Below are 144,179 nucleotides of genomic sequence, written 5' to 3' on the forward strand. Positions count from 1 at the left end.
GTTAATTACATGTCCAAAGTGACCAATGTCCCAAACAGAAGAAATTAGCCCAGTTCATCAAGGCTATTAACCACACAGAGAGGAAAACACATTTGAAGTTTGTAAGCCAAAAGCTCTAGCTACAAAAGGAAGTAAGAATAATGTATAAATGAGTTTATCCCTTCTAATTTGACTAGTATTCAGAGTGTGTTTTTAAAAAAAAAGGATTAGAATAGATAACTCATTTTCTCTCTCTCATTTTTCTTTGTTAAAGGGCGTTGGTAGTAAAGGATTCCTAAAGCAGAGCTACAATGTCGCTGAAGAAAGGTTTTATAAATTGACACATAGTTAGGTAAACTAGTTGCAGCTCAGTTTAGTCTCCCTTAACTATGCCAAGACTCACCATCTTCTTTCTTTCACCTTGTGTTTCTCAGCATCTTCAGTAAGATACTCTTACTAAACTATAATCACTGTCCAGTCCTGCCTTCCAGAGAAATAGCCTGACTTTCTTGATGAAATTTTGACTACTTATGATCTCTTTGGTCACCATTTTATATGCCAACCCAGGTACTAATATATTAGTATATTAGTCCACATACAGACAAAAGGATCATATTTTAAATTACTTTCTGCCAATTCAATTTTGTTTCTGTTGAATTCTCTAAATTCCCCTCTTTTCTCACTTTTATAGTTTACTTCCTTTCCTTTATCAACTTTTATGTGTATTTATTTATTTATTTATTGAGTGCATGAGTGAGTGGGTGGATGCATGCAGCATGTGAATGCAGAGGTCAGAGTTCAACTCACCGGAGTCAGTTCAATTCTTCCACCATGTAGGTCATAGAGATCAAAGTCAGATGATCAGGCTTGGTAGCAAGCATCTTTACTATTTCATCTTGTCAGCCTTCTCTTCTTTGATTCACTCACGGTATAAACTCATTGATTTTAAGAGGGCAGACTTCTATCTGCAGGTCAAGACATGCTTAACTATTAATTTACTTCAAGCATTTCCAACCTCTTGCATATTTTAAAAAATCCACTCTGTAAAATATGCATGTAGGGCATATGAAATTTGACATTTTAGGAATAAAGTATGTTGCAAGTAAACCGAGACTAAAAGTCACTGAATTTCCAATTATTTTTTCCATTTCAGCTTAAAAACAGATGAGATACACAAGCATGAAAAAGCAAATTGTTTACTTTCTCTGGGGAGACAGCAACTGACACTGGCACTTATGCCAAGCATTGTGTTTTCTGTAGGGCCTCCCTTGTCCTTGACCTTGCTGCCTCCTCTTCATTTCTAATCTCTGCAGTCTAATATAGTCCTTGCAGATTGACAAAAGACCTCCAGTAAATCCAGTCTGGAAGGACCTGGGACATTTTCTTAAATGGAGCTACTTCTTGGTCTGTAGGAATTATTTCAATTTGGAGTCATTACAGCAGTGTTCTGGTTGGTGCACACCGAGTACAATACATTAATGGCTTTGAAAAGTTACAGAGGCTCTGAAAAAGATCCTTTTCTCTTGAATCAACTAGTATATTTTAGGTCAGTTTGACACCATGGTTAGTTGGCTGTCCCATAGCAGCCTTGCCTTTGAATAGGTATATAGTTATTTCTAGAAGCCTGGCAAGAACCAAGGAAACTATGTAGCTCATAGTTCATAGGTGTGAGGGAACCCTGAGGTACAGTATTTTAGGATGGTAGCAATCCCCAAATCTGGCAGACACTGTAATAATTATAATTTTAGGGGGTTATAAAAAGAGAATCCAGGTACAAAACTAAGTTAAGGACATGATCTAGAGCCTGGTGACCTTCTTATGTTGTCAAGACAAGTAGTTTAAGTGCATCTCCTCCTCAGCATGGTTGTTTCTTCTACCTGGAGGCAGTGTGTTCCAACATATCCAGTGACTACCTAGAACTGTGAGTAGTACTAAATACATGCACACACACATGCACACGCACACGCACACACACAACACACATATTCTCTCTCTCACACATACACAAGGTCTATGTATTTTTATTAATTTGAATGTTGTGCTCAAGCTAGGTACACCAATATTTCAAAAATTGAATAGCTGAGTGGGTGCTATGTGTGATATGGCCTAATTAACTTTTCTCATCTTTATTTTTTCCAACTTTTTAGTGTTTTCTACATTCTTGGCCCAGAGGAATTGAATCCTGTTCTGAAGCTTTTGAGAGATCAAAGTTCAGCATCATTAGTGAGTCTTAGCTGCTGACTGGGTACCACAGCAAAGCCTTTAGAAAATTAGTTTTTCAGTGCAAACAATGACTTTCATGGCCTGTAATCTCAGTATAACATGCTTTCTCTGTAACCTGAAAGAATACCCAGTACTTGTCAGCAAATCTGTGGAGACCTTATAGAAACCCTCTTAACTGAACCACTGCGACTCTGGGTTGGCCAGGGAGAACCTTAACAATAGTAAATATCCATTTGCCTTCTGGAAGATTCAAGCACTGCCACACTGAACTGCTGCGGAAATACCATGTCTAAGAACTCAGAGTTCATCAATCTGTCATTTTTATTAGACCATGAGAAGGAAATGATCCTGGGAGTCCTAAAGAGAGATGAATATTTGAAAAAAGTGGAAGAAAAGAGAATAAGGTAATGCATGTTTTTTGTTTTGCCCTTTTGACTGCAATAATTTTGATTGGTGATGTGACAGTAACACTAGACAGTTACTGACCAGGGATTTTTATGACTTTCCAGAAGGAGCCCAAATATTTGAAAATGGCTTCAGCACTATACCATTTAGCCAGAGAAGAGGATGAAAATGAGCAAATAATAGAATGTTAATGAGCCAACCTAGTAGCAAAGAAGAAAGACTCCCCAACTCTGGAATGTCCGATTGTCTCATTGAGCAACTTGCTACAGTGTTACTTTTACATTGCTGTAACTGTACAAGCAAGTGAGGGGGGAGAATTTACCTGGGCTTACAGTTCAGAGAATGCCATTCATCAGGCTAAGGAAAGGATGATGATGACGATGATGATGATGACGATGATGATGATGACGATGATGATGATGATGACGATGATATCATGTCCTAGCAATCCAGGAAGCAGAAACACAGACTTAAAGCAGAGCTGGCCCTTAGAGCTCTCAACTTCCACCTGTGCAAATCTACATTCAGCAGTTAAGCCTTAAACCTAGGAAGCCTATATAAACCGTCAAAGCAATGCCACCATCTGGGAACCAAGTTTTCAAACATATAAATCCATAGATTGACATCATAATTCAAACCTGATAGATCTAGTGTGCTCCCCAAAGGTTCATATGTTGAAGACAATGTCTCAATGGGAAGGGGTGAAATCTTTAAGAGGTAGGATCTAGTTAGAAATTTTAAGTCACTGAAAGCATGACCCTGGTTTCTTGCTTTCTGACCACCAGAAAGTGTATACGCATCCCTTCCTACATGATCTTGTTATCATGTGTTTTTACAATCTCTAAAAAACAGAGTCAAGCAGCCATTGAAAGAAATCCCCTTCTTTTTCATTTTTTCATCTCAGGTAATTTTGTTCCACTAATAGAAGAACTGGCTACTACTACCCCCGATTTCTCTGATTTAGATTCTTCATCAACAAAACAGTAACAATATTATTATTCCTCATAGCACCTGCTGTAAAGATGAAGGAAGCTGTTACATATGCTTGTGAATTTCCCTCCTCCCCAGCAACCTTCAACTGACCGTATATTCTGGAGAATGGGTAACCTCATGAGTTCTCTCCTTTAGCAATTGCAAGCTGTTTATAAATTCTCGGGGGTACGGAGGGTTTTGTGAACCCACTCCCACCTCCACAACAGAAAATGAATGGTTCCAATCTAGTGTAGATTTCCTGTTGATAACCAAAGCTGTCTGAAGTTTGCGAGTGCAGCAGTGGCCATGCCTGCAAACATTCCACAACAGAGATTTTGGTGGTAATTATAGCCATTTTGAGGATCCTGTTGAAAACACACTCATGACATTACCACTCCCATCAGTAAAAGGAACAGAACGGAAAATATTACTTCAGCCTGGCATTTACTGATAGTTCTGACCCATAAGCTGTATGCCATTATCCAAAGTTACTTTGACTTTTATCAAACACTAAAAACTGACAAAAAGTTCTTTAAGTTGATCTTAATGTGGTGACTGAAAAACTGAAGTGCAAGTTCATTGTTTTGCTCTGCATGCCTAGTTCTGCTGAAATGGGCCACTAAGCAAGTCTAAACTCTGTACCATCAGTCACCCTACACCACCACAACTGAGAAACTGCCTTTTTCCTTTATCTGAAGGGTCATTCTTTCATTTTAGTCCTGGGGGAAGAGAAGGAAGGAGAAAGATTAGAGAAAAACAAATAAGGTAAACATTTGGTTCAAGTGAATTTAATTTATTTTCAGGAATAATTCTTTTAACCTGGAAGTCAAGGAGGCCAATAAGTGCAAAGAATAATATTCTTTTAATACTCTATAAATATTTAATCTGCAAGTATGTTTTTTTAATCAAATCTTATTACTCTACCACTAAGAATGAAATTAGTTTGACCTTTCCAAAAGCCTGAAGACTTACTGCCTCCATAGAAATCTCAGAGAAATGTGGGACTGAACTTCTAGCCTGGTAAACATTTTATTTTAATCTTAGGAGAATTTTTCAGTAAGATTCTTAACGCATTAGCATAAATCACAGCATGAGGGAATCTGGAGAGACGGCTCAAGAGTTGAGTGTGTACTGCTTGTGCAGAGGACCTGAGTTCCAGTCCCTGCACCCACGCTGACTGGTTCTCAACTGCCAGTGACTCTAGTTTCACTCCTACCTGCCTCTTTGGGCACAAACACTCACATGCATATATCCACACATAGATACATACATAGGCATAATTAAAGATAAGAGATCACAATGTGAAAATACTAGTTCCTAAAATGGAACTCAAACTGTTTATGAGTCCCACAGAAAAATGAAGAAGTTCTACCAAGAACTTAATATTTGGCACCTTTTGTCACTTAGAATAGTATGTAGCACAAATTGAGTGAGCGCTTTGGGAAGTATTGTCAGATTCTAGTGTTGCTTCTCAGTGTTGGGCTGAGTTCTAGGCTCTGTCCTAGACATTTGCACTACAGTAACCAAGTCCATTCTTGTTGTCTGTGACTGCTCTGTGCCCGCTGGTGAGCACTCCTGGGGTCCACGCCAGCTGCTGCAAAGGCTATTTTATATCCCTCTGGCTATTGCCTGGGCTACTGACAAGAAATGCTATGTTTGTATGCAGCACTGACCCTTTGACTGCTAGCATCTGTCTCTGCTTGTGGTGCCTTGTTCTGGCTGCTTTCTTGTGCTAGTATAGTATATTTGGTGTTCGCCTTGTATATCTGCTGCTTTATACATTTGCCACAGTTTCTCTTGTACGTGGAATGGTTTGGGGTTTTACAATAAGCATTACATGGCAACTTCCTGTAGTTAACGCAGACTCATCTACAACCTAATATTGACCTGTCAGAATAAGCTAACTCTAAAGTGAATGCTCTCTAGCACTCTAACCTTAATCCATTCTGTGGAAGTGTCTGTAGTTAACTGCAAATTGGTGTACAGTTTACGACAGAAAACTCAGAAGTGAAACCCTGGTGATTTCTCTGTTGTTAGTCAAAGACTGGAGCTGGCGGTAGCGTTAGCAGAGGAACATTAGTGCATCCAGCTGCATCAGAAACAGGTTCCATGAGGTCTGTGAACCGGGACACAGCACCATTTAGCAGTTTGGGGACCATTTTAATTGATGATAAATGCCCAAAATGTGGACCTTTAACCAAAGACTTGTCCATTTTAATGCAAAATGGGGATTGAAGGAACTTAGATTTTTCTGTTACTTGTAGTAGAAGTCCCTGAGGAACATATACCAAAGTGTTTGAGAACTTCATCCAAACCTACTTTCAAAGCATAATGTGCAATTAGATTGTTATGACATAATTCTATTGCATAATTGTTGAGTCTGTTTTCTTGAGCTTATACTGTTCCTGGAAAGTAAACCTCTTGAGGAAAAAGCAGTCCATGCTGAGTATTGGAGAGAACTGTGAGCAAGTGACTCTGTGAAGAACACGGGAACGTGGAGAAAGACTTGCTGGTTTTATATGCGTGGAGCAAACTGATGTTCTCACTAGAGTTTTATAGAAAATATCAATGCTTTTATGTATTTCAGAAAAAAGTTTTAGTGAATAGATACATGGAGTCCAACTGAAATTTGATTTTACACAGTTTTCCTTCAAGTGATTTTTACTATTTTACTGTCAAGGTATATTCTAGGTACAGACATACAAACACTTGATATTTGGAGACTTGTCAAACATTGGACTGCTAAATGCTTTTATACATGATGAACTATTCTTTGTTTGAAATAATGTCACTGTAGTCATAATAAGTTTGCTGCTTTTTATGTTTTTCATCTGGATGTGTATATTCTTGTGTTTATCTCTCTGTGGAGCTATATAGTATACTATTTTATTTACAATTTATATTATTATTTTAAAGTTATATACTAGATATAGAAATAGATAGGAAAATCAACTGTCTTCCAAATAAATGTGTGTATCCAAGTCTGTCTTCATCCTTGTGTCTCCCATGCACGCCCATTTTAGTATCCTTGTCTCTCCCATGTATGCTCATTTTAGTGCTCTCTGTTTTAATGTCTTGTCTTTAGGAAGAATGGATGTTGAGGACAAACCTCTAGGTAGCAGAAGGTAATCTGCACTGATTGCCAGGAGACTACGGTTCTCCTTTTACTGTAAATGGTACAGAGAGTACGACGAAGTCCATGTAAGCTAGAATATGACTGAATGTTGGCACCACCTCCAGTGGTGGTCAGTTCATAAAAAAATTATATAATGTCATGTGTATTCTTGATTTGGTAGGCATTTTCTTTCTTTCTTTCTTTCTTTCTTTCTTTCTTTCTTTCTTTTCTTTCTTTCTTTTTGAGACAGGGTTTCTCTGTAGCTTTGGAGCCTGTCCTGGAACTCACTCAGTAGACCAGGCTGGCCTCAAACTCACAGAGATCCACCTGCCTCTGCCTCCCGAGTGCTGGGATTAAAGGCGTGCGCCACCACTGCCCAAAAGCATTTTATTTCTAATAAGTAATAAGTAAAATTTTATTATTAAATATCAGATTTCAGATTTTAAACTTCAAGTCAACAATCTTTTTGATATAAATAGGATCAAGAATCTCATGGATTGGTTTTGTTTATTGTTTAAAGATGAACATCTCATATTTCTGTTATAGAATCTAAAATGATCAGTTGTAGTTTTCCAGAAGCATATAAGATTTTTTTTCAAAAAGCACATTTAAGTCACCTATTAATCTTTAGGGAGTTTTGATTAAATGGTAGCTTAACTTATACAACAACCAGAAAAAAACTCATGAATGTGTTTTTTGTACTGTATCATCTTGAAAATATGAATCTACATAATTATCTTCTTAAAAATTAAATGTGGAAATTAAGTACTGAACACTTTGCTGTTCAATTTCTCCTTCCTTGACACAGCTAAAATAACTGATACTGTACAAATTCAATTTAGAAATATTTCAGAAATGTACCTGTGTTATATATCTGCAAAAACTACCTGTACCCAGTGGCAGAAGTGCTTTTAAAATTATTTTCAAGGGCAATGTGTTCTCTTTAAAGCATATTGATTTTTGCATAAATGCCCAATTTCTTTCTATTAAGTCAGTTCTATTCTTTCATTTGACATAGCAACGGTCTTTTAAAGCACAATATTTTGTCCTTTGTTGTTTCTTAAAGAAATGCCACTTTCCTACCTGTCTCTGTATTGGTTCCATCTCTGTGTCTGTGTTTTCTAAGTAATTATTAATCTAAGTGATCATATTAGTAATAAGATGTTTTGTTGTTTGGATGCTCAGGAAAGATACTATTTGAAAAATGCATCTTTATTCATCTGTGGGTCAGGATAAACAACAATAGTTGTTTTCAGAAGTCCCAGTTTGCTAATTATATATAAAATTAATCCACTGTATGGTATCAGACAAGAATTAATAAATAGAGGGGCTGGAGAGATGGCTCAGAGGTTAAGAGCATTGCCTGCTCTTCCAAAGGTCCTGAGTTCAATTCCCAGCAACCACATAGTGGCTCACAACCATCTGTAATGGGGTCAGGTGCCCTCTTCTGGCCTGCAGGCATACACAGAGACAGAATATTATATACATAATATATAATAAATATGTAAAAAGAATTAATAAATAGAAAATGTCACAGAGTACTGATTCATTTCTCACTTCTTTAGAAATGTGATGAGTTATCTTTGCCATGCAATCTCTGAAACCATTATCTTAAGTTGTGTTTATCAAAAGGAGACCTTGAGTTAGGATTTGTGTGCAAATGACTTATGTTTTTAAACCAGTTATATATATATATATATATATATATATATATATATGCATAAAACAGAATGTGTCAGATGGGGGAATGCAAATAAAGAAATCCCACACTAGCTCCCAATAGGGTATACTAAGGTTTTTCTTTATTAAAAGGGAAACTCAAGGATCACAACGAGGAAATAAAAATGGGGTGCCATATCCAGGTGTGGTGCACAGGAAGAAGAAGGGCAAGCAGGAGGGACCATAGCCTTTGGTACCCAAAGCCACGCCCAACCTGGTCGAGTCTCCCAAAGGCCATTGACTGAAGGAGGTTCACCATCACATCTTCCTTTTGTCTAAATAAGAGAGTTCCAAAACTATATAAAATAAGAACAGATATCAAGTATAAGAATTAGAATTTTACAACCACAATAAGCTTTATTAAGCAAGGAACATATGCTAAATGTTTCAATAATCATTCTATCCTAAGGAGTCTATGTCTTCTATTAGAAATGGTTTAGCTAATTCATAAGAGGAAAGTAACTATGACTATCAAATCTTCAACCTCACTGAAGACCTGAGAAGGGACGTACATGCTCCATGTACACAAACTTGCCCTATTTCAAATTTATGCCTTTTCTCATTCAGTTTTGTTCTATGCATATATGTACATGAATATAAAAATGAATTCCTAAATATAGTCTGCTTTGTTAATATGCTACTTGTATATATGTTCTTAGAGCTGACCACTCTGCACCGAATAACTAATTGGTATGTCCTTCCCTGAGGAAAACTAGTTATCTTTCTTTCTTCCTTCCTTCCTTCCTTTCTTTCTTTCTTTCTTTCTTTTTTTTTTTTTTTAGTTTTTCGAGACAGGGTTTCTCTGTAGCTTTGGTTCCTGTCCTGGAACTAGCTCTTGTAGACCAGGCTAGCCTCGAACTCACAGAGATCCGCCTGCCTCTGCCTCCCGAGTGCTGGGATCAAAGGCGTGCGCCACCACCACCCAATGGAAAATACTTCTTTCAGCATAGCCTAGCTGCATGTAGTTCTTTGTGCAAGGTTGGGGCCTCTTACGTTTTCCCATCTTGTCTATTGGTGTTGTCCTTGTTCAGCTCATGTTTAGACAACCATGTTAGTAAGATATCATGGGTATAAAAGCTAACATTTTTATATCCAGAGTACAGGATGAGACAGGTGAGTAAGAAGGTAATATGTGGTGAAAATTAAGGAGACAGCCTCATTTGCTTTCTATTGCTGTGATAAACACCATGACCAAAAGCAAGTTGGGGAGGAAAGAGCTATGTCACTTTACATCTTGTAGTCTCTCATCCAGGGACATCATGGTAGGAACTTAAGGCCGAAATCTTGAGACAGGAGCTGATGCAGCAGCCATGGGAAAGTACTGCTTACTAGCTTGATCCCCTTGTCTTGTTCAGCCTGCTTTCTTGGGATGCCCAGGGATGTTCATTGCTCACAGTTGGCTGGGTTTTTCCATATCAATCATTAATCACATAAATACCCCTACAGGCCAATTTGATAGAAGCAGTTTCTCAATTGAGGCTTCCTCTTCCCAGATAATCCTGTTTTGTGTCATGTTGACAAACACTAATGAGCACTGAGATAGAGTGGGCAGGTGACATTGCTGGACAATTTGTATCTCAGAGGGATGCTGTAGCAATTAAATGAGTGGCCCCAAATCCACCTAGAACCCCTCCTTTAACTAATACTGCAATTTAGAAAGAAAGTAAGTTAATGATTCATGTAGTGAAGCAGAACACCTAGGTCTGAGTGTTTGTGTTACCCAGAGTCAGATTCTTGTCATTTTCTGTCCTGTAAACATAGGAATATTGTAAAGTGAGACATAAAATGTGGCGAAGTTCACTGCTGTCTCCAGAAAAGAGGGATTGCTGCCTTGTAGAGAATTCACAGTACAACACAGCACGTGATCCATCAGGAAAGGGGAGTTCTTCTTCACCCAATATTCTTTTGTTTTGTTTTGTTTTTAATTTTATTTTTTCATTCAAGATTTCCACTTCCTCCCCTCCTCCCATTTCCCTCCCATTCCCACAACACCCTCCTCCCTTGCCCTCCAGTCTTAGAGAGGGCAGGGTACCCTGCCCTGTGGGAAGTCCAAGGCCCTCCCCTCCTCCATCCAGGCCTAGGAAGGTGTGCATCCAAACAGACTAAGATCCCAAAAAGCCAGTACATGCAGTAGAAACAAGTCCCAGTGCCTTTATCAATGGCTTCTCAATCAGCCCCCATTGCCAGCCACATTCATAGAGTCCAGTTTGATCACATGCTCATTCAGACCTGGTCCAGTTGGATTTGGTGAACTCCCATTAGATCAGGCACACTGTCTCAGTGAGTGGACTAGCCCCTCGCGGTCCCGACTTCCTTGCTCATGTTCTCCCTCCTTCTGCTCTTCAACTGGACCTTGGGAGCTCAGTCCGTTGCTCTGATGAGTGTCTCTGTCTCTATCTCCAACCATCACCGGACGAAGACTCTATGGTGATATTCGAGATAATCATCAGTGTGATAGTGGGGCAAGGCCAGTTCAGGCACCCTCTCCTCTGCTGCCCAAGGACCTAGCTGGGGACATCCCCGTGGACACCTGGGATCCCCTCTAGAACCAAGTCTCTTATCAACCCTAAAATGGCTCCCTTAATTAAGATATCTTCTCCCCTGCTCCTATATCTGCCCTTCCTCCATCTCAACCCTCCTACTCCTCCAAGCTCTCCCCAATCCTTCCCTTCTCCCTTCTCTCTCCCACTCTCTCCTTCTCCCCACCCCCACGCTCCCAACTTTTGCCTGGCGATCTTGTCTGCTTTCAATTTCCAGGAGGATCTATATATATATTTTTCTTCACCCAATATTCTTTACCCACTTCCACAAGCAGAGTGAAGTGTCAATTCCTTAGCCGCTGTTGCAACTAGTTGGCAATGATGTGACCCCGTCTAGTCGAGTCCAAGAAGTCCTTTGGGAGAATTTCTGAAGTAGATTTTGCTTTGTTTGTGAAGACCAATGTGCATAAGCACATAATCATGTACTCTCTTGTTTTGCCGTAAACAAGGCTACAATGTTGGAACTGCCTAGTCATTTTGCAAATGAATAAACCATATTTTGTACATAGAGAAGCAACAAGATGAAAGGATACTGGATCTGTAATGATGCTATTTTGCACCTAAACTAATTGAAGTAACTGCCTAACTCAGGGTTTCTTGTTATCTGAAAGAACATAAAATAACCCCAGTTGTAAAGCCTGGTTCTTTGATCTGGAAGCATTCATGGCTTCTGAGGGTGGCTTTTCTGTTTGTGAGAGAGGAGGTACTAAGATACCAGCCAGAAGCTCATTTTCTTCAAGTGCCTTCCTGCGGCTACTATAGCCATACACATATAAATGAACTCCACTTTGATTTCTAAGAGCTGGCTGCTGGGACAGAGAAAAATTCTGTTTCAGTTTATCCCTTTCTCATATCTTCTGGTACTCTCTTTCCACTTAGTACCATTTTCCCAATCAGACATTTTCTTCATTTATTCTAATTACTATCTGCTATTATTTGATTATATCCTTAAAAACTCTTGTGATGGGAACACTGGGGAGGTGACTTAGAGATTTAGAGCACTTGTTGCTCCTGTAGTGTACCTGGCTTTAATTTGAAGTACCCACAAACATCCATAACTCTAGTCCTAGAAGATCTGACATCCTCTTCTGACCTCTTCAGGCACCAGGCACACATATGGTACTCATAAATACACACAGGCAAAACATTCATGCACAAAATAAGAATACAAATACTGATGTGTTGGAAACTTAATGCCCAGTATATCATATCTAGAAGCAGAAGGGAGATGCTTAGATCATCAGGACTCACTCTGCCCTCCTCATTAATGGAACTGTCTTCATCATTGTTCTAACAGTGGGTTTGTTATCACAGCAATTTACAGGCACTCGTATTCTCTTGAAATCTCATGCCCTTCCATCTTTGCCACTGGAGTAAAACGAAACACAATGGAACTCCTTATTAGGTGTCCTATATTAACTCATTATGATAGCTGTATACCATAAGAACTAGCACAGAACAGATACTCGATAAATGCAAGTATTGCCAGCCTACAGTCCTCTTTGGTGGGTTTTCATGTCATTGACAAGAGATTGTGCTTTTAAAATATTTTATTTTTAATTATGTTTGTGTGCATAGATACATGCATGTGGGATTGCAGGTGCTTACATAGAACAGATGAGGGTGTCAGATGGACTTCACACTGGAGTTCTAAGAAGTTGTGAACTTCCCAATGTGGGTCTGGAGAACTGCACTCAGGTCCTCTACAAAAGCTGTACTTGTACTTACTGCTCAACTCTTTCTCCAGCCCCTGAGAAAAGAAGTTTAAAACAGATTAGAAGAAGGCTTGAGGTTCATTTTATTAGAATGAGAGGGAAACAGCAGTAAGGGGAAATGGAGGAGAGAGAGAAAGATCTACCTTTGAGATAGAGTCAGCAATGGTAGGCTAAAAAGAGCTAAAGAAATAGAGATGGAGTTTTTCGTGAAAATAGTAAGCATGCCCAGAATGTCAGGAAAAACATTTTTAGGACTTTGACTGGTACTCCAGAAGAAATAAGGAATGAGGAAAGATCATTCTTTGGGGGCTAGAACTCAGAAAAGTGGGTAGATTCAGCAGTTAAGATTTATAAGCAGCAGATCTGGGAGCCAGAGAGGTCCTGATGTGTACAAGTACATTGTCTCAGCAATGGGATATTGGGATTCAATTGGAAATCAATGAGATTCTCCTCTCTTTAGCATGTTTTCATTTCAGTTATATTTCCTGAGGGGTGGTCTCCTGACAAGGTGACTGATGGGTCCGGTTGGATTAACTCTGAAGGGAGGTGATGATATTGTATATTTCAGTCATGTCAGAAGGTCATGTTTCCACCCAAGGTCAAAAGTAGAACTCAAATTTTGATCTTTTGGCCAAGAAAAATCAGTTTTCTTTTAATGGACCAATAAACAAAGTCCTGTTCATGCAGTGTTTTAAATCATAAAGATACAAAAATTGTGGTGCTTCTCTTTCTAATGTTACCAGGGAAACAGGAGGTAGGGTTCAAAGTTAACTATGATGGAAGCATTCATCCTCAGTGACCTTCAAACTTGCTTATATCTGACAACCTACCTAATACATGCTGAATTAATATATGAAAAAAAATGTCAATCGTTTTGGAGAACTTGTTCCCGAGTTTAAAATTCTTGTCTTATGACTCTCTAATTGGGCTAAGAATGAAAAGTTCTAGATTCCAGTTGTATCTATCCCATCTATTGTCTTCAAAATATTTTTGACATAAATTAACAGTTAATAGCATTCACTGTGGTTTCAGTACATACACACATCACTTAAACCAGTGCAGATTTATAAGACTTCACAAAAGAAATAATTATTACATTTAAGTATTTAACTGCTTTATAAACTAGCCTGGACTTAGACTCTGAATCTATGCTCAAGACTTAATGTCGTAACTGTGAAATGAAAATGGTATAAAGGGTGTGGAATGTTTCTGGGTTTTCTCTCTTGGCACTGAAGACAAGATAAAGAGATCAGTAACCTAAAGGAATGGCAGATCTAAAAAATATTAAAATGGGAATGGGCCAATCTTCTATAGCAGTGTTTGGGAAATCTGGCAGTATTCCATAACAAATAAAGACACTTTAGATATAATGTTTTCCAGGCCACATCTCAAGCCAAAAGCTTTCAAATTTGTGGAGATGAGACTTGGCCACCAGTATTTCCAAGCTATTCCAGTGTCTAGACAATTTTAAGAACACATGTTCCGAAGCTGTACTTCCCATATTACCATCAATTGATAAAATGCTTTTTTTTTTGCCGTGCAAGACTTCAGTTTATTAATTTTCAGTAACAATAATTTAAAAGGTACAAAGTGTCTCATATTACAGAAATATGGGAAATATACAATAAAGAAAAATCGGGGGTCAAACTGCTAAAACACAACAGCATCAGCTAGCAAGGAGGCCAGAGACCAATGTGAATTACTCCAGGCAACCAATACACTTGCTTTCATTGTTTTGGGTTTTAAGACAGCTTCACGTATGTACCCCTAACTAGCCTCAAACTCACTGGGTGAATTCTGGATTTTGTTCCCTAAACACGAAAACAGATCAATACATAGAACAGACTAATTCACACTGGCTGTTAGGTGCATCTACTGTCCACATTTCAGCCTGCAATCTGAACTGAACACACATTAACAGCCCACACAGTACGGTTTCAGGTGTTTAGTAGGAATTCACCAGGTAAAGCCGGGCACTGTGGCACAAACCCTAATCCCAGTGTTTGGGAGACAAGTAAGTTTAAAAGGCTGACCTAGTCTGCACAGCAAGTTCTAGGCCTAGACAGGGTTAATAAATGGATCAAATTTCAACAGTACTTGTTCACACACTCAAAAATCTGCATCTTTTAGGAAAGCTGACTTCAGCCCTGGCTTTACCACTGACAAAAACCAAGACTGGTGCATGGGCTACCACTGGAAATCCTATCTACAAAGCCTTTTCAAGACTGTGCACTAACTAGAAATGGGGCAAAGAATAACTTGAAAAAAAATATTGCTTTTCACAAAATGAAGACTGGGCCTGGGCCAGCCAGCAACTGTACCAAATCATGCCGAAGTCTCTCGTGACTCAAAGTTGGAGGTTGTGTGAAGCAGAGATGCTCTGATGTATGGGGTCTCACACATACCCTGTACATGAATAGCACCAGCAGGCTAATGCCTAGATTGCACAGGACTGACTTCGATGCTGATGGAGCATCTCAATTAATTCACTGAAGAATTAAGCTTGGCAACGCTCTTCTTACAAAACACTACTTAGTGCTTGATGTAGAAACCAAATAAAGCAGGCTTTCCCCCTTGACAGTACTATGTTTGTGTGCAAAGTTCTAGTTTTATTTACAAACTTAAGTAAACGCTAGAGTCCGCGGGAAGCAGTGAATGAGGCTCACATCCTTTTAAACAGTCTTGTGGCAACAAATGCTGAATGAATCCTGTTTGCTGGAGGGTCGCCTCTCATAGAGCCTGGGTCTGTTGGTGCTTGGGGCCAAAGGCTATCACACACTACTCCCAGAAGCCAAGGGCAGAATCTCCCCTAAGAATCTGAGTACCTTTAACATCCTTCCTCTAGTGACACAACTAGCAAAAAGGGACCAACTGAGGTAGCTACCCAGTTCTTAGATACCGGTTAACAAATTCATGGTGTAGCCAATTGATTGCTTTTGCTGATTTTTTTATGACAAGGGGAGAACAATAATCAGCAAAGAGCAGGCAGTTTACTCAGAAGTCAGCATCCAAGGTGAAAGAATTCTCTGCTGAATTTGACATCACCCCCATCCTCTGATACTTGCCCACTGGCTTCTCAAAGAAGTTTGTCTTCCCTTCTAGTGAAATATTTTCCATGAAGTCAAATGGATTTTCTACTTTGGAAATCTTGCTGAACCCTAGCTCCAGCATAAGCCTGTCCGTCACGAATTCGATGTAGTGCTTCATCAGGGTGCAGCTCATCCCGATGAGCTTCACAGGCAGGGCCTCCGTGAGAAACTCCTGCTCTATCCTCACGGCGTTGATAATTTCTTGTACTCTTTGCTCCGACGGCTTGTGTACCAGGTGCCTGAACATCAGGCAGGCAAAGTCACAGTGTAAACCCTCATCTCTGCTAATAAGCTCATTGGAAAACGTAAGGCCAGGCATCAGTCCCTGTTTCTTGAGCCAGAATATTGACGCAAAAGAGCCAGAGAAGAAGATCCCTTCCACAGCAGCAAAGGCCACAACTCTTTCTCCATAGGTAGCTTCTTTGTCCCCAATCCAACGCAGGGCCCAGTCGGCCTTCTTTTTCACACAAGGCATTGTCTCAATAGCATTGAAGAGATATTCCCTCTCTTTGGAATCTTTAATGTAAGTGCCGATGAGGAGACTGTACATTTCAGAATGTATGTTTTCCATGGCAATTTGGAAGCTATAGAAACAGCGGGCCTCTGTAACCTGAACTTCTTGGCTAAAGCGCTCCACCAGGTTTTCATTAACTATGCCATCACTCGCTGCAAAGAAAGCCAGGACATAAGATATAAAATGTCTCTTGTCGGGTTTCAGGGCTTCCCAGTGTTGAATATCCTTGGAGAGGTCCACCTCCTCAGCCGTCCAGAAGGAGGCCTTGGTTTTCTTGTACATCTGCCAGATATCATGGTATTCGATGGGAAAAACCACGAACTGGCGGGGATTTTCTCTCAGTAAGGGCTCATCCTCAAGGCTGGGCTTAGTAGATTCTTTACTTTCTGGTTCGGCTGGGTCCAGGAAGATTCTCCTCGAAGCCTTGCTCGCCAGGATGCGGGTCCCGCTGAGACTTGGGGGCGTGTTCTCCTTCTGGGACAGGTTGAGTCGCTTCAGCGGCGACATCCTCAGCTGCTGCTGGTCGGTGATGGTGGCGAGTGGGATGCAGACGGAGAGCATGGCGAGCGAGGGCAGCTGCCGAGGCAACGGAGAGGGTGGCGGAGTGGCTAGAACCCGGAGCACCTAAAATGCTTTTTTATGTAAACCAGATCCTGATATTTAGCATTCCCAAGAATTTCCTAAGTGCTGCTTCTGGAAAAAGGACTATGCTTGTAATTTCAAGTTTCCAAAAGGCAGATAAATATATTTTTGTCAAATAGTTTTTAAAAGGTAATATGAAAGAGGCATGTACTTAATACATATGTGGCAAGAATCATGCTAGGAACTTCACCTTTATTATCTCACAAAACAAGCATTTTTAATGCGCCTTTTCTCTTACCAGGAAGCTGAAAAATGAACTTTTAGAGGCAAAATGTAGAAGTGGGAAGACTCAACAAGAGAGCAGTAGAGTCTGTGTTCACTGTCAGAAAAGCCTTGGCTTCATCTTTGACCGGGGATATCCATGCCAAGTCTGCTTCCTCAAGGTGTGCAGTGAATGTCGAGTCATGGGCCCGATGGCAACTGGAAGTGCACTGTCTGTGCCAAAGTCGCGTGAGTTTCCTGCCTTTCTGTGCAAAATCCATATTTGATAATTGACAGGATTAGAATGGAGTAGTAAGAAATGAGAAAAAAGGATTTTAAATTAGTGTAGATTTAAAAGCACAATCTAGTCACAGGCTTGATAGGTATATGTGTGTGTGTGTGAGAGAGAGAGAGACAGAGACAGAGATAGAGAGACAGACACAGAGAGGAATATAGAGACAGGCATAAAGACAGAGATAAAGGAGTGTTCAGTGGGAGAGAAACAGGTAAAGGCAGCTATAAAAGTAAAGAACAGTATTTTAAAATCAATGTCTAAAAATGTTTGTATTTAAAAACCAGCAAGATATTTTCTTTTTTCTAAGCCCTTCAAGACTCCACGTGGTTTCTACAAGAGGCAGAGACAGAATTCTTTTGACATTCGTCAACATTTGAGAAACTTGGCAAGATGAGTGCCAAATGTTCTGTGTGCTGCGTGTATCAGCTGAGGTGGAGCAGTTCCTTAATGTTCTCCAGGCTTAGTTGTTCACCAAAAAGGACAAAAGCGGGCAACTTTCCCATTATGCTTCTGTTTAGCTTCTGTCTAGCTCAGTGGTTCTCAACCTTCTTAATACTGCAACGCTTAAATACAGTTCCTCATGTTGTGGTGATCCCCAACCATAAAATTATTTTCATTACTACTTCATAACTGTAATTTTACTACTGGTATGAATCATAATGTAAGTACTTGTGTTTTCTGATGGTCTTAGGTGACCCCTGTGAAAGGGTCACTTGACTGCAAAGGGGTTGTGACCCACATATCGAGTACCACTGCCCTAGGATCTAGATATGAAAGCTCTATGTAGGTATCACCTTGAGATCTTCATGTGCAGTGAGTTGTGGGGCCTTGCTGTTAGTTTTTGGAGAACAATTTACCACCTTGGCAATAGCCTGGATTGTTTGAGAATTTCCATGGGACCCCTTTGGCCAGTGAGTCTCAACCTCTGAGTGGGTCACAACCCTTTTGGAGGTCACATATCAGATATCCTGCATATCAGATATTTATATTATGATTCATAACAGTAACAAAATAATTTTATGGTTGGGGTTAACACAACATAAGGAACTGTTTTAAATTGTCACAACATCGGGAAGGTTGAGAACAAAGCACTGCCTTTTGCCAACAATTTGGTTGGGTGTAACCCAGTATTAGTACTGGAAGCTTCATTTGGTGACAGGAAATGGCCAGTTGAGACTCTATCTCCATCTTAGTTTCTATTGCTGCAATGAAACACCATGATAAGAGCAAGCTGGGAAGGAAAGGGTTTATAGTACTTAAATTTCCACATTTCAGTCCATCACTGAAGGGAACCAGTACAGGAACTCAAATAGGGCAGAACCCTGAAGGCAAAAGCTGATACTGAAACCATGGTGGGGTGCTGCTTACTAGCTTGCTCCCCATGGCTTGTTCAGCCTGTTTACTTATAGAACACGGGACTACCAAGCCCGGGAATGGCACCAGCCAAAAAGGGCTGGGCCCTCCCCTACCAATCACTAATTATGAAAATGCTTTATAGGGTTGCCTACAGCTAGGCTTTATTGAGGCAAGTTTTCAGTTGAGGCTTCCTCCTCTCAGGTAACTTTAGCTTGTGTTGAGGTCTGGAAAGAATTGAGTTGGAATTTTGGTGGGGATTACATTAAATGTGTAGATTGATTTTAGTAGAATGATCATATTTACTATGTTGTATCTACCAATTAATGGGCATGGAAGATCTTTCCATCTCCTAATATCTTCTTTGATATCTTTCTTCAAAGACTTTAAGTTTTTAATCATACAAATCTTTTATTTGCTTGGTTAGAGTTACCTCAAGATATTTTATAGTTTTGAGAATATTGTTCTAGGTGTTGTTTCACTGATTTCTTTCTCAGTCCATTTGTCATTTGTATATAAGGAGTGCTACTGATTTGTGTTAGTTAATTTGGTATCCAGCTACTTTGATGAGTGTTTATCAGCTGTAGGAGATCCCCAATTGAAATTTTAGGGTCACTTCAGTATAATATTTTATCATTTGCATAGATAAATATTTTGACTTCTCTCTTTCCAATTTATATTCACTTGATCTCCTTCAATTGTCTTATTGCTCTAGCTAAGACTTCAATGCTATATTGAATAGGTATGGGGAGAGAGGACAACCTTGCCTCATTTCTGATTTTAGTGGAATTGCTTAAACAAATCTCCCAGGATTGATGAGAATTTTTTCAATAACTATTTCTTCAGTTCTTATCCAATATTTTCTGAGTTGATTCTTAGTATGTATTCTTCCCCCATTTATCCTATTTCTGTTCATTCTCTTATATAGCCCAGACCCTCATTTGTTCTGACAAAAGGACCTAAGGCCTAAGACTCAGAAGTCTTTAAACTGTTACATGGAGTCTCAGACTTCAATATAAGAAGACAATTTTTTACTTTACTGTAAATTATTAATTACTAAATCACAACCCCATGACCTTATGTTGTAGCAGTAAGGTAATTTGCTAAATAATGTGGGAGGTAAATAAAGGTCTAATTCACTGTATCTTCCTCTGAAAGGCAGGAGTCAGATTCTCTTTAGGGTGTATTAACAGGAAATTAACTCTTAATATGTTGAGTTGAATTTGGAGATTGTCATAGAAACTGGCCTACCACTTAGAACACATGTGCTACATATTTCACTCATTTATTGTTTTCCTCATCTCTCTTCCTCTACTATAATATAAACTTAATAACCATAGAGACAAGAGATTTAAAAAAAAATCTGTATGATGGTCTCATACCTAAAGGAATGCCTAAATCAGGTACTCCATGTGTATTTGTTAAATGAGTAGATGGATGGATAAGCAAAATAATGAAATGATAAATGGATGAATGAATGTCTCCTACTTAAAGCACATCATTGTGGAGTACAAGGAAGAAAAATAGAACAAATACAATTTTATTCTATTGGGAACATGATGATAGGGGAAAAAACAAGAGCCATGACAAGTACATCTGCCTGTTAAACAAAGTAAATACCTACTTGTCATAGAAAAATACAGGTTGTTGTTAGTAGATGCAAGCATAAATATTAAGATGTTGAACCAGCTGCTTTTTTTTAGGAAGTATTAATATAAAACTCATCAATCAATTGCCTTCTTTTTTGGTGAAACATTAACTTAATCAAAACAACCATTTATTTGTCTAATTGATGTATTCATCCATACATCTGTGCATGCCTTCTATACATTTGTTGTTAGTCTATTGGTATAAAGTTGGCTAAGATACAAGGATAGGGAAGCATCAAATGCCTTCAATAACTTTGTAGTCTAATGTAAAAAGTAAAGTTATTATGTTTTTTGTGCTTATTCAAAAAAGTCTTTGTCATTCTGGACATTCTAAAGAGAAAATAGCTTTCAATGTGTGATTCTTATACTTTTCCAGAAACAATTTGTCTATAGTTAGATTTTTCCTGTGATAAACAGAAATTTATGAGTATTTAATATATGAATATCCATGCTTACTTCTCCAGCTGAAGAATTTATTAGTAATACTTTCCTAATATTTAAGCTACTTGTTTGTGTGCCCTCTGAGACTAAAGCTTTCAGTATTGGAAATAGCCTGTTTGCTATTCATGGAGTGGTTTTCAATAAGGAAGCACAAATAATATTTTATTGGCAAAGAATGTCCTTTGTTTGTTATAAGAGAATATTACAGCCCTACCTGGATGTCTCCATGTTTAATAGACCATGAAATTGAAATTCCCACCCTAATTTCTAAGAGATGAGATGAGTCAAAAAGTGACTCATTCTCTTATCAGTTGGCAGAACAACCTTTATTGTTATTTACGTTGGACAGGGCTTTCTTTCTGAAGCACTGAAATTATAGCAAGCATTGGTAGAGGGAGGCTGCTCTTTTTGTAGTTAATCCATTTTTGATTTTGTTGCCCCTTAAGTATATTTAAGATGTTTTCTTTGCCTTCAAGTGGTTAGCAGTTTCACTATCATATACTCATGCATTTCTTTCCTGATTGGAAAAAAAGAACCTAGACTGACCACCCTTGCTAAAGGGACAAAGTGTTTGTGTTTCTCTTCTTTGTTATTTCAATCCCAACAGTAGGAATTCAATAAATATGTTCTGTGTTGTGAATAAATTTATAAATAATAAGTTTAACTAGCTTCTTTGTGATTAACAGATGGAAACTAATACCTTACAAAGCATATCTTATAACAGGTGTCTCCAGTAGTTAATGATAGATAAGCAAACAAAATACTCTGGTTGCTATGTATTTTTAAAACAAAATTACCTATTTGCACTGTGAATCCAAAGAGAAAAGAACTTCTTCCCATTGTGTAAGTTTACAAGTAAAGGAAACATAAGTCCCAGTAGTTTAATGTTACTAAAACCAAAAGCTGACACTCTGTGATAGTTAGCAATTGGTGTTCACAGATAGTAAGTATGATGTGTGGTCATTTCAGTCAAGACCCATTCTTCAGAGTTCAACATAGAGGGAACAGAGTCTGTTTCAAGCCTTGAATTGTTTGAATACTACAGTGGCATGGTAGATGGGTTGAAATCTTACAGCGAGTACCACTGTAAGATTATTTTTTATCCTCTCACCATTTCTTTATTCTTGCTACTTGGCCCCTTGTGTGCACACTTGGGAAAGTGTGCACACATTCATTTGAAATGCTAAGCGTTGCTTTCTATTGGTTTTTGCTTCCACACACCTTTGGCCCTCATCAAAGCCTTTTTGAAACTGACAAACATGAATTCTCTTCTGATGATATTGCCCAATGGAAAGAGTATGAAACTTGGAGTATGAATGTTATATTTACCATCATGCCTCTGTAACTTTGAGGAAAATGCTTAACCCATGTGAGTTTTCTAGTCTAAAAAGTGAGATCTGTCATTGCTAGTTTATATCACATAGTGAAGATTGGAGATATTACATATAAAGTGCCTAGCACATTACTTGGTACATGATAGGTACTCAGTATTAGTTTCTTATTTTTCTATTAACTTTCTGTCTACCTCCAGAACCTGTGATGGGAACAAAGGCATTATCTCTGATACTTCATAGTTCTAAAAATGATAAATTATCCAAGTTCATGTGGAAGGTGAACAAATAGTTATGACTGTTGTTCTCACACAGATGACAGGAGGTAGTGATTAACACTTCTGGAGAAACAGTATTTGTGTTATCTGTTGGCAGCTGTAGGTGTATGGTAAAGATAATATGGAGATTTATTTCCTTTAGAATGTAGATTGCCACACATGGAACTGCCACTGTGCTATCCTCTGCAGCCCCTCACACACAAGCACATACACACATAAGAGACAAGACTTTAGCATACCCCCTTGGATAATTTTTAAGCACTCAGCTATGTCCCCCTTCTTGTTCGCATTTCACTCTTTGACTTCCCACTCTACACTGTCTCTTTTGACTTCCAGTTATTTTCCTTGGTTTCAAGCTCATGTGATTACTTTGGATTCACATGAATGACCTAAGACAATCTTGGTATTTTAAAGTCACTAGATTAATGGCTCAATTCTTGCAGTAAAATCAGATTACATCAGTACATATATGAGTTTGTGATTGACAGTAATCTTGAAAGAATATCTTTAGAAATTAACATTCTGCAAACACCTGTATTTCTAGAATAAGTAATAATATATAAGCCTATAAATCTCTGGAGATATATCCAGGAATAATCTATTCAAATTCATTCTTTTGGTAGATTATATGTTCCTTAGATATGATGCAATTTGTAATAGTTACAGTTATGAATTAGCCACGCAAAAATCTGTGCTTTTCAAGGGGTTATATAGCCACCAGGAATGAGTGTGTGGTATGCCTCGTATTTCACTGTATGCCCTCTCTGAGGTTAACAGGTTGGCATTTTTGAAAGTGGTAGAACTGTGCTGAACTTATCTTGCTGTTGTCTCTTATACTAAGAAGCAGGTTTTCAGCTACCGTAAGGAACAAAACTGATATTTTTCTGGATGAATTTTATATTTGGGATCTGACTGCTGATTTTAAAGTAAAATTTGTTGTTAAATCTTAATATCATGCTCTGGGGCTAGAAATCTCTATTTGGATCTCAGTTGCTTTCTTTTTATTGTTTTAATTTGAGTTTTACATTTTTCTCCACTCCCCTCCTTTCCTTCACTCTCCCCTTCTGCCCTCTTCCGTGACCTCCACACTCCCAGTTCACTCAGGAGCTCTTGTCTTTTCACTTTCCTACATAGATCCATGTACATCTCTTATAGGGTTCTCTTTTTTGTCTAAGTTCTCTGGGATTGTGAATTGTAGACTGGGTTTTCTTTGCTTTATTCTGAAAGCCACTAATGAGTGAATACATATTATGTTTGTCTTTCTGGGTCTGGGCTACCTCACTCAATATAATTTTTTTCTAGATACATCTATTTGTCTGCAAATTTCAAGATGTTATTATTTTTTAACACTGAGCAGTACTTCATGTGTAAATGTACTACATTCCCCTTATCCATTCTTTGGTTATAAGGCATCTAGGCTGTTTCCAGGTTCTGGCTATAACAAATAACACTGCTATAAACATAGTTGAGCATATGTCCCTTGTGGTATGATTGAGCATCTTTTGGATGTATACCCAACAGTGGGATTGATGAATCTTGAGGTAGATTGTTTCCCAATTTTCTGAGAAATCGCCATACTGATTTCCAAAGCAGCTATACAATTTTGCACTCCCACCAGCAATGGGGGAGTGTTCCCTTTACCCCACATCCTCTCCAGCATAAGTTGTCATCATTGTTTCTGATCTTGGCTATTCTGACAGGGGTAAGATGGAAATCTCAGAATTGTTTAGATTTGTATTTCTCCGATGGCTAAGGATGTTAAACATTTCCTTAGGTGTCTTTAAGCCATTTTAGATTCCTCTCTTGAGAGTTCTCTGTTTAGGTATGTACTCCATTTTTTAATTGGATTATTTGTTCTTTTGATGTCAAGTTTCTTTGTATGTTTTGGAGATCAGCCCTCTGTCTGATATGGGGTTGGTGAAGATCTTTTCCCATTCTGTAGGCAGCTATTTTGTCTTTTTGACCATGTCCTTTGCTTTACAGAAGCATTTTAACTATGTTAATTCTGCCTACCTGAGAATTGGGAGATCTTTTTATTTTCTAGTATCTTCTTGAATTTCTTTCTTCAATGTTTTAAAGTTCTTGTCATACAAGTCTTTCATTTGTTTGGTTAGCATTACCCCAAGATATTTTATATTATTTGTGGCTATTATGAAGGGTAATGTTTCTCTGATTTCTTTCTTGGATCATTTATCATCTGTATAAAAGAGGACTACTGAGTTTTTTTTAGTTAATCTTGTATCCTGCTACATTAATGAAGGTGTTTATGAGTTGTAGGCATCCCCTGGTAGAATTTTTGGGGTCACTTAAGTATACCATCATATTGTCTGCAAATATTGAGAGTTTGACTTCTTATTTTCTGATTTTATCCCCTTGATCTCCTTTTGTTGTCTTATTGCTCTAGCTAGAACTTCAAGTGCTATATTGAATAGATATGGAGAGAGTGGACGACCTTGCCTTGTTCCTGATTTTAGTGGGATTGCTTTGAGTTTCTCTCCATTTAGTTTGATGTTGGTTATTTGTTTGTCTATATGGTAGATTACATTGACAGATTTTCATTTGTTGTACCATTCCCTGCATCTCTGGGATGAAGCTTACTTGACTGTGGTAGATGATTTTTCTGATGTGTTCTTGTATTCGGTTTGCCAATATTTTATTGAGTATTTTTGCATTAGTGTTCATGAGCGAGATTGGTCTGTGATTCTCTTTGTTAGTAGTATCTATGTGTGGTTTGTGTATCTGGGAAATTAGTTGCTTTTCTTCAGTTACCAAAGCAGACTTACCAATTCTTGCAACATTTATTCTCACGATACCTTGATTTATATTTTGTCAGTTCTTGTCTTGTTAACTAAAGAAATTTCCTAATAATTTTGCTAGTCTCTCATTTCTCGATGTATTTCTCCAAGTATTATATAATCAAGTATGAACTTTAGTATAAGTTCCCTATTGCCTCCAAAACGAAATTTTAGCTTCTTAGCATGGCATTCAAAGGGTATTTCATAGCCCAGGCCTACTTCCCAATCTCATTTTCTACTATAATCCTCTAGAAATCAATTATCCAATAGTACAGGACTATTTTCAATTCTGAGCTCATGCTATTTTTTCTTGTTTAATTAGAAACAATTTTAGACTACCTAATGACTTCTATGGTTTTATGTCTTTATTGTAAGCCTCAAACTGAGCTTTACAGCACATAGCTGCTATAGGTTGAGTTCTAGGAATCTTGATTCATTTCACAAATGTTTATAAACTACAGTGCTGAATGTTACCGCTAAAGATGATAACCAAAAGAGTCAAGACTCCTGCCTTCATATCACTGGTGATAATGATGTTTGTGATGAAGATATGAAAAGAAGTTTAAGTCTTAAAATGATGGAGCAGTGGTCACTTATTCAGGTTAAAATTATAACCCGAAGACGTATAGATCAGTACTGTTTATGTGCAATTTTTGAACAACAAAAATACCACAATAAATGTCATCATCTGTGTAACAAATGTATGTTAGCATTTATAATAAAAAAGAATAAACTATGGTTTGAGAGACAGTCTATAAAATTCCTATTATTATAGTACTATGGGGGTGGAGTAGAGTTACATAGAGATTGTCTCAGAGAGTTAATAGAACAATAGGCATGACTAAAATTATAAGAAAAATTCTAAAACTCTAAAGGTCATAGAAAGAGTGAAGGCATACAAGAAGACCACAGACATTCCTAGAGGGAAGATAGGAGGTGATTTCACATAGCATTTATAGGTAGAATTCAAAAGATGGATAGGACCTGTCCTAGTTTCATTTTTTGTTTCTGTGATAAAACATTGACCAAAAACAACTTTAGGAGAAAATAATTTAAATAATTTAATTTTAGTGCCTTCCTTTTTCTTCACGAGCAGGCAGCTAAAGTTTATAAGTGGAGAATGGTTTTATGAAGAAAAGGCAAAGCGTTTCAAGCAAGTCAATGTTCTGGGCACTGATGTTGTCCGACAGTCCATCTTAAGAAGAAGCCCAGGTAACTAATGCAATTATTTGTCTCCAAGACTTTGCTTGGGTTAAATTTGTTTGGGTTAAGGAACTTCCCTATGGTAATGTAGCAGGTGAACACAGTTGAATTTTTTCCCTCAATCCCATAGGTCATTTCACAACTTGGTAGCTTGAAATCTAAAAATCATCCAAATGAAGTCAGTAGAAAAGCAAACTTCATACTGATTTTCCACATATCTGACATGCTGAGAGTTTCAAAGGAGCCATTTATCCTCATCACAACCAGTTATTTCTCTAGATGCATTGACGATGTTTTACTAAACATTTAAGAAAGCAACCTAAAACAGGTGAAATAAATTATTCCCATTTTTAAAGCAATTCTTGATTTTTCACCAAATCTAATTTCAGATTTTCTTTTAAATAGTATTTTTTAAATTTAATTCTTGGTTCCTAACCAAGCACTGGTACTGTACCCTAAAGTCCCACTCTCACAAGTGGGAGCACTGGGAAATGCCAAGGAGCATTTTTGGTGGTCATAATGCTTAGATTGAGTCAATGGCATTTGTTGGATAGGAACCAAGTATGATAGGTTAGGAGGCTTAAGTATGCAGGAACGTTTTAGTTTGTGAATAATTAGTTAGACTGGCCCCAAATATGAAGAACAACCCAAGAGTCTCAAGTCTTTAAGTTGAGACTTAAACTACAATCTAACTGGTTCAGTATTGAATAAAGTGTTCTTGAGTGCAATTTTCTCATGCATGGTTTATATAATAGAGGTGGAATGGGTATCTTTTGATCTTGAAATCTTGCAACTTTTTCCTGTGTCACTTTGGGGTGTGGCATTCACAAAGAAGGTCTCCTAAATGTGAATAACACCACATCTGATGTTATAAGAGCCAGGTTGAATGAAAATTATCCAGTCAGCTACAGCCCCCTTGTACACTAAACCTCAGTGCCTTTCAGTGTATGGACTACATTTCCAGGCATAAGACATATGCACACATGCCTGTCATCCCAGGAAATCTGGCCTCTCATTTCCAAGATGTCTGGCTGTGTTTGGGGACACACTTGTGTTCACTACCGCTGGGAGACTGAGGCACAACGCTTATCTATGTAAAAGCAGTCTGGGGTACATAGTGAGTTCCAGACCAGCTTTAGGAATATAGAGAGAATTTGTCTCAAAACAAAACAACACCCATAAAAATTAGTACCTATAATCTATGGACTTAGAGATTTCATAAACTTAGCATTTCATACCCTAAAGATATCTGTAGAGGCATAATGAATTTGTCCCTTTATTTGTCCCTTTATTGTAGCCTTCCTAGGAAAGCTTAATGTGTCAAACCTTGTCCTGATGAGTCCTGGTCTTAATTCATAGCTATCTCTACAGCATTCAACATATTAGAGATGCCTATTTATGCCAAATAACTTGGGATTGAACTGTCATTACCGATTAATATAGGCTTTTTTGTTTTGTGGCAATCTAGCAACATGAGTGCAGAAAAGAAATGTGTTATCCTTTCTGCTTTTGTATTATTTTCTATTTTCCATAAGGATCTGAAGAAATACAAAGCCAAGAGCAAGCCCACCAAGATGTAGACAAGTCAGACACTTCATCGTCAATCAGACAGAAGGCCACTCATGATGGATCCAAGAGGAAGGGGTAAGTGCGGTTCATCCCCTCTAAAATAAATAATCTTCAGTGTTTTCATGTCCGATTTGACTTCAGTGACCCAGAAGAGGTGAGAGACTTAACTGGGGTAACATTTTATCCTAGGGAAATGCAGTCTTAAGTACTTTCAACCTCAGCTAAAAATAATAATAATAATAATAATAATAATAATAATAATAATAATTCCCTGGATGGAACCAATCAGTGGTGGCCCATGCCTTTAATTCCAGCACTCAGGAAGCAGAGACAGGTGGATCTCTGTGAGTACAAGGCCCATATGGTCTACAGAATTAGTTCCAAGAAAGTCAAGGCTGTTACACAGTAAAAGCCTATCTCAAAATACAAAACTAAACAAAATCCCTGGATGACCTGAACATGTAAGAGTTTTTATTTCATGCCTTATTTATTCTTGTGCCAAATGGCACATTATTTCCAGGCAGATCTACCGTCAAAGTCAGTCTTGACTATAAGACTAGAGCCTTTGTGTTCAAATGCTAGTATCCCTCTCTTCCAACCTAACCCTGGTATATAAAACAACCCAATGAAAGCATGGATACTTGAACATATATAAAATGTAGGCTTCCTGAGTTCAATTCCCAGCAACCACATGGTGCCTCACAGCCATCTATGATAAGATCTGGTGCCCTCTTCTGGTATGCATACAGAACACTGTGTGTATAATAAATAAATAAATAAATAAATAAATAAATAAAAAATAAAATGTAGGCTTTCTTAAGGAAAAAACAAGTCACATTTGACTGCTTCAGCTTAGCACATTGAGTTTTACAATGAGCAATGGGAAATATATCGGAGAACAAGATGCAGGAAGGCACTGGGAACTGGCAGTAAGGTGCCACAAAAAATGAGAGTTCCCCCAAATGAGGGCTGCATAGCAAGGGTTCTGAGATGTGCCAAGTCTCATGGTGCCCCTCTCTAGGTAGCACTGCATTGTTGCCTCAGCAGAAGCCAACATGAAATGCTGATGTTGACTGAGACTGTAGCTAGCTCTCAAAGAAATGTGGACTTTTCCCATTTGTTCAGTGTTCTGAACTATGAGTGGGAATGAAATAAAAGTGTAATTTAACTCAGCCTCTCTTGACTAACCCCCTTGTTTACTAATTAGCAGCGACAAATGCAAAAGATTTTCTTGAATTTCTTCAACTCCTTTCCTAGGCATTTGATCCTCCCTATCGTATTGCGTTCATTTATTCATCAGGATACCCACAATGCCTTGTGCCTGTGTCATTGTGCACTCTGACCCTGGCTCCATATACACACACTTAATGGTAAGCTTTTGTAGTGCTGCTCAGGTGGCTTCTTTGCTTCTGCGTTAGGTATCTAGCATAGTGCCTAACCTTGAAAAAAACAAATGGATTGACTGCCTAAGGATCTCAGAGCCTACAGATGTTGTTAAGAGCTGTAGTTTGCAGAGTTTATTTCAGGCATCCCATTAGGTCACACAACTAAGAAAGATGGGAGCCGGAAAACACTAACTGGCAAACATGAGTCACACAGATCCTGACTCATTCAAACTACCATAGCTCCAGGCTGAGGCCTGCTGTCACTCAAAACAGGCAGCTGTGGTTCTGCCTTTAGGGACTGTAACATCCAGTTGGAGATGAAAGCTTAACACCTAAAAGAGTAGCTAGGTTGGAAAGGCTTGTACGAAACTATAAAGTGCCAATGCAAACTATCAAGGTCAGAAATATAGCAATGTGGAAATAAGTCACAAGATATGGCATAGGTGATAAATGACACATATTAAATAAATAGATACTAGCTGCTTTGGAGGTACACAAGAGTTATCGAGACATACATCAGACTACAAGCCGGACTTGACAAGGAGCCTGGCAGGTGGATATGGTTCACGCTATCAAAAGGAAGAAGGGGTGATTCTGAACATCAAAGGCTAGCATTGCATTAAGCTTCATTCTCACCCCAAATGTAATTTTCCAGCAGAGTGAAGGTTCTGACATTTTGACAGTGACATTTTGCTAGGGTCCTTTGAAGCAGAGACAACTTAGCAGATTCTGTTATAATTATGCCAGTACCTTTCAAGTCCATTTGTCCACTTAGAACATTGTTGAATAAAAAATAAATAAAATGGTGGCTCGGTACCATCTTTCTAAAGAATATAGATGGGATTTTGTTGCTTTCATTTTTAATATTTTTTATTCTTTAAAAATTTCAAATATGTATACACTGTATTCTGATCTTTTCCACCCATACTGCTTACCAGCAACTCTCCCTTGGACTCACAAACCCATCCGCTTCCACATTTCATGTGCCTTTACAAAATTATTCTTATTAATAGACCCCTGAGTTCAATTTTTGTTTAAGTGTATTTAGAAACATCCATGTTTGGTGCACTCACTATCCTGGATCAGAACTTGAACTGCATTTCCTCAAAAGTTATTTTTGTTTTAATGCCAGTTAACTACATGACATAGTAATGCACTCAGATTTCACCCAGCATGTGACCTTTCTTTGTATAAACTTCATTACCACGGGAGAGGTGCCATGGAAGACATAAAGGCAAGATATATAAAGGCATGTTCCATTAAAGCATGTACACACACACACACACACACACACACACACACACACTAAAGAGAACTAGCGAGAAAGAGGGAGACAACACAAAGTGGGTAAATGGGTAAGGAAGGGTGGATGGGTGTCAAGTTGGGAGAGTGAATATAATCAAGACACATTGTACGAAGCTGTCCAAGAGCTAATAAATAATTTAAAAGCTGTGCCATTCCCAGTGAAGCTCAGTGATACAGAGCATGCTTAGTAAGAACATAGCATATTCTTTTATTCCCCAGAGCTGTTCTGGGTTCCACTGATGAGAAAGGTAGTCCCAACTCGAATCGTGTCTGCTCTAAGTTGCCACCTTCGTTCGTCCCAGAGACTCAGTTCCTTTCTATGCAATTCCCTATTCCCAGCCTGCTTGCAAAGAATCCCAGCCTGGAATATGCTTCTCCATCTCAGCTGCTACTGATGAGTTTCCAAACTAAGCAGTCTTTTGCTAAGCAGGGGCAGAGACCCAGCAGTAGTACGCTTACTGGGGAACTAGAGGCCCTGGCACCCCACTACCCAAAACTCCTCAATTATGGTCTTTTTTTGAACAATCATTTATTGGCAAAAGTAATATAAAATATTTTTACTATTCAAACCCTGATCTTAGTTCTTATGAAACATGTTCTCTATCACTGAGCTACACTGGAAATTATATTATGCATATTATATATACATACAATGTGTGTAGGTGCTTTGCCTCCATGAATGTCTATGCAATGAGAGTGTGTGTGGTGCCCAAGATTGCCAGAAGAGGGTGTCAGGTATCAGTGTAACTGGAGTTATACACTGTTGTGAGTCACTGTATAGGTGCTGAGAGTTGAGCTTGGGTCCTCCAGAAGAACAGTTAGTAATTTTAACTGCTAGATTGTCTCTACATCCCCTCCTTTACTTTTTTTAACCTACCAAGACTTATTTGTAATATCTAAACAGTCTTGGCTATGTGGTCTTCCACTTGAGTACAATTGACTTATCAGGGGCTACATTCTTAGAGAAGCCTGACTCTCCTCTGTAGAGATTGGCAGTTGCTCCATGGGTATGGATAGGAATTTAGCACACAATTCTCCTTTGCACACTGGCATTTTTGACTGTCTTGGACTTGCATATGTGGATTTTTTGCATGCTGTCACAAACACTGTGTGTTCATATGTGTTGCTATCATTCTGTGACCAGAAGATAATGCTTCCTTGCAGTTGTCCAACATCTCTAGGCCTTTCAATCTTTCTGTCCCTCTTCTGCAACAATGCCTGAGCCTGAAGAGGAGTGGAACCGTATATATGTTCCTTTTCAAGCTAAGCATTCTGCAGTCTCACGTTTCCTTTGCCTTTCCCAGTTGTGAGTCTGTATTAATTACCATTTACTTTAATTAGAAGATTCCCTAATGGGGGTGGACGGATGCTTTAGTCTATGGGTATAATGATAAGAGTTTTCTTATCTTGCTCTTGAATTCATATGTTGATTTTCAGATTTCTTCTGAGCAAGTTCAGATCAGCAACCAGAGGAGAAATCAGAACTCCAAAACCTGAAAGTGGGAGGAGCTATAGCTTGGACTTAGACAGTCATACACTTCAGAGTTTCAAGTCAGCCTCTGGATCAGACAGGTAAGCAACAAATTGAGCAGTGGGCAGCCTGGAAATCAGGTTGATAACCTTCTACCCACATAGGGAGTCTATGTATCTGTAAAGGACCGGCACACAGAGAGTGTCTAACATATAATACAAAAGACAAGAAGATGTTTTACAGTTGTTATAGAAAACCTTTCCTCTTGATTTACAGCTATGAGAAACATTTTTTTTTTGTAATATGAAAGGCTGCAGCCTTATGTTTGGGGAGTTGGGATTCTAAGTTCAAATACAGGTGTACATGACAGGTAATTCTTTCATTGATTGCTTGGTCTTTTTCTGTTTCAACTTCTAAAATAAAACCCTCTAAGTGTCATACCCATTCTTTGCAGCTTTCAAAAACTATTAATAATTTCATCATTTTTGTGTTGCTCCAGGGAATTTTCTTGAAATTCCATTTATTTCTTGTTTCACTGCCTCTAACTGATTTCCAGACGGGTCAAGTGAGAATCTATTGTGCATAGTGTCAACACTCATCAGGATAGCCAAGAGCATAGTCACTTCTAATAACATTTGATTTTCTAGCTTGTTTTGGCATATGCCAGGCCTTATTTTCATTACTATCAAAGCTAAAAGTAAGGAAAAATTATCTGCTCTCATGGTACATTGATTTGTCCACATGCTAATTCCATTTTGTTCTTTTATTGCTCAGGTGGCTGCAATTCTGCTAGTATTTCTATTCTTTTCTGTTTAGGTTCTACAAGCAGAATTTCATTTTTCTTATAACACCTGGCCCTTTTTGCTCATTGTGGTACTGAGCATGGAACACAGGATCTTGCATGTTGGAGTCTAGTATACAAATCAGAACTATATATGTCCCCAGAGAAGACATTGTTTTGATTATTAGTATTTTTATTAATGATATCTGTTTATATGGGTTTCATTTTTCTCTAGAATTCTTCTACATATCACTTTTTATAAGACTTTAGAGAAAAACTATAGGAAAAAATAATTTATTATCTTCTCTCAGAGGATCAGTGTTATATTCAGAATTTTCAAATTTTTCAATAATGTAGATATATTCTCTGTAACATTAAAGAACCCCTGTGTGATTAAAATGCAAGCAAAGCATCTTTGCCCTTGAACTAGTTTTGCTTAGGAAACAACTTCCTCAAGACTTAGCAATACCACTTTTGGGTATATATCCAAAGGAAGCTCAATCGTACCACAAAGACATATGCTCAACTATATTCATAGCACCATTGTTTGTCATAGCCAGAACCTGGAAACAACCTAAATGCCCCTCGACCAAAGAATGGATAAGGAAAGTGTGGTACATTTATACAATGGAGTACTATACAGCAGAGAAAAAGAATGACATTTTGAAATTTTCAGGCAAATGGATGGAGTTAGAAAACATTTTATTTAGTGAGGTAACCCAAACCCAGAGAGACAATTATCACATGTACTCAATCATAAGTGGTTTTTAAACATAAAGCAAAGAAAACCAGCCTACAAATTGCAATCCCAGGGAACCTAGACAACAATGAGGACCCTAAGAGATTCATACATAGATCTAATCTACATGGGAAGTAGGAAAAGACAGGATCTCCTGAGTAAATTGGGAGCATGGGGACCATGGAAGAGGGTTGAAGCGGAGGGGAAAGGCAGGGAGGGGAGCAGAGGAAAACATCTAGCTCAATAAAATCAATAAAAAATAGTTTTACTTCATTTCTCTTCTATTTATTTATTTATATTCTAATGACAGTTTCCCCTCTCTCTTCTCCTCCAAGTACCCCCTACCTCCTCTCTGCATCCCCAGTCTACTCTTCCTCAGTTTCTATTTAGACCAAGCTACATAACTATCACATATATGCAGAGGATCTAGGTCAGTCCGATGCAGCCTTCCCGGTTGCTGGTTCAGTCTCTGTGATTTCCTATGAGCCCATTTTTAAATGAGCTGCACAAACACAATACCTTAAACAAGAGCAGAAATAACATATATTTATATATATTATATATTATAATATAACATATATAATATATATATTTAATATATAATATATTTATTTCTGTTCTTGCATATATGTCTGGGTTACCTCACAAAATAAAATGTTTTCTAGCTCCATCCATTTGCCTGATAGTTTGTGGATAGTTTGACTTCTCTTCTATGCTACCTTCATTATATATTTTTTCTTCAAAACCTCAATCAGTCATGGTATTGCCTGTTAACTCAGTTTTCAGGATGATAAAGCAGGACTGTTGTGAGTTTCAGCCTGGACTGTATATATATATATATATATATATATATATATATATATATATAGTAACAACATTGACCTTAAATTTGTATCAATAGATCAAGATCTATACCAATGCAAAACATTTATTTCTATATCATATCCTCCTTTAATGAAAGAAAACATTTATAAGTAATCATTTTGGGCATTTGGGCATAGTTTTCTCCAAACAGCTTCCTGCTATTTGTTGGGCAAAGTATTTTTAGGGTTCATGGAGACCTTTCAGGGGGTCTTGTTCCATCAAATAACGTTAGCCTGAAAGGAATTCACAGGTTCTCATCTGTGGAAACAAAAGCAGAACCTCTTTTCTCTCTCCTCCCTTTTTTTTCTTCAGCCTAGATTTCTCCTCCTATTTATTCTTTCTGCCTGCAAGCCCCACCTATTTCTTTCTCCTACCTAGTTATTGAATGTTCAGCTCTTTATTAGACCAATCAGGTGTTTTAGACAGGCAACGTAACATAGCCTTACAGAGTCAGACAAATGCATCATAAAAATACAACACATCTTTGCATCATTAAACAAATATTCTATAGCATAAATGAATGTAACACATATTAAACTTGTATTCCACAACAGTTCCTCTTCCCACCCTCCACCAGGCCACCCATGAAATTCTTCCCAGAGAGATCCGAGCATCCTTCCTTGAGCCCTCCTTGATACCTAGCCTCTCTGGGTTTGTGGATAGTTTGACTTCTCTTCTATGCTGCCTTCATTATATATTTTTTCTTCAAAACCTCAATCAGTCATGGTATTGCCTGTTAACTCAGTTTTCAGGATGATAAAGCAGGACTGTTGTGAGTTTCAGCCTGGACTGCATAATGAGTAACGGGACAGCTGTGGCTACATGGTGAGGCCATATCTCAGAAATTCAATAAGAAAAAAAAAAGAAACATTTGGTCTTTCTTTTTGCTTCCTTGGCTCTGAGTAGATATGAAATTCACTCAAGGGCGGAGCGGCGGCCAGACGCGCAGAGGCGGAGCGGCGCGGCGGCCAGACGCGCAGAGGCGGAGCGGCGCAGCGGCCAGACGCGGCGGAGCAACACCACATACAGGAAGAGGCTTTCGGGGACCAGCGCAGCGGCAGACCCAAGCGGCGGGGACAGGCTTGCAATAAGGAGAGCAGTTCGCCCTACTACAATTGAATCAAAGAGGTAGGCTTTTGGTTGGCCAGGTCACTGGCACAAGGGGAGCCTGGTCCTGTCCTGAAGATCCTTCGGAGGGGTGAGAGGGTTCTTGGCCTGCAGCAGGAACCACGAAAGAGAGTGAGGGCATTTTGTAAGCGGAGCCCTTGGCCAGCAGGGAAACCTGATCCGGTTTTTAAAGGACCCATTGGATAGGATCAATAGGAGGACATGGGCAGGCGCCAAGGCAAGAATTCACCCAATAATCCGAAAAACAACATGAAAACATCAGAACCCAATGATCTTACAACAGAAGTATTTGAACAACCTAACACAGAAGAAGTGGAAAAAATCGACTTTATGAAGATAATAGAGTCCCTTAAACAACATGTAAAAAATGCCCTTGTAGAAATGGATGAGAAGTATAACAAAAAGTTTGAAGAAATGAGTAAATATGTACATGATACCCTGGGAAACCAAGAAAAAACCATCAAGCAGGTAATGGAAACAGTTCAAGAATTGAAACCTGAAATGAAGGCAAAGAAGAAAATACAAACTGAGGACCAGCTGGATATGGAAAATCTAGGCCAACGAGCAGAGTCTACAGAAACAAGCATAATCAATAGAATACAAGAGCTAGAAGAAAGACTCTCAGATGCTGAGGACACCATAGAGAAAATAAACGAACAGATCAAAGAAAACAGCAAAGCCAACAAATTCTCAACACAAAACATTCAGGAACTGTGGGACACAATAAAAAAACCAAACCTAAGAATAATAGGAATAGAAGAAGGAGAAGAGTCACAGCTCAAAGGCCCAGAAAATATTTTCAACAAAATTATGGAAAAAAACTTTCCCAACTTAAAGAAAGATATTCATTTAAATATTCAAGAAGCATACAGAACACCAAACAGACTGGATCAAAGAAAAACATCTCCTCGCCATATAATAATCAAAACACAAAATATACAGGTTAAAGAAAGAATATTAAGAGCTGCAAAAGAAAAGGGGCAAGTAACTTATAAAGGTAAACCGATCAGACTTACACCTGACTTCTCGATGGAAACTATGAAAGCCAGAAGGTCCTGGATAGAGGTTCTGCAGAAGCTAAGAGACCATGGATGCAAACCCAAACTACTATACCCAGCCAAGCTATCGTTCATTATCAATGGAGAAAACAAGACATTCCAGGATAAGAACAAATTTAAACAATACGTAGCCACAAATCCAGCCCTACAGAAATTAATAGAAGGAAAATCGCAACCCAAGGAATCCAACACTGCCAACACTGCCTATAATAACCCAGGCATCTAATGACCCTTCACGAGCACATCTCAAAGAAGGGAGACACACAATCTCTACTACCAAAAGCAATAAGAATAACCGGAGTAAACAACCACTGGTCATTAATATCACTTAATATTAATGGGCTCAATTCACCTATAAAAAGGCACAGGCTAAAAGATTGGATACGAAAACAGGATCCAACATTCTGCTGTTTGCAAGAAACACATCTCAACCACAAAGACAGGCACCTACTCAGAGTAAAGGGTTGGGAAAAGGTGTTTCAAGCAAATGTTCCTAAGAAAAAAGCAGGTGTGGCCATACTAATTTCTAACAAAACTGACTTCAAACTAAAATCAATCAGAAGAGACTGAGACGGTCACTTTATACACATAACAGGAACAATTCATCAGGAGGACGTCTCAATCCTGAATATATACGCCCCCAATATAAAAGCACCTACTTATGTAAAAGAAATATTACTAGAACTCAAGGCAGACATCAAACCACACACACTAGTAGTAGGAGACTTCAACACACCTCTCTCTCCAAGGGACAGGTCAATCAGACAGAAACCTAATAGAGAATTAAGAGAATTATTGGAGGTAATGAAGCAAATGGATTTAACAGACATCTATAGAACATTCCACCCAAATAGGAAAGAATATACCTTCTTCTCTGCAGCTCATGGAACCTTCTCAAAAATTGACCACATACTTGGTAACAAAGGAAACCTCCACAGATACAAAAAAATATCAGTGTCCACCTGTGTCTTATCAGATCATCACGGATTAAAGTTAGAAGGCAACAACCACGCTGCCCCCAAAAAACCGACAAACTCATGGAAACTGAACAGTCAACTACTGAACCACACCTGGGTCAAGGAAGAAATCAAGAAAGAAATTAAAGTCTTCCTTGAATTTAATGAAAATAAAGGGACAACATACTCAAACCTATGGGACACAATGAAAGCAGTGCTAAGAGGAAAGTTCATAGCACTAAGTGCCCACTTAAAGAAAACGGAGAATGCATACATTGGGGACTTAAAAACACACCTGAAAGCTCTAGAAAAAAAAAGAAGCAGACGCGCCCAGGAGAAGTAGAAGACGGGAAATAATAAAACTGAGGGCTGAAATCAACAAAATAGAAACACAGAAAACAGTCCAAAGAATCAATGAAACAAAAAGCTGGTTCTTGGAGAAAATCAACAAGATCGACAAACCCCTATCCAAACTAATTAAACGACAGAGAGAGAACACGCAAATAAATAAGATCAGAAATGAAAAGGGGGACATAACCACAGACACAGAGGAAATTCAGAGAATCATTAGATCTTACTACAAAAGCCTGTATGCCACAAAACTGGAAAATACAAAAGAAATGGACATTTTTTTTTAAATAAGTATCATATACCAAAGCTAAACCAAGACCAGGTGAATGATCTAAATAGACCGGTTTCTCGCGAAGAATTAGAAATGGTTATCAAAAATCTCCCTTCGAAAAAAAGCCCAGGACCAGATGGTTTCAATGCAGAATTCTACCAGAACTTCCAAGAAGAATTAATACCTATACTCCTTAAGGTATTTCACAATATAGAATCAGAAGAGTCATTGCCAAATTCCTTTTATGAAGCTACAGTTACCCTGATACCAAAACCACACAAAGACCCAACCAAGAAAGAGAATTACAGACCGATCTCACTCATGAACATTGACGCAAAAATCTTCAATAAAATACTGGCAAACCGAATCCAAGAACACATAAGAAAAATTATCCATTATGATCAAGTAGGCTTCATCCCAGAGATGCAGGGCTGGTTCAACATACGCAAATCTATCAATGTAATCCACCATATAAATAAACTGAAAGAAAAAAACCATATGATCATTTCACTAGATGCGGAAAAAGCATTTGACAAAATTCAACACCCCTTTATGATAAAGGTCTTGGAGAGAATAGGGATACAAGGGTCCTACCTAAATATAATAAAAGCTATTTACAGCAAGCCAACAGCTAACATTAAATTAAACGGAGAAAAACTCAAAGCCATCCCACTTAAATCAGGAACACGACAAGGATGTCCACTCTCGCCATACCTCTTCAATATAGTGCTTGAAATTCTAGCAATAGCAATAAGACAACATAAGGAGATCAAGGGGATTCGTATTGGAAAGGAAGAAGTTAAGCTTTCGTTATTTGCAGATGATATGATAGTGTACATAAGCGACCCCAAAAATTCTACCAAAGAACTCCTACAGCTGATAAACAGCTTTAGTAACGTGGCAGGATACAAGATCAACTCCAAAAAATCAGTTGCCTTCCTATACACCAAGGATAAGGAAGCAGAGAGGGAAATCAGAGAAGCATCACCTTTCACGATAGCCACAAATAGCATAAAATACCTTGGGGTAACCCTGACCAAGGAAGTGAAAGATCTACTTGACAAGAACTATAAGTCTTTGAAGAAAGAAATTGAAGAAGACACCAGAAAATTGAAAGACCTCCCTTGCTCCTGGATTGGGAGGACCAACATAGTAAAAATGGCAATTCTACCAAAAGCAATCTATAGATTCAATGCAATCCCCATCAAAATCCCATCAAAATTCTTCACAGATCTGGAGAAGACAATAATTAACTTTATATGGAAAAACAAAAAACCCAGGATAGCCAAAACAATCTTATACAATAAAGGATTGTCTGGAGGCATTACCATCCCTGACTTCAAACTCTATTACAGAGCTACAGTATTGAAAACAGCTTGGTATTGGCATAAAAACAGAGAAGTCGACCAATGGAATCGAATAGAAGACCCTGACATTAACCCACAAACCTATGAACACCTGATCTTCGATAAAGGAGCCAAAAGTATACAATGGAAAAAAGAGAGCATCTTCAACAAATGGTGCTGGCAAAACTGGATGTCAATCTGTAGAAGAATGAAAATAGATCCATATCTGTCACCATGCACAAAACTCAAATCCAAATGGATTAAAGACCTCAATATCAGTCCGAACACACTGAACCTGATAGAAGAGAAAGTGGGAAGTACTCTACAGCAAATGGGCACAGGAGACCACTTTCTATGTATAACCCCAGCAGCACAGACACTAAGGGCATCATTGAATAAATGGGACTTCCTGAGGCTGAGAAGCTTCTGTAAAGCAAAGGACACTGTCACTAAGACAAAAAGACAACCCACTGACTGGGAGAAGATCTTCACCAACCCTGCAACTGACAAAGGTTTGATCTCCAAAATATATAAAGAACTCAAGAAACTAGACCATAAAAGGCTAATCAACCCAATTATAAAATGGGGCACTGAGCTGAACAGAGAATTCTCAACAGAAGAAGTTCAAATGGCCAAAAGATACTTAAGGTCATGCTCAACTTCCTTAGCGATCAGGGAAATGCAAATCAAGACAACTTTAAGATACCACCTTACACCTGTCAGAATGGCTAAAATAAAAAACACCAATGATAGCCTTTGCTGGAGAGGTTGTGGAGAAAGGGGTACAATCACCCATTGCTGGTGGGAATGCAAACTTGTGCAACCACTCTGGAAAGCAGTGTTTCGGTTTCTCAGGAAATTCGGGATCAACCTACCCCTGGATCCAGCAATACCACTCTTGGGAATATACCCAAGAGAGGCCATATCATACAACAAAAGTATATGCTCAACTATGTTCATGGCAGCATTGTTTGTAATAGCCAGAACCTGGAAACAACCTAGATGCCCTTCAACGGAAGAATGGATGAAGAAAGTATGGAATATATACATATTAGAGTATTACTCAGCAGTAAAAAACAAGGACTTCTTGAATTTTGCATACAAATGGATGGAAATAGAAAACACTATCCTGAGTGAGGTAAGCCAGACCCAAAAAGAGGAACATGGGATGTACTCACTCATATTTGGTTTCTAGCCATAAATAAAGGACATTGAGCTTATAATTCATGTTCCTAGAGAAGCTAAATAAGGCGAATCCAAAGACAAACACATAGGCATCCTCAGGAATATTAACCTTCATCAGGCGATGAAAGGAGACAGAGACAGAGACCCACACAGGAGCACCGGACAGAAATCTCAAGGTCCAAATCAGGAGCAGAAGGAGACGGAGCACGAGCAAGGAACTCAGGACCACAAGGGGTGCACCCACACACTAAGACAATGGGGATGTTCTATTGGGATCTCACCAAGGCCAGCTGGCCTAGGTCTGAAAAAGCATGGGATAAATCCGGACTAGCTGAACATAGCGGACAATGAGGAATACTGAGAATTCAAGAACAATTGCAGTGGGTTTTTGATCCTACTGCACGTACTGGCTTTGTGGGAGCCTAGGCAGTTTGAATGCTCACCGTACGAGACCTGGATAGAGGTGGGCAGTCCTTGGGCTTCCCACAGGTCAGGGAACCCTGATTGCTCTTCGAGCAGATGAGGGAGGGGGACTTGATCGGGTGGAGGGGGAGGGAAATGGGAAGCGGTTGTGGGGACGAGGCAGAAATCCTTAATAAATAAATAAATTAAAAAAAAAAAGAACTACTACATTGTAACTAAAAAAAAAAAAAAAAAAAAAAAGAAAGTCACTCAAAATGATATTGTACCTAAATTAGTGTTGGTCTATTTTTCTTAGCCTCTTTGGGACCCTGTTGCTGAACCATTTTGCTTTCATTTTTCTTAATAGATTTAATTTTTATTATTGTGCGCATGGATGTTATGTTGGATATATGTTTGTGCACTGAATGCATACCTGATGCCCATAAAAGAAGATATCGGATCTCCTGGGCCTGGAGTAACAGGTGATCATGAGCTGCCATGTGGGTGCAGGAAATCAAACCTGGGTTCTCTGGAAGAGCAACCAGTACTCTTAAGCCTTGGGCCATCTCTCCAGCCCAGTCAGACTGTTTTCCACTTTGGGCTAACATTAAGAAGGGTACCATGTAAGAAGAGGAAAGACTGAGTTCCTTGTTTAAAGAAAATAAAGGATCCTGGGCCTATTGAGGAAAATTAAATTATGCTATTTTGAATTATTTACCTTATACTGACTCATCAAGAATGAGGGGCTTTCTCCCCATGATCATCAAGGTGTTTTATTCCAGAATCACTCTGCCTGGATTTGTTTCTTTTGTCTGCTCTGTTGCTGGGCATGAATAATTATAAAGCAGTTATGCCATATGGGCATGTTTCATCATATACTAGTGTTTTGACACAAGACTTTCTTGTAATTATAAACTGTAAGACAGTCTGTAATTAGACTTTAAAAATATTTATATTTATTCTTTGGAAATTGTATGCATTCACACAATGTATATTGATCATATTCATTCCCTACTTGTCCCCACAACCTCTTCCAGATGGCTCCTTTATGTTGCCAAAGAAGACTTTATCTTTTAAGTTGTGAATATCTGAAATAGTTTATAGGCAATCCAAATATTGGCCTCAGAGTTATTCGGCTTTAGCATGTCAAGAGCAAGGATTTCCTATCAAGAAAATGAAGATACTCAAGAGATCAGGAGAGCAAGCTGTCCTTTCCCTGCAACATTTATTGACCTTGGGGATGACTCACATTATGGCAACACTTCATTCCAAGTGATTGCTTAAAAAGTGGAGGGGGCTATCTCTTTTTTTAACTATCATCTAAAGAGATTGTGAGATGCCCATTTCTTTCATCAATGACCTGACCCAGCTAAGCAATTATTCTCTATTCTTCTTGATAAAGCATATTTCTTCATGGTTCATTAGTTTTTTCCTGGAGCAGCTGGGCTAAGGCATCCTTTTAAAAAACTCATATCATATATGAGTTGAAATGATGTTTTATCAGGTGCCTAGTTGATTTATTTATCGTCAGTAGTTTCAAAACTGGAGAAATATAAACAGGATACGAAAGGCATAGCAGCCTCTGAGGCGAGCATAACAAATTGCTATGCACTAGTTGCTAGAGACTGGACATACAAAACAAAAGGCATTTTTTAACGGTTGTAAATGTAAACTGTACTTAATCAAAGGGATGCCACTAAAAGCAGCTATTCCAAATTCCTTCTAAGTTCTAGTGAATGGTTGTTGTGCTCCACCAGAAACAGACCTTCAGACAAGAATTCATGTAAGAAATTTATCAACCAAACAACTTATTTTTTAAAAAAATGTATTTTATGTATATGGGTGTTTCGCTTGCATGTATGTCTGTGGGTCACACATGTGCCTGGAGCTAGAGTTACAGATTGTTGTGAGTTGCCAAATGGGTTGTGGGGAAAGAATGTATGTCCTTTACAAGAGTGGTCAGTGCTCTTAACCATTGAACTATCTCTCTAGCCCCTCAATCAACTGATTCTGAGGAAAAAAAAAAAGAAGGCAGTAGGAGATACAGAACAGAGAAGGGGAAATGATGTGGGAGTGTCATATATCAATCTGTTGATTTCATTGGCTAAGTAATAAAGAAACTGCTTGGGCTCATAGCTTAGAACATAGGTGGGTGGAGTAAACAGAACAGAATGCTGGGAGGAAGAGGAAGTGAGCTCAGACTCGACAGCTCTTCTCTCGGGGTCAGACGCCTCAGAGAGACACCATGCTCCCCACTCCCGGGAAGATGCACGCGATGAAGCTCCGACCCAGGATGGACGTAGGCTAGAATCTTCCCGGTAAGACCGGTGCTCACAGATTATTAGAGATGGGTTGATCGGGATATCAGAATTAGCCTGTAAGGGCTAGAGCTAAATGGGCCAAGCAGTGTTTAAATGAATACAGTGTGTTGTTATTTCGGGCATAAGCTAGTCATGTGGGTGGCTGGGTGCTGGGGACGCAGGCCCGCAGCTCCTATTACTACAGGGAAAGATAGGTAATGACATAGCTCAGGTGAGGACTGAGTCTGAGGGCCTAGCCACAGTTTTAGGAATATAAACTGTCCCTTTGCAATTGGAGGAGCTAGGCCATCTTACTCTCATCCAACTCTGCCACTGTGAATCCCCTCACATAGGGTTTCCTTGCTTAACAAATAAAGACAAAATATATCTAGATAAACATGAATTTGAGATAAACAATATTTTTAGTATAAGTATACATAGTGAAATATTTAGAAGGTTCCAATTCTTAATAAATTTTGATTATTTATATAAAATTAAAATTTAACTTAGAATTTTGTATTTTAATCTAAGTTTTCTACCATGTGGGTGAGAGGGAGAAAAATTCCAAGTCATTTTCTAGGCCTGTAACTGTCTGTAGTGTCAATAGACAAATCCTAAAGACATAAATTGCAAGGCACCATAGAAATGCTCTTTGAAACTATGGAGAATTATGTAGAACTGTACCATGATTAATAAAAACCCAGAGACAGAAATTGGGGTTCAAGCTGAAGTTTAGAAAAGCAAAACAGCTAGCTCCTGGCTCTTACTTCAGTCCAAAATGGCAATCCTGTCTCCAGGAATCTCAGAATAAGACTGTGTCTGAGAGCTGTCTCCTCCCATCTTATATTCCTTTCTAGGGCTTTAAAGGCATGCACCACTACTGCCCAGTTTCTATGGCAAACTGCGTGGCTACTGGGATTAAACGGGTATGCCTTCACTGCCTGGTCTGTAAGGCTAATCAATGAGGCTGTTTTACACTCTGATCTTCAAGTAAGCTTTATTTATTACAATACAAATGAAATATCACTACATAGAACTAGTAATAGGATGTGAGGGTTTAGGTGGGACACTAGCAATGTCCCCTTAACATTATATAAAAATGTAGAACACTGAGCCTGAAATGTGCTGTTTAGTAGAAGTTGGTAGAAGATGGAGCTGTATTTCTAGGCAGAATTTCTTCCATGTTGCTGAAGGGTATGGCAAGCATTCTTGCCATGAGCCTTTGCACATCATCATACTCACCTATTTTGTGGTTCTTTCTTCCATTTCGGTCCCCTATACACACACTAAGATTATCCTTTTACTTTTAATTGCTCATCCTCATTCTATGCTTCACTTTTCTATTTTCCATGTCTACTAGAAATAGGTCACATTAGGTACCTTCACTATTCAAAAATTCTGTTTTCCGTATGTGTATTTGGTGAAAGCAAGTTTATTAAATCCATCCCATGATTTAATACTATCTCTACTTTCATTAGAAGTAATATTATTTTCATGTCCTATATAGAATTTTTAATCTCTTTGCAACTGAGATTTCAGGTAGGCAGTATCTTCTTCATGGTAGTATTCTATAGCATGGTGGGATTGTTTTAGTTTGCAGTCAAGATCATGTACATAGTCAACACTAGTTTATTTGACTTTTTTCCTTTAAATGAAACACTATAATTTACTCAGCAAACTTCTTCAAAAAAAGAAAAGAAGCTTTAAAACTGTTTTTATGTGTGTTGTGTCTCTAAAAACCTGTGAATTTTATTCCATAAATTTACCTATGAGTGTTGGGGATAGTGTTCTACCTTTAAAATGGTTGGGAAATTGAGGTACATGCTTGTACCCATAGTCAGGCTACTACTTGGTGAGTTCAAGTACCACTGAGAGACTACATCAAAAAACAGGTAGATGACAACTGAAAACATGAAATACTGGTAGTATTTGCTTTTACTCTAAGTCCCTGGGCTATCTAGTCTCTGGTTCTTGGTCACCCAAGCAGTGTCAGGGATAAGGAGTGGACCTTATGTCAAATTAGTTATTATTTGGTTATTCTCATAAGCTTTGTGCCACTATTGTCCTTGCATCCAGATCTACTAATTCTTTCTTTTTCTATTTTAACTTCTATTGGGTAAGGAGACCTTTCTTTAATAGAAACAGGGATTTGAAACCAAAGCCACAAATGGTCATAAACAGCCTAAAGCAAAATTGTCAGACAATTGAGAGCTTATGAATAAAGAATTCTTTAAGTATTAAAGTGAGGATAAATGATAGAACAGGTAGGAAAATACGGATTCAGTCATATTATCATCAGGAAATGCATAAAGTCTGTATTTATAACCCATTTACAACTTTTTCCTTTGGAATGTGTTAGCCTTTCCAAATAGTTTGATTTTTAAATATAGATATTCATATCTGTGAATGAGTATGTATATTCAAGCTAATGTTTGGCCTTATGGCCTATAAATTCTCCACCTCAATTTTTCAATTCTGTTGGAGAAAGAAAGAAGTACAGACAATACATAAATGAAAGGGTATGCCTGCTTTCCAACAACATTAAAAGAGATAAGTCTAGAAAATGAAATAACTTTATTGATATTTAAATATGAATTATAGTATTTATGTATCATAAGATACTTTTCTTTTGTTTTTATCATCAATCTAAAAATGAGAAATTATTTTCATCTTGCTAGCCACAAAATTATTATAAGGGAACACTTAGTATCTCACAGTCACTCACTAAACCAGAAAATGTATCTTTATCTAAGACAGTCACCATGAGGGCAGCTCAGCACTTTCCATGTGAGCACCATACTAAGCAGGAAACATGGTAGAGCATGGGAAAGAATGAGTGTAGGCAGATGCATGTCTGAGACTAATGAACTTACTGAGCAGTTTAGCACAATATTTTCCAGCTTTTTCTGTGTATTGGAATCAGACAGGGGGTTTTAATATATTTATTTCTAGATCACATGCTCAGGGTATCCAATGTGATGTTTCAGATATACCATAGGGGGTCAAGGCTTAGCTCACATAAAGTTTAAAGATGTAGCATCTGGGGACACCAAAGACTAGAAGAGAACTGCATTTAGCCTTTTTCTCTTTTCTTTTTAGAGTTTGGTATTTCTTCCTCATGTATCAGACTTATCTTATTTTCTAGTTATAATTTTTTATTTCTCATTTTCTTATGAATTCATTTCAGATTTAAAATAATTAAAAGAACTTTAAAAAAGGCTTATATGCCTCGGTAGGAATACCCTGCATTCTGTGTGGTACCATGCTTTATACCTTGATCTCAGTGTTAATGGCTCTAATGCTGCCTTCTGGACATAATCATTTGACCATGTAGCGCAAGCTCAACATTATCAGTCTAGAAAGGGAGAACGCTGGAAAATTATTTCCTAGATACCATTCCTGGGAGAGCATTATGTAAGCTCAGAAAGGCAAGGCAATTTATAGTATCTGTCTTATCCTTGGCTCCTCTGTCCAGAATTGCACATATCTCAAAAGCCATTATCAATATTTGGGGGCATCACGGAATTAGAGATAACAAACACGTAGGCTGTTCAAAGTATATTTCATAAACTAAGTTAGACAAAACTCTTCTAATCTCGAAAATCTGTCTTCCCATAACCTAACATAACTAAGCACCACAAACCCTGTCAACTGGGTCTCCTTCTTTCCAGTTTCCCCTTAGCCACATGAGCCTGAACATTTGTTGCCAATAGTCTCTAATACATATTTAAATCATGGTAACATCAAAAATGGATTTCAAACTTCTCTAAATTTAATGTAGATGCCATCATAATCTTCCTACTTAAGTGGCAAAAGACCATGAACTTATATCCTATTTTAAATAGCATCTAAAACACTTGGCAGCTAAGCATTTAAAAGTCTGTGCCTCTTTAGATTCAACCTTTTCTTGGTATAATCAAGCAAAAGGAAATATTTTTGACACTCACAGTAAATGTCATGGACAAATAGGAAAGTCTGTGTCATTTTTCAGCTAATGCTGTTGGCAACAATAATTTCCAGTAGTTGACTTAGGATCACAAGAAGATTTTTCTTACTACAGGTGAACCTGTTAAATGTTATCATTCTGATTAACCAGATGCTGCCAGAGAATCTACAGTAAATAGGACTTTGCTTTCAGCCCTTTTGAAACCACCTTGGGAAATTTGGCAAAGCCACTTGGGTGTTGGAAGGCCTTCAACACAGGGAAGCACAAATATTCACACGAATTCTTTTTTACTTTCTTGAGCTCTTTTTGAAGAGACATTTTTAAAGGTGATCCCCCCAAAAAAACATTATGGAGATGTACTTATTTAGAATATTGTTCTGAGAATTGATCATCTATGGACATGACACATCACTGGGTCGGTGTCTGAGATGAACGCATGTAGAAAAGTGCAGATTGATTAACTGTTGTCAAAATGCAGTGGTTCAGGGAAATTGTTCTAAAACTTAGAACTCCAAATTGCTTCAAACAATTGAAACAGCAAATGTGTTATTTTGTCAGGATCAGCAAGCAGTGAGCAACTACTTTGAGCTATATCCATAGTTCTGAAATTTGGAGTTACCACTAGAGAGAGGAGGCCAAACATGCTCCGTGCTATCAAAAGGATGCTATATAGCAGGTTTTTCAAGATTCTTAGTCAGATGTCAAAAACTTGCACATATGCACAGGACTTAAGACACTAAACAATACACTCTGTAGCAAGAGGGAATAGTTAGTTAAAACCTGTAAGTGAACAGAGCAAGAAAAACAAGGTCTGTGCTTGTCAAGAAAGATCTGATGGGGAAGGCAGAACTTCTGTACTGAAAGGAGAGGAGGGTTCTCATGGACAAAGAATAAAAAAAAAGATGAGGATGGTGGATGCATATGACTTAGATGTGCCTGTAAATTTTGTCATTTAAGAATTATGAATGACTTAGAGTACTGATGAAAACAGGGAAATAAAGTTGGAAAGGTAGGGTGAAGCTCAGTTAAATGACATTGGAATTAGACAAGTTGGGATGTGGACACAGGACCTAGTGAACTCCTGCAGGTCTTTGAGGAAGGCACCATGAACACTACTGAGCAGCTCCAGTGTGGCTGGCCCTAGTCAGAGTGGTGTGGTTTGCATTCCTCATCAACATTTCTGGGCTGGCATCTTTGACTGCTGTCAAAGTTCAAATGTGCCTTATCCTTATGTATAGGAGAAGTACTGCTTCACCAGATCTCATTGACCAGGAGGCAGGACGAGGAACACTGACAAATAGCTACAGCAACGGTGGAACCCCAGCCACCCAGAGGTCACCAGCCCCAAGTGTTCGTAGTGTGACCTCCATCAGCAGTAGAGTGAGTATACAACCGTGAAGAGACATCCAGTCTCCAGGACTTGCTTTACCACCACCCATGACTCGTTTAAATTCTCTGTATCTCTGCACATGTTGTTCATACTGTTGAATGGACTGTATCCGTAGCTTTGCGCCAGAAATCCAAAGTGAGGACAAAAGGGCAAGACAGTTTTGAAACGTGCTGTTATGTGGCCCATCCTTAAATGGCTGTGCAATTTAAAGAAATAGGAAACTTTCACATTACTTCTCCGAGGACATATTTATAAATTAGCTGTTTCTCTACAGGAAAAGTAGAACCTTGGAGTGATTTTATAATTTTCTTTCTTTACATCTATTAAAATGACAGGTCAAACACATAATAAATGCTTAAATTGCTATTATATATAAATATGCTAAATGAGAAATTATTGTTTGTATCACATTATTTTCCTTTAAGGAAGAAAAGGCACAAAGCATTTGGGAGTAATACTTTCTTTTACCCACTATTCTATTGGAAGTCATTCTTGGAAAACATTACCATCTATTAGACTTTTGGGGGATGTTTTCAAGACAAGGTTTCTCTGTAGCTTTGGAGCCTGTCCTGGAACTAGCTCTTGTAGACCAGGCTGGCCTCGAACTCACAGATATCCTCCTGCCTCTGCCTCGCTAAAGGCGCACGCCACCACCACCCACTCTAGAACTTTTTATTAAGCAAGAAATCCCATGTTTCTGGAATATATAGTTAAGAAATCATTATATATATACTTTAGTACTTTGATTCAGCCATAATTTAGCGAAGTGAAACCTCCTGAAATGTCCTGGACAAACAAAGATTTAAAATAAGTGAAAGAATCAGACATGCAAATGTCTGGACTGGCAAAGTATCCTCCAGACAGACTAAATCAATGTTCAACACATAGAAAGAAGGCTGATCTATCTTTAATAATTAATGCCCTGACTCAAATAGTTTGTAAAATATCTGGACACTTCATGAGGAGCTGCCAGCACAAAGAACCAGAGATAGGCATGGCCAATTTACTAAAGGAAGACCAAAAGGGCCAGCGTGCTGCTGTAGGGCTCATATAGCAGAGCAACATGGCTTAGCATTTGTTTAGGCAGGATCTCGGGAGGGAGCTGCTGAGAAACAGCTGAGGGAAGTAAGCGAAGCCTACAGACCCTTTTGGAAGCCTTTGCCATACTGCAGCTATTAAAGGGGGCATGGAAACAGGAAACAGGAAGGTAGCAGCAGGATGTGTAGTGAGCAGAGTGGTTCAGTATTTTGGAGGAAGAATCAAAAGACATTCAGACAGCCTGAATATCACTGATTGATCTGTTTCAATATAGCCTAAACTGTATTTCCTTAGATAAAAGGCATCTTCTGAGTTTCATAAATATTTATGCTAAGCTCAGCAACTGGCTTCTGTTCAGCTGTCAGAAAAGTGCAGAGGTTGTTGATGACTATATTTTCTTCTTCAGTAACCTAGCAAGGAGTGATATTGAATGTATTTAGGAGCTGGTAGTAAGGAGACACTGACCAGTCAGAGTGATTACTTGTACAAGGCTCAGGAGCCTTGCATTCCTTATAAAGAGAATTGTGGGCAAGGAAAGGCATGAGGAAAGGAGGGTTCCAATGAAGATTATGATAATGTTTACCAGTTACTATGATAAACAAGCATTCAAAAAAGTTGTCAACTGCTGTGCCTGTGCCAGTGGGTAACAGCTGAATGCCAATAAGGGAACTCAGTTTGGTTGATCACAAAAGAAGGATTATCTTCCCAGGTGTCATTTGAAGGGAAAGAACAATTTTGCCTAAAGTTATTTCCTACAATGAAATTGGAAAATTTTTCGATTCATATACAGTGAGGGAGTGGAACTTGTTCTTGTGTTGTAACTGATCTAAGCACAGTTTCTCCTATAAATGAAAACCTTTTGACTATCTCTGTTTATGCTAGATATAAACTGCTAAGTCTAGGCTTCACCACCTGAAGTTCCAGACCAGTGGTTCTCAACCTTCCTAATGCTGCACCCCTTTGATACAGTTCCTCATGTTGTGGTGACTCCCAACTGCAAAATTATTTTCCTTGCTACTTCATAGATGTAATTTTGCTACTGTTATAAATTGTAATGTAAATATTTGTGTTTTCTGATGGTCTTAAGTGACCTCCATGAAAGGGTCTTTCAACCACAAAGGCTGAGAACCCTTGCTATAGACTATGTGTTACATGTTAAAGACTGTACAATGTTAACTGACCTATTAATGTTCAATATTAATGGCACCACCAGATCACCCGTGGGGAAATTTTCCATCATCATAATTACCGGTGAGGAGCTTAGTCTTGCTTCGTTAGAGGACTTTCATGTGCAAAGAATTTTATGATGAGCTGTTAAAAACTGACCTAAACTACTTCATCCATTTGACCTCTATTACGGTCCAGACAAACTTTGCTAGGCTATGATAATTAGAGGAATTAGAAGAAATATACTTTCTGCTATAGGTTTTACATGTTGGAAATTATGAAATACTGAATACAGTCTACTGGAGCTGAATTGATCAGCATGCTAAACAAGTAAGAAGCAGATCTATCTGTGGAGACTTCATTAAAGTATTCCTGTAGGTCTAAGATGTCAGGCAACCAAGAGGGATTTCATCCTGTAGGCACTACTTAACCATTTATAATGAAAAGAATGGTAAAATGTCTCTTAGGTTTAACAGTTATCACACCATGGTGCCATCTTCCTTGACATTTAATCTCAGCCTAGTTCTCAAGAGAAGTACAGGATTTTTATAAAATATTAAATAAAGCTCAGTGTTAGGAGGTGGTGGTGCACATGTTTAACCCCAGCATTTGGGATGTGTCTACCTGAGTTTGAGGCCAGACTGGTCTACAGAGCAAGTTCCAGGACAGCCAGGGCTATTACACAGAGAAAACTTGTCTCAAAAAAAAAAAAAACCGAAACAAACAAACAAAAAAAGCTTAACTACATAGTGTCCCCTAGACATGACAGAGAAAATGTACCTATGAAATGTCAACAATATGACTGCTGAGGGGGTGAATCAGTTTCCTCCAAGGCTGGGTTCTCACATAGGTTTTCCAATCTCAAGTGGTCAGCCTTGGACACACATGTACATACAGGCAATGCTAAATGAACACAGTAAGTTACACACACATGTTATATATATATATATATATATATATATATATATATATATATATTATACTATATTTTTATATGTGTTTATACGAACTATTGTTTTATATATTCAATAATGGCCTAATATTAATGACAGATTAAAAATAATTAAAGAAGATATTATTAATTTGGGAATGAATCAAGAAAGGAGTTGAGGTGTAGAGTGATGTAGATGGAAGTACTCACCATTTTTTTTTTTACAAAAGCAAGCTTACACTGCCCTTATAGAAATCAGCAGATCTGGGATAGGGTTTGCTTTTTGTCAGAGTACACAATGAAAACTAATCTCAGACTGTATTCTGCCACCTGTACAAACATTTATTTGTAGCTTGGCATCCCCTAAATCACCTATGGCTCTAAGATGAAGAAGTACCTGCTGCATCCTGCAGGACTGTTGGGATTGGGTGCACTGGGCTCTCTGATGGAAAAGCTGCAACCCCATCCCAATCTCAGCCTGTTTATTATATAACAGTCTAGTAGGGAGGTGGGCTCATTGCGTACAGCTGAACATGCTTACAGTTTAGCTAAACTCAGTAGCTGTCTTTTGGCCATAAACATCCAAGGGAGAATAAAGCTACTGTGGATATTTTCTACACACACTATCAACATTGTATAAATACCAGAAGAAGGCTTTGCCATTCCTCTGTGAATGAGGCATCGGTCCTTGACATGGCTATTCTTCTATTGAATGATATACATACACTCAGGACTTCACTTGCTGCCTACAAGTTTCCATTCTCATAAACACTGATAAGCATCATGCGTGACATTTTTATTTCAACATACATGTAACTATATTTTGATCACCCAGTCTTCTAGGTGGAAACTATGATGGGTCTTGGATAATTGTGGTCAGAGGAAGTATAGTTTATGTGAGTTGGCTTACTTGGTTTTCCATTATTGCCACAATGTTTGAGATGCAACTTAAAAAGAAAAGTTTGCTTTAGCTTAAAGTTTTGGGGCTTACAGATCAGAAAAAAAATAAAGAGAAAAAATACCCTCCTTTGTGGCAAATAATAAAATAAGAATATGCCAGAAGCAAACTGCTCATGTCATGATTGCCAATTACTGAAAACCATGCACTTGGCACACATCTTAAAGGATTTTATTATCATCCCGTAACACCAACCTGAAGATCAAAGTACCCGTTGTTTGGCCCTTTGGTGTAAGTTCCCTGATTAAAACCACAGCAGAGTATTTGAGGAGATGGATGTTGACAGAGGACAAATCAAAAACCAAGCAGTTCTAAGGCTAAGCGCTACTCCATGTAAGATTAGAAGTTCCTATACAATCTTTCTTGCTAATCTTATATCACTAGTTCATGAGTGAAAGAAGTATTCAAATATGTTTTATGCCAAATTGAAACCTTCTTGAATTCCATTTTATACAGTAGCTTTCTAAGTATGGGCTTCTGATAAGGATCCTTCAAATGTTATTTCATCCTCTCCTCCAATAATACATATAAATATCTTTATACTAAAGTGTATTTATATGAAGGGGTTTTAAGAGAAATCAGTCAGTATAATGTTCCTGTTTTTCATTTTCTTCCTCTGCGGGAAGGACCGTGTTGTTGAAAAGTCCATGGCTGTGGTTGCCAAGGAAAGCCCCTCTGAGGAGCTGACAAAGAGTCACCGCAGAAACACATCTGGGCCACCTTCCATCGCCGTGTCGGGTGCCTCCCTTTCTTCAGGTAGGTAGTCACAATATGAGCACTGTACTGCTAAAAAAAAAAAAAAGACTGAAACAAATCGAATTGCCTGCTTTATAGGGTACTGAGTAGATGTTTTAGACTTGAGAAGACAATCATCCATTATAGTAATAGGTCAAAGCATAACCAGTTTCCAAGAGTGATCCCAGGTGAGCCTTAGGTCCAATGCACTAAAATAAAATCTACTTATTGAATGTATAGCTTTGCTCTAAGTCATTGTTATGGTTCAAAGCTATACAAGGCTATCAATTTAGAAAGATAGAAAATACAAATAGTTCTAGGGTACATTTCTTATGACGGGTAATAACTCTCGCCTAGGGATCAAGGAAATGAAAGTTCCATCAGTAGAGACCAGACATTCCATATACCCACACAAACTGTTTCATCCTTTAAAACGGAATTATTTGTAAGTAGCTTGGTGTGCTTCCTATTGTGGTGATAAACACCATGACCTAAGGCAACTTGGAGAAGAATGGGTTTATTTCCTTATATAGCTTATAGTCTCTCATGAAGGGAAAGCAGGAACTAATGACAGACTGTCAGACTGTGGACAAATGTGGTTTACTAGCTTGCTCCTCACAGCTTGCTCAACCTGCTTCCATCTACACCCCAGGACCACCTGTTCAGGGGTAGTGTTGGCAACACTGATCTGGTTCCTTCCATATTAATAACCATCAAGAAAATTCCTCACAGACTTACCTACTGGCCAATCTGAGAGAGGGAGACATTTTCTCAACTGACCTTGCCTCTTCCCAGTAATAAGAGTTAAAAAAAGAGCCATGAGTCTAAAAACGTTTGGGTGGGGTGTGTACATGGGATGGTTTGGAGGGACCTAAGGGAAGGGGAAGTGATAAAATTATACTATAATTTCAAATATATATTAAAATAAATAAGTTATCTCTACATACGTATCGCCTACGGCCCTTTTCATTGAATACTTAACATTCCAGAAACTGTCAATTAAACTAACTGCATTCAGGTTTACCAACAAGTTCAGAAAATGCTGAATCGCAAACAAACTCCCATAAAGCAACTTCTCAAGGATAAAGAGAAAAACAGTGTAAAAAGATACCAAGTTCGGGGCTGGAGAGATGACTCAGTGGTTAAGAGCATCGCCTGCTTTTCCAAAGGTCCTGAGATCAATTCCCAGCAACCACATGGTGGCTCACAACCATCTGCAAAGAGATCTGGCGCCCTCTTCTGGCCTTCAGGCATACAGACAGAATATTGTATACATAATAAATAAATAAATATTTTTTTAAAAAAAGGTACCAAGTTTTGAATCTATGTACGCAATGGTTGTTTCAAATCTTTTACGTGAAATGTGTGAAGAACCAAGAAGGTCTGGGACCTGGTCACCCCTATAGTGTGTGGATTCTGTATCTCTCTCACAGAATAGAATGAGGAGAATAAGGAGAGCCAAGGAAGAAGGATTTGAAAAACCTCAATCACATCTTGTCAGTAATGCCTTTTGAAACATATTCTTCCATCTCTCAATGCCCACATTTTCTCCATGGACAAACTCTATAGACTTTAACATTGTTGGGTTTAATTTATTGAAGAAGTAAAACTGTTATCAAGGTTTCCTGCTCATGCAATTCTAGTGACAAGAGGGGCCGGGAAATATAGTATTTCACTAAATCATCAAAAGCCTGACCTTGGAAAGCTTTTAGCAAATTTCTGTGATTTAAAAAAAAAACAGTGTCTTAGTTTGTTGATGGCACAGCTGCATGTGTTGATTTTAAAGGAGCAATAATGATAATAATAAAAGCAAGTTTTGAAAAGAAGCTAGCCCTATTTATTGCTTTGGAATTTTTATAATAAAATGTTTTTAGACTCTAAAAATAAATAAATAAATAAAATAAATAAGTACAATATCATCTCTATAAGAGGAATTCCATGATACTTTAAAGAAAAAACTATCAAGCATGTATATTAAAGATATTAGCAAGAAATCTTTTTATTTATATAGATATTTATATTGCAGTTTATTACCTATGAGTAAGAAAATTCTTCAGAGAAATACATTGTTATTGTAATACTTATGTACCATATGCTGAACTCAATTCATGATTAAATGCTCAGCATTAAACCATTATCTATTGCTAAAGGATAATATCTGCATGCTGCCTAAGGCTGGATTCTAGCTTGTAACTTGACTTGCAAAGAGGCCTTTTCTAGGCAACAGGCTCCTAAAGGGTTTGTGTGTGCATGTTTTTGTGTGTTTGTGGGCATACCCATGTACAGGTGTGGCACTGGGGACCGGAGATCTCTAAAAATGCATGTTCTTAAAATTAGGAAAGGGGGCCCAACAACAAGGTGAAGTGGGTAAAGGCACTTGCTGCCAACCCTGACAACCTGTGTTCAGTTCCCTAGGCCCACATGATGAAAGGAGAGAACCAACTCCCAAAAGCTGTCCTGTGATTTTCACTTTTGCATCATGGCACACATGAATGTGCACATACGTTAAATAAATGAATATATTTTTTAAAAGAAAGATAATAAAGTAGTTCACTCATTTGATGAAAAACTGTAACATATCCTAGACGCTAACGTCATGAAGTTACCTTCTACTGCATGTCTTCCACAACCGCCGATCATTTAGAGTGTATTCTACCAGGCACTGTGCTAAACCCCTCCTCATCACTCTATTTGCCATTTCAAACTTAAGTATCTGATTGCTCTCTCCAGTCTCTCTCCTCCATAAGCAACTATATTTGTCTCAGCAGGGCTTTAGAACAGAACTATTCTGTGAAAGTAAGCTGCCCTGACTTGGTAAGGTGTCTACAGCATTGCTGAGAAGCACATCATTTTTTCACTGTTAATTTAAAAACTGAAATAAAGATCTTCTATTCATGAAGGAATGTTCTAGTAGCTAATGAAATTAAAACCTCTCAATCTCTCTATAGTCACTCCCTTTTGCATGAAAGGAAGTCACATCATTTAAAAGTGGAAATTTATGATCGGTTGACTTCATCTTATGTCAAATGTGGAAACAGTGAATTCTCTTCAAGAATGTTAAGTTCTTTTCTTGTCAAGCTTAAGGACCCAATCTATGAGCATTTTTAGTATTTCAAAAGGAGTAAATCAGAATCTTTAAACAGCTTAAACCTACCCTTGGATCTTATAATAGAGCATTTAACTCCCTGTGATCAAAGGACAAATGAACACAGATGTGTTCATGGTCGAATTAAGGCAATTTCAAAAACACTATAAAAATGTGAGTGTGTCAAATTAAAGCAGCATGGAGTTTGTGAGCCTGGATGCTGTTTTTACTGTATTGTATTCTCTCTGTCTCTCTGTCTCTGTCTCTGTCTCTGTCTCTGTCTCTCTCTCTCTCTCTCTCTCTGTGTGTGTGTATGCATGTATAAACTGAAATATTGAAATACTTAAATGTTTGCAATGGAAATGCAGAACCACGATGGAATAAGCTGGTTCACATCTGCATTTCGTATTTATCCCTCCAGACCGAAGTCAATCTGAGTTAGATTTCAGTGAGTCATTTACAGAAGACGTAGAGGATACTTCAAGCATAAGAAGCAGATCTGTCCCTGGGACATTAGACAAAGACTTGGTAAGTTGGATGCGGGAGAAAGTTCGATAACACATGGAAAGAAAGGCATGATCTTGCTTCAAGCATTTGCAGTTTTAGGTGACAAGTTGAGGGTAGAAAGAAGACACAGAATATGTCTTCTGGTAGATTTTATGATCAAATATAAAAGTAACTAAAACACTGTAATTGAAAAACTAAAAACAGTACTGCAATTAAAATTGCAATATATACATGTAATTTGAGATGATATAAAGAAAGAGCAATGAATTAAAAATTATATAGTAAGAGAAAGTACATTGTGTTCTCAGTATGAATGGGATATTTAATATGTACATGAAATGAAGTAACATTATATTCCAACTATATATTAAAAACACATAAAACTGTGTTTTATAAAGCCACAACCTTGTGGTAAAATTTTAGTTATATCTATAAAACTGTACTTTAACAGTTTAACTCCAGACAGTTGCATGGCTGTGGCAGACTGAGGAGTCACTGACAGTGGCACCAGGTTTTATTCCTACTGCATGCACTGAATTTTTGGGAACCCATTATCTTTGAATGGATTCCTTGCTCAGCCTAGATACAGTAGAAAGGGCCTTGGACCTTCCCCATCAATGTGCCTTACCCTCTCCGAGGAGTGGATGGGGATGGGGTATAAGTGGAGGAAATGGGAGGATGGAACTTGGATTGATAAATATAATGAAAAAAAGATAGTTTTGTTTTCTTTTTAAAAATAAAAATGAAAATTGATTGATGAAAGTCATTAAAATATGATTTCAAACAGTCACAGTATATGCCATTTTAAATGTTGATATTATTAAGCCATTTACATTACAACTTAGAATACATCATGGATTTTCATATTAATAAATAAGGTTCTGGGGGTTTGGAAAATGCAATAAGATAAAATAGAAATGTTTTATAAGTTTTTAGAATGTTTTTATAAGGGCTCATAATAAATTGGGCCGTTCCACATTAATCAATCAAGAAAATGCCCCCACAGACTTGCCTACAGGCCAATCTGATAAGGATATTTTCTCAACTGAGGTTCCCTCTTTCCAGATAGACCTAACCAGAATAATGGGCATTAAAAAGGAAATGACATACTGAAAATGGAATTGAGGAAGAGATTGTAGCTTGTCTGTTTTAGTAGCAATTTTGTGATTGTCTGCTCATGATTGGCTAAGACTCATCTACAGTTATCTAAGTTACAGCTATTTACATATCAAGTTATTTTGTGGTGCATTGTGTATGGAAACACCTTTAGGCCAAACTTAAATTTTATATGGAAGCCTCTTTGGGTCAAACTTAAAATTTCCTATGGAAAAATTCAAGGTGTATACAGCTTTACAAATGAATTCCATCAAATACTTGAGCTTATTGCTGTTGTAGACACAGTATCACTCTGTAACCCAGACTAGACTGGTACTATGTAGCCCAGGCTGTCCCTAAACTTGCATGCAGTCCTCTGACCCTAGCTTCCCTAATAATGATGTTAAAGGTGTGAGCCACCAGGCCTGGTCCATTAAGTATTTGAAAAAGAAACCATGCAATTCACAAATTCAGTCAGAAAGTTGAGGGCATGATGGTAGTATTCCCATAGTCCATTACTTCTCTGGTTAACAAAGCTCCATAGGCATCACGAGAAGAGAAAACAGCAGCTCAGAACATAGAACGAATACAAGTGCTATTCTTTAATAAAATCTCAATAAGCCCCATCCTCTTACAAAAAGAAAAAAAGAATCACATACTATAACTAAGTGAGATTTACTCCATAGAAGCAAGGTTGATCAACCATTTAAAAAAATAAATGAATGTAGGGGCTGGAAAGAGAGCTTAAAAGTTAAGAATACTTACTGCTCTTAAAGAGGACCTGAATACTTTTAATTAATTTATTTATTAAAAAAACCCTATCTGTTCTCATTTTACATAACAATCCCAGTTCTCACTCCCACCCCTCCTCCTGTTCTTGCCACCTTCCTCCCAGTCCACTCCCAATCCACTCCTCAGAGAGGGTAAGGCTTCCCATGGGGAGTCACCAAAGTCTAGCACATTGCTTTGTTGCAGGACCAAGGTCCTTCCCATTATATCTAGGCTGAGGAAAGTATTCTTCAAAAAAGAATGGATTCCAAAAATACAATGCAAGCAGTAGGGATAAATCCTGGTCCCACTGCCAGTGGCCCCTCAGTCTGCCCCAGCCACACAACTGCCACCCACATTCAGAGGGCCTAGTTTAGTCCTATGCAGGTTCTCCTATTGTCAGTCTGGAGCCAGTGAGCTCCCATTAGCTTGGGTCAGCTGTTTCACTGGATATCACCATCATGGTCTTGACTCCTTCGCTCATATTATCACCCCTCCCTTTCTTCAACTGGACTTTGGGAGCTCAACCCAGTGCTCTAATGCAGGTCTCTGCATCTGCTTCCACCAGTTGCTGGATGAAGTTCTATGATGACAACTAAGTTAGGCATCAATCTGAATACAGGACAAGGCCAGTTCGGGCACCCTCTCCACTACTGATTAATGTCTTAGCTGGGGTCATCCTTGTGGATTCCTTGGAATTTCTCTAGTGCCAGTTTTCTAGCTAGTCTGGTTATTGGCTCCCTCAATCAAGATTTTGTTCCTAGCACCTACATCAGCTGACTCACAAGTATATCTAATTCTAGTTCCAGGGGATCTGACACCCTCTTCTGGCCTCCATGAGTACATACACATAGAAATCAAAATAAAATGTATAGCTTTTAAAATTAAATGAAGGCAATATTAGAAAATTACTAGCCATAATATCTCAGTAGGAGAAAAATTATTTGAAAAAACCATATATATATATATATATATATATATAAACCTCAACAAGCTAGAATGAAGAATTTCTTCAACCTAATGAAGGGCATGTATAAACAATACAATTAAAGTGGTACTTAATGGCAAAAATGAATAAATGATGTCTAAGTCCAACATATAATCAGAGTTCCTTCATTCAACATTGCACAGGAAGGTAGAGCTATTGGTATAAAAGGGATAAAGAAAAGAATGGAAAAGACAAAGTAAAGAAAGGTTCTCAGTGGGGAAAAACAGTTTCAGTGTCATTAATTTTCAGATGATGTGATCCTATGTGTAGAAAATCCTAAATGATATAAAATATGGTATGACTGCAGCTAATTCATAAAGGTTCCAAGACAAAAGATTAATATAAAAAGCAATAATATGTTATATGCTATCAGTAAACAGTAGGAAACAAAGTTAAGAATGTAATCCTATCAATAATGTGAAAATAGTTTTAAAAAGTAGAAAATAAGTGCATATTAAAAAGTATAAGGCATACTTTGTGACTTACAAAGTTTTATTGACGTAAATTAGAGACCTGAATAAACGAAGAGATAATTCATTTATAGATTAGAAAATTTTGTGTTTTTAAGAAGAAAATTCCTTCCAGGTTAATCTAGTGAATATATACCAATCAAATTCAACTAAGATATTCTATAGAAATGAATATGAGAATTTTGAAATTCATATGAACTTACTAGGAGACCAGAACAAAATTTTAACAAAGTTGAATGACTTGCATGATTTGATTTTAAATAGCTTCATTTATAAAGTTATTGGTGTAAGTACAGGCAATACATCGACAGAGCACCATAATTGTTATGCGTGATTCACTTAAGAAAAATTGAATTTCATCAAGATTAAAAGTATTTGTACTACTATAAACACTGTTACAAAAATGAAAACAGACATAAATGTTTGTGAATCATATATTTGTTAAGAACTTCTGTCTTGGACATATATATGGGTACCCTACATTCAATAGTAAAAAGACAAATAGTCACCTTCGTGTGTAAAAGACTTTAAAGCTAAATAGTTGTTACTATGAATTCTTTATATTAATCTTTCTACTTTTATGAATGCATGAACACACTTTTGAACACATCCCTTCTCATCTGGATGCTTAGAAGTTTTTGTAATAATCTACTTTTAAAAGAAAGTAAAGAGACAAGGATGAACCCAGCTAAGACCCTAAGCAATAAAGGAGAGGGTGCCCAAGCTGGCCTTGTCCTGTAGTCAGACTGATGAATATCTTAAATATCACCATAGAGCTTTCATCCAGCAACTGATGGAAACAGAGGCAAAGACTCACAATGAAGCACTGGGCTGAGCTCCCAAAGTCCAGTTGAAGAGTGAGAGGAATGAGAATATGAGCAAAGAGGTCAAGACCATGATGGGTTCATCCACTGAAACAGTTTACCTGAGCTAATGGGAGCTCACCAACTCCAGCAGGACAGGGAAGGAACAAGCATAAGACCAAACTAGTCCCTCTGAATGTGGTTGACAAATGTATGGCTGGGGCAGACTGGGGGTCCACTGGCAGTGGCACTGGGATTTATCCCTACTGCTTGTACTGGCTTTTTGGAAACTTATTCTCTTTGAATGGATACCTTGCTCAGCCTAGATATAGTAGGGAGGGCCTTGGGCCTTCCACAAAGCAAGTTTCTTACCCACTCTGAAGAGTGATTGGGGGTGTGGTGGGGGTATGTGGAGGGAATGGGAGGAGAGGAGGGAGTGGAAACTTGGATTGGTATATATAATGAAAAAAGATTGTTTTCTTTTAAAAACAATTAAATAAAATAGTAAAGTAAAGAGACATGATGACTAGAAGTTTGTGTTATAACCAGTTTATAAGTGTACACTCAGAAATAGGAAATGTAGTAAATACAGAAAAAGCACTCGTTGATGCAGTAGTAAGGATATTTTTGCCATACTTTAAAGAAATGTCTAGTTTGAAAGTATTCAAGATGATAAATAAATAATAATTCAGACCAGAAATATTAAATTCTTAAAAACTTCCAGTAGAAATATGATTTAATATAAATAAAGATCCAATTAGTATCAGTTTTCTATGGTAACACTGAGTACAAGATGAAAGCAGTAATATTTTTAAATTATTTTAAGAAAACTATTTTAGACTCAAGCCTTTAAAAACCTACTTAAATATAGCATGACCTCCAAGACATACTCAACAAGAGCCCATATTAAAAGCAGTTTAGGTTCAAATATACTTATGCAAAGAAGAAATCTTAGAACTATTGCAAAAGGTTTTAAAAGCAAATGTCATTACATAAATTGGCCAAGTTATACTAAAAAAAAGCTAAGATGAAAGAAGCAGAAAATAAAGGAAACACATTAAACAAGTCTTTTAATTCTGATTAAAAATCACTAATCCTATAGCACTTATATTAAGCATCAAAAACAAAAAATGGAACTCATGAATTACCCAAAACAAAATCATTCATGAATTTTTATGTTAAAAATGCATTGCTAAAAATTAGTTAAGAAAGAAATCATAACAGAGATAGGGTAGAAAGAGCCTGGAGCAAGAGGGAGAGTGTGTGTGAGAGAGAGATGTGTGTGGCAGCAGGGCAGGGTGCAACTCTGAACTAAATATCTGGTGCATTGTCCAATACACAAGCCATAGAGACCAGGAAGGTGGAAATTAAACCCAGATCTGAAGAATTCCAAATTTCCTTCAAGAAAGTGATGCTAGAAAAGATACCCTCTAATGCCCAACCCCTGTCTACTCCTTTGATTTTATAATTAAGATTAACTGAAAATGCAAAAACCTAAGCCTGTTTTTCTTTGATTTTCCAACTGTTTGTGAGATAAACCTTTATTTCATTTAAAAAGATATCCTCCTATGGTAAAAATAAGCTTAAACTATTGACTTTTACATCCTTTCTAGAACTCCTTAGAAGATGCTGAAAATGATGCCAATGACTTAGTGTCCTCTGGGTTTTCTGCAAGTCCCCACAGTCTGGCAACAGGCCTTTCAATGGTAAGCATTCTCACAGAAACTTTCTTTATCTTGTTCATTCCCTGTGCATTTTCAAGAGGTGGGAAGGTTTGATCATACGTCCCAAGCTGCCACAGGTTCCTGCTTGCCCTGTGCCCATACACCACCTTACACTCTATTTTGATACTTGAATCCTTTCTTTTCTGCCATGATCATAATCCAGCTTTTGAACTGGATTCATTTCCATTTTATAAAGTCCTGGATAAAGAAGAGTTTGAAAACTCACAGCACAAAAAATTAAATGGTGAAGGAGTTAGAAAGGCTAATTGCGATGATATGATCATTGACAGGTGCATGAGTCTTTGGCACTCCTATAAACATACACAATTGTTTCGTAAATATCTGCAGAAATTCTTAAATTTCTTCATTTTCTAATTTAGGCCCAGTCATCTGAAGTCTATAAATTATTCCAATTCTCTGTTGATAAGTTCTTCTCATATCATTCTCACAATTCCCCAAATGTTCTCTGCACTACTGCCAGCCATTTTCCTACAAAACATCCCTACTTTCCTTTCTTTCCTACTCAAAAGAACTGCTCAGAGTTTCCCAGTGTCTTCAAGGAAAACTCTGCTCTTACCTTGAGTTAAAAATCCCCTTTGAGAGCCTTTAGATACCAACATACTATTGTATCTGTGCATTTCTTTGCTTCTCTGATTTCGATGCTCTAATACCCTTTTTCTTTTGGTCATTGGATGGCATCCTTAAAGAACTCCCAAGCAGGATCTGATAGGAAGAGGAGCTACCTAAATGTGCCTGATGCTGATTCAGACACCGTGAGTCTTCACCCTTGCTATTTTCCCCTTTCCAACCATACTTCAGAAGTTCCATGGTTTGAGAAATATGATTGGATTAGCAGTTCCACTTGTTTTCTGACTGGTACACAGCCAGATACTCCTTTCAGAAGGGATTCATAAGCTGAAACATCTCAATAGTTCCAGTTCATTAAATGTTAGAATCTGAGTACCAGTCAAAAGACATGTCCCAAAATGGTTTATTGATGAGTATCTCTATTTTAAGTCACAGCCATGTTTTGATTTTAAAAAAGTGGTTTATCAGTAGTAAAATTGTCATAATTAATTTAAATCCTCCCAAGTCTCAATTTTGTGACTGCTTAAATTTTTTCTACTCATAGGGATCCCTCATCCTTGTCTGATCATATAGTTACAGGAGGCTTTGTTGAAAGTATGGGTCAGTTATACAAGAAGGTGTTGAGTTGTAGTCCACACGGCTTTTGACTAGAAACCCAGAACTTTTCTCTGTGGCATCCTGCACACCTGGAACTGTGGTCAGGCAAGGGTCTGGAGATTAAAGAATACACGGAGACGTGGGTCACTCTTGAAGCAACAATGCCAATTTTATTATGTTCCAAGGCAGCTTATATAGTGTTCTCCTTGACTAGTGGCCATGCCCCAGCTCTCAGGATTTTCTAGTGAAGCTTCCAGAAACCATTTCCTTGTCATCAGGAGCTCATGTGGGTTTTGGGCTCAGAGCAGCTGCAAGCATAGAAAAACAAGTTATTTACTTCCAGCAGGCAAAAGTGATAGAAAGTACAGGGTCTGTGGGTATGCAGCTCCCAACATTCCTCTATGGCTTAGTTTTACTAACAAATTTGTGAACCAGAGTTTCTCCGTGTGTAGATTAGTTGAGGTTCATTCATGAAGCTCTTAAGGCTTGAACCATGCTCCATATATCAACAATATTGTATAACCATGGACCCCCAAACTTTCCCAATTAATGCAGCCCCTAGAATCTCAATAATTCTCTAATGTAACTCCTAAGTGAGAAGAAGTAAGGACTAGTTTCCCAAAAACTTAAGAACAGAATTTTTTAATTTACCTGAATTATTCTTTTTTCAAATAGTGATTAAGTTCTGAACTTAAGTGCTTTCATTACTTACTAACAGCATGTGTGTACTTGCTGAGTACTATATAGTTTTTCAGATCTTAGAATCTCATTAGATAGCACCATATTCAACCAAAATTAATGTTTCTGCTTTTTTTGCCTTGAGAAAAGTTCATTTTGTTTGAGAAACTCAAGATCCTTCTGCCTTCATCTCCCAAATTCTCAGATGAAGGGCATGCACCACCATACCTGCATTCTATATAGATTTTAATGGATTTTTTAGATTGAAGAAATTGTCAAAAGTTCATCATATCACAAATAGTAATTCATTATAAAAATAAAGTATGATCTTAATAATGACACTGCAACCTGCTAGTTAGTGTTTTACCAACTCTGTATGCTGTCTGATGTATGCTGCTGTAGCTGTGTTTCCCTTTTAAATCTTTTTTGGAACTCCTTGAATTTACAGTGATACTCTGGGGTACAAGCACACATTATTCGGGCCCTAAGATCTAGTTGTCTGTAGAAAAACTAAAATGCCAGACTGTAATCCAGACTTAATCTTCATTCTAAAATGATCTTCAGTAGATTTTTTATGTAGTTAACATTTTAAATTCTGTTGCATTATTTTAAGAATAAGAAAGACAAATTCTGTTACTTATTGATTCTCTTTAAGAAATCGCTTGTGTGGGTTGTGATAGCTCACACCTGTAAGATTTGCTGGAGGAGGCACAAGCAGGAGGATCATGTGTTCAAAATCAGCCTGGGCTATACATTAAAAGAAAAAGAAATAACATATATGCAATTTTAAAATTATTGGTTCATTCTTGCCTTTGACTTCTGTTTAAAAGAGATATTGAACTAAGTCAGATAATCCTGTTTCTTGAAAAAATACATCCTGTTTAAAACACAATAGCCTTTTAAAAACAATGACAATAAAAATCCAACCATGGACATATACAGACACAGAGATAAATAGATAGAAATATAGATACATTCATGTATCCACACATGATATATGATGGATAGATGAGATATAGATACAGATATATATCCATGTATATGAATGAATGAAAATTCTACATTCTTTGTACTTCTGTAGTCTTTGCTTCTCAGTGGAGAATAAGAGGTTAATGAAATTACTGCATCATTCATGAATGTCACTGGGTTTTTGTTTCCATCATGTTAATAAGATACAGAGTCTTTGTTTCTGGTACTTAATAATAATGCTACATTGATTTAAAATATGTATATTATGTTCTGAATGTTTTGACAGAATTTTTATTCACCCTTATAGAATTTTTTAGGTTTTTATATTAAATGAGGTCCTTAATTTCTTGGTGCTATATTTAGGTCGTTTACTATTACATGGAATTTCAAAGCCATGGTTCTTAAACTACCTATGTATCCACACAGCAATGAAGCTGGGGAACTTACTCCCTGTGAATATAGGATGTCTAGCTATACCTTTGTTAAGGCTGTAGCTGTGGTTCCCTGAGGACTGATAACACAAACCTTAAGAGTGCAAAGAAAGACACTAAGATTTTTGTTAACTCACAATGTAGAGTGAACTTTTCTTTCTTCTGATCATTATGGTCTAGATATGTAAATATATTGCATTTGAGTCTATCATCAAAAAAAGTAGACAGTGACAGGGATGGAGAAGCAAGATTGTGTTAGAAATCTCCAAATGACTCCGTATTCTTTAGAAGACATGAATAAAGGATTTTAGCTAACTTAAAGGAGATACTTCCTCTCTCGCAAGCTTTCTGCCTCCCTTACTGATGGAGCTAAGTGAGTATTCTTTTCAGGTTAGAATTTTGTGCAGCACCAGCAAAACAAGTAAAGGTATTAACTTGCTTCCTTCCCTCACCTTTGACTCCCCTGCTAGTTACATAGAACACCAACTAACATTGACTAAAGGGGGTTGAGTTTTGCATAGAGCCTGAAAATATTACTGGCTGACTTTCTTCATCTTGTTTACTACAGACCAGCCTTAACAGCATGATGAGTGTTTACAGTGAGACAGGAGACTACGGCAATGTGAAGGTAACCGGGGAAATTCTCCTCCACATCAGCTACTGCTACAAAACTGGCAACCTCTACATTTTTGTCAAGAATTGCAGAAACCTGGCCATAGGTGATGAAAAGAGACAGAGGACAGATGCGTAAGTACATGGGATGCTCCAGAGCTGTCTCTAGTACTACATTCTCTGTCTTCACTTTTCCATGTCACGCATATGTCCTCTTCAGAAGAAGTTAAGGATTACCTGTAGTTAAGAACTTTCTCAGAGTCAGGAGGTGGCAGTGCATGCCTTTAATCCCAACAACAAAGCCACTCTGGTCTACAGAGCAATTCCAGGACAGCCATAACTGTTATACAGCAAAATTCTGTCTTGATAAACCAACAAACAAACAAAATCAAAAACCTTCTTAGAAAGCTACTTGTGTCTAGGCATGGTGGTACATGCCTTTAATCCTAGCACTTGCACTCGGGAGGCAGAAGCAGGAGGATCTCTGTGAGTTTAAGATCAGCCTGGTCTACAAAGTGAGTTCCAGGACTGCCAGGGTTGTTACACAGAGAAACCCTGTCTCAAAAAACAAAAGAAAGAAAGAAAAGAAAAAGAAAGAAAGCTATTTTTCATTTCCTTCCTATACTGTAGTTCTAAATATTCTCTGGAGTATGAATATAAATATTGTATCCCCGATTATCTGATTTGAAAGAGGCCTTTAAATGATTCAGAACTAACAGAGGCCACTTGTGGAGGAAGAAAACTGACATATTGGCACACAGCATGATGCCTAAGAGGGTTGTGCTGATTGCTTAAAATATTTTTCATGCAGTATATTGTGATCATATTCTTTTCCCTCTCAACCCTCCCAGATTCCCCCTACCAACTTTATGTTCTTTCTCTCTCTTAGAACAAAACTAAAGCATGTGTGTGCACGCATGTGTGCATATGCGTGTGCACAACACACACACACACAATACAGAGTCCAATTTGTGCTAGTCAACTACTCCTGAGCATGAGGCCTGCTTTGGAGTATACTTGATTATACCCAGTGTTACGCCATTGAAGAAATCCATTTTCTCTCTCCCAGCATCTCTTAATCATCAATAGCTTCTAAGAGGGGGGGGGGTGTGATTTGTTGCTCATTTTATACTCTCTAAATTTTAGATGGCTAAATGACAAACATAATTATTTTGGCTTGCATAGAAAGGAATCATCTAAAACCCCAGTGGATGTGTTTCAGAACTCTAGTATAATATGTTTCAATCTTGTTCTTGTCTCTGTCTTTTCTAATGTCTCTGTCCCAAAACACTTCTAAAATGGCTAGCCAACACAAGCCAAGAAATGGCATTGAAATTCTGTCAAGTTGCCATTTTCCATTGCTTCCAATTCACTGCTTTCTTTCTTTCATTCCAATTAACCCTGTGCCCTGACATCAGAAGATAGAGCTAGTAATGGAGAGACATATATCTCAGAAAAGGTTGTAAGATCATTGTTGTTAGCAGATTCCATTTGTGCAGTAGTACAATATGGCAGCTCCTCCTATATGTTTCATGAGTTAGGTATTGCTGATATCCCACTTTCTACATTTGAGGAAACAGATAAAGAAAAGTTAAAAACCCAAGGCTATCAAAAGCAGTGATGCATGGGTAGTTCTCCACCAATATACAACACTGCTTCTTTCTTATAGAAAGCCCAGAATTATATTTATGACACCCTGAAGTCTCTTATTTCTATATCTTTTATCCACTTACCCATTCCCTTTACTCACTAAAGTCCTGGAATATTTCTAGTAAAGTTTATGTTTGTAAATAATGATTTTTTTTATCCTATGTTATTTACAGTTATGTCAAGTCATACCTTCTTCCAGACAAGTCCCGAAACAATAAGCGCAAGACCAAAATCAGAACAGGCACCAATCCAGAATTTAACGAAACACTTAAGGTAAATAAATACCAATATAGGGACTTATGTCATATTAACTAGAACTTCTTTAATTTATAATAAACTACAGGTCAGAAGGTTGTGGCGGGGTATTGTTAAAAGTTCAAGGCTAGTCTGAGATAGCATGGTGACATTCAAACAAGCTTGGCCTACAGAAGAAGACTAGTCCCTATTTCAAAAATACAAAGATACCAAAAAGAAATGAAGAAATAACTAAATGGAGCATTTGTGAATTCCAAAGTTTATATGTGTTTTGGAAAGCTTGAATTTGAATGTTATTAACTTTCTGGAAGTTTATGGAAAAGAAAAAAACAGTAAACTATCCTTGCTCTGGTCATTCTCCACTATTTCTGGGGTTGTGCCTTATGTCAAGATGAGCCAGGAAACTGCAAATTAAATCTAAGCTGGTATATCTTGTCACAAAATAAGTTGCTCCTTTGAGAAATCAGCTTTCTTGGACATTTTTCTTAAATGAACTTTGTCACTAACTCAGCAAATCACTTTGTACATATTTATTGTTTTGTGTTGTTTCTTATTAGGATCTCTGAGTTTGGATAAATATAGGTGTGTGGTTAATGAGCACTAGCAATGCAAGGTCAGGTTTGAGAAGTCTCAGAAAATGCCTAGATAAAACATGATCCAGACTTTGGGTTCTAAATTCTAAAGAAATTTCTATTTCTAATGGGTAGCCATAAACAACCCCTTCTTTCACTTTGAATCCACATGGCCTGGTAAGAAAGACAAAGGAAAGATAAAATAAATTAATAATATTAATAATCATAAGAAAATGTTTTAACTTGTGCCCAGAGTAATGGATTCAGAGTTTATCACACTGAGCAGTAGTGATGGGAGAAAGCCACAAGTTGTCCACATACGTTAGGAGAGGTACGTGTGGAAGCAGGGGTCAATATTAAGACAGACCAAATGAAAAATGAACAAATGCAGGCTGACTTTGAATCCACTGGTCATAATAGGGTAGCAAAGATGATCCCAAGCAGAACACATAATTACAGTGACAGATAAATTCAGGAGGTAGAGAGCTAAAATTAGTCATGATGGTAACAGCTGGGACAGGGATACATGCAAATCCAAGCTCAGAAATGAGTCAGTCTGAAGCATGACCCAGATGGATATACAGAACAACAGAAGATTAGAGAATATGTGGTCACGTGGCCATGCTGAACATTTTGCTGGAAAATATTGTGCTGCAAACCCCATAGTATTTATTTTCTGCTAAACCTGTGTGTAGTTTTAACTTCGACTGGGATTTATGAATCTTAGGCTACAATTTCACATGTTAATACTTGTCTGCATTCGAGGTTTTTTATTATGAATTAGTAAACTGGTGTATGGTTATATTAAACCTAGAGCTACAAAGTAGACTTGACAAAAACAAACAGGGAAATGACAAAAAAGAAAACCAAGTAAAATTGGAAAGAGCTTTCCTCTTCACCTAATACTTTCAATATTGTCCCTGAAGTTTGTTGACCCCTATAATAATTTGTTTATTAATATATGTGTGTGTATGTATGTATACATGTATATATGTAATGTGTATGTATAGTTCTTAACTAGGTAAAACCTAAAATGTGTTTTAAAGCATATCTTCAATTGTAGCAAAAGTATCAGGGTTTTTTTTTCATATTGCTGATGCCTATGGTCTGAAAATTGGTGAAGTAAACTTTAGCCTGCTCTACAATTAGATCGAATCCTCACTGCAGAGTGTGATTCTTTACTTCTCATTTGTAGTATACCATCAGCCACACCCAGCTGGAAACAAGAACTCTGCAGCTCTCAGTCTGGCACTACGATCGCTTTGGGCACAACAGTTTTCTTGGAGAGGTGGAGATAGCTTTTGACTTATGGAACTTTGAAAACCCATGTGATGAGTGGTTTGTGCTTCAGCCCAAGGTAGGAAATACTTTCAGATTAGTCCACCAGCTACACAATTAGACAAGCGTGAACAAATGTGATAGTTTAGGCCTGAAAATGCTGAAGGCTTCTATTTTCAAGTAATAACAAATATTATTGTAATTTTAATAGATACTATAAATCCGTTATTTTAGAAGCTCTTCATAGATGCATGTTGTATAATATAAAAATATGTAATCATATATGAATAACTTTTATTACTTAAATCCATTTATCATTTGAAGATCTTCATGGATTGCTAAAGACCATCCTACATGATCCTATTATAACAAGAAAGCCTTTTTTATGCCATCAAAAACATATCCACAGAGTATGACCACTTTCAAAACATTATCTCTCTTTTTCATAGGCAGGGATGGTCTTCTTGGCTCACACGAAAAAGCAACTACTTGCCAAAATATTTTTACTTTAGGGATTCATAAAATGGCCGTGTAATCTAGCATGTTCAGTCCTAGAACAACAAAGCCTTGAATTCATTATAACCAACTAAATTTCTTGAGATTTACTGTCAGTTTCTAAGTAAGAAAGAGAATGAAAAGGTTACATTTGTGCTGCCAGAGATTATTCTTTATATGTTGTAGCAAAAGGTCATTCGGTAAAGGTAGTGAACTGAAATTAGCATTGATTTCCTCATGGCTTCAAAATGCCTATGTGATCTTGAGCAAGTTACTTTCTCAACCTTGATATTCTAATTTGTAACATAATAATCAGTATGGTATCTGTCACTATAACTCTGAGACCTGGGATATCTGAAGTGCTTGGTTCTCTTAGAGAATTGGTATTATATTTGTGTAAGCATTTTCTATAAGCCTGTCAGCATTCTGTTAGGCACACTGTAAACTGTAAATAAAAGCTTGGTAGTATTTGCATTGATTAGTAGCTTGACCCAGATTGGCAAATCTTACCTAGACTTTGGAGTCTCGGCTTTCTATACTTCTTTGGCTTCAGTTTCAGGTACACACATCATTGACCTCTCTTCCTAGCTCCACGAATGCTAAACCTGTACTTTATTAGCTCTGCACTATACTGTTCAGAAAAGAAAACTTTTTTTTTCTCTTCTAACAGTCAAAACAATGTCTTTGGCCTGCCTGGTTCTCTTAACTCTAAATATATTATCCTTCCAATCGTAAGCTGATAACTTGCCAGTGAGGTAAGATGTAGTGGTTGGAATAAAAATATTGAAAACACAGTCTGGTCAGAACTGTAGGATAGCCACAAAAAATCAGACCCAATAGATATAACTAATTTGAAAGTTGATGTGGGAGCCCCCTATTGTGCTGTGATTATCATTAATGAATAAAGAAAATGTTTTGGACCTATAGCAAGGCAGAACTTAGGTAGTCAGGGAATGCTGGACTGAATGTTGGGAGAAGGAAGAGCTGAGTCAGGGGACGCCATAGAGCCTCCACCAGAGATAGACATGCTGAAACTTTGCTGGTAGGCCACAACCTGGGGATGATACACAGATCAATAGAAATGGGTTAAATTAACATGTGAGAGTAAGCCAATAAGAAGCTAGAGCTAATTGGCCAAGCAGTGATTTAATTAATACAGTTTCTGTGTGCTTATTTCTGGGCTAAGAGGCCGGGCACAACAAGTGGCTCTCTCCTCATAAAGAAAGTAAGCAATGTTAGAGAGAAAAACCAAGTGATGTTACCCATAGCATTATCAGTGGCAATATCACTGGTAGTTAATAGCCACAACCCCATGAGGTAAGTAATATTCTCCCCATCTTATAGATAAAGAAGTTGAGACTTAGAAATTAAATTTGACTTGTTTGTGGAGTTTGTAAACTACTGCCCTTAAAGTTAGTGTAAACAACTCATAAAAATTTTAGGATATATATGCCCTGTATGAAATAAAGTTTTAAAATTCTTAAGTGCCCTTGTTAATAGCTACCAATACAGATTCTGGTTCAGCTTAGGCATCAAGATTTCTTACTATTCACAATTGTGTCGTAGAGTAATGGATAAGTGAGAAGCTTAAGTCCTAACGACAATTCTATGGAACACCTCTAGTGAATAGTACCAGCAGCTTCCTTTCTCTGCCTCTTACAGACCTCTTATCCTTAAACTGCAACTCTACACATTTTCTACTTCTTTCATTTCTCATTGTCTTGCAAGTAGAAATTAAGGTTTGTGGTTGGACCATTTACAGCATGTTTATACCAATCACAAAAAAAAAAGCCTTCTGTGCAAATAAGTGGTTGTGGTTTGGACCAATCACAAGAGTATAAGATTATTTTTGCCACATATAATAAGCATCTTCTGCAAATGAAAATTTGCATTTTCACCAATCACAGCACTGCTTCTTTTCTAGTAGTCTTCTTTAGACCAATTATAGCACAATTTTCATGCAAATGAAGATTTTATTGATCCCAATTATAACACTGTCACTTTTTTATTAGATTGTTTTGCACCAATCATTGCAAATGAAGACTGTTTGAATCAATCATATCAATGACTACTTTACCAATAATAACAGCCTTCCTATGCAAATAAAGGACTGTGTTTGCACCAATCATAGTTTTAAGGCTGACATAATCATCTCATGCAAATGAAGAATTAAACTAAATACAGCATTGCCAGTTTTGAATAGATTTTTGAATTGCCTGTTTTGTACCATTTACATAAACTTCTTATGTAAATGAAGATTTGTACTTATACCAATCACAATAGCTTCCCTTTTGTGCCTGTCACAAAATTCCCTTATCCAAATGTTTTAGTACCAATCTTTGCTCCTTTTTTTAGCTAATCATAGCAATCCATTTTGCAAATAAAGGTTTATGTTTGTACAAATCATGCCATTTTCAAGTCCCTGTTCTAAGCACACAAGAGATGTACTCTTCCTCTAACATACCTATAAAGACTTACTGTAAGCTCATCTAGAATTTACCAAGTCTTGTGATATTAAAGATTCAGTATAGACTGGATGTACAGCCCAACATCTGAGCACTGTAAGACTAAAGCAGCTGGCTCATACTGTATGGGCACAGCAGCTACCTTGTCACGAACTTCCTTTTGTGCTGTCTGCATAAGACCTTGTGCATACATCTTGTCCTGGCAGAGAGGGTGAGTTGTAAGTACTTGTCTCCATCAGAGGCAACAGAGTTTCCTATCAAATGTAATATGACTGGCACTACCACATTTCTACAAAGTTAGAAGACTTGAAATCTTTTCCTCTCCCTCTGCTCTGCATAGATTTTGTTCAGATTGCACATTAGAAGGAACTGAGAAATGGCTGTCAACAGTATTATAACAGTTGATGGTTCAGTCCATCTTCTACCAGGAGCTAAACTGTATGTGAAAGATTCAAACTTCTTTGTTAAGCATAAGTCTACTGACAAAAAGACTGAAGAAATCATGAAAGAAGGTAATGTACTTTACCAAATGGTGATCCACAATGTCTATCTTCACAATATCCATGTGATTCCTCCATCAAAGAATAAGTATGGCTACAATAATTATAATAATAATAATAATTATTATTATTATTATTATAATAAGTGCCTGCCATGGAGCATGTGTGAAAGATAAAGCACAACTCATAGAAGTCCATTCTTTCCTGCCATGTGGCTCCTGGAGATTGCACCAGGCTTGCTGGCAAGTTCTTATCTGCTAAACTATCTTGATGGTCCCATGTTTTCCAAATTTTAAAGACATAGCCTTACAACACATAGCCTTCTGAGATGGCGCAACAGGTAAAAGCAATTGCTCTGTGGGCCTGGTAACCTGAGTTTGATCCCCAGAATCTATAAAAGGGTGGAAAGAGAGAACCTACTTGTCTTAGTTAGGGTTTCTATTGCTATGAAGAGTCGCCATGACCATAGCAACTCTTATACAGGAAAAACATTTAATTGGGTGGCTTATAGTTTTAGAGGTTTAGTCCATTTTCATCATGGCAGGACACTTGGTGGCATGCAGGCAGACATAGTGCTGGATAAGGAGCTGAGAATCCTACATCTTTGGCCCACAGGCAACAGTAAGTGAACTGAGACACTGGACATGGCTTGAGCAGATATGAAATCTCAAAGCCTACTTCCGTAGTGGCATACTTTCTTCATCAAGGCCACTAAAGCCACAACTCCTAATGCTGCCACTCCCTATGAACTTGTGGGGGCCAATTACATTCAAACTACCTTCAAAGTTTTCCTCTACCTCCACACATATGCTATGACATGTGTGCTCTCAGACAAACACACCTAGAACTCCTCAACCTTTATGTACTTAGGAATAGTAGTTGATGAATGCAAAAAGCTTAGAAAGAAAAGATAAAATGTCAAACTTGTGTGGTTTAATGTGATGATTTTTTTCACCTCCATTAAAGACAGATGATCTTCACTGATTAAAGGTCAGAAGTGACAAGACTTGATTATTGTCATTTGTCTGTTTTGTCTTTTTTTGAGACACTGTATTTTTATATAGCACTAGCTGCCTTTGAACTCACTACATAGACCAGGCTGGCCTCAAACTCACAGAGATCTGCTTGCCTTTGTCTCCCAAGTACTGGAATTAAAAGTATATACCACCATACCCAGCAAGACAGTAATTCTAGTTATAGATCTTCGTGTTGTGTGTTATAGAGTTGATTTTCACAAAATTTCTTGCTTTTTCTGCCAATAAAATAAAGGCAATAACAAACCATAAAATCAAATTCAGTACAATTATTTGAAACAGTCTCCTTCCTGTGTCAGTCATTTCAGTTCAGGTGACACACTACCGGCTGCTTAGGATTTATTGTGAGCAACCCTAGAGTCTTGAGGTTTTTATCTCTTATCCAGCTAAGGTGGAGTGTGAGTTATAGGGACTGGTTTCTCTAGTAATAAAAGATCAGAATTAATATTTCCGCAATCCTAACTTCCCTTTACAGGGGAAATGGCAGAGCAATATGCTGTTGTACTGCTTTTTCTTGTGTTACTGAAAGTCCTTCAGTACTGACAGCTTTATTTGTGTTAGGTTCTACAACAGGAGCCAGTGGGGAGGCTGGTGCAGACAAAAAAAAGGGATTCAAGTTGTCAAACTTGAGTACTGTGAAGTAGTTTCCCTTCCATTTTACTGCATGACATGGAATGCTTGATTACCTATGACTCATTATCCTTTTGAAAGTCACGTTAGCTAGTTAGACAAGAAGTGTTTGTCGGTATGAATTGTCATTCAAGCCTTCCCAGGAGGCGCTATTAGAAAAACAAAAGCCTCTGGAAACCGACAGAAAGTTTAAGTGGTTTTCTAAGGAAATGTTCTCTTATTTTGCCTCCAAGCAAAGAGTAAATGTACATTTCTGTAGAATTATTACCTAGCTAAAAGCTGTTCTTTACTTGACAGTATTGACACTTTTGTCTGTAATTTATATACCCTACCTTACACCTGCAAATGTATTTGAATGTCTCAGGGTTTTTTTTTTTTTCTGCATGGAAAGTGGATTTGTCTTTTCAGACAGTAAAAGACAGTGAGTGTCATTTGATTATTTCACACAAACACACACCCATCTGCTTTGAGAATCTCAATAATTTTTTACTGCTTTGGAGTATACTTTTAATCAATGCTACCTCTTTTCCTGACTCTAAAATCCTCACTTGATATGCCCCAGATTTGGTTGCAGCCTAGCATACCATACCTTTATTTTCTAATAAATACAGCTCTCCACTGTTTCTTTACCCACATTCCCTGACCTCCCAGTATTTGCAGGTGAAGGGCCCTTGTAATATGGAATAAGCTGATTAGAATTTTAGCTATCCGGAACGTGTTGCAATGAACATGAGAATGCAAAGGTCTTTTTCATTTCCTTTGGCCATATAACCAATAGAAGGAATAATGAATAATATGGTAGTGCCAGTTTTTATCTTCATTTTTGAAAGGCATCCATGCTACTTTGTATTACAGCTTTATTAATCTGCATTTCTCTAGTAACAATGTGCAATCATTCCCTTATCTGTATCTGTACATCTTTAACAGTTGTACATATCATCTTTGTAGTAGGAGCTATTCCAGCAGGTCTGAGGATAAATGGCATGTGAGCTTGATTTGTTTTTACCTAAAATTGATAGTTTTAAGCACTATTCATAAACCCATTGGCATTTACATGCGTTCTTTTGACAATTTTACCAAAATTTAACAAGGTTATTTGGTTTAATTTTGACCTATTTGAATTCCCTCTGTATCTTGGTTACTTACGTCCTATCAGGGGTAGATATTTTCTCACACCACCTAGACTGTCTCTTTGTTGAGTGTTTCCCTTGTTATACAGAAGTATTGAAATTGTTGTCATTCCAGGTTATAAGATGTGATCCCACTTGTGTTTTTGCTTTTGTTTCTTATGCTTCTGAGATCATATCCCTGCCCCTGACAAAATAAATGATTGACAAAATCAGTGCCATATAACTTTTCCCCTACACTTTCCAAATTATTTTCTAGTTGTCTTACCCTTTTGGGTCTTACAGGTAAATCTCTAATCCATTTTGTTTTGACTTTATATATGCTATATAATGTTTACATAGGTTAAGTATTTAGTTTTATTCTTCTGTTTGTAGACACCCAATCTTTCCTGCACTGTTTATTAAAGATATGGTCCTTTGTCCATGTGTGTTAGTCACTGTTTTATTGCTATGAAGAGACGCTTTGACCAAGGCAAAGAGAAAGCATTTAATTTGGAGCTTGCTTACCTTTTCAGAGGTTTAGTCCATTATCATCATGACAGAGACCATGGTGCCACACAGGCAGACATGGTGCTGGAGAAGTAGTTAAAAACTACATACTGATCTGCAGAGGGGTGGGGAAAGAGAAAGAGGGAGAAGGAGAAAATAGAGAGAGACTGAGCCTGGTATGTGCTTTTGGAACTGTAAAGCCCACCTCTCAATGACACTTTCTCCAACGAAGTCACACCTGCTCCAACAAGGTCATATCTCCTAATCCTATTCAAATAATTTCGCTCCTTTGTGACTAAGCATAGTGACATTTAAGTTGAATTTTAATAAATAAACACTGCCTGAAGATCTGAGAGTAAAACAGTCCCACTGGTCAGTCTTCTGGACCAGTTTATGGTAACACACCTTTAATCCCAATATCCACAATGGCACACACCTTTAATCTCAGTAGCCATAATGAGATGCACCTTTAAACCCAGTAGCTGCACTAGTTGCCATAGAAATCGGGTGGTGCATGCATTTAATACCAGTAGTTCATGCCTTTAATCCCAGTCCTAGAGAAAAATATAAGATGGGGCAAAACAGCTCTCAGACAGTGTCATTCTGAGATTCCTGGTGGCAGGATTGCTATTTTCAGACTGAGGTCGAGATAAGAGCCAGGCTGTTTTACTTTTCAGATCTTCAGGTTGAACCCCAAATTTTTCTCTCTGAGGTTTTATTAATTGTGCTTCAACTAAGTATTCAAATATATAAACCTATGGAGGGCATTCTTTTCCAAACCACTACAGTACTTTTATTGAAAATCAGTTGACCACAAGGTCCTGTATTTATTTCTGGAATCTTCATAAGATTCCATATGCATATTTGTCTATTTTTTATCTCAGTACCATATTGTTTTCATTACTTTTACAAGGGAGCACATATGTGTTTCAGTGTAAAGCTAATAAATATGCATTTGTATATAAATATTGATAGGAAACAATCTTGTTCGGATATATGTTTGGTAATTAAAATTTGGCTATATTTTTGTTTTATTGTTGTGGCTATTATAAAGGGTGATGCTTCTCTGCTTTCTTCCTCAGCCCATTTATCATTTGTATATAGGAGGGTTATTGACTTTTTTTTTAAGTTAATCTCATATCCTGATGGATTGATGAAAGTGTTTATCATCTGTAGGAATTCCCTGGTAGAGATTTTGGGGTTGCTTATGTATACTATCATAGCATATGCAAATAGCAAAACTTTGACTTCTTCCTTTCCCATTTTTTATCCCCATGATCTCCTCTTGTTGTCTTACTGTTCTAGCTAGAACTTCAAATGCTATACTGAATAGATATGGAGAAAACGGACAGCTTTGTCTTGTTCCTGAGTTTTTAGTGGAATTGCTTTGAATTTTTCTCCATTTGATTTAATGTTGACTGTCAGCTTGCTGTATATTACTTCTATTATGTTTAGGTATGTTCCTTGTACATCTGGTCTCTCCAGAACCTTTGTCATGAAGGGATGTTGGATTTTCTCAAAGGCTTTTTCAGCATCTAATGAGAAGCTCATATGTTTTTTTTCTTTCAGTTTGCTTATCTGGTGAATTACAATAACAGATTTTCATATGTTAAACCATCCCTGCATCTCTGGAATGAAGAAGCCTACTTGATCATGTTGAAGGAATTTTGGATATGTTATTTTTTGTTTTGTTTTGTTTTTTCAAGACAGGGTTACTCTGTAGCTTTGAAGCCTATCATGGAACTAGCTCTGTAGACCAGGCTGGCCTCAAACTCACAGAGATCTGCCTCTCTCTGCTTCCTGAGTGCTGGGATTAAAGGCGTGTACCACCACCACCCGTCCCAGATATATTTTTGTATTTTGTTTGCCAGTATTTTAGTTAGTACATTTGCATCATTGTTCATGAGGGAGATTGGTCTGTAATTCTCTTTCTTTGTTTCATCTCTGTATGGTTTGGGTATCAGGTAACTATGGCTTCATAAAAAGAATTTGGTAATGTTCCTTCTGTTTCTATTGTGTGGAACAATTTCAGGAGTATTGGTATTAGCTTTTCTTTGAAATTATGATAAAGTTTATGCTGAAATCATCTGGCCCTGAGGGGTTTTTTTGTTTTTTTTTTTGTTTTGGTTTGGAAACTTTTAATGACTACTTCTATTTCTTTATGAGTTATTTAAATTATTTATTTGGTCTTGATTTAATTTTGGTATGTGGTACCTATCAAGTGCTATAAACTCCTCTGAACACTGCTTTCATAGTGTCCCATAAGTTTGAATATGTTGTGGATTCATTTTCATTGAATTCTAAGAAGTGTTTATTTTTTTTTATCTATTCTTTGACCCAGTCACTGGTGATTCAGTTGAGAGTTGTTCAATTTCCATGAGTTTGTAGGCTTTCTTTAGTTTGTGTTGTTGTTGTTGAACTTTAACCCACGGGGATGCAATAAGGTACAGGAGGTTATTCCAATTTTTTTTCTGTCTGGTGAGATATGATTTGTGACCAAGTATGTGATCAGTATTCGACATGGTTCCATGAAGGGCTGAGAAGGTATATTCTTTTGTGTTTGGGTGGAATATTCTATAGATACATGTTAAGTTCATTTGAGTAATAGCATCTGCTATTTCCCTTATTGCTTTGTTAAGTTTCTGTCTGGCAGACCTGTCCACTGGAGAAAGTGAAGTGTTGAAGTCTCCCTATATTAATATGTGAGGTTTGATGTGTTTACATTTTAATAATGTTTCTTTCACAAATGTGGGTTCCCTTGTATTTGGGACATAGATGTTCAGAATTGAGATTTCATCTTGATGGATTTTTTTCCTTTGATGAATGTGAAATAACCGTCTCTATCTCTTTTGAATGATTTTAGTTTGAAGTCTATATTAGGATAGCTACACTGGCTTGCTTCTTAGGTTCATTTGATTCCAAGATCTTTTCCAAACCTTTTACTCTGAGGTAATTAATGTCTGTCTTTGAAGTTGAGTTGTGTTTCGTATATGCAGCAGAAGGACAGATCCTGTTTTTGATTCCATTCTGTTAGCCTGTGTTTTGTATAAGCATATTGAATCCATTGATATTAAGAGATGTTGATGACAAATGATTAATTCCTGTTCATTTCCCTCAGTTTGTGTTTTCTTTATTATTTCTACTTCAATTTTCAAGTCTTGAACCACTTCCTTCACATGTTTGTTGCTTTATTTTTTGACTTTTGTTAAGGGATTTATTGATTTCTTCCAAATTTTTATTTGCATTTCCTTGATTTCTTTAAAGGAATTTTTTATTTCTTCTTTAAGGTCCTCTATTATCTTCATTAAGTTATTTTTAAGGTTGCCTTCTTGTGTTTCAGCTGCATTGGAATATTCAGGTCTTACTGCTGTAGGATCACTGGGTTCTGGTGGTGCCATCTTGTTCTTTCAATTGTTACATGTATTCTTACACTGGCATTCACTCATCTGTTCTTCCAAAGGGTATAAGTCATTCCTGTGTCTATGCAATCTGTTCTTCCAACTGGTGTGATTTGTACTTGTCCCTATGTAGTCTGCTGGGGTGGCAGGGGAGGGCTGGTCATGGGGAGGGTGTTCAGGTTCATGGGGTTGAGCCGCAGAGTGGGTCTTGGAGGAACAGAATCCAGTGGTTGGTGGTGGGGTTGGTACAACAGGGAGACAGGTCTCTCACCCGCCTGCAGGCTTGTGGGGACTGCGCCAGAACACTGGAGTTCATCCAGAGGTGGGGGGAGGGCCAAGCTGCCTTGCTGGTACTATGATGAGAAGGGGAGGGGAAAAAGATATGTCCTGGGATTTAGGGTTTGGATGTTGGGGCAGTTCAGCTAGGAGGTCAGTCACTCACCTGTTCTACTAACTAGAATATGTCGTGCCTATGTCTATGTAGTCTGCTGGGGTTGTAGAGGAGGTGGGCCACAGGAAGATGTTCAGGTGCATGGTGTTGGGTGCTGGAGTGGATATTGGAAGGACAGAGTCCAGTGGGTGGCAGGGATAGTGGTACAGCCTGAAAACAGGTCTCTTGCCTGTTTGTCAGTTCTTGGTGTCATTCTTAATAAATTTTTCTAACTATTCATAATTGCTCTAATCTACAGTTTTACAGCTACATAAACCAACAACTTGGCATTCAAATATTTGTTTCTGTAAAGTATTTAAGCCTAATTTCTACAATGACAGCTGTCTTTGTACACAAATCAATTTATGTAATATTGAGTTATATAATTACCACGCCAATGTGCCTGCCATTAAGAACCTTAGAGACTAATACAGCTGACTCTCTGTGGATATGAATTGAGCAGAAGAAACATACCATCTTTGTAGAGGTAACCCTGTTCATTGCTGAGGATAATACATTAATTCAATGAGTTAGAAATTGGGTAGTTTAAAACAGCTTCTAAACACTATTGACAGTAGCATCTATGTCTAATGCATCCCCACAACACTTACAAAAAGGCCCTGTATGAAACTGAATTAAATCCTATATTTTTCTGAGCAGAAATTGGTTGGATAATGAAAATTATGGTATGGAAGGAACATGTTACCTCAAAACTTCCAAGCCAGAATATCAAATATACCCAAATATATATGTGCAGATTTCAAAATAACCCTACATTTTATCTGTCTTGTATATTACTTTGCTATAAAATGCACTGGTTACTTTTTTGTCAATTTTGCACAATCTAGGGACATCTGATAAAGGGTACTTCAACTGAGAAATTGTCTCTATCAAATTGGCCTGTAGGCAAGTCTGTGGGACATTTTCTTGAATGATTGATGTGGGAGGGGAGCACATGGGAGCAGTTCCAACCCTGGGCAGGTATTCATGAGCTGTATAAGAAAGAGGTTGAACAAGCCACAAGGAACAAGCTAATTAGTAACTTTCTGTATGGACTCTCCTTCAGTTCCTGCCTCCAGGCTCCTGTTTTTGAGTTCCTTCACTGATTTCTCTTCAGGATGAACTGTAAGGTGAAATAAACCCTTTACTCCCAAAATTGCTTTGGACATGTGGTTTGACAGAACACTAAAAAACAAATTAAAACATCATAAGATCTCATTGCTATTATGTTATACATTTATAATTCTTTTTTTTCCATTTTTTTCCATTTTTTTATTGAGAAAAGGAGAAAAAAAAACAAGTTTCCACCTCCTCCCAGCCTCCCATTTCCCTCCCCCTCCTCCCACCCTTCTCCCCCTCCTCCCACCCTTCTCCCCCTCCCCCCACTCCTCTCCCCCTCCCTCCCCAGTCCAAAGAGCAGTCAGGGTTCCCTGCCCTGTGGTAAGTCCTAGGTCCTCCCCTCTCCGTCCATTTCTAGGAAGGTGAACATCCAAACTGGCTAGGCTCCCACAAAGCCAGCACATTACATAGGTTCAAAACCCCGTGCCATTGTCCTTGGCTTCTCATCAGCCCTCATTGTTCGCCATGCTCAGAGAGTCCAGTTTTATCCCATGCTTTTTCAGTCACAGTCCAGCTGGCCTTGGTGAGCTCCCGATAGATCAGCTCCACTGTCTCAGTGGGTGGGTGCACCCCTCGTGGTCCCGACTTCTTTGCTCATGTTCTCCCTCCTTCTGCTCCTCATTGGGACCTTGGGAACTCAGTCCAATGCTCCAATGTGGGTCTCTGTCTCTATCTCCATCCATCACCAGATGAAGGTTCTATGAAGATATGCAAGATATTCGTCAGTATTGCTATAGGATAGGGTCATTTCAGGTTCCCTATCCTCAGCTGCCCACGGAACTAACTGGGAACCTTGGCTTGGGCATCTGGGAGCCACTCTAGGTTCAAGTCTCTTGCCAACTCTAAGGTGACTCCCTTAACTAAGAATTGTGCTTCCGTGGTCCCCTATCCAACCTTCCTTTATCCCAATCCTCCTTTTTCCCCATTCTACCCTTCTCCCTTTTCTCTCCCCATCTCCCCTTACCCCCATCCCACCCCACCCCCAAGATCTCAATTTTCTCCCCGGCCATTTTGTCTACTTCCCATAGCCAAGAGGACAACTATATGTTTTTCCTTTGGTTCACCTTCTTACTTAGCTCCTTAGCAATCAGGGAAATGCAATGAAAACAACTTTGAGATATCATCTTACACCTGTCAGAATGGCTAAAATAAAAAACTCCAATGATAGCCTTTGCTGGAGAGGCTGTGGAGGAAGGGGTACCCTCATCCATTGCTGGTGGGAATGCAATCTTGTGCAACCACTTTGGAAGTCGGTGTTTCGGTTTCTCAGGAAATTCGGGATCAACTTTTATAATGCTTAAGGTTTGTGTTTATAAAAAAAATCACTAGTATATTTTCCCTTTAGCTGAAAGTCCGCATAGCATCAACGCATCCCGACAATGCATGGTGTGAGTCTGTCCTAATATGTTCTGTATTTGTATGTACAATTTGCACTTATCACTTTTCCGACAATGTATTTCATAACTTTAAAATTTCACCTAATATAAAATAGGACTTCTTCGATTAACTATGACAGTATAGTAAACTAATGGAAACCTTCCAAGCTTTAAACAAAAATCTGGGATTGCTGTTTCTCATAATTCTGTGTATTGAATGAGCTCATCAAGACAGTTCTCAGTCAAGGTATTGGAGAGTTGCAGCCAGTTGACTAAATCTGACATTGCTGAAGAACTGACTGAATTGGATGTTTAGGTTAGCTTACTTCCATATCCCATACTTGGTGTTGCATTATTCTGGCTGATACAATGAGGTCTGCAAACTAGATCAGGTATTTGTCTCTTCAACATGTGGGCTGAAACTCTCACAATGGGGGGGGGGTCTAAGAGAGCGTATTCTATAAATACCCATTCCAAGAAGGGAAATAGAAAGAAGCTGTTAACCTTTAGACATGAGCCCAGAAACAAATATATTGCCACCTCTGTCATGTTCCATTAACCAAAGTAAAGCAACAGCTACTCAGTCTTAGAAAAGATGAATAGCCTGTCATAGTATCAAAACAGTAAAGACTATTCTAATCAACTGTAGTGTAAAATTTTTCAATTATGACATATAAACTAAAATTGCTGCATTTTTGGGTTTTGGTAGAATTGGGGATCAAATCCCTAAGTGCCATGTATTCTGAGCAAAGATCTACTATTAGGTCCTACCTTCAGCACTACTAAAAACTATAGAATAATAAGAAAAGTCTTTGAAACATACCTTATTTAAAAAGAACAAAGTATTACCTGATGTACTTTAGTTTATAATATTATCTGTGCAAATTAGTCAAATATTTCCAGTATATGTGTGTTGGCGGGGGGAGGTGTATCTGTGTATATGTCTGTGTGTTAAGTTTTCAAGAGTCTCTAGCTTTACTATGTGAAAGTTTGGCTGCAGAGCACCTTCCATCTACTTTCTCAGAGAACTGAGGAGCACAGTTCTCCTTGATTCAGTGTGCAGAAGTCAACTCTCTCTTACTCTTTCTCTCTCTTCCCCTCTCCCTCCTTCCCTCCCCACTCGAATTCTATTTGATCTTAATAATAAAACCCAGAGACAGATATATTGGTTAAGCTAAAGATCAGTGAAGCAGAGAGGCCAGCCACTAGAGAGTTCTTTTATCACTACCAATGCTCAGACCCAAGGGACGAGCCTGTTCTCAGGCATCATCCCCAGACTGAATCTGTCTCTACCAAACCTCAGACTACCCTGAGTTTCTGTCTCCTTCAGCCTTAGATTACTCTCTCCACCCAGCCATATCACTCCTGTCTCCACCTCTCTAATGCTGGAATTAAATCTGTGTGATCCCAAGAGCTGGGATCACCTTTGTATGAGCTCTGTTTCTCTTTAAAACAGATTTAATATTGTATAGCCCAGGGTGGTTTTGAACTCAAAGAGATCCATCTGCCTCTGTCTCCCAAGTACTGGTATTAAAGGTGTGTGTCACTACTCCCCAGCCTCCAGTGGCTTAGCTTTGCACACTGATCTTTAGGCAAGCTTTATTTGTTAAAAAGTAAACAAAGTATTTCTCCTTTTTGTCTAAAATAAAACAGCTATAATTAATATTAGAAAAACTAAATATAATAAATGCAGTAACTATATATGCAGGCAATAAATGCATCAACAATGTCTAATCCATTTGCATTTGACAAATTCAGAAAAAAATACTCCATTGTTTATCCTTTTTTGGTGAGTCCAAAGTGTTGTATATAATTCACTTTCTATTTTAACTTACATTACCAATTCAAAATTATCTTTTTATGTCTCTCAACCTTATATACTTTACATTTCCATAGTGAATTTCTTTTTTGAATCTGGCAAACAAGGAAAACTGTAGCTATAACTACCTAATCTTCACCTACCCACCCCCGAGATCTGAGAAGGAAATAATATTAACTGAGTAAGCATGAAGAGTGAGCAAGTGATTTCTAAAAATGGGAGAAATGACAAAAATAGCTTGCTGCCAGGATAGTCACCCTTCTCTGGAAGGACAATCAAATATTCTCTGCAATTATGGGGCATCCATATTTGGCCTATAAGCCTGGAATATTCAACTGACTTTACAGTGAAGCAGGATTTTTTTTTAAAAAAGGACTATCCCACTTGACTTAGCAAGGTTTGGCAGCCACTCTCTTTTGTGTCCTGTTTATCAAATAAGAACAGTATATTGTCAACAGTCGAGGCAAGGGCATTTTCTTGTCCAGTGGCTTACTTTTGCCACAAAGAAAGCAAAATTCATGTGGATTTTCTTCAATGCCCATTATCTTCTCTGAAGTTGATTGGTACTGTCAGGAGCAGACATGTCTCATTATCATATAAAAGAACCTATGTTATTAAAACATCTTAAATACCATTTTCTGTAGATCTCTGAAGTATTTGAGAACACCCTGTCTATTTAAAATATATCTGTTTGATCTTGAAAACATACCCAATATGACTACAAGTTTGATTATAACAGGTAACTAACTACTAATCTACGTTTCTTTATTATCCTAAATAGTTGGTAATAATAATTTTCAAGAACTAGAAATTTGCATTGCATTGTTAATTGATCTGTATAGGTATAATACCTTGAACAAGAGTAGAAATGTATGTACAGTATGCTCTAACAAAATTAATCTCAAATTTGTATCAATATACAAAATTTGCATATAATATATAAAAGTCCAATTTAAAGTAAGATATTTAAAACTAGTAGTTGCTTTTTAAAAAGTAGACTCAGTAATCAATCTTTTTATCTTATATCATATAGATATGATATTCCTTTTAGAGTAGATTCAATAACCTACCCTTTTATCCTATCATATCTATAAGCCCTATTTTCTTTTCAAAACAAGAACCCTGAATATAAACCCTGTTGTTTAGCTTTTTTTCTGACCATTACCAATAACAACTTGTAACCAATCTCCCTAAACAATGACAAATATTCATAACCCAATGAAAGACCAAAAACCACACACCCCACCTCTTGGGAATGTGGGAGTCATGTTCTTAAATTTACTTCCTGCTGTCTAGAGGTGACAACTTCATTTAGGATATCCTGAAAAAAAAAATTTGGCTTAATTGTCAAGTCCTGGGAGAGGCAGCTGAATGATTTATTGTCTAGTTCCTGTGTAGTAGGAAAGTTTCGGGCTTTTCTCAAGTCCTGGCTAAAGTAGTCTGTGAGGTTGAATCATCTCAGCTAGCCACTTCCAAATTGTTCTGAGCAGTTTGTAGTCCAAAGCCTATTGTTAGGTGGTTTTCAGCATAATGGTATTAACAAAGTGTTGGAGGAATCATTGTTATGAGGTCCCATATTCCTTTTGGAGACTTCAAGTTCACTGTTAGGCATATTCATGTTTCACTGTAGGGAACTGATAGAAGATCAAATCTGAAATCACGTACAGGAAGATAGATGAAGCCTTTTTCTAGAATTAGTTAGTACTCTATATGACCATTAATATCATGACAAAAAATTATAATATATATGTATTATATATATTATAAAAATGAGATAATATTTATACCTCAAGAAAAGCTGTTAAAAAGTCAAAATAAAATCAAAAGATTATGACATTAGTGGCAATTCTGGTTATATTAATGTCCTTAAATTTGTGTCCTTAAATTTTTATATTTCTTCTGTCCCATATCAGGTGGCTCTTCTGACATGAGACAGAGATTTTGAATTTTACTTTATTAAATATGCTTGGGTTTAGAAAAGGATAGAACCACAGTTCAACTCCAAAGCCAGCATTTAGGGCTGATTGATTCTTCAGTATACTGATCATTTAGTTGCTTCTGTGCCAGCTGTTCTAAAGCCTGCAAATTCTCTGTTGATAAAGGTCATTGCATAGAAGTTTATCTGTTAATCATTTTATTTTTTTATTTTAAATTTATTTATTTATTAAGGATTTCTGCCTCATCCCCACCACCGCCTCCCATTTCCCTCCCCCTCCCCCGATCAAGTCCCTCTCCCTCATTAGCTTGAAGAGCAATCAGGGTTCTCTGACCTGTGGGAAGTCCAAGGACCGCCCACCTCCATCCAGGTTTAGTAAGGTGAGCATCCAAACTGCCTAGGCTCCCCCAAAGCCAGTACTTGCAGTAGAATCAAAAACCCATTGCCATTGTTCTTGAGTTCTCAGTAGTCCTCATTGTCCGCTATGTTCAGCAGTCCGGTTTTATCCCATGCTTTTTCAGACCCAGGCCAGCTGGCCTTGGTGAATTCCCGATAGAACATCCCCATTGTCTCAGTGTGTGGGTGTGTACCCCTCGTGGTCCTGAGTTCCTTGCTCGTGCTCCCTCTCCTTCTGCTCCTGATTTGGACCTTGAGATTTCTGTCCGGTGCTCCAATGTGGGTCTCTGTCTCTGTCTCCTTTCATCGACTGATGAAGGTTAATATTCAGGAGGATGCCTACGTTTGTCTTTGGATTCACCTTCTTATTTAGTTTCTCTAGGATCGCGAATTATAAGCTCAATGTCCTTTATTTATGGCTAGAAACCAAAAATGAGTGAGTACATCCCATGCTCCTCTTTTTGGGTCTGGCTTACCTCACTCAGGATAGTGTTTTCTATTTCCATCCATTTGCACGCAAATTTCAAGAAGTCCTTGTTTTTTACTGCTGAGTAATACTCTAATATGTATATATTCCATACTTTCTTCATCGATTCTTCCATTGAAGGACATCTAGGTTGTTTCCAGGTTCTGGCTATTACAAACAATGCTGCTATAAAGATAGTTTGTTGATTGCCTTTGGGTGGGCTACTCAGTCTAGGGGTTGTAACCCACCCGGCAGTCAGTTATTCCAGGGTCCCGGAGAGGCACTACCTGTAAGATATGGGCTAGGAGACAGGAAGGAGGCCATGCTAAGTTTGTCAGAGCCTCCGTTTATTAGAGATGGGGTACAACTTTTATAGTGTAAAGAGTTGGGGGATAGGCACAGGGGCCTGGGCTCTTGCCGCGTGGTTCACGTTGGTCACATGATCCGAGTTGGTCACGCAGGCAGGAGGTTATCTTCGGTCAGGTCACTGTAGGCCAAGAGGTCACGAGTTGACACACCTAGCTCCCTAGATAGTTTGGAATGTGGGGTGGGTTCCGGTAACAGATAGCTCCCATTAACAGCCAATTTGGGTGTGGGGTAGGCTCTTTCAATACAACTATTCCTAACACAATTAAGGGTGTGGGGTTCTCTGCAGACTCCCCAGGGTGACGGTTCCTGTAGTGATTTTAGGAGGAAATTGGCTCCTGACAATAGTTGAGCATATATTTTGTTGTATGATAGGGCCTCTCTTGGGTATATTCCCAAGAGTGGTATTGCTGCATCCAGGGGTAGGTTGATCCCAAATTTCCTGAGAAACCAAAACACTGCTTTCCAGAGTGGTTGCACACGTTTGCATTCCCACCAGCAATGGATGAGTGTACCCCTTACTCCACAGCCTCTCCAGCAAAGGCTATCATTGGTGTTTTTCATTTTAGCCATTCTGACAGGTGTAAGATGGTATCTTAAAGTTGTCTTGATTTGCATTTCCCTGATCGCAAAGGAAGTTGAGCATGACCTTAAGTGTCTTTTGGCCATTTGAAGTTCTTCTGTTGAGAATTCTCTGTTCAGCTCAGTGCCCCATTTTATAATTGGGTTGATTAGCCTTTTACGGTCTAGTTTCTTGAGTTCTTTATATATTTTGGAGATGAGACCTTTGTCAGTTGCGGGGTTGCCTTTTTGTCTTAGTGACAGTGTCCTTTGCTTTACAGAAGCTTCTCAGTCTCAGGAGGTCACATTTATTCAATGAAGCCCTTAATGTCTGTGCTGCTGGGGTTATACGTAGGAAGTGGTCTCCTGTGCCCATGTGTTTGTAGAGTACTTCCCACTTTCTCTTCTATCCTTTTCAGTGTGTTCAGACTGATATTGAGGTCCTTAATCCATTTGGACTTGAGTTTTGTGCATGGTGATAGATATGGATCAATTTTCATTCTTCTACAGATTGACATCCAGTTTTGCCAGCACAATTTGTTGAAGATGCTCTCTTTTTTTCATTGTATACTTTTAGCTCCTTTATCGAAAATCAGGTGTTCATAGGTTTGTGGTTTAAAATCTGGGTCTTCTATACGATTCCATTGGTTGACTTCTCTGTTTTTTTATGCCAATACCAAGCTGTTTTCAATACTGTACCTCTGTAATAGTGTTTGAAGTCAGGGATGGTAATGCCTCCAGACAATCCTTTATTGTATAAGATTGTTTTGGCTATTCTGGGTTTTTTGTTTTTCCATATCAAGTTGATTATTGTCTTCTCCAGATCTGTGAAGAATTTTGATGGGGATTGCATTGAATTTATAGAGTGCTTTTGGTAGAATTGCCATTTTTACTATGTTGATCCTCCCAATCCAAGAGCAAGGGAGATCACTCCATTTTCTGGTATCTTCTTCAATTTCTTTCTTCAATGCCTTAAAGTTCTTGTCAAATAGATCTTTCACTTCCTTGGTCAGAGTTACCCCGAGATATTGTATGCTATTTGTGGCAATCGTGAAAGGTGATGCTTCTCTGATTTCCCTCTCTGCTTCCTTATCCTTAGTGTATAGGAAGGCAACTGATTTTTTGGAGTTGATCTTGTATCCTGCCACATTACTAAAGGTGTTTATCAGCTGTAGGAGTTCTTTAGTAGAGTTTTTGGGGTGGCTTATGTATACTATCATATCATCTGCAAATAACGAAAGCTTAACTTCTTCCTTTCCAATACGAATCCCCTTGATCCCCTTATGTTGTCTTATTGCTATTGCTAGAACTTCAAGCACTATATTGAAGAGGTGTGGAGAGAGTGGACAGCCTTGTCGTGTTCCTGATTTTAGTGGGATGGCTTTGAGTTTTTCTCCGTTTAATTTAATGTTAGCTGTCGGCTTGCTGTAAATAGCTTTTATTATATTTAGGTATGACCCTTGAATCCCTAATCTCTCCAAGACCTTTATCATAAAGGGGTGTTGAATTTTGTCAAATGCTTTTTCAGCATCTAATGAAATGATCATATGGTTTTTTTCTTTCAGTTTATTTATATGGTGGATCACATTGATAGATTTGCATATGTTGAACCAGCCCTGCATCTCTGGGATGAAGCCTACTTGATCATAATGGATAATTTTTCTAATGTGTTCTTGGATTCAGTTTGCCAGTATTTTATTGAGAATTTTTGCATCGATATTCATGAGTAAGATAGGCCTGTAATTCTCTTTCTTGGTTGGGTCTTTGTGTGGTTTTGGTATCAGGGTAACTGTAGCTTCATAAAAGGAAATTGGCAATGACTCTTATGTTTCTATATTGTGAAATTCATTAAGGAGTATAGGTATTAGTTCTTCTTGGAAGTTCTGGTAGAATTCTGCATTGAAACCATCTGGTCCTGGGCTTTTTTTCAAAGGGAGATTTTTGATAACGGTTTCTAATTCTTCGCGACTAACAGGTTTATTTAGATCATTCACCTGGTCTTGGTTTAGCTTTGGTATATGGTACTTATTTAAAAAAAATGTCCATTCTTTCGTATCTTCCAGTTTTGTGGCATACAGGCTTTTGTAGTAAGATCTAATGATTCTCTGAATTTCCTCTGTGTCTGTGGTTATGTCCCACTTTTCATTTCTTATCTTATTTATTTGCGTGTTCTCTCTCTGTCATTTAATTAGTTTGGATAGGGGTTTGTCGATCTTGTTGATTTTCTCCAAGAACCAACTTTTTGTTTCATTGATTCTTTGGACTGTTTTCTGCATTTCTATTTCGTTGATTTCCGCCCTCAGTTTTATTATTTCCAGTCTTCTATTTCTCCTCGGTGTGTCTGCTTGTCTGCTTCTTTTTTTCTAGAGCTCTCAGGTGTGTTGTTAAGTCCCCAATGTATGCATTCTCCGTTTTCTTTAAGTGGGCACTTAGTGCTATGAACTTTCCTCTTAGCACTGCTTTCATTGTGTCCCATAGGTTTGAGTATGTTGTCTCTTTATTTTCATTAAATTGAAGGAAGACTTTAATTTCTTTCTTGATTTCTTCCTTGACCCAGGTGTGGTTCAGTAGTTGACTGTTCAGTTTCCACGAGTTTGTCGGCTTTCTGTGGGTAGCATTGTTGTTGCCTTCTAACTTTAGTCTGTGGTGATCTGATAAGACACAGGTGGACAGTGATTTTTTTTGTATCTGTGGAGGTTTCCTTTGTTTCAGAGTATGTGATCAATTTTTGAGAAGGTTCCATGAGCTGCAGAGAAGAAGGTATATTCTTTCCTAATTGGATGGAATGTTCTATAGATGTCTGTTAAGTCCATTTGCTTCATTACCTCCAATAATTCTCTTAATTCTCTATTAGGTTTCTGTCTGATTGACCTGTCCCTTGGAGAGAGAGGTGTGTTGAAGTCTCCTACTACTAGTGTGTGTGGTTTGATGTCTGCCTTGAGTTCTAGTAATATTTCTTTTACATAAGTGGGTGCTTTTATGTTAGGGGCATTGATATTCAGGATTGAGACGTCATCCTGATGAATTGTTCCTGTTATGAGTATAAAGTGTCCATCTCGATCTCTTCTGATTGATTTTAGTTTGAAGTCAGTTTTGTTAGAAATTAGTATGGCCACACCTGCTTTTTTCTTAGGACCGTTTGCTTGAAACACCTTTTCCCAACTCTTTACTCTGAGTAGATGTCTGTCTTTGTGGTTGAGATGTGTTTCTTGCAAACAGCAGACTGTTGGATCCTGTTTTCGTATCCAATCTCTTAGCCTGTGCCTTTTTATAGGTGAATTGAGCCTATTACTATTAAGTGATATTAATGACCAGTGGTTGTTTACTCCGGTTATTCTTATTGGTTTTGATAGTAGAGTTTGTGCATCTCCCTTCTTTGAGATGTGCTGGTGAAGGGTCGCTAGATGCCTGAGTTATTGTAGGCAGTGTTGGCAATGTTGGATTCCTTGGGTTGCGATTTTCCTTCTATTACTTTCTGTAGGGCTGTATTTGTGGCTACGTATTGTTTACATTTGTTCTTATCCTGGAATGTCTTGTTTTCTCCATTGATAGTGAATGATAGCTTGGCTGGGCATAGTAGTTTGGGTTTGCATCCATGGTCCCTTAGTTTCTGCAGTACATCTATCCAGGGCCTTCTGGCTTTCATAGTTTCCATAGAGAAGTCAGGTGTAAGTCTGATTGGTTTACCTTTATAAGTTACTTGCCCTTTTTCCTTTGCAGCTCTTAATATTCTTTCTTTAACCTGTATATTTTGTGTTTTGATTATTATATGGCGAGATGTTTTTCTTTGATCCAGTCTGTTTGGTGTTCTCTATTCTTCTTGAATATTTAAATGAATATCTTTCTTTAGGTTGGGAAATTTTCTTCCATAATTTTGTTAAAAATATTTTCTGGGCCTTTGAGTTGTGACTCTTCTCCTTCTTCTATTCCTATTATTCTTAGGTTTGGTCTTTTTATTGTGTCTCATATTTCCTGAATGTTTTCTGTTGATAATTTGTTGGCTTTGCTGTTTTCTTTGATCTGTGCGTTTATTTTCTCTATGGTGTCCTCAGAATCTGAGATTCTTTCTTCTATCTCTTGTATTCTATTGATTATGCTTGTTTCTGTAGACTCTGCTCGTTGACCTAGATTTTCCATAACGAGGTGGTCCTCAGTTTGTGTTTTCTTCCTTGCCTTCATTTCAGTTTTTAATTGTTGAACTGTTTCCATTACCTGTTTGATTTTTTTTTCTTGGTTTCCCAGGGTATCATGTACGTATTTACTCATTTCTTCAAACTTTTTGTTATACTTCTCATCCAATTCTATAAGGGCGTTTTTTACAGGTTGTTTAAGGGACTCTATTGCTTTCATAAAGTCAATTTTTTCCACTTCTTCTCTGTTAGGGTGTTCAAATACTTCTGTTGTAAAATCATTGTGTTCTGGTGTTTTCATGTTGTTTTTCAGGTTATTGGGTGAATTCTTGCCTTGGGGCCTGCCCATCTCTTCCTATTGATCCTATCTAATGGGTCTTTTAAAACTGGATCAGGTTTCCCTGCTGGCCAAGGGTTCCTCTTACCAAATGCCCTTGCTCTGTTTCCTGGTTCCTGCCGCAGGCCAAGAACCCTCTCACCACTCCGAAGGGTCTTCAGAATCATGACCATGCTCCCCGTTTGCCAGTGACCTCGCCAACAAAAGGCCTACCTCTTTGATTTAATTGTAGTGGGGCGATCTGCTCTCGTTATTGTGTGACCGTCCCCGCCTTGTGCGTCTGCCACCTCACCGGTCCCCGCCGCTTACGTCTCTGTTAATCATTTTAAAGGCAAGACTCTTGGTGCCTTTGAAAGACAAGCAGCTGTTGTGCCCTGTTCTTGTACAACCTGTATGATTGGTGACTATTCTTTTCAGTACCTTTTAATATTTTTCCCAGTAATGTATGATAATTTTTTGGTTTGTTCCTAAAACTGAAGGAATGTTAATCTGAGTATTTCATTGCTGTAATAAATTCACTGCTACATTAGCCACATATGGTTTTAATTTTCTCTCTGACCTCCTAGTCCTATATATTTGACCCATCTTGTGCTCTGTTTTACCTGCGATAAAGTTTCAGTCCCTAAAAGCCAGACATTTATCTCCTGAAGAGGTCAATTTTGATGCCAACATTCTGGTGCATTCACAACTGTGTCTACCAGACATCATTGATAATGTCATTATTTCATATTTTTAATTTAGGACTTTGTTCATAATACCCACTTTATGGTTTTTCCAAAATTTTTTGTTCTCTCTTTTATAGCTGTTATATTATCCAGAGCACAATGATTTCTTACAATAGGCATTAATTCTTCAATTGCTCTGAGGAGTTTCCTCCATGATGACTGAAAATGGCTAAACCAGATTTGGCATAAGGGCCTTTTGTAGGCCCCTCAAGGAGTTTCCTGATAGCAAAGGTTTACCTTGAATGTCCTTTGTTGATGTACATTCATTAGTCCAATGTCTGTCTTTGCCACACCTTCTACATAATCTGGAAGGGACGGGTGTTTTGTTTGAATTATGCTTAGAAAAAAACATTGTTTCTAGGAACACTCTGTTTACAGTCTCTTTTAAAGTTACCTTGTTTACCACAATTATAACACTTGACATTTCAATTTTTCCTCAGATATCTGGAAATCACCTCTCCTAGCCAAGTATCATCATGGTCATGAAATTTAATACCAATTATATTTCAAATCCATTCTTGTCATTAAAAACGTTAATTATCCTTTTGCCTTGACAATAAGCATTTTTAAAGACCAGAGATTCAATTATTATTATTCCAGCTTAAGAATTTATTATCATTCTAGTTACTGCTGATGTCAATATTTGTAAGAAATCAGTGATGGTTTCTTTTGGGCCCTATATGACTTTAGTAAATGAATCTTTTTTTCTCTACTTCTTCAATTCTGTCCCAAGTATTCAAAGATACTGACTTGTAACCCAAAAGTTTGGTGCCAGATTTTGCCTGAATTCTATTTGATATTAATAATAAAAGCCCAGAGTCAAATATAGGGGTTAATGCTAAAAATCAGAGAAGTAGAGAGTCCAGCCACTGGAGAGTTATTTTACCTCTACCAATGAGGCAATCCTGTCCTTAGACTGCATCTCCAGACTGAACCTGTCTCCACTAAACCTCAGACTGCAACTTTCTCCACCAAACCTCAGACTTCCCTAAGCTCCTGTCTCCTTCAGCCTTAGATTCCTCTCCCCACCCAGCCATATCATTCCTGTCTTCATCTCCCTAATGCTGGTATTAAAAGTGTGTGATTTTAAGAGCTGGGATTATCTTGGCATGAGCTGTTTCTCTTTTAGGCAGATTCAATCTTGTGTAGCCAAGAGTGGCCTTGAGTTATCATCAATCCCTCTGCCTATTTTCTGAGTCCTGAAATTAAAGGTGTGTGCCACCACTCCCTGGCCTCCAGTGGCTTAGCTCTACACTCCGATCTTCAGACAAGCCTTATTTGTTAAAATATCACTATCTCTCTTTGTCTCTCTCTCTCTAAAGAATTTTTTTCATTTATTCATTTTACAACCTCTCTGCAGCCTCCCCCATCCTCCCCTGCCAGTCCTTCTTCCCCATTCCCCTACTCCCACTCCCAAATCCCCTCCCTCTTCCATCTCCATCCAGGAAAGAGCATGTTTCCTGAAAATATCAATAAAACATGGCATATCAAGTTTCAATAAGACTAAACAGCTCCCCATTATTAAGAATGGGCAAGATGACCTATTATAAGATGATATAACGTCAGCTTGCCCTGAGGCTGTCCATGTATATTAAGTAAAGTACTCACTGTGTATAGGAATCTGTATTTTGATGGTGCTTGATCTATCCACAAAGAAAAATTAGGAATTTATTATAAAATGCTCCTATAAGTCTTAATTGTGTTTTTTTAAAAAAAAAACTTGTAATGTTAGACTTGTGTGCATGAAAGTAATTAAGGTACATCATTATTGTAGTTTAAACATTGTACATGATAAGCCTCCCCCACCCCTGCTTTTACTGTATGTTTTTATTGAATGATCTATACCCCATCACTAGGCAAACATGAATAAAATTAGGTTAAATGTAAAAAAAAAGTAAAAGAAAGAAACGGGGTCCCAAAAGTCAGTAAAAGAGTTGGAGACATCTCTTGCTCCCACTGTTAGAAGTCCCCTAAGAGGGCCAAGGTATATAACTGTAACATATATGCCGAGTGTCTATGTCAGTCTACCAGGCTACCTGGTTGTTGGTTTAGATTCTGTGTGTCCCTATAAGCCCAGGTTAGTTGATTCTGTGAGTTTTCTTGTAGTGTCCTTGACCCATCAGACTCCTGCATTCCTTTCTCCTCTTCCATCTCTGCAGGATTCCCAAACTCTGCCTAATGTTTGTCTGTAGGTTTCTGCATCTGCCTCCATCATCTGCTGGGTGACACCTCTCTGATGACAACTGGGCCCAGCACCGATCTGGTCACAGGATGCCCAGTTCAGGCTCTTTGTTCACTATTGCTAGGAGTCTTAGTTGGGTCCTCCCCATAGGGGAGTCAGGTCTCCTGATGAAATAATATCTAAGGAAATATGTACTCCTTCTATTACAAATGTGAGAGAAAACATGAAGTATTTGTCTTTCTAAATATTCTGTATTTCATTTAAGAAGATGATGTCCAGTATTCTAACGTCCTTTTCACTTATCTCCCCTTGACTAGGTGGAGTTGGCTCCTGATATTGGCCTTCAATACAAAGGAGAGCTAACGGTTGTCTTTCGATACATTCCTCCAGAGGAGAGCCCTATATTCCAAGTAGAACAACCTCAAGGTAGGGTTAAAATCAATACCTCTTATCTGTCACATTGTAGATATTAGGGTTTGGATGGACTGTGTTACATATGTAGTATAATAAAAATAGGGTTTGGGATCTTTTGAGAGTTAAGAAGTACATGCTATAACATATGTGGAGAAGAAAAGTACAGGACAAAAATCCATACTTATAAGCCAGCCCTGATAGGGAGATTATTTACTGTCAGTCCAAGAGATACACAATCTTTCCCCAGGGGGAGAGATGTGTTGTGTGAGGGGATTTCTAGGAAGCTGTTCTATGGACTCATTCACAGCTACTCAGGGAGTCTAAAAAAGAAATATCTGGCATAAAATATAGAAAACAAAGGGGAATCTAGAAGAAATCTATTTGAAATTTTCCTTTTCTTCCTCCTTTCATCAGTGTCTTAGGCAGCTTCCTTTTTCTTTCCATTCATGGTCACCATTTTCAGGGCTTCCCCGTGAAAGGAACTCAGCTCTTGGTCTGAGTTTCCTCACTTCACTTGTCCATAGTTCTTTGTGGCGGGTTGAGACCCCATGTTGTTTTCCCATCTAATTTGGCAATGCAATATGGTCAGTCCTGAAAATACACATACAAATAACATTATTCAGATTGAGCAGGTAATAGTTAGGAATAAATATGTATGTACATATATGCACGTAATAACAGCCAATGAAAAAAGAGACCATTAATTTGAAAGAGAGCAATGGAAGAATACATTTTGGAGTTTGGAGGGAAGAAAGAATAGGGGAAATGATAGAATTATAGTATAATCTCTGAAAAAAGAAAAAAATTTAAGAGGGTTGTGAGGATTAAATAGGTTCATATATGTAAAGGTGGCAGTCATGTAGTGGTTATTGCTCATGTTTAGTCTATTACATCAAAATAAATATTAAAAGTGACAAGGTTTTCTCCCAACCACAAAATGTAACTGACTCTAGGTTGCACCCTCTAAACCTGACCCTTCCTGAAGCTGACAATTTATAAAAAGGGGATTATTGAATAGACCCTTTGGAAGTAAGGTTAATATATCCAAGTCATAGAAATGTCTCTCTTGCAGCTCTGGGACTTGGGTCTGGCCTTCGCAATAGAATAAGATGATGGTGCTGGCAGGATGTTTTCCATTATTCTATTCCTTTAGAATCGTTGCATTTTTCCTTTACAGAAGCTTTGTGTGTGTGTATGTCTGTATATGTATACAAACATACACACATACATATGACAAAAAGGCTTGATTGTCAGAAAATGAAGTAGCTTTTTGTAGATGTTCTTGGTAAATTATGAAGTAGAATCTCCGATCTCCTCCACTTCCACCTCCTCTCTGCTGGTTCGTGCAGGAAAGAAGATCTTTAAAAAGGGAAAGAAGAAAGAGTCATCTGTCATCTCTGGGGGAATACTTGAAGTGTTCATCAAAGAGGCAAAGAATCTGACAGCAGCCAAATCGGGAGGCACTTCTGATAGCTTCGTGAAGGGGTAATTTTGCTCTAGCTCATCGCCCATGACACTTCCTGGGTACTGAAAGGAGCTATGATCCAGTAGACAATGGTAGTTGTGAAAGGCCCACGTTCTGCTTATTGCATGCACGTTGGAAAAGCTACCCTTACGTGTTTGCTCTTTCATCTAAAGCAATGTGAGTGTGGGACAGAGTTGCTGTTCTGGCTCTCACTGTGTCTCCAGCAGATTTCTGGAGGGCCACTGTGAGGATCGCTCTCACCCTGACTGCCCAAGGAGATTCCTTTCTAAAAAGAGAAGAAAATATGATGTTCTATGTATAATTTACTTTTATTTTTGTTTTGTTATCATTTGGTACACCAACAAAAATACTAAATACTTGCTGGTTTGCTCTGTTGGGGAAAATTGTAAAATGCAGAAAAATTTCAGCATCTTCCCTAAAGAGTGTTTGAGGCAGGCTCCAGGACTACTTGATATACATTTATTTCCATGTGGAGCAAATGACATTTTCTTGAGGGAATACTACCATTTAAATGAATATTCTTGCTCGTTCTAGGCCTTCCAAATAGCAAATAGTCTAGTTTCTGACTATTGTAGACTTTTCTCGTGTAATTAGAAGAAGCTGGGCTAAAGGAATATTTTTCCATTCATTCAAGCAAACACTCAGATGTATATGTACCACGAATTAGATGCTGATCTTTGAAAAATAGATATGATAGCTGACCTCACAGAGAACCATGAAGTAAAGCCAGTTCCCATGATGCCAAGCCATGGGAAGAATCTTTGACAGAGATGTTGCCTCTTTGAAAAGTGATCCAGGCCTGATAGCAGTGCCTGAAATACTGGTACTGTGGACCCTGAGTCAGGAAGATCACAAGTTTGTGTCCATCCTGGAATACATGTAGCAGTGCCAGACCAGCAGGGGACAGAGGATGAGATCCTGCTTTTTTGTACAATCTTTTTTTTAAATTTTATTTAAAATTTTATTCATTTTATATACTGACCACAGTTCCCCCTTTCTCTTCTCTTCCTGTTCACCATCTCCTGCCTACCATCTTACCATCTACCCTATCCACTCCTCCTCCGTCTCCATTCAGAAAGGGGTAGGCCTCCCATGGGTGTATTTTCCCACAGGAAATAAGTCATACCTTTATTCTTATATGTTTTAAGTTCAGTAAACCATATATTGATGAGAGTAAGATGACTAGGGTTTCCCCATTGTTGAATTGTGTTCTTTAGCATAAAAGACACACTGTCTTTGAGTCATACTGCTACAGTCCAACTTAGGAAGCCCCGCATCCAGTTTAGGACTCTGCTCCTTACTGTCTTGTATGGTAAAAATATTGTTCCTGGCCTGTGGCTCTAACATGCCCTTCCAGGCATGAGTTAATATTGTCTGGAACAGCTTTTACATGCTCTTGTTGAGAATTTATGAAGGACAAATGATAAAGAACAGTAATTCATCCTATTTTTTAAGCACTAACTTTTCAGTGAATACTTAAATATTAAGCCAATTTAAAAATTATCCAAGGAGTTGGAGAAATGGTTCAGTAGTAAAGAGCACTGGCTGCTCTTGTAGAGGACCCAATTTCAATTCCCAACACCCACATGGCAGCTCGCAGCCATCTCTAACTCCAGACTCAGGAGATCTGATGCTATCTTCTGGTCTTCATAGGCATTGCTTGCACATGGTACATAAACATACATGTAGGGAAAACCTTCATATACATAAAAATAAATACCCTTAAAGAAAAAATTGATATATAATTTCAAAGAGCCAGAGAGCAAGCAAGAACAGATACATAGGTAATGTTATAAAATATGTAAATTACATAATTTCATATTCTCTACTTATGAACTGAAATATTTGTGACTTAAGAAAGACATTAGGGCCCACAAGATGGTTCGGCAAATAATGGGAAATGGGCCTGCCACCAAACCTAATAGGCCAATTTTGATAGCTGGAATCCTCTTGGTCATGATAACTGACTCTCACAGGTTAACCTTGGTCTTCCACATCTATGTCATGGCTTGCTCTCATACATATTTATGCACATTCAAAATAAATATTAAAAAAATTAAAAACCACTTTCTCTTACATTGAAACAGTGATTGAAGGTAACTTATCTAGGATAGATGTGGAAATATCATGTTTATCAGGGACAAAGGAGTTTTTCTATATCATTATCGTATCTTCTCCATGGACCAAGATACCTAGTTATACAGAGTTCAGCCATCCTATGCAAATCCAAGCTTATAGGGAGCTTCCTGTAACTTTTTCATAGAGGTACTTGTATTCTATTGACCAGAACCTAGGTCTGTAGCTATGTGAATTGTAAGACAGCTTTATGGTCTTTATTCTGGGGAAACGTGTGTTCAAATTTAGAACCAAGGTTTTCTTTTAATGATGGATACAAAAATTGAAATAAGATAAAATGTAAGATGGTAACAATAAAAACTAGGAATTTTAAAAGAGAATAAGCGTAGAATGGAGATTGAGAAATAACAGTGTTCGCTGATTAATTTATTAATTTTTTCCCCTTTTTGGTGGTAGTGCCAGGATCAAACTCAGGTCCTTGCTCAGCAAGCACTTTGTCATTGTCCTACTTACTCATGCTGACCAATATAGTAAATGAAATACAACATGACTCAATTATCTTCTTTATCCCTGGGCCATTTACTTGTATTTTTCATAATTGTTTTATGTACTGATTCCATCTACACTCATTTTCTTCCCCAAACCATGTGTTTTGAAGGCACAAAGGTTTTTGAGACTTACAGTTTGAACACAGTAGAGAAGACCTAGGGCACAGGTAGTCTATCAGAGAAGGGCTTCCAGGAAACATCAGTGAAAGAGTGTAGACCATGAAACAAAAGACAGAGGGAAGCAGTTTTAAAAGTTATGTTAATGGAAAGGTTATCGCTGTAGGGTTCAGTTCCACTGGGAAAGAAAGCAGCAAGAACTCCATGTAATGTTCTTTAGGAGTATCCCTTGAAGAACTGCAGAACTCATCGGCCTTTTCTAAAACCCACTGCTTGGGTTAGCCTTCAGTCCTCAGTAACTCTAGGTACTCTGAACATGAGGGAGTAAACTCATGTAAGACGGGTAAGAAGCTGAAAACATTCAGGAATTATCCACCTTAGCTGCAAATCAGTTTACAGATACATACAAACAAACAAAAACATACAAAGTCAAACAATAGTGGCTACCACCAGGGGTCTTTTCTTTACCAGATGGAGAACCAAATATTTGGAAGGGTTTGAAAAGACAAAAATTGTAATCAAAAATGGAGGAAGGGCATTTTACTATTGTAAATGTATTTACTAGACATCTCTCCAAATAAGATATCAGGGAGAGAACATCAAGAATGCATATTGTAGTCACATACAGTTACACAGAATTGTAGGAGATCCAAATGACAACTCAAAGGTTGCATTTTTACTTTCCCACCAATGTAACTGTGTTTCCTTCTGCAGCTACCTGCTTCCTGATGATAACAAAGCCACCAAGCACAAAACGGCGGTTGTCAAAAAGAGTATTAACCCTCAATGGAATCATACATTCATATTCAGCGGCCTGTATCCTCAGGATATAAAGAATGTTTGCCTAGAACTCACCATCTGGGACAAGGAAGCCTTTTCCAGCAACATCTTTCTAGGAGGTGTTCGTTTAAATTCTGGAAGCGGTAAGGAATTGAGAGAACTAGAGCTGGTGTATGACTGGGCATGGGCAACAGTGATTACTCCAGGTGTGATATGCTGTAGATTTTTATGTAGTGTGAGCTACAACTAGCTCCTGAAATAGCCCAGGTGCCTCATTCTTTTAGATGGAGATCTGATCACTGTTAAAATGTGTTTCTGTAACAACTTTGTATTCTTAGGCTTAAAGTTGAAGAAATGTTATATTTGATCCTTTCATAGAAAAATCTTCAATACATTCATATAAGGGAATTTCAAGTACTTTTTTGGGTCTTAATGTTTTGCTTAAATGAAAATCAAGACAGGAGAGGAAGGCCTCATAAGGTTGTCTTTACTTCATCTTCCTTTCACTTGTGTCTAGTACTTCAACAATGATCAAGCAATGTGTTCTTAGTTTGCTTTCTATTGCTATGATAAAGATAACAATGTGAAGCAACTTGGGGAAAAGGGGTTTATTTCACTTTAGTGCCTACTTCATCATGAAGGTGAATCAGGGTAGGAAGTCAAGGTAGGAACATTGAAGCAGAACTGAAGCAGAACCACAGAGGAATCCTGCTTACTTGATTGCTAAGCCTGATATTTTTAATATAAGCCAGGACCACCTGCCTAAGGGTGGAACTTGCCCCCCCCAGTGAGCTGTTTCCTCCCACATCAATCAACAATCAAGAAACTGCCCCCACAGACTTGTCCACAGGCCAATCAGATGGATGCATTCCCGATGACCTGAGTGTGTCACGTTGATAGGATACTAAACACAGAATGAAAACAAATAACTCACGTCATAAAATATAACAAGGTGTGAACTAGGTAGGAAGACATCCCGGTGGTCAAATGCTTTAACACTAGAAGTGCACATGAACTAACACTGGAAGACCCCAAGTCTCTTTACCCCATATCTTAGGCCAGCCATGTGCCATGTCAACATTTTGGTTGAGAAAGTCCCCATTTATATGACACTTTTTTTTTTATAAATTAAGGATCTTGAAAAACCAAAAAAAAAAAATTAAGGAGATCAGGGAATACATGTGTCAGTAAAATTGAAACCTCCAGGGTCAGAGAGTAGCTGTGTTTGAAATAGAGATCTTCATATCTCAGGGCATATTGTGAACTCACATTGACTTGGTTTTGATGAGTTGGTTCTATCAAAGTCAGGAGAATATGAGTCACCAGGGGCCACTCTGGTTACTCTGTTCAACCTAAACAGAAGGAAATAATGCAGGCTTCAAAAGACTGACTCGTTTTAACACCTCTCACTAGATATGGGAACCAAGAAGAGGTCCTCAGAGATTGTTACTTGCCTTCTAGAAGCTCCAGCCCCTGTGTGAAATGTTGTGCCCCTTTTTCTCTTCTTCAGGTGTCAGTCATGGGAAGAATGTGTACTGGATGGACTCTCGAGGAGAGGAACAACGCCTTTGGCAAAGGATGATTGACAGCCCTGGGGTATCTGTAGAGGGCATTCTCATGCTGCGATCCAGCATGGCAAAATGGAGGCTCTGAAGGGATCAGTTCTCCAAGAACTACATCTCTGGTTGCCTACTGTTTTCTCTAAGCAAACACTGGGCCCTTGAATTATGTTGCCCTGTTATTTCTCACCTCTTAGGACATGAGAGGAGATATGTCAGTGTTGTGAACATCTAGGATCTTGCTGATTGTCTGAAAAGCATATCCTTCTATATGTTCCCCCACTCAGGTTTCCCTGATTAGATGATAGGAAGTGGACCCCACCATCTTGCCAACAAGCAGACTGTGCAATGGCTCATGGGCTTTATACTGACCGCAATGACAAGAGCTTACTGGAAAATATTGCTGGGCTCCTCAACTCTTTTCCAACCAAGTTACTTAAGTTTTCTTCAGTTTGAGAAAAGAAGGAAACACCAAGAAGGTAGATTGCTTAGAGACTAACAAAGAGAGAGATCTTTGTCTTCTCAGCAGATTGCCTGTAATGCAAAGAAGACATGCTAGGGGTGGTTTGGGAGAAGTCAGGCTCCTTTTGAAAGTGAAGAGAGCTCCATGATTATACACACTCACACTAAAAAAACAAAAGAAAAAACAAAAAAAAAACAAAATACAAAAGCAGACACAAACTGGAATGTGTGTAGAGAAATTAGAATGTAGGACCATCTTGTTGATAAACTAGGAATTAGAGAACTCTGTTACAAAAATTATTTCATCAAATATTAAAAGCCATTAAGTATAAGGAAATAAGAAATAAGCAATTAATTCTTATCTTTACATTTTGTTTACTAGTGAGACTAGTTAAGTGAAAAGGGAGATACTCCACTGTTTGCTGTGCTGCTATAGGAAAGAGCTAGGAACTCCATGTTCTCTCTTTCATTTTCTCTTTACCCAAGTAATTACTGCTTTCTTAAGCTATTACAATGACAAGTAACAAACCACCCCAAAAATCAATGACTTAAAATGAAAATCAATTTTTTGGGTGTCTATGAAGGTTGGCTAGGAGAACTCTGTTTTTTCCTTATAAGCCCGAGGGTCTAAATCAGGTACTTATTTCTCAATCCTCATTAGACCAAAAGAATAGCCTGAGTATGGTGATAGCAGAGGTGTACTTGGATAAGTCCCACTGCTCAAGCACATAAGTGTCTTGTACCTCATTGGTCAAAAGGAAGCCATATTGCTAATACCAAAATCAATAGAAAAGGAAATATGCCTTGCCCAATGACAAGAGTGAAGGTTCAAGAAAGGATGGTGAAAGAGAGACAAGTAGTTGAATGTACTCTACGTCTTGTCATTTATGTGCCTAAGCTACCAAATTTAGAAGCAAAGTCAGGTAAATCCAGAAAGGATGCCAAGTCTGGTTCTTTATTTTGTGGGTTACAACCTTGCAGTCCAGAGAACTGAAATAATTTGTCTACGGTCGTGTAGAGGCTGTGACTGAATCTGGACAGTTCCTAGGCAACTTTGACGTGACTCTATGCTTATCAAGGTGGATAGAAGATGACATGTCAAAGAAAGTAGATCATGGTTTGATTATGTAAGCATAAACATACATAGTCTATGCCAGGTGTGGTGGGTTACACTTGTAATTCCAGCACTTTGAAGGTAGAGGTGGGAGGATCAGGAGCCCAAGGTATGCCTTGGCTATGTAGAGAATTTTAAGCTATCCTGGGCTTATCTCAGTGGCACCTCATGTACCAAAATATGTATGCTCCAGATGTTATGGAGTCAGATTCAATCCCCCATAGCTCATTTCTTCATTTGAATACATGTAAACATGCAAACCCTTTAAAATATAGCAAATGAATTTTAGTAGTAGAACTAAAACCATGTTCAGATTCATTCCACAGAGTAGTTGAAGTAATAAGGGTGGCGGGGCTGCGTCCCCAGCACCCCGGCTACCTGCTCAGCGGCTAGCTTATGCCCCGAAATAACAACACACAAACTATATTCATTTAAACACTGCTTGGCCCATTCTCTTCTAGGCTAATTCTCACATATTAATTTAGCCCATTTCTAATCATCTGTGTGTAGCACCCCAAGGTGCGCTTACCGGGGAGATTCTAGCCTAGTCCATCCTGGGTCGGAGCTTCATCCCGGGAGCGGGGCATGGCGTCTCTCTCAGGCGTCTGCTCCCGAGAGCAGAGCTGTTGAATCTCTGAGCTCACTTCCTCTTCCTCCCAGCGTTCTGTTCTGTTTACTCCTCCCACCTATCCCCTAACCAATAAAATGGGCCAGGGCAGTGCCTTTATTAGCCAATGACCTTCCTCCATCAAGTAGTTGCAAGTTTATAGGTATGTTTTTGAAATTTGAAGACTAATTTAAGAATCTATTTAATATTCTTCATAGTAAGGAAACACACAAACCATTTAAGCATTATTCAAAAAGAGACCATCTGTAGAAAACTTCACCTATCATAGCTCAATAAATACAGTACTTCTTAAGAATTTACATACCATTATTCTGTCCTTCTCAAAAGCAGGAAAAACCTATATGCTTGGTACTATTTCCTGGATCATGAATAATAAAAACCCAGAGACAGATATTGGGGTGCAAGGTGAAGATCAGAAGGTAAAAATAAGCCACTGGAAGCCAGACAGTGGTGTCACACACTTTTAATCTCACGATTTGGAAGACAGAGGCAAATGGATCTCTGTGAGTTCAAGGCCACCCTGGGCTACACAAGATCAATACAGAACCAGATGGTGGTAACTCACACCTTTAATCCCAGCACTAGAGGGGAAAATAAGATGGGAGGAGACAGGCTCAGGGCTCAGTCTGCAGTTGCCCAACTTTAGTAGAGGTAAGAGGTAGTGGCTTGGTTGTTTTGCTTTTCTGATCTTCAGACAAGCTTTATTTATTAAATCATAAATAGAACATCAGTATAATTTCCCACATTGGAAAATAAATTGTCTTCAAATGTGATGGGACTCAAACACTATTCAGTGACATTTAGGGGATGTGAGAAGCTGATGACGGTGAAGCCTGTCTCTGGAGTGTATACAACAAAGTAGATTTATTCACTAAGAAAATGTGACTAAATGATTTTTAAATTTACAACTTAAACTCAAGAAAAGCATGAATCTTCGTGTCAGGTCAAATTCAAAGCAATTCTCTGTACAATGGTTTCATGATATCCTGTGTCTAACTGGATATTTCTATAAAACAAACCCCACATATACAAAAAAAGATCAGAAACCCACTCTCGTTGCTCCTGGAAACAAAAGCAAACACCTTAAGATCATTCTCTTTTTCTAAATGTACATACAAAACAACAGTTTAAAATATAAGTGGGATGTGTTGGTAGATAGCTGGAATCCTAGCATCTGGGAGACTAATTCAGGAGGACCACAAGTTCAACATCAGCCTAGACTACAACAAGAGCCTATGTCAGAAGGAAAATATTCTATGAACGGCATAGAATTCAAGAGCTTAAAAACTATGAAGAGCCTTGTCCACCACTTCCACATGTCAGTGTCAGGCTTTTCTATGCCTGTAGAGTACTGCTTCATAGCAGTCCACTGAATATGTTCAGCTGGTATTAGCAGAAGCCACAAGAAATATGGGTAAAACATCTGTGCTCAATGGCTTCTCCAAGCAATCTTTTCTTTTTAAAAACACTTTGAAATTCAAAATGAGATATATATTTTACTCAGCCCTCCACTTTCATACATCTTCCCTACAGAAGTAGATACATGTATTTCTTGCTCCTTTTTTGCCCTGAAGCAAAATAAGTCAAGAAATCATATTGAGCCTACTTCTTGTGTTTCCTCGTCTCTGTGATATTACCCAAAGCCGAACTAACATCACTGCTTTCCATGACTATTTCAGTAGTCTCCTAGCTTTAATCATTTTGAATTGCTTATTATTATTTATTGTGTGTATCTGTGATGCATGTGTTGAATGTACATGTGGAGGTCAGAGAACAGCTCTGTGGACTCCTCTCTTTCCATCTTCACAGTTGACCTGAAAATAAAATACAAATTATTGTATGTGGTCCAGAATATGAAGACCACTGCCTTTTCTCTAGCATATCCCAAGCTGTGCCTCCCCTCCCCATCCCCATCCTCCCTTTCTCTTAAGCCACCTTGTGGACTTTTTTTTTTGTTCTCATTAATGTAATCCCCATAAATCTTCCAGGTCTTAACTGCTACTTCCTCAGGAAAACCTTCCTGATCGTGTGCTAAGCTAGGCCACAGAAACTTGCTTTCATTTCCCCTCCATGGCACCCATCACAATTACATTAAATTATTCATGTAATGAAACTTTTCATGCCCATGTGTACTGTCTCTTCACTTAAGATTCATAAGGGCAGGTGCAATACATTTTCATAGCAGTATCCCCAGTGCTTGGCTGAGAATAGGTGATCAAAGAAAAACAAAATAGCTCCACAGAGCATTACATAAGTAAGCAGTTTTTAAAGCTACTCTTTCGAAGTGCGAGGGGAAGGAGGAGATAGAGCAAGGGTGGATAGGGTCTTGCATGTCTTAACCAGGGATTTGGGTCATTGGCTGAATGAAATGGGAACTACTGAGAGTTCTGAGCCAAAGAATGGTAAACTAGAATGTGTTTCAACAGCATCCCCCTAGCTGCTGTATCCAGGACATGGCGAAGAGAGATCAGCTTGCAACACTCAGTCTATTTTCAACTACAAGTAACAAAAAATACCCTTAAGATTATATAAGAGTGTAACTGGATTATCATTCGTAAGCCTGTAGGGAGGGCTTTTATTCTAGTTTGCACAGCTGTGATTTGCAGGCTGTTTTCCCCTGGATTAAGATTTCTGATTCTTCATCACTGTTATAGGTATAACGCTGATGATTATTAAGATATCTGCATGAAAATTGAAGAAGGGAGAGAATGTTGGCATTTTTCTATTTAGTATATAGCCTGTAAGTGCCAAATGCTCATATATTTTCTTTTTTTAATTTATTAAAAATTTCCACCTCCTCCAATCCTCCCATTTACCTCCCACTCCCCTTCCCACTCCCTCTGCAGTCCTAAGAACAGTCAGGGTTCCCTGCCCTGTGGGGAGTCCAAGGTCCTCCCCCCTCCATCCAGGTCTAGGAAGGTGAAAATGCTCATATTTTTATCCAATGTTTTAACACAAGAAGAAACCTGTCTATGTTTTCCTTTTTCTCTAAATGAGGCTGAAATGAATGCACACAATTACAGTAAAGTGTAAGTCAGTAGACTCTGCTGGGAGGTCAGAGAACCAGATGTGTGTCATCTCTGCTGTTAATACACTCATGCCAATAACAGGAATCCTATTATACTTGCCACTGAATTTTTTACTTACCGAGATTTTATTTGGGCATCAGAGAGTTCACACTTGTTTGTGAAAATGCCTAGGAATTGATGAACCATAACACTTCAATTTCCTTCATTCTCTTTTAGAAACAACTAAGAAAGGAAGTCATTCCATCAAAAGCAGTCGTGTCTTTCACTCAGAGTTGGACTGTATAGTTGAGAGTAAGAGTGAGAAGTGTGACTGTGTCTTCTCTTCGTAAATGGATATTTTAAAAGAGAGATTATTCCCAGTTGACATAGAGAAAGGGACATCTAGACTTTTTTTCACTCTTTCTGGTGCTCCTCAGGTTGATGGAGTACTCACAGAGGTTTAGGAGATCCCTTTGCTGCTTTTTTGCACATAGGTTTCTGGAAAAATCATTATTCAATTAAATTATTTTCTGGAACCTCAGAACCCATATTAACAAGACTACTCATAAAACATACGAACTATCACAGCCATGTGAAGAGCAAGGTACCCTGGCAGCTTTCCAAGGTCCCAAGAGGTAACAAGCATTACTGAAAGTATAATGAAGTAGAGAACTGCTCTGACGAAGAATATGGTATTAACAGAAAAAAAAAAACCTATAGCAGCTGCTTTAGTATATAGATGAGGCAGAGATCCTGTCCCTGAAGAGCAATTCATGAGTAGTAAATTGCTTTCTAAGGACAGTTGTAGGACAATGGGGTTGTTTTGATGACTATGATTTACCAGTTTGGTCCAGACATAAATTGCTAGGAATAAAGGAGAAAGAGGGGCTTGCCTTCCTTCAGGGATTCCTTTGTATCTCTTCCATCAGTAAAGTGTGCCTCAATATAAATGTCAGGCAAATATTTAAGGAGGATACCAAGGCCATAAAGTGATGGGGCACAATTGCAACCCTATCTACTCAGGATGCTATGGCAGGAGGATCACAAGTTTGGGGCCAGCTTGGATAACTTAGGAAGGCATTGTCTCAAAAAAATTTTTTTTTAAGACATGAGCTGGAGCACAGTGTTAGAGCCCTTGCCTCACATGTGTGAGACCCTGGTTTCAGTCTTCAGCATCAACATTAAATTCAATTGATCTGAGAAATACATCACTTCATCAGTTCTGTGAATGCACTGGGTCTCCCATTCCTGGAGTACGCATTGTACTGATGAGCAAGCCAAGATTTTCTCTGGCACCTATAGATGAGTTTGCGGGTTTAGTGGATTTCAGAAGAAAGGCACATTTTCAATGTCTCATGAACATCTTTGAATCACTGGGCCAGAGTCAGACCTGCACTTGAGGAAAAATAAAAAAAGGCGGTTTTCTCAATTTTGTTACAGACTGAACCATCTATCCACATGTTCATTCGTTTCCCAAGGTACCCTTCCAAATTTTTTCCTGGTCAAAAGTTGACCTATTTTGCCTGTTTATATTTAGTAGATTTTAGTTCTTAGAGAAAATTTGGGTTTACAGAACAGCTGTGTGGAAGTTACAGAGCATTTTAATATATACTGTCCATTTCCATAGTTTCTCTAGTTGCCCCCTTCTATCAGTGTGGCACATTCTTTAGAACTGATGAGACAATATTTGGGCATTATTTTAAACTTAAGGTACTGCTTTATAACAAAGCCCATGCTTTGTGTTTTAGAGTATTGCCTGCCCTGATAAATGCATAAACACAGTAAAGACTCCTTGTAGACTTGTTTCTTTTGCTTAGCAATATGCATTTAAGTTTCTTTCCTGTCTTTTTGTGAAGTGATACTTTAATGTTTCCTGTTGTAAGTGCACTTAATATGATATCAATGCTCTTCACAAAATTTGAATTATAATATATATTTATATGTATTTAAGTTTCCTTTTAAGTATAAGACAATCAAAGTATAGAATCAATGTTTTAATCTCAATAGATGATAAGTTGGCGCTCCTTTGTCTATTTTATTATTTTTTTTTTTAATAATTTTTTTATTAAGAAAAGAAGAAAAAAAACATAAACAAAAAACAAGTTTCCACCTCCTCCCAGCCTCCCATCTCCCTCCCCCTCCTCCCACCCTTCTCCCCCTCCTCCCACCCTTCTACCCCTCCCCCCACTCCTCTCCCCCTCCCTCTCCAGTCCACAGAGCAGTCCAGGTTCCCTGCCCTGTGGCAAGTCCTAGGTCCTCCCCCCTCCGTCCATATCTAGGAAGGTGAACATCCAAACTGGCTAGGCTTCCACAAAGCCAGCACATTAAGTAGGATCAAAACCCCGTGCCATTGTCCTTGGCGTCTAATCAGCCCTCATTGTTCGCCATGTTCAGAGAGTCTGGCTTTATCCCATGCTTTTTCAGTCACAGTCCAGCTGGCCTTGGTGAGCTCCCAGTAGATCAGCTCCACTGTCTCAGTGGGTGGGTGCACGCCTCGTGGTCCCGACTTCTTTGCTCATGTTCTCCCTCCTTCTGCTCCTCATTGGGACCTTGGGAGCTCAGTCCAGTGCTCCAGTGTGGGTCTCTGTCTCTGTCTCCATCCATCACCAGATGAAGGTTCTATGATGATATGCAAGATATTCGTCAGTATTGCTCTCGGATAGGGTCATTTCAGGTTCCCAGTCCTCAGCTATCCAAGGAACTAACTGGGAACCTCATGTTGGGCACTTGGGAGCCCCTCTAGGGTCAAATCTCTTGCTCACCCTAAAGTGGTTCCCTTAACTAAGAATTGTGGTTCCGTGCTCCCCTATCCACCTTTCCTTTATCCCAATTCTCCTGATTCCCCAAGTCCCCCCTCCTTCCCTTCTACCTTTTCTCTCCCCATCTCCCCATACCCCCATCCCACCCCACCCCCAAAATCCTAATTTTCTCCCCGGCAATTGGGTCTACTTCCCTTAGCCAAGAGGATAACTATATGTTTTTTCCTTGGGTTCACCTTCTTACTTAGCTTCTTTAGGTTCACCTATTGTAGACTCCGTGGCCCTAATTTATGGCTAGAAACCAATTATGAGCGAGTACATCCCATGTTCATCTTTTTGGGTCTGGGACACCTCACTCAGGATAGTGTTTTCTATTTCCATCCATTTGCCTGCAAAATTCGAGAAGTCATTGTTTTTTACCGCAGCGTAGTACTCTAGCGTGTATATATTCCATACTTTCTTCATCCATTCTTCCATTGAAGGGCATCTAGGTTGTTTCCAGGTTCTGGCTATTACAAATAATACTGCTATGAACATAGTTGAACAAATGCTTTTGTCATATGATAGAGCATCTCTTGGGTATATTCCCAGGAGTGGTATTGCTGGGTCCAGGGGTAAGTTGATCCCGAATTTCCTGAGAAACCGAAACACTGACTTCCACAGTGGTTGCACAAGATGGCATTCCCACCAGCAATGGATGAGGGTACCCGTTCCTCCACAGCCTCTCCAGCAAAGGTTATCCTTGGTGTTTTTGACTTTAGCCATTCTGACAGGTGTAAGATGATATCTCAAAGTTGTTTTGATTTGCATTTCCCTGATTGCTAAGGAAGTTGAGCATGACTTTAAGTGTCTTTTGGCCATTTGAACTTCCTCTGCTGAGAATTCTCTGTTCAGTTCAGTGCCCCATTTTTTAATTGGGTTAATTAGCATTTTAAAGTCTAGTTTCTTGAGTTCTCTATATATTTTGGAGATCAGACCTTTGTCTGTTGTGGGGTTGGTGAAGATCTTCTCCCAATCAGTAGGTTGCCTTTGTGTCTTATTGACTATGTCCTTTGCTTTACAGAAGCTTCTCAGTTTAAGTAGGTCCCATTTATTCAATGTTGCCCTTAATGTCTGTGCTTCTGGGGTTATACATAGGAAGCGATCTCCTGTGCCCAGCTCCTGTAGGGTACTTCCCACTTTCTCTTCTATCAGGTTCAGTGTGTTCGGGCTGATATTGAGGTCTTTAATCCATTTGGACTTGAGTTTTGTGCACGGTGATAGATAAGGGTCTATTTTCATTCTTCTACAAGATGACATCCAGTTGTGCCAGCACCATTTGTTGAAGATGCTTTCTTTCTTCCATTTTATACTTTTAGCTCCTTTATCGAAAATCAGGTGTTCATAGGTGTGTGGGATAAAATTCGGGTCTTCTATACGATTCCATTGGTCGACTTCTCTGTTTTTATGCCAGTACCACACTGTTTTCATTACTGTAGCTCTGTAATAGTGTTTGAAGTCAGGGATGGTAATGCCTCCAGAAGATCCTTTATTGTATAGGATTGTTTTGGCTATCCTGGGTTTTTTGTTTTTCCATATAAAGTTGATTATTGTCCTCTCCAGATCTGTGAAGAATTTTGATGGGATCTTGATGGGGATTGCATTGAATCTATAAATAGCCTTTGGTAGAATTGCCATTTTTACTATGTTGATCCTCCCAATCCAAGAGCAAGGGAGGTCCATCCATTTTTTGGTATCCTCTTCAATTTCTTTCTTCAATGCCTTAAAGTTCTTGTCAAATAGATCTTTCACTTCCTTGGTTAGATGTACCCCAAGATATTTTATGCTGTTTTTGGCTATTGTGAATGGTGAAGCTTCTCTGATTTCCCTCTCTGCTTCCATATCCTTTGTGTATAAGAGGGCGACTGATTTTTTGGAGTTGATCTTGTATCCTGCCACATTACTAAAGCTGTTTATCAGCTGTAGGAGTTCTTTGGTGGAGTTTTTGGGGTCGCTTATGTACACTATCATATCATCTGCAAATAACGAAAGTTTAACTTCTTCCTTTCCAATTCGAATCCCCTTGATTCCATTATGTTGTCTTATTGCTATTGCTAGAACTTCAAGCACTATATTGAAGAGGTATGGGGAGAGTGGACAGCCTTGTCGTGTTCCTGAGTTAAGTGGGATGGCTTTGAGTTTCTCTCCGTTTAATTTGATGTTAGCTGTCGGCTTGCTGTATATAGCTTTTATTATATTTAGGTATGACCCTTGTATCCCTAATCTCTCCAAGACTTTTAACATAAATGGATGTTGAATTTTGTCAAATGCTTTTTCAGCATCTAATGAAATGATCATATGGTTTTTTTCTTTCAGTTTATTTATATGCTGGATTACATTGATAGATTTTCGTATGTTGAACCAGCCCTGCATCTCAGGAATGAAGCCTACTTGATCATAATGGATAATTTTTCGGATGTGTTCTTGGATTCGATTTGCCAGTATTTTGTTGAGGATTTTTGCGTCGATATTCATGAGTGAGATTGGCCTGTAGTTCTCTTTCCTGGTTGAGTCTTTGAGTGGTTTTGGTATCAGAGTAATTGTGGCTTCATAAAAGGAGTTTGGTAATGACCCTTCTGTTTCTATCTTGTGGAATACATTAAGGAGTATAGGTATTAGATCTTCTTGGAAGATCTGGTAGAATTCCGCATTGAAACCATCTGGTCCTGGGCTTTTTTTGGTAGGGAGGTTTTTGATAACCTCTTCTAATTCTTCGCGACTAACAGGTCTATTTAGATTGTTCACCAGGTCCTGATTTAACTTTGGTATATGATATTTATCTAAAAAAGTATCCATTTCCTTTACATTTTCCAATTTTGTGGCATATAGGCTTTTGTAGTAAGATCTAATGATTCTCTGAATTTCCTCTGTGTCTGTGGTTATGTCCCCCTTTTCATTTCTGATCTTATTAATTTGCAAATTCTCTCTCTGCCGTTTGATTAGCTTGGATAGTGGTTTGTCAATCTTGTTGATTTTCTCCAGGAACCAGCTTTTTGTTTCATTGATTTTTTGTATTGTTTTCTGTGTTTCTATTTTGTTGATTTCAGCCCTCATTTTGATTATTTCCAGTCTTCTACTCCTCCTAGGTGAGTCTGCTTCTTTTTTTTCTAGAGCTTTCAGGTGGGCTGTTAAGTCTCCAATGTGAGCTTTCTCTGTTTTCTTTAAGTGGGCACTTAGTGCTATGAACTTTCCTCTTAGGACTGCTTTCATAGTGTCCCATAAGTTTGAGTATGTTGTTTCTTTATTTTCATTGAATTCCAGGAAGACTTTAATTTCTTTCTTTATTTCTTCCTTAATCCAGCTATGGTTCAATAGTTGACTGTTCAGTTTCCATGACTTTGTATGCTTTCTGGGGGTAGCATTATTGTTGAATTCTAACTTTAATCCATGGTGATCTGATAAGACACAGGTGGTTACTAATATTTTTTTGTAACTGTGGATGTTTGCTTTGTTAACGACTATGTGGTCGATTTTCGAGAAGGTTCCATGAGCTGCAGAGAAGAAGGTATATTCTTTCCTATTTGGATGGAATGTTCTATAGATGTCTGTTAAGTCCATTTGATTCATTACCTCCACTAATTCTCTTATTTCTCTGTTAGGTTCCTGTCTGATTGACCTGTCCATTGGTGAGAGAGGAGTGTTGAAGTCTCCTTCTATTAGTGTGTGCGGTTTGATGGATGCCTTGAATTTTAGCAATGTTTCTTTTATGTACGTGGGTGCTTTTATATTAGGGGCATAGATGTTCAGGATTGAGACTTCATCCTGATGAACTGTTCCTGTTATGAGTATAAAATGCCCCTCTCCATCTCTTCTGATTGATTTAAGTTTAAAGTCAACTTTGTTAGAGATTAGTATGGCCACACCTGCCTGTTTCTTAGGACCATTTGCTTGATAGGCCTTTTCCCAGCCCTTTACTCTGAGTAGGTGCCTGTCTTTGTGGTTGAGGTGTGTTTCTTGTAAACAGCAGAATGTTGGATCCTGTTTTCTTATCCAATCTCTTAGCCTGTGCCTTTTTATAGGTGAGTTGAGTCCATTGACATTAAGTGATATTAATGACCAGTGGTTGTTAACTCCGGTCATTTTTTTTTTTAGTCGTAGAGTTTGTGAGTTTCCCTTCTTTGTTTTGTGTTGGTGAAGGGTCTCTAGATGTCTGAGGTATTGTGGTCATTGTTGGACTCCTTGGTTAGTGATTTTCCTTCAATTACTTTCTGTAAGGCTGGATTTGTGGCTGCGTATTGTTTAAATTTGTTTTTATCCTGGAAAATTTTATTTTCTCCATTTATAGTGAATGAAAGCTTGGCTGGGTATAGTAATCTGGGCTTGCACCCATGGTCTCTCAGTTTCTGCAGTACATCTAACCAGGACCTTCTGGCTTTCATGGTTTCCATGGAGAAGTCAGGTGTAAGTCTGATAGGTTTACCTTTATAAGTAATTTGGCCTTTTTCCTTTGCAGCTCCTAATATTCTTTCCTTATTTTGTATGCTTTGTGTTTTGATAATTATATGGCGAGGGGATGTTTTTTTTTGATCCAGCCTATTCGGTGTTCTGTATGCTTCTTGCACCTTCATAGGAAAATCTTTCCTTAGGTTGGGAAAGTTTTCTTCTATAATTTTATTAAATAGATTTTCTGGACCATTGAGCTGCCCTTCTTCTCCTTCTTCTACTCCTATTATTCTTAGGTTTGGTCTTTTTATTGTGTCCCATATTTCCTGAATGTTTTGTGATGAGAGTTTGTTGGACTTGCTGTTTTCTTTGATCAGTGTGTTTATTTTCTCTATGGTATCTTCAGAATCCGAGAGTCTTTCTTCTATCTCTTGTATTCTGCTGGTTATGCTTGTTTCTGTAGTCTCTATTCGTTTACCTACATTTTCCATGTCCAGACGGCCCTCTGTTTGTGTTTTCTTCTTTGCCTCCATTTCAGTTTTCAGGTCTTGAACTGTTTCCATTATCTGTTTGATTGTTTTTCCTTGGTTTTCTAGGGTATCATTCACTGATTTATTCAATTCTTCAAACTTTCTGTTATATTTCTCATCCATTTCTATAAGGGCGTTTTTTACATGCTGTTTAAGGGTGTCAATCACTTTCATGAAGTCAATCTTTTCTCCTTCCTCTTGATTAAGGGGTTCTTGTCCTCCCGTTGTGAGGTCGCTTGTTTCTGGTAGCTTCATGTTGCTTTTCAGCTTGTTGGGCGAATTCTTGCCTTGACGTCGGCCCATCTCTTCTTCCAAATGCTCCCTATGGATCTTCTTTTACCGGATTAGGTCTCCTTGCCTACCAAACGCTGTCTCTCCCCAATGTTGGCTCTCCCAATGCTGGGACTCCCCAATGCTGGGTCTCCTGGCGCCGAAAGATCAGGCCTCCGTGCTGGTTGGGCAACTTGCAGACAAAGCGCCTACCCCGCTTGGTGCAGGCAGGCCACAGAAACAAAGGAACTGCTGCCCCCCGGGAGCCCCGGCTACTCGGACTCAGCGCCCAGATAGGCTGGGCTGGGCGATGCCACGCGCCAAAAGAGGGCAGTGGGGGCGAAGTGGGGAGGGGTCTGGACGGAAGCTGGGTGGGCCAGGAAGAAAGAGGCAGCACCCGGGGAGTAGAGGCCCTGCAGAGAGCCCAAGCAGGACAGGGGGCCAAGAAACCCCCGAGCTCCCCGTCCCAGGCTGGCGCCGTGGGCCAGAAACTCACCCCAATGCTGGGTCTCCTGGCGCCGAAAGATCAGGCCTCCGTGCTGGTTGGGCAGCCCGCAGACAAAGCGCCTACCCCGCTTGGTGCAGGCAGGCCACAGAAACAAAGGAACTGCTGCCCGCCCGGGAGCCCCGGGTACTCGGACCCAGCGCCCAGATAGGCTGCGCTGGGCGATGCTACGCGCCAAAAGAGGGCAGTGGGGGCGAAGTGGGGAGGGGTCTGGACGGAAGCTGGGTGGGCCAGGAAGAAAGAGGCAGCAGAGAGCCCAAGCAGGACAGGGGGCCAAGAAACCCCCGAGCTCCCCGTCCCAGGCTGGCGCCGTGGGCCAGAAACTCACCCCAATGCTGGGTCTCCTGGCGCCGAAAGATCAGGCCTCCGTGCTGGTTGGGCAGCCCGCAGACAAAGCGCCTACCCGGCTTGGTGCAGGCAGGCCACAGAAACAAAGGAACTGCTGCCCGCCCGGGAGCCCCGGCTACTCGGACCCAGCGCCCAGATAGGCTGCGCTGGGCGATGCTACGCGCCAAAAGAGGGCAGTGGGGGCGAAGTGGGGAGGGGTCTGGACGGAAGCTGGGTGGGCCAGGAAGAAAGAGGCAGCAGAGAGCCCAAGCAGGACAGGGGGCCAAGAAACCCCCGAGCTCCCCGTCCCAGGCTGGCGCCGTGGGCCAGAAACTCACCCCAATGCTGGGTCTCCTGGCGCCGAAAAAGCTGTCTATTTTATTATTGTTGGCTACAAAGTTCCTATTGGCTTACCTTAACATGTATAGCACAAAATTAGAAATGATCCTATTTAAATGTTGAATATGTTTGTTTGTAAGCTTCTTAATGGAGTTCTTATGCTAGACTAAAGCTGTATGCTATCTTGTACATTATGCAAATGATAATGTATTGTTCATTAAATTCACTTTCCAACATCTCTAACATTGTGTCTTCCGAGTCATCTGAGTTCTGGAAGATGGATTGTATGTCCTTGAAGACTGATTATGTGCCATCTAGTCTTACTGTTCTTATACTTATTTGTCTTTGAAGACATGAACATTTGCTGAGCTGACATGGAATAGATAAACATGACGTTTCCATTTTGAAGGTAAAGTGGTGCTGGACAATTCTTATCCCTGCTTAGTATTACATCTGCCCCCTGCTTTGGTTTTTTCCTAACTTATCTCCTCCAGCTGGACCCTGGCATTCACACTCATTTTGTCTTATCCTCAATAAATTAAAGCTTAACCTGTGATCTCATGTACAAAAATAATCAAGGTCTTAACAAAAATAATAGGACTAATGCAGCCCTTAGTTTGGAAAGTAGAGAGATGTTATTTTCCTATAGTGTGACTGTACCACATACTTAGACTCAAAGAACACCTTACATGCCTTTGGCCAAGAAATTCATTTTATGATGAAGAATATGCACCTGTGGGCTCATGTTATGAAATTTATTAGTCTTACCACATCATTCCAAAATAGTTGCTTTGATGTCTTTCTCAAAGCTCAGTATCTAAAACAACTGATAAACATTTACTGAGGATGAAGAAATAACTTCATGATACAGTGTGTACCTTAAACAAGAGACACATATATGTGTTTGTGTGTATATATATATATATATATATATATATATATATATATATATATGCATGTACACCATATCTGTGTATTTATGTGTTTACCATATATGTGCCATATATATATGGCATTGTCTCTCAGAACGCCAAAAAGCATGGGTGAAGGACCATGATGTAGAGCTGTGAATGACTCCTCTTATTTTTAAACCTAATTGACTACTAAAGAAATGTCCTTTACTTATTTCCATAAGCTTGACTTCAGTGAGCCTATGTGTCCTGAATACATGCCACTCAGTTGATCTGGGTAAAGAATGGGAGAGTGGCTATTGAAAGGAGATTAGGTTGTTCACACACAGGGATACAAGGAGAAATGGGTAACCAGGCCAGGGGGTTGTCTAAGGATAACTCTTCCTAGCACTGTGATCTATAATTCTGACCAGTGGAAACTCCAAGCAAACAATCAAAACAGATCCACTAAGAAGCATACATTCTAGAAATGAAAGGTTGGATTCATCATCTGGGTAAAGCGATCAATGTAGCTGAAGTGCTGAGAAAGATTCAAAGAGAATCTAAATGACATATGAACTTTCATCTCATGACTAGTCACAGAAATGAGACTGAAGCACATAAATTTTACTTTAATTAGCTTCTTCTCCCCAAATGGATTGTCTCCTCGCTATATTGTATGGAGAAAAACTGTGGTAGATAAAGTTTTAGAGCTCATATGGGAATATGACAAACTGATATTGCCCTTCTCTGAGAGTAGTTGTGAGACTAAACATTTTTTTAAAGGGAAAGATGTTAAATTGAACTTCATGAACCATATGCTCTTCGTCACAATGACTCCTCTCTGCTGCTCTAGCATGAAAAGAGCTATAAACAATATGTGAAAGAACGTGTGTGACTGTGTCTCAACTAAAAGTTTCCTAGCAAAATCAGATGGCCAGCCTGTGGGCTGTAGTCTGCTGAGTCTTGGAGTACATGATGGTGAAATTATGGGATTCCTGTCCTGAGGAATGAGATTTTATTTGGACAAAAAAAAAGATGCCACAAACTTTCAAAGTATTTTCTTCCAGCATTTTAAAATGTAAAGTTCATTATTGTTATCTGCCATTGCCCTGCAGTGTATCAGTACATCAGAATATTTTCCTTTTGAGCCCACAGCAGATTGATTGATAGAAATACTAAAAGAACAAAAAAGTAGAGTAGGTGTGAAGGGTTCAAAGGAAGAACTGTGTTGGGTAGTTTGGTTTGTCCCACCACATCCACTCTCTAAAGCTTCCCAGACTTTTGTGCTTTGCTCCTTTACCCTCTGGGTTTTGGTTGGTTTGAAACAGTTTCAGCCAATAGCAGGAGCTCAGAGAACAGGAGCAGCAATGTTAGGCTTTTATTTCCAGTGCTTTCTTCCTACTGGCCCAAAGATTGTGCTTCTCTACTGCTGTTCTCTATGACTTCTGAATCTATACACACAGTTCTTTTTAGCTTCCCACAATCAATCATGCCCTCTTCTTGCCCTTTAGGCCTGCAATAGATGTTTCTTGGTGCTGCTGGCTTGGAATGCTCCCAAACCTCTTATTGAGTTCGTTTTCTTATGCCCACATCCTTGCAAAATAATCCTTTCAATATGCCTTCTTTAATTCCCATTTCAGTCTGTTGTGTTTCCCACTAGGACCTTGACTGAGAAGGATGTTGTTAATTTAAAGACACTGTTACTTCAGAGATGTTAAAATCTGAAAAGAAATCTGTACCTTAAGATCAATGAACTCTACCATTTGGTATTGCATGCCTGATAAATGAATGAATCAATGAGTTACTATCAGTCAGTAGGGCAGTGTGGTTTTATCAATTTATGTGTTATACAGAATGAATTTGAAAAATCAGAATCAACACAGCTCCTTGCTAACTACTTAGATGCTGTCTTTGGGCGTTGTTTCTGGAAACCAACAAAAAAGATCTCAGGACTCCTAGTTGTTAGACCAGAAGCAAAAACCTTAAAAGGTGATTGAGTGATACCATTTCTTAAGAGATCATTCCAAAGCAAATGCTTCCAACGATACTTTTCCTTTCTGTGAAATGGTAGTAGGGACTGCATAGGGATCCAAGGAAGCCTTGAGCAAATGTGTAAAGAGCAGATGGAATCCTGAGTGAATGTGCATGTACTGTTTGACTTGAGCACCTCAAGGAATCCAAAGTCTCTATGATAGTGCCCAAAGCCTTCCCAGGGTGATGCTCAGAGGGATGGCAAAGCTTTCCTCTGGTCTGAGTTTGAGAGTGGACAGTATGTGCAAGTATAAGTGTTTCTGAATGATTGACTAGTCTGCAAAAACTAACTACTGCAGCTTCCTCCTCTCCAACGACTGCAACCTGAGACTGTTCTCCTATGGAAACCAGCTAATTTCTCCTCCCATGTTGTGCATAATAAACATGCTGATGTTCTGGATTGTTGAATAGTCAGGTATCCTCCGTCAGAGGTGCACATTCCACCTGGTCCCAGCTTTTCTATATATGTGCTTGTTAGTGTATCTGTCATTTCTTCTTTCCCCAATGCCCCTCCCAGGACAGATCAAGTCCTAGCAATGCAGGACCTGTCAAGATGGTTACTTGTGTCTATAAAAACTATATTCTAAGCTTTCTGGAGAAGAACAGTTCAGCAGCATGGGAGCACATCAGATTCCTCAGGGGGAGGTTACACTCATAGCCACTGCCTTATGCGGTGACAGATATATTATGATCAAGGGTTTTTTTTTTTTTGGTTTTTTCGAGACAGGGTTTCTCTGTAGCTTTGGTGCCTATCCCGGAACTAGCTCTTGTAGACCAGGCTGGCCTCGAACTCCCAGAGATCCGCCTGCCTCTGCCTCCCGAGTGCTGGGATTAAAGGCGTGCGCCACCACCGCCCGGCTTCAAGGCTTTTTTGAATTTATTATTTAAATTTCATTCTACATTCCAAGCACAGCTCTCCCTGCACCCCTACTCCCTCTCCCAGCAGCCCCCCCCATCCACTCCTCCCAATGGGTAAGGGCTACCATGGGGAGTCAACAAACTCTGGCACATTAAGAAGTCTCCTAGCAATAGTGGCCAAGGCTTTCTCACAGACATGGTCTTCTTTACTGCCATCACTTCTCAGACATTATTTACTTCAGACTGTCTATCTTGAATTTAGAAACCCTCTAGCAAAGCTGCACATGTCATATTACAGAAAACTAGTAATGATGATGGCTACTCAATCCAAAGCAGAAGCAGCTGTACCTTTGAAAAAGTCTATTGCATTTCCTCCTTAATTTACAACTTCCTGGTTGTTCATATGGAGATAAAGGAACAAGTATCTCACACCTAGCCCTCCTCAGTGTTTCTTAGAGTGCTAATCCTGGATAAGATGAAGTGTTTTCACCAGAAGTTAAATCAATGTGCTGATTCCTTCATTGAGAAAATTTTGCTATCAAAACTTCCAGCTGAACAATGTAATAGTTGTTGACATCTTTAATACCTGCTCAGGGGCAAGCTCTATAGCTTCTTTTCTTAGATTATTTCATTGCATTTAGTTATTCTTTCAAGGGGGACACCCACACGCCAAAGCACACTTGTGGAGGTCAGAAAATAAGTTACAGGAATCAATTCTTTCTTACCAACATGTGGGAATGAGTAATTGAACTCGGGTCGTTAGGCTTGGTGAAAAAACTTTATCTACTGAGCCATCTTGCAGAGCCTCCTTATCTTGATGACCCATAATAAGTGGTTCAGGATTTAGCAACAAATAGGATGACCAAACTGTGAGAAGCTTTTGTCTAGAGCGTTTTGGAACTCAGTCCTTTCAGAAGTCTACATCACTGCCACTTAACATTTTCCCCTTTATGGTTTTAAAAAAGAAGCAAATGTTTTCTCTCTAAATCTAGCAGTTCGTGCTTTATGGAGCACAGGCCTGCAATCATTGCTACTCAGGAGTCTAGGTCACAAGGATCACAAGTTCAAGGCCAATCTTCACTACAGACTGAGTTCAAGGACAATCTAAGAGAATTTAGACAGACAATGTCATAAAATAAACAGGAATGTACAACCACCAGTAAAATTGATTCTGATTAAAGAATCTAGGGCTTGGAGGTGTAACTCATTTGATAGAGTTCTTGTTTAACATACCCAAAAGTCTGGATCCAATAGTCAGCACTGTATAAGCAAGAATGATGTGTATCCATATAAATTCCAACATTCAGGATGTAGAGTCAGATCCTAGCTATAATGGATTATTAAAAATTGCTGCAGGATCCCTGGTAGCAGCAGGCAGCAGAAATGCTGCAGGTCCCCAAGTGGTGGCAGGCAGGGTTTGGTGGGTCCCAAGAGCAGCCAGTCCCAGGCAGGGACAGCACACAAGACCACGTGTCAGGTCACTGAAGGTGACTGGTCCACAGCAGCGAACCTTGTGGTGGTGGTGGGCAAGAGACAGACAGATAGGCACACCATGTAGAGTGAGGTTGGATATTTATTTAGTGGTTATGGATATGGAAGGGAAGGGATAAGGGGAGAAGAACAGAGAGGCAGAGAGAGAGATAGACAGTGACGAGAGAGAGAGAGAGAGAGAGAGAGAGAGAGAGAGGAGAGACCGAAGCTGCCTCTCAAAGAGGGAGCTGGAAAAGAGAAAGAGAGAGAGAGACTAAGGCTGCAAGCTGGAAGGAAGATGTGCCTGCCTCAGTGAATGGGGGAGGGAAAGGGCATGGCTTGTCTCTTAAAGAGACAGGACAATCATTACACTGGCCAACATGGGCTAGGTGAGACTATTTCAAACAACAACAACTGTAAAAGCTAGATTCCCACATTTCTCTGCCTTTAGCCTAAGAAGAAATGAGTGCTACATTTGAAATGAGTTGAGTATAATTCTAGTGGTGTAAGTATAGACACTAAGCACTGTCCAAGGCAGAGAAGCACTAATTAGTGTTCCTCCGAAGGAAAAACATCCCCAACCTCCTCACTTCACATGAAACAGGATACAATGAACATTCCCTTGGAAGTTGTTTCTTTGTGTCATTTTGGTTTGGTTTTTCTTTTCATTGTTTTAGGGTTTTTGTTTCTTTGTTAGAGACAGGGTTTATCTTGTAGCCTTGGCTGCTGTGGGAGCACATTCCACTCCTTCAACCAATAGCATTTAAGATACCAGTTCACTTGGGTATAGTCTCTTATACTGTAAATGCACTTGGGTGGAGTTTCTTATACTGTAAATATAACTGTAAAGTGCGTGCTCTCTCTCTTGCTTCTGGCTCTCCAGCTGCTAGACTGTTCCTGTTCCCCATTCATGCAGAGTATGTTATCTAGGACAGTGATCTGAAAGTTTCCCCTAAATAAATAACCCTTTATTATTCATAATTCTGAATAAATAATGACTATTTGTAGATGTCTGTAGACCAGGCTGGCCTTGAATTCTCAGAGATCTGCCTGGCTCTGGCTCCCGGAGTCCTGAGATTAAAAAAAATGTGTGCCACCACTGCCAGGCAACCCTTGGAAGTTATTTTATATGGATGTGCTGTCTGCCTACAGCATACTACATCATCATCCCTGAGCATCAGTAGTTTATAAAATGTCTCAAGCTGTCCCAATGAGCACGCAAGGTTAACACAAAAAGGCGTTGAGATGATGTCAGGGGTATAGACCCATATTTCTACATGGTATGGTGCCCAGAATTTCAGGCCATAGTTTGTAACTGCCATATAGGAGGTGTTCAGTCATCTAGCCTGTTACCATCCCTAACAAAGGGTCAGGATGTTGTTCTGTTCCTTCTTTGTAATTTGGAAGATACTTGAAAAAGGAAGTTAATACAGCCTATGTGACAGACCTAGCATACGAAGCAGGAAGATAGAAAGACATGACAGAGCAGGCATAGGTAGATAGGGACATGACCACAGCCAGTTACCTGGTTACCTAGGAAACAGAATGCTATTGAACTTCCCCCTCAGTTTATGTTTTGGTATATAAGGCTGTTTGGAGAATAAACACAGGGAAAATTTCAGAATGTGAACTCGGGATTTCATGAGGGAATCACTGAGAATCTCTCTCCCAATATAGCCATGTGAGTTGTGTCTTAACCTCCCCTCTGGTCTGGAGAAATAATTTAGGGGCAAGGTTGGCACCAGACACCAACACAGCGGTACGATGGTTGTAGGTCTTTTGCTCCAAACACCTGCTCTCTGAGTAGAGGCACTTAGGGTGCTGCTGTGTTTCTGTTGCTTGAAATCCCAGTATAGCACTAATGATGGTGAAAAGTAAGTAAAGCATGGAGAAGAGGAAATATTTGTGATTTCTGGGGATGACTAATTGTGAGTGCATTGTTAGTATTTGGATGTTTTGACTGCAAAGCACACTTAACAGTGACCATGGACAAGTGTCAGATGGCAAAGCACAGTTAACGGTGACCAAGGACAACCATGGAAAAGTGTCAGATGGCAAAGCACAGTTAAAAGTGACCACAGACAAGTGTCAGACAACAATGCACAGTTAACAGTGACCATGGACAACCACAGACGAGTGCCATACAGCAAAGCACAGTTACCAGTGACTACAAACAACAACGGACAAGCGTCAGACTGCAAAGCACAGTTAACAGTGACCACGGAAAACAGTTAGATGGCAAATCATAGTTAACAATGATCATGAACAACCACAGACAAGTGTCAGATGGAAAAGCACAATTACCAGTGACCACGAAAAACCTAGGACAAGTGTCAGACAGCAAAGTAGAGTTAAGTGAACAGTAACCATGGACAACTGTCAGATGGCAAAGCAAAGTTAAAAATGAACACGGGCAAGTGTCAGATGTCAAAGCACAGTTAACAGTGAGCACAGACAAGTGTCTGACTGCAAGGAAAAGTTAACTGGGATCACAGACAAGTGTCAGATGGCAGAGCACACTTAAAAGTGACCACAGACAAGTGCCATACAGCAAATCATAGTTACCAGTGACTACAAACAACCACTGACAAGTGTTATATGGGAAAGCACAGTTACCAGTGACCACAGAAAACTGTCAGATGGCAAAGCATAGTCACTGAGTGATTTCTTTCTAATCTGTTGCGTTCATTGGTTAATTAATAAAGATACAGCCTTGGCCCATTTGATAGGCCAACCCTTAGGTAGGCCGAGTAAACAGAACAGAATGCTGGGAGAAAGAAGCTGAGTCAGACAGTCGCCATGATTCTCCCACTCCAGACAGACTCAGGTTAAGATCTTTCCTGGTAAGCCAGCTTGTGGTGCTACACAGAATATTAGAAATGGGTTACATCAATATGTAAGAGCTAGCCAATAGGAGGCTAGAACTAATGGGCCAGGCAGTGTTTGAAAGAATACAGTTTCCGTGTAATTATTTCGGGGCATAAGCTAGCCATTCGTACAGCCTGGTGCCAGGAACATAGCCCCGCCACTCATATTACAACAGTTACAAGTGACCACAGAAAACCACGAACAATTGGAACAATTGTCAGAGGGCAAGACAGACTAACTGTTGACAATAGGCTTATGTTGAATCACAAAGAAAAGTTAACAGTTACCATGGAGAACTGTCAGATGGCAAAACACAGTTAACAGTGACCACAGAGATGTATCACATTGCAAAGCAAACTTACGAGTGACAACCAACAAACACAGACAGGTGTGAGAGGTAAGCACATTTCAAAGTAACATGGAAAACCACGAACAATTTTCAGAGAGCATGACATAGTTACTGGTGAAACGGACATGTGTGATACAGTTATCAACGACCACGGAGAAATGTCAGATGGCAAAACACAGTTAACAGTGACCACAGAGAAGTTTCATCCTGCAAAGCAAATTTACAAGTGACCACGAACAACCACGGACAAGTGTGAGAGGTAGGAACAGTTACAAGTGACCACGGAAAACCACGAACAATTGTCAGAAGGCAAGACACAGTTACTGGTGACAACAGACATGTGTGAGATGGCAAAGCATAGTTAACAGGGACCATGGAGGACTGTCAGATGCAAAACAAAGCTAACAGTGACCACAAAAAAGTGTCATACTGCAAAAAAAAAACTTACCAGTGAGAAGGAACAACCACGGATAAGTGTGATAGGTAAGCATAGTTACAAGTGACCACGGAAAACCATGAACAATTATCAGAGGGGAAGAAACATTCACTGGTGACAACGGACATCAGTGAGACAGCAAAGAATAGTTAACAATGGCCATGGAAAACTGTCAAATAGCAAAGCACATTTAACAGTGACCTAGAGATGTATCACACGGGAAAGCAAACTTACCAGTGACCACGAACAACCACGTACAAGGGAGACAGGTAAGGACAGTTACAAGTGACCATGGAAAACCACGAAAAATTGTCAGAGGACAAGACAGAGTTACTGGTAACAACGGACAAATGTGATATGGAAAAGCATAGTTAACAGTGACCACGGAGAACTGTCAGATGGCAAAGCACAGTTAATAGTGATCACAGAGAAGTATCACATTGAAAAGCAAACTTACCAGTGAACATGAACAACCATGGATTGAAGTAATAAGAGCGGCGGGGCTGCGTTCTCAGCACCCCCGGCCGCCTGCCCGGCTAGCTTATGCCCAAAATAATTACACAGACACTGTATTCTTTTAATCACTGCTTGGCCCTTTAGCCCTAGCCCTTACTGGCTAATTCTCACATCCCGATCAACCCATCTCTAATAATCTGTGAGAACCGGTCTTACCGGGAAGATTCTAGCCTAGTCCATCCTGGGTCTTCATGCCGGGAGCGGGGCATGGCGTCTCTCTCAGGCGTCTGCTCCTGAGAGGAAAGCTGTGGAGACTCCGACCTCACTTCCTCTTCCTCCCAGTGTTCTGTCCTGTTTTCTCCTCCCACCTATCCTCTAACCAATAAAATGGGCCAGGGCAGTGCCTTTATTAGCCAATGACCTTCCTCCATCATTTCCCCTTTTTCGGTTTAAACAAAAAAAAAAAGGCTTTAACATAGCAAAATTACATATAACAAAACAGTTATCAAGTAAAAGTTACAATAATCTTTATCATAACTAAGGAAAACTATAACTATAACTAACTATTCTTAACTCCATCAAAGACTCCAGAAAGATATAATATTACCTAAGTAAACAAGAACTAAGAAACTTCAAACTCTAGAAATGACAAAGACATCTCGCTGCCTGAACAGTCACCCAAAGTTCTTTTGTACCGTTGGGGCATCCATCTTCAGCCTTCAGGCCCATGGTATCCAGCAGACATTTCCATAAAGCAGGAAAATTCAAAGTCAGTTCAGTCACTATCTGTTGTGTCCTGCAGAATGTCTCGCAGACTCTTTCAAAATGAATCAGGAACCCCGAAAGATCATCTCACCTTAGGCAAGTTCAGTAGTCCTCTCTCTGCGGGTTCTCTGTGTCCAGTTTATGCAATAGTCCAGGCAAGAGCAGTTTCTTGCCCAAATGGCTATCAAAACTCCATAAGGTGCCTCTTCGATGCCCATCTTCCTCTTGAAGTAGATTGGTGCTGCCAGGAGCAGAGTGTCTCATTGTCATGAAAAGTCCTATTCTTTGAAAGACATGAAGAATGTCTATCTAAAATATATCTCTATATATCTAGAAAATCTAACATGACTACAAGCTTTACTATTATCGATGATTATCCATTAACAACCTATATTTCTTAATTATACAGTACATATTTAAATGAACTACACAATCACAATACCTTAATCAAAATCAGAAACACTTATACATATAACAAAATTGACCTTAAATCTCTATCAATAAAGCAAAATCTATACTAATGCAAATTATTCATACCTATATCATATCCCCCTTTAAATGTAAAAGAACGTTTATAAACCATATTTGGGAACATGGGCGCAGTTATTTCTCTCCAAACTGCTTCCTGCTGAATGGGGGCGTTGTTAATTAGGTCTTTCATGGTATAACCTGTGTGCTAGTTTCATCTCAGTTGGCAGTTGAGCGAAGTAAATTTTCTGAAGATGTTCACTGCAACCCTTCAGGAGGGCGTGGTCCATCATACCAAATCGGAATAGAAGAAATGAACAGGGTCTCATCCTCTGTGAAAACAAAATAAGAAACTCCTTTCCAAAGCATCATGTCCTTAGATCCAAATTTCAAATTCAAGGCATCAAAATATCTATGTTGGATTAGCTCAGCAGCATTTATAAATAAATATCTTTTAGCATCTGTTGCTCCTTCCTCAGCATTTAAACAATTCAAAGAGAGCATAATAGCATACAGTATCAAAAGTCTCTGTGTATTTTCCATCTTTGTGCAGCTTTGTTTTAACCTCTATTTAGTTTATTTTTACTTTTAACTCTTTGTTTTTTGAGACAGGTTCTCTGTATCTTTGACCTGAAGTAACTCTGTAAACCAGGCTGTCTTTGAACTCTCAGAGATCCGCCTGTCTCTGCCTCCCAGGCATTCGGGATTAAAGGTGTACACTACTACACCTTGAACGAACTCACAGAGATCTGTTTGCCTCTGCCTTCTAGGTACTGGGATTAAAGGCGTGTGCTAACACACATAACAACTCTCTTCCTTTTTTTGTTTTTTACTTCAAGAACTTCAACTTTTAGTCTGCATATATTTTTAACACACTGTAAACCATTCAGAAATTTTCTCTGTCTTTGAATCTCTCTTTACTGAATATCTCTCTTTTTCTGACCACACGAGTCTTTAATTTACCAAGCAATATCAGTAGGATTAAAGGCGTGGCTTTGCAGGCTGGATCCAGTCCATTCCTTAGCTTTCCAGCCTCGTGGCGGATATACAGGCTGTAGCCATGTTTACTGCAACAACTGTGTATGGCATTTCAAGGTCCCTGCCAGCAAGTGAGCTACAACAGACAACACTCAAGTCCTCTCTCGTAGCCGGCCCTCCTGCCTCAAACAGTCAGAGTTTGCCCTGGCAGGATGGCCCAGAAAGCTGGCATTTTTAAATGGCGCAGCTTTTTTCCTGCTATGGCTGAAAATCGAAAAGCATGCGTTCAGCTTTTCGTCAACACCATTTAAGTGTTTCGTGGCAGGACCTCTTAATGAGCTGCAGGCTTTGCAGCTAAAGCTGAGTCAGGAAGCCTCTCTTAGATGAGGCGCTTGCTTGCCTCTAGCAAGCAGAGTAGATCCGAGAAATTGTCACTATCAAGAAAACATGCTTTACTCTTTCCCAAGCTTTTTCAGGCTTTCTGTGGATTCAGTTGTCCTTGTGGGCGCCATATGAAGTAATAAGAGCGGCGGGGCTGCGTTCTCAGCACCCCCGGCCGCCTGCCCGGCTAGCTTATGCCCAAAATAATTACACAGACACTGTATTCTTTTAATCACTGCTTGGCCCTTTAGCCCTAGCCCTTACTGGCTAATTCTCACATCCCGATCAACCCATCTCTAATAATCTGTGAGAACCGGTCTTACCGGGAAGATTCTAGCCTAGTCCATCCTGGGTCTTCATGCCGGGAGCGGGGCATGGCGTCTCTCTCAGGCGTCTGCTCCTGAGAGGAAAGCTGTGGAGACTCCGACCTCACTTCCTCTTCCTCCCAGTGTTCTGTCCTGTTTTCTCCTCCCACCTAAAATGAAGGCGTAAGTCACAAACAATGCCACACCAATTCGGGGTTATGATTATTAGGGTGGTATTTATTTAAAGGGGAAAAAACTTACAGATCACTGTCCCAGGCAACAGCCCTCTTCGCAACCAGGAAAGGAGTCTAGTCGCAGGCGGAGCAGGAAGTGAAGAGAGAGAGAAGAGGGAAGTGGCCGCTTTTTTAAAGGGAGAGAAACCACGCCCCAGTGGGCTGGTACCTCAGCGGTGATAGGCTGGAGGAGTGGGAGGACCTCCCGCAACACCTCCCCCTTTTGTTTAAATAAGAGAGTTCTAAACCTACTATGAAATTATATACAATAAGTACAAATATCCTATTCTAACTAGCTTAGGTCTTGTATAATAAATAACTTGGCCAAGTCATGAGAGAAAGTAACTACATTTATATAGTCTTCAACCCCATCGAAGATCTGAGAAGGGAAATAATGTTACCTGGGTAATTAGGAAGTTCAGTAGAACAACTTCCAAAACATGCAACAAATTACAGAGACAACTAGCTACCTGGGCAATCACCCAAAGTCACATTAGCAGCGTTGAAGCAACCAACTTTGGCTAAGGCCTAACATAACTGACATACCATTTTCTAAGGCAAGCAACTTTTCAAAACTATCTTACCCTGTCTTGGCAGGATATGACAGTCCTGTTTTATCCATTGATGCATGCTCTGTATCTTTGTCAGTTGTTGAGGTATGGGCATTTCTTTGCCCAAACGCCAGTTCTGCCAAAAAGAAAGGCTCCAGGTGGAGTGTCTTTGGTGCTCAACATTCTCTCGGGAATAGAGTGGTGTTGCCAGGAGCAATTGTGTCTCACTACCACAAAACTCTGAGTTAGATTAAAGGCCATTTTCTACAGCTCTTTGAAGAAGTTGAAGATTATCTATCTATACTGAGTATAATCTCTATATATCTAAAGAACCTGATTAGTCTATTATAAATGACAAACTTAGATGACTATTAGTCTATATAATTCTCAATATCTATCTAACTTAAAGAGTAAGACAATAAACGACTGTGAAACAAATGAGGACAATGACCTCCAAATATAAACAATGTACAAATATACATTGCAGTAGGCAAATATATATCAATACACAATCATTATATAAGTATCTTAATCAGAGGTAGAAATGTACACTGCAATATGGTAAATATATACAATATATATATATATCAATACAATATATGTCAATACATAAAAAAATGTTTTAAACAGAGGTAGAAACATGCATGCGTACAATAGTCAATATAATTTAACTTTGTATCAATATACAAGAATCTATACCAATGTATTTGTCTAAAAATAGTAACTCACAATTACAAATCTATTATCCCATCATCCCTCTTTTTTTTTTTTTTTCAAAATGATCCCTGAGCGTATAAAATTCCTCCCCCAACCCTCAATCGTGTACTAATTATAATCAACCCCTAAATGATGTCCCTAAACCCAAGGGCAAGTTTTACTGGGAAAGGGGACGTCGTCCTCTAGAATTACTTCCAGCTGTCATGGGGGCGACGTTCTTTCTGGGGGATCCTGTGAAAGTGAAATGATGGTTAAATTTCAAGATCAATGTCTTTTAAAATTGCCAATAGTCTCTGAGTATTTTGTGCAGGTCTGGCCAAAATGTTGTATAAGATGTGCACCATTTCAGCTAACCAAGTTGGAACTGTCCTGTGCAGCTGGTACCAAAAGCAGGTCTTGTAGTAGTGCTATCAGTATCATGACGTCATATCAACCAGGTGGAGTTGTTGTTATGGGGCCCCATCTTCTTCCTGGAAACTTCAAATGTCACTTCAGGAAAAACTCATTGTTCATTATGAAAAACTTAAACATTAATCATATAGACATATATAAACATATATATATATATTCAATGAAAGACATGATAGATATATTCAATAAAAAGTATGATAGATATGAAGAAAAGCAAAGATGTTTTCTAAACTCATATTTCTTTCTGTCCCATATCATGGCTCTTGACATGAGACAGAAACTCCAGAAACTCTGGGTTTTTCTCTTACTAACAGGCTTGGAATTGGAGAGGGACTGAGCCAAAGTCCAACTTCAAAACCAGCTTTATAAAAATTTAGAAATATGGTTTAATATTACTTACACAATCCATTCAGTTGTCTTCATATTTCCTATTGGGCAGGTATTTTTCCATTTGTCAGTATCCAAACATCCAGGGTCCCTTGAATTTCTCAAAGATGAGTGTTTTCCTGTGGAAATAAGAACAGAACCCTGCCCCCATTCTATATGTTTTTCTTACCACCTGTATGAATATCATCGTTGTGGATGAGTTGTCATTACTCCTTTCCAAGAGGTTTCTCCTCTTCAAATCGAAACTTTATTAATTTTGATGGTATCCACAATTTTTCTTCTCCTGTGGAAACAAGAGCAAAACCCCTTCCCCAACGTAGCACATCTCCTGGCTTCCACTGAGAGGTCAGCACATCTTTGAAATAAATCGGTTGATTTAGTTCAGCAGACTTTTCCATTATCCAATGTCTTTCTGCTGCTGTCATTCCTTTCTCATTAGCGTTAAGAAAATTCAAGGTTAATAAAGCATTATGTAATCTATTTCTGGGGGTATTTTCAGTCCCTTTCTGTTTGTTCAGCATATCCTTTATAGTACGATTTGATCTTTCTATAACTGCCTGACCTGTAGGATTATTTGGTATACCTGTAATGTGTTTTATATTATAATAATCAAAAAAGCGTTTCATTTTCTTAGATACATATGCTGGACCATTATCTGTCTTTATTTGCGCAGGTATACCCATGATGGCCATAACTTCCAATAAATGTGTGATTACTGAATCAGCCTTTTCTGAGCTCAGGGCAGTAGCCCATTGAAAACCTGAATACGTGTTTATGGTGTGGTGTACATATTTTAATTTACCAAATTCCATAAGGTGGAACACATCCATCTGCCAGATTTCATTTCTCTTAGTACCCTTTGGGTTACTCCCTGCAGGCAACGGTGTTTGATTATAGAAAGAACAAGTAGGGCATCTCTTTATAATGTCCTTAGCTTGTTGCCAAGTAATGGAAAATTCTTTCTTTAGGCCTTTACTATTGACATGATGCTTCTTATGAAATTCCGAGGCCTGCAACACACTTCCAATCAATAATTGATCAATCTCAGCATTGCCTTGGGCTAGAGGACCAGGCAGACCTGTATGGGACCGGATGTGTGTTATGTACATCGGACAAAGCCTGTTCCTGATTATGTCTTGTACCTGGATAAACAATGAAGTCAACTCTGTGTCATCTGGTATAAATTCAGCGGTTTCAATATGCAAGATAACTCTTTCTGCATATTGTGAATCTGTAACTATATTAAGAGGTTCTTTAAAATCCCTTAGCACCATAAGAATGGCATATAATTCTGCCTTCTGGACAGAATTATAAGGGCTTTGTTCCACCTTACTCAATTCATCTGACTTGTAACCTGCTTTCCCTGATTTATTTGCATCAGTATAGAACGTACGGGCTCCAGTTATTGGAGCATCACGTACAATTCTAGGAAGAATCCAAGAAGTTCTTTTTATGAGATTAAGTCTATCACTTTTGGGATAGTTGCTATTAATTTCTCCCAAAAAGTTAGCACAAGCTCTTTGCCACGGTTCATTGTCTTCCCATAACTTTTTTATTTCTTCAGTAGTAAAAGGCACTATAATTTCTGCTGGGTCTATACCTGCTAGTTGACGAAGTCTCAGCTTACCTTTTATAATTAATTCAGAGACCTTTTCCACATAAGTTTTTAATTTTTTACTTGGTTTATTAGGTATAAATATCCACTCTAAAATAATATCTTCCCTCTGCATTAGAATCCCTGTAGGAGAAATTCTGGAAGGCAATATGACTAGGATGCAGCTAAGATTTGGGTTCACCCTATCCACATGTGCCTCCTGTAATTTTTCCTCAATCATTGTCAGTTCCTTTTCTGCTTCAGCTGTCAGTTCTCTTGGACTATTCAAATCTTTATCACCATCTAAGGTTTTGTTTAAATGAACTATTAGATCAGGTGTTATCCCAACAGCTGGTCGTAGACTGGAAATGTCTCCTAACAATCTTTGGAAGTCATTAAGAGTCTTTAACCGGTCTCTCCTAATTTGTGCCTTTTGCGTTTTAATTTTCTCTAACCCTATTCTGTAACCTAGGTAATTAATAGAATTTCCTCTTTGAATCTTTTCAGGGGCAATTTGTAATCCCCACCTAGGCAAGACTTTCTTTACTTCTTCAAACATCCTTTCTAAAGTATCTTTATTTGAATCAGATAATAAGATGTCATCCATGTAATGATAAATGATGGACTTGGGGAATTGTTTACGAATTATTTCCAATGGCTTACTTACAAAATATTGGCACAGTGTAGGACTATTGAGCATACCCTGTGGGAGGACAGTCCACTGATATCTCCTATTAGGCTGAGAATTATTATAAGTAGGCACTGTGAAGGCAAATTTTTCTCTATCCTTTTCTTGTAACGGTATAGTGAAAAAACAATCTTTCAAATCAATAACTATAAGAGGCCATCCTTTTGGTAACAGAGAAGGCAAAGGAATTCCAGATTGTAGTGGGCCCATAGGTTGAATTACTTTGTTGACAGCTCTTAGATCTGTCACCATTCTCCATTTACCAGATTTCTTTTTTACAACAAACACAGGAGAATTCCAAGGGCTGGTTGATTCTTCAATATGGTGAGCATCTAGTTGCTCTTGCACCAGCTGTTCCAATGCCTGTAGTTTATCTTCAGCTAGAGGCTATTGTTTGGTCCATATTGGCTTCTCAGTTAGCCATTTTAAAGGTAGGGCCGTTGGTACCTCTAAAGGTTTGGTATTTGCTGTATGTTCTTGTACAGCCTGAATGGCTGGTGACCTTTTCCCATAATACCTCATCATATCCTTCCCAGAATTATGAGTTCCTGGAAATACAGGAATGTTAATCTGGGTATTCCATTGCTGTAGCAGGTCACGGCCCCATAAATTTATGGCAATATTGGCTATATATGGCCTTAGTCTTCCTATTTGCCCTTCGGGCCCTATGCATTCAACCCATCTTGTGCTTTGTTTTACACGAGATAGGGTTCCAATTCCCAGGAATTGAACATCTACCTCTTGAAGAGGCCAATTCGGATGCCAAGATTCTGGGGTAATGATACTTACATCCGCACCTGTGTCTAATAAGCCTTCAATAAAAGTGCCATTTATACAGACTCTTAGCTTTGGTCTTTGATCATTAATAGAAGTCTGCCAAAATATACGTTTACTCTGTCCTATTGGGTTTTTTGACTCATCCTCCACACGTAATTCTTCATTTAGAGCAGTATTACTTTTTACAGCAGAAATTGGAGCTTTTAATTTTCTTGGTGAGGCACGTTCTCCACTGTGACTGGGAATGACTGGGCCACTGTTGGCTTGGGGGCCTGCGAGAGGCCCCCCAAGGAGTTTCCCGATGATATCGGATTGCCCCGTCTGTCTGTTGTTGACCTACATTCGTTGGACCAATGCCTGCCTTTACCGCATCTCCTACATATACCTGAAGGCCGAGGTCTCCTATTTTTGTCATTCCCAGAAGAGATATTATTCCTAGAAATTCTTTGCCTGCAATTCCTTTGCAAATGTCCTAATTTACCACAATTAAAACACCTGGCAGTTTGATGTCTCCTCATTGCTTTGGAAATCGCTTCTCCTACCCAAGATTCATCATTATAGCTAAACGTCTCAACATTCATCGTATGCTGAATCCATTCATCCATAGGTGCTGATCTAGACTTTAAAGGCCCAATTATCTTTTTGCATTCTATGTTTGCATTCTCAAAAGCTAGAGATTCAAGAAGTATTCGTCTAGCTTCTGGGTCTGTTACCCCTATGTCCAGAGCCTTAATTAATCTTTGCAAAAAGTCAATAAAGGGTTCTCTCTGTCCCTGCCTAATTCTGGTATATGATTCAACCCTTTTTGCTGGATCTTGTATCCTATTCCAAGCATTTAAAGCTGCTTGGTGACATAGACACAGTACTTCATCGTCATAAAGAGCTTGGACCTGTGGATCAGCATATTCTCCTGCACCAAGAATTTGATCTTGGGAAACCTCAATACCTTTTGCTCTTCCTTGCTGTTCCATATGTTTGGATTCTTCTCTGAAATAAATTCCAAACATCAAGGAAGGTCCATTATCTAAAACTGCAGACACTAACTGATGGAAATCATGGGGAGTAGCTCTAGCATTAGAAGCCCAAGTCCTTATCATTTCCTTTACATATGCATTGTGCAAGCCAAAATTAACAACAGCTTGCTTAATTTCTTTCAGATCATTCATTGCTATTGGCGTCCATCTAGCTTCTCTGACTCCCTTTGAGCCTTTAGAAGTTGATGCTTTTTCAGAATTAAGTATAGGGTATGTCGCTAGAACCCTGGGTAAGCCAGTTCTAATAGCTGGTGGAGGCCTTGTATCCTGTCCTTGTGCCTCCTTACTCTGTTCACCAGCTGCAATAATTTCCCCAATCTTTTCAAATCTTTTTATCATTGTCTCTCTTAAATCCTGAATCTCCTGACCTGTATATATTTCCAGTGATTTCACTGAGGTATCAATTTTTTGGTCCCCATTCTGCACCTGTGATTCCAAAGCTTTAATTTTTTCCTTCAAAGATAACATGTCCTCCTTAAACTTTTCTTGTATATCATGTAGATTCCCATCTTGGAGGTACATTCTGTCTGTTACCTTATCAAAACTTTGTGATAAAGTCTGAACGTCAAATTCAACAGCCTGAACCCTTTCAGGTAACTTTCTAATACCCTTGGATATGGAATCAATTTTGTCTGTCATAGTATCCACTTGTTCAGATAACCTCTGATTTTCAATAATTTTAATCCTGTCAATTAGTTGTTCATTATTAGTTCGTAAAGATTCTATCATTCTTAGGAGTGCCATATTCTTCTGTTCATTATTAGTACGTAAAGATTCAATCGTTCTTAGGAGTGCCATATTCTTCCTTAATGATAGAATATGGAAAAGAAAACTGAAGGCTAGTAACAAGCAAATTAAGGTATCCCCATAATCATATAAACCTTGTATGATGTAATTCATTGTATTAGTAAATATAAATTTACTAATCCATTGTATTAGTGAAAACAAAGCAGTAAAATTTGCGTTAGAAACAAAAACTGCAATATTACCTATTATCCAGCAGGTGGCGCTGTTGCAGAGTCGCGGTGAAAACATGGTCCTGTTTCAGTGCCTTAGTAGATGTTAAAAACTGGAAAATTCAAGTTTCTCAACAAAATAAATCTAATTAAATCAATTCCTGAGAACAAGTCACCCTGAGGGGTTGCAGCTTTCAGCAACCACGTGCTCTGGTTCGTGCCACTTAAGAGCTGTAGTTGCAAGGGAGATTTAAAAATGACTCAGAAAAGAGCAAACCACGCGGCCAGAGACTACGCGGGCCTGTGGAGTTTAAATCCACGTGGGGAGTCCAAGGCCGCTGGCGGCTGAGGAAGGGGAGGGCTCCCGCCAAGCCGAACTAGAGCCCGCCAAGCCCGCGGCCGCCAAGCTGAACTTGCGCCCGCCAAGCCCGCAGCGGCCAAGCCGAACTTGGGGCCGCCAAGCCGAACTCGCGGCTGCGAGTGGGGAAAGGAGAGGTTCTAAAACCAAACGTTGGGCGCCAAAATGAAGGCGTAAGTCACAAACAATGCCACACCAATTCGGGGTTATGATTATTAGGGTGGTATTTATTTAAAGGGGAAAAAACTTACAGATCACTGTCCCAGGCAACAGCCCTCTTCGCAACCAGGAAAGGAGTCTAGTCGCAGGCGGAGCAGGAAGTGAAGAGAGAGAGAAGAGGGAAGTGGCCGCTTTTTTAAAGGGAGAGAAACCACGCCCCAGTGGGCTGGTACCTCAGCGGTGATAGGCTGGAGGAGTGGGAGGACCTCCCGCAACAATGGATAAGTGTGATAGGTAAGCACAATTATACATTACCACAGAAAACCACGAACAAATGTGAGAGGGCAAGACACAGTTACTGTTTAGCACAGACATGTTTGATATGGCAAAACATAGTTAACAGTGACCAAAGAAAACTGTCAGATGGCAAAGTGCAGTTAATATTGACCATGGAGAATTATACCACTGAAAAGTAAACTTACCAGTTTTCACGAACACCACGGACAATTGTGAAAATGTTAAGCACAGTTACAAGTGACTATGGAAAACCATGATCAATTGTCAGAGGCCATGTAACAATTACTAGTGACAATGGACATGTGTGAGATGGCAAAGCAGAGTTAAAAGTGACCACAGAGAAATATCATAATACAAAACAAACTTACCAGTGACCACGAACAAGCATGGACAAGTGTGAGAGGTTAGCACACTTACAAGTGGCCACGGGAAACCATGAACAATTGTCAGAGGGCAAGATACAGTTACTGGTGAAACGGACATATGTAAGATGGCAAAGCATAGTTAAAAGTGACAACAGGCCAGGAGGTGGTGGCGCATGCCTTTAATCCCAGCACTTGGGAGGCAGAGGCAGGTGGATCTCTGTGAGTTTGAGACCAGCCTGGTCTACAAGAGCTAGTTCCAGGATAGGCTCCAAAAACACATAGAAACCCTGTCTCGAACAGTGTTCATGAAGAAGTATCATACTGCAAAGCAAACATACCGGTGACCACAACAATCACGGACAAGTGTGAGAGGTAAGCACAATTACAAATGACCACTGAAAAACACAGTTGTTAGAGGGTAAGACTCAGTTACTGGTGACAATGTACATGTGAGATGGCAAAGCATAGTATACAGTGTAAACAGAGAAATATACTTCAAATCAAACTTACCAGAGACCAGGAAGACCATGGACAAGTGTGAGAGGTAAGGGCAGTTACAAGTAAACATGGAAAACCACGAACAACTGTCAGAAGTCAAGACACAGATACTGGTGACAACAGACATGTATGAGATGGCAAAGCACAGTTAAAAGTCACCACAGAGAAGTATCACACTGCCAAACAAACTTATCAGTGACCACGAGGAACCATGAACAAGTGTGAGAGTTAAGCACAGTGAGAAGTAACCAGAGAAAGCCACAAACAATTGTTGAGGGAAAGACACAGTTACTGGTGACAACAGACATGTGTGAGATGGCAAAGCGTAGTTAAAAGTGACCATGGAGAACTGTCAGAGGGCAAAATATAGTTAACAGTGACCACAGAGAAGTATCATACTGGAAAGCAAACTTAGCAGTGACGACGAATTACCACGGACAAGTGTGAGAGGTAAGCACAGTAACAAGTGACCACGGAAAACCACAAAAAATTGTCAGAAGGCAATACACAGTTCTGGTAACAACAGACAAGGGTGAGACGTAAGCTCAGTTACAAGTGACCACAGAAAACCACGAACAATGTAAGAGGGCAAGACACAGTTACTGGTGATAATAGACATGTGTAAGATGGCAAAGCATAGTAAACTGTGTCCACAGAGAAGTATCATATTGCAAATCAATCTTACCAGTGACCAAAAGCACCACGACAAGTATGAGATGTAAGCACATTTACAAGTGACCACGGAAAATCACGAACAATTGTCAGAGGTCAACACACAGTTACTGGTGACATTTGACATGTGTAAGATGGCAAAGCAGAGTTAAGAGTGTCCACGGAGAACTGTCAATGGTAAAATACAGTTAACTATGAAAATAGAAGTATCATACTGCAAAGCAAACTTACCAGTGTCCACGAAAACCACAAGGGTATAAGGTAAGCGCAGTTACAAATTACCACGGAAAATCATGAACAATTGTCAGAGGGCAAGACACAGTTACTGTTGAAAACGTACAGGTGTGAGAGTTAAACACAGTTGTAAGTGACCATGGAAAAAGACGAAAAAATGTCTGAGGGCAAGACACATTTACTAGTGACAACAGACATGTATAAGATGGCAAGGCATACTTAAGAGTGACCACAAAGAACAGTCAGATGGCCAAACACAGTTTACAGTTTTCACAGAGAAGTATCTAACTAAAAAGCAAAATACCAAAGACCACAAACAACCACAGAAAAGTGTGAGAGGTAAGCACAATGACAAGTGACCACAGAAAACCACGAAATACTGTCAGAGGGCCAGACACAGTTACTGGTGACATCATACATGTGTCAGATAGCAAAGCATAGATAAGAACTGTTACGGGAGGTCCTCCCACTCCTCCAGCCTATCACCACTGAGATACCAGCCCATTGGGGCGTGGTCTCTCTTCCTTTAAAAAAGCGGCCACTTCCCTCTCCTCTCTCTCTTCACTTCCTGCTCCGCCGGCGACTAGATTCCCTTCCTGGTTGCACATAGGGCTGACAGTGATCTGTAAGTTTTTTCCCCTTTAAATAAATACCACCCTATTAATCATAATTCCAAACTGGTGTGGCATTGTTTATGACTTACGCCTTCAGTTGGCGCCCAACGTTTGGTTTTAGAACCTCTCCTTTCCCCGCTCGGCTGCCGGCCGCGAGTTCGGCTTGGTGGGAGCCCTCCCTTCCTCAGCCGCCTCCCGCAGCCTTGGCCTCCCCACGTGGATTTAAACTCCACAGGCTCGCGTAGTCTCTGCCGCGTGGTTTGCTCTTTTCTGAGTCGTTTTTAAATCTCCCTTGCAAGCACAGCTCTTAAGTGGCACGAACCAGAGCACGCGGTTGCTGAAAGCTGCAACCCCTCAGGGTGACTCTGTCACGTGGAGGCATAAGCGGCTTCCAGGTTGCTCTTCTCTCTACGCCTGGATTCTGGGTTTCTGGTTCCGTCTCTGGAATCGATTTAATTACATTTACTTTGTTGAGCAACTTACATTTTCCAGTTTTTAACAAATACTAGGCGGACTCTGAAACAGGACTCTGTTTTCATCGCGAATTGGCAACAGCGCCACCTGCTGGATAATAGGTAATATGGCAGTTTTCGTTTCCAACGCGAATTTTACTGTTCTGGTTGCCAATACAATGGGTTGTATCATGCAAGATTTATATGACTATGGGGATAACTTAATTTACTGGTTACTAGGCTTCAGTATTCTTTTGAATATTCTATCATTTAGGAAGATCATGGCACTCCTAAGAACCATACAATCTTTACTAGAAACTCATGCAGGTCAGGAGATTCAGGATTCAAAAGAGACAATAATAAAGACAATAATAAAAAGACTTGAAATGATTGAAGAAATGATTGGAGCTGGTGAACAGAGTAATAAGGCACAAGGACAGGATACAATGCCAATACCAGCCATTAGAACTAGCTTACCAAAGGTTTTAACGGCATACCCTATACTTAATTCTGACAAAGCGTCAACTTCTAAAGGCTCAAAGGGAGTCAGAGAAGCTAGATGGACGCCAATAGCAATGAATGATCTAAAAGAAATTAAGCAAGCTATTGTTAATTTTGGCTTGCACTCTGCATATGTAAAGGAAATGATAGGGACTTGGGCTTCTAATGTTAGAGCTACCCCCCATGATTTCCATCAGTTAGTGTCTGCAGTTTTAGATAATGGACCTTCCTTGATGTTTGGAATTTATTTCAGAGAAGAATCCAAACATATGGAACAGCAAGGAAGAGCAAAAGGTATTGAGGTTTCCCAAGATCAAATTCTTGGTGCAGGAGAATACGCTGATCCACAGGTCCAAGCTCTTTATGATGATGAAGTACTGTGTCTATGTCACCAAGCAGCTTTAAATGCTTGGAATAGGATATAAGATCCAGCAAAAAGTGTTGAATCATATACTAGAATTAGGCAGGGACCGAGAGAACCCTTTATTGACTTTTTGCAAAGATTAATTAAGGCTCTGGACATAGGGGTAACAGACCCAGAAGCTAGACGAATACTTCTTGAATCTCTAGCTTTTGAGAATGCAAACATAGAATGCAAAAAGATAATTGGGCCTTTAAAGTCTAGATCAGCACCTATGGATGAATGGATTCAGCATACAATGAATGTTGAGACGTTTAGTTATAACGATGAACCTTGGGTAGGAGAAGCGATTTCCACAGCAATGAGGAGATATCAAACTGCCAGGTGTTTTAATTGTGGTAAATTAGGACATCTGGAAAGGGATTGCAGGCACAGAATTTCTAGTAATATTATCTCCTCTGGGAATGACAAAAATAGGAGACCTAGGCCTTCAGGTATATGTAGGAGATGCGGTAAAGGCCGACATTGGTCCAATGAATGCAGGTCAACAACAGACAAACAAGGCAACCCGATACCATCGGGAAACTCCTTGAGGGGCCTCTTGCAGGCCCCCAAGCCAACAGTGGCCCAGTCATTCCCAGTCACAGTGGAGAACGTGCCTCAACAAGAAAATTAAAAGCTCCAATTTCTGCTGTAAAAAGTAATACTGCTCTAAATGATGAAATAGGTGTGGAGGATGAGTCAAAAAAACCCAGTAGGACAGAGTAAACATGTATTTTGGCAGACTTCTATTAATGATCAAAGACCAAAGCTAAGAGTCTGTATAAATGGCACTTTTATTGAAGGCTTATTAGACACAGGTGCGGATGTAAGTATCATTACCCCAGAATCTTGGCATCCGAATTGGCCTCTTCAAGAGGTAGATGTTCAGTTCCTGGAAATTGGAACCCTATCTCGTGTAAAACAAAGCACAAGATGGGTTGAATGCATAGGGCCCGAAGGGCAAATAGGAAGACTAAGGCCATATATAGCCAATATTGCCATAAATTTATGGGGCCGTGACCTGCTACAGCAATGGAATACCCAGGTTAACATTCCTGTATTTCCAGGAACTCATAATTCTGGGAAGGATATGATGAGGTATTATGGAAAAAGGTCACCAGGCATTCAGGCTGTACAAGAACATACAGCAAATACCAAACCTTTAGAGGTACCAACAGCCCTACCTTTAAAATGGCTAACTGAGAAGCCAATATGGATCAAACAGTGGCCTCTAGCTGAAGATAAACTACAGGCATTGGAACAGCTGGTGCAAGAGCAACTAGATGCTCACCATATTGAAGAATCAACCAGCCCTTGGAATTCTCCTGTGTTTGTTGTAAAAAAGAAATCTGGTAAATGGAGAATGGTGACAGATCTAAGAGCTGTCAACAAAGTAATTCAACCTATGGGCCCACTACAATCTGGAATTCCTTTGCCTTCTCTGTTACCAAAAGGATGGCCTCTTATAGTTATTGATTTGAAAGATTGTTTTTTCACTATTCCGTTACAAGAAAAGGATAGAGAAAAATTTGCCTTCACAGTGCCTACTGTGACCACAATCAAGCACAAACAAGTGTGAGAAAGGTAAGCACAGTTACAAGTGAACATGGAAAACCACGAAATATTGTCAGAGGGAAGGACATAGTTATTGGTGAAAGTAGACAAGTGTGAGATAAGTAGACAAGGTCATAGTTAAGTATGACCACTAAAACTGTCAGAGAGCAAAATATAGTTAACACTGACCACAAAGAAGTCTCATAGGGCAAAACAAACTTACCATTGACCACGAACAACCAAGGACAAGTGTGATAGGTAAGCACAGTTACAAGTGACCACAGAACACCACGAACAATTGTCAGAGGGAAAGACAAAGTTATTGGTGAAAACGGA

At 38.9% G+C, this 144,179-nt stretch overlaps 2 protein-coding genes across 2 annotated transcripts; one reads left to right on the forward strand and one right to left on the reverse strand.

Annotated features, from left to right (window-relative positions):
- Positions 1–2,487: 2,487 nt before the first annotated feature.
- On the forward strand, positions 2,488–104,017 carry LOC121442664 (synaptotagmin-like protein 5). The gene is given in 18 exon segments (XM_041644268.1): positions 2,488–2,606; positions 17,155–17,315; positions 17,318–17,363; positions 26,353–26,468; positions 27,995–28,103; positions 32,156–32,290; positions 48,755–48,896; positions 53,627–53,756; positions 57,242–57,348; positions 63,065–63,157; positions 63,883–63,948; positions 67,007–67,185; positions 68,874–68,973; positions 70,723–70,884; positions 97,104–97,212; positions 98,550–98,685; positions 102,142–102,350; positions 103,718–104,017. Coding segments are annotated over 18 exon segments (2,262 nt in total). The 3' UTR covers positions 103,861–104,017.
- LOC121442665 (ribonucleoside-diphosphate reductase subunit M2-like) lies at positions 15,663–16,832 on the reverse strand. The gene has a single exon (XM_041644269.1). It carries the CDS (start codon positions 16,830–16,832, stop codon positions 15,663–15,665), a length of 1,170 nt encoding a protein of 389 aa, XP_041500203.1.
- Positions 104,018–144,179: the final 40,162 nt, after the last annotated feature.

Source organism: Microtus oregoni, unplaced genomic scaffold (genome assembly GCF_018167655.1).
Source record: "Microtus oregoni isolate MIOR12 unplaced genomic scaffold, Mior012 000092F_ref0000046, whole genome shotgun sequence".
NCBI classification, from domain to species: domain Eukaryota; kingdom Metazoa; phylum Chordata; class Mammalia; order Rodentia; family Cricetidae; genus Microtus; species Microtus oregoni.

What these genes read in the sequence shown, in the direction of transcription:
- LOC121442665 (XM_041644269.1), bottom strand. Translation starts at nt 16,832, where the DNA reads ATGCTCTCCGTCTGCATCCCACTCGCCACCATCACCGACCAGCAGCAG.